General features: G+C 35.5%; 2 protein-coding genes across 2 annotated transcripts; both read right to left on the bottom strand.

The window, feature by feature from the left end:
• Positions 1-27,864: 27,864 nt before the first annotated feature.
• Positions 27,865-81,082, bottom strand: LOC122218499 (transmembrane protease serine 11G-like). The gene is made up of 10 exons (XM_042936719.1): positions 80,982-81,082; positions 55,065-55,186; positions 53,074-53,192; positions 49,974-50,041; positions 49,182-49,342; positions 36,558-36,596; positions 35,495-35,666; positions 34,116-34,375; positions 30,342-30,484; positions 27,865-28,023 (listed from the first exon to the last, which is right to left on the bottom strand). The coding sequence occupies exons 1-10, from the start codon at positions 81,080-81,082 to the stop codon at positions 27,865-27,867; spliced, it is 1,344 nt and encodes a 447-aa protein (XP_042792653.1).
• Positions 81,083-81,351: 269 nt separating this feature from the next.
• Positions 81,352-129,710, bottom strand: LOC122218498 (transmembrane protease serine 11F). Its single transcript, XM_042936718.1, has 12 exons — positions 129,652-129,710; positions 127,626-127,729; positions 126,065-126,170; positions 119,894-120,045; positions 112,387-112,505; positions 98,811-98,878; positions 97,093-97,256; positions 94,852-94,890; positions 89,853-90,054; positions 87,680-87,939; positions 85,382-85,524; positions 81,352-81,510 (listed from the first exon to the last, which is right to left on the bottom strand). Exons 1-12 carry the CDS (start codon positions 129,708-129,710, stop codon positions 81,352-81,354), a joined length of 1,575 nt encoding a protein of 524 aa, XP_042792652.1.
• Positions 129,711-140,565: the final 10,855 nt, after the last annotated feature.

The following is a 140,565-nucleotide window of genomic DNA, read 5'->3' as shown; positions in this document are numbered from 1 at the left end:
GCCCATGCATTTTTTTTCCTGCTTTACTTGCATCAGAAAACAAACACTGGTGTATTAATTTTCTATTGCTGTGCAACAAATTACCACAAAGTTAGCAGCTTAAAGCAATACCAACTTATTAGCTCACGGTTCTGTACATGTCATGGCTGAGTTTTCTGCTCAGGATCTCACAAGGTTGAAATCAAGGTGTTGATTGAGGCAGCTATCTCATCTGACATTTGTGATCATTTTCTAAGCTCACTTAGGTTCTAGGCATAGCTCAGTTCTTTGAAGTTGAACTGGGGTCCCTGTTCTCTTGCTGGCTGTCACAAGCCTCTCTCTCTCAGCTCATAGATTCCACCACATTCTTTGCATGTGGCCCATTCCATCTCTACAGCCAGCAATGGAGAATCACCCTCCCAACAAATCTCTTACATCCTGAATATCTCTCCAGGTAGAGCCTAGTCCTTTTCAAAGGTGTCACCTGATTAGAGTAGGTCCACCAAGGACAACTTCCATATCTTAAAGCCAACTGATTTGAGACCTTAATTATATCTGCAAAATTCCCTCACAGCAGCACCTAAATTAGTGTTTGAGTGTCCAGGAGTGTGTACACTGAGGGATGGGAATCTTAGAGGTCATTTAAATTTTTTTTTATCATAGCTGGAAATATAACTTTCATGAAAATGGACAGAAATCTCTATAGCCTTCAGAGAAAGCATGTGATATTTAAAATTTCTAATTTTTGTGGAGGTTGTAGAAAACTATTTCATTAAAAGGAAATTTCTATGTTGAATGTACAATTAGAAGAAGACTAAGGTATATTTTATTCAACTAAAAATTTGGGGGAATACAAAATAAACTCTTGGAACTTGAAATGGGAAGACAGCTAAAAGTAATCCTTGTTTAAGACCTATTTGGCATTCTGCATTCCTTAAAGGAAAGGGCAAGTACAGATGATACTTAATTCAGAGTAACACAATTTATAATCTGTATTAAATCCAATTTATCATATTCATTTACTTTCATTAAGTTTGAGTATTCAGTGTTTAAAAGGGCATATGCATGACATCATTTTTCCAAAGATGTCAATGAAAACATGGTGATAATGTGAATGATTTTGTGACTTTGCTTTCTGCAGTTTTTCAGACTGAAAAATACACATCTTGAGGAATATATAGGGCAGTCTGAACTGTTAATGATCTGAGTTGGGGTATTCTTCAGTAACCAGACTCTAAGCTGAGGACTTTTATATGTGTGAGTTCAAAGAGGTTTGAGTCAGCAAAAGACATAATAGACCTCTTTATCCACATGGATTTTCCTTTTTCTAGAAAGGCCTTCCCTGAAGGCAGCAACTTAGGCTTGCTCTACAGTCAACCACATGCCCATTATCGTTTTATCTATAAACTCTAAATTTTTCTATTTTCAGGATCAGTCTTCTGTTTTCTTGTAGATGCATGTTATCATTATACAAATGTAAATGCATGTGAATCGTATTCAAATGCCAATTTGCAGACAGATTATGTTCCCATAAATCTTCATAAAGATAGTTTCTTGAAGTTTAAAACATGCAATCTTATTTAAAAATAAATTATTGGTTAGCTTCCCAGGCCACCTACAAGTTTACTGAACTTCTAATGTAACTGAACAAAGGTGTTAAGTGCATCAAATTCCCAGAAGGCATTTGGTGCAAAAAACTTTGCTCTTCTTTCCCTAGCATGGTGCCCATCCCTGGAGGAAAGTTGTTCTAGAGCCAAAGTGCCAAATTCTCTTTCTACCAATGAAAATCATCATTTCCTTTGAGTCACTCAAGTCAGATGTTTGCTATAGAAGAGCAACATTTTGTGGTAACCTAATATACTCTGACATGTGAATATCTGTTTGGGTACTCTGGGACTCTTTTGTTTAATTATTTAATTTAATTTAATTTTTTAATTAAGTGTTTTATTATAGTTCCAGTATAATTAACATATAGTGGTATATTAGTTTCAGGCATAGTATGTAGTAATTCAGCACTTCCACATTACTAAGTGCTTATCATGGTAAATGTGCTCAATCCCCTTCACCTGTTCACCCATCCCCCGCCCACCTCCTCTCTGGTAACCAGCAGTTTGTTCTCTATAGTTAAAAGTCTGTTTCTTGGTTTATCTGTCTCTCTTTTTTTCCTCTTTCGTTTCTTAAATTCCACATATGAATGAAATTGTATGGTATTTGTCCTTCTCTGACTTATTTTGCTTAGCATGATACTTTCTAGCTCCATACTTGTTGCAAATGGCAAGTTTTCATTCTTTTCTATGGTGGAATAATATACCATTGTGTGTGTGTGTGTGTGTGTGTGTGTGTGTGTGTGTACCACCTCTTTTTTTATTTTTAAAGTTTATTTATTTATTTTGAAAGAAAGAGAAAGAGAGAGAGAGAGAAAGAGAGAGCAAGGGAGGGGCAGAGAGAGAGGGAGACAGAATCCCAAACAGGCTCCAGGCTGTCAGTGTGGAACCTGACATGGAGCTCAATCTCACTAACTGTGAGATCATGACCTGAGCCAAAATCAATAGTTGGACACTTAACTGGCAGAGCCACCCAGGCACCCCCACCTCTTCTTTATCTTTTCATCTATCAAAGGACACTTGGGCCACTTACATAATTTGTCTATTGTAAATAATGCTGCAGTAAACATAGAGGTGCATGTATCCCTTTGAATTCAGTGTTTTTGTATGTTTTGGGTAAATATCCTATAGTGGAATTATCGGATCATAGGATGCTTGTATTTAAGGAACCTCCATACTGTCTTCCACAGTGGCTATTTTAGGGTGACCATTTAATACTAAGAGTGACAACAAGAGCTACTATGTAGTAAATGCTGACTTTGTAGGAGTTGTTGGTTGGTATATGGTCGCATCTCATCCTCCAAACATGCTTGTCAGTAGAATTATGTATCTTTGCTTCACAGGTGACTAACGTGCTCCATTCATGAAGCCAGTATGCAGAACTAGAACCTAACTTGGACTTCTGTGACTCAAAAGCCCATTTTTCTCTGTGATATCAAACTTCTTTCTGAGAGTGATTTTTATGTTTTTTTAGAACAGGCTTCCTATGAACTCAGATGAATAATGGGTGGTATTTCAAGCAGCATGAAAGGCAAGTGAAGAGTTTTAGGAAGTGAAAGTAGAGGTTGTTTGATCAGAGAGGCCACCCATCCTCGTTGTGGTTAAGTCTGAAATTAATTTTGCTTTCACATTTTCCTTTCTATTGGCTTTACACTTTGATGAACTCTGAAAAAGTTAGGATTCGCTTCTCTCCCTCCCCGTAGAATCTCCTATAACAGTGGCAGAGGTCACCTGGAGTGGGCAGAGGGGAGGTAGGGCTGATAGAATGATAACCATATTGGGGGTTGTCTGTAAACTTTGAAGGCTTTTATCTAATTTGACACTTTTTTTCATACTGCTACAAGTTCTCTATATATTTTATTTCTTGAAATGTGTATACATATCCTCTTACCCCAAAGTGTGGAAGATCTTGAAGATAGTGAAAACATCATATACAGCATTGAGACATTTCTCCAAAAATGTTCCCAGGTGGTGGGGGAAATGTTTTCCATATTCAAACAGGTTTGGAAAAAAATGGGTTAAATAAAATTAGAGAGGATCCTCACTTCTAGAAGTCTCAGAATCTGGTTTTAAGTGGAAGTAAATGTGAACAATATTTCTGTCTTGGTTTTGTATATATTCTTTTCACTGATACAACCCCAGTGCCTCATACATTATCTGATTCTTAGCAGAATCTTGAATACTATTTATTGAATTGGACTGAAATAAACGTTTTTTAAATTACATTTTCTTTCTTTCTTTCTTTCTTTCTTTCTTTCTTTCTTTCTTTCCTTTTCAATATTTATTTTTGGGAGAGTGCAAGTAGGGGAGGGACAGAGAGAGGAGGACAGAGGATCCTAAGCAGGCTATGAGCTGACAGGCTGAGAGCAGTGAGCCTGATGTGGAGCTCAAACTCACAAACCAGGATATCATGACCTGAGTCGAAGTCGGCCACTCAACTGACTGAGTCACCCAGGTGCCCCTCAAATACACGTTTTTTTAAAAAACACCATATCTACTCCTATCCTGTGGGATTCTGATGTTCTACAGAACACAGCTTTGAAAACATAGCTCTAGATATATTTATGCCACTGTGATGCTCCATGGAATGCTTGTCAGGAGGTTAAAAAAGAAGAAACGAAGAAAACCTTTTATATTCCTTCAGTGTTTAACTCCCAGATATGGGAGGGACAATGGGGCGAGGGGCAGAATTGAATAAAATACCATTGTGAATCCAGAGCAAAGAAAAGTTTTTGTGGAAAATGTTGAAATTATTCAAGCTGAGCTGAATTCAGAGGTCTCAGGGAAGGAAAATTAGGACCCAGAAAAGAGAAGACTATTTCTTCACCTATCTAAGGAAATGTCTTTACTCTGGTCCCAGGGATGGAAATTGGGCACACGGGCAAAAAAGGAGCATGAATGAGAATTTTAAGGCTGTAAGAGGAAAGCATAAGCTAAAGGGGATTGAGAACACCTTTCCTAGATTCCCCGAGGATACTTCATCCCCATGGAGGGAAACTCCCACCTCCTGCCACTTCCCTGCACAGTTACTCACTGCTTAGTCATGTCTGGCTTGCTAAGCTGGATTTACTCTAAAGCCTTGTAGCTCTGTCTTTAGCAACTACCCAACCCTAATGAGTGAAATCAATTTCAGATTCTTGTCCCTTCTAGATCGTTCTGTCTTGATTTAGTAAGAGGGATTTCTTGGCTGTATTCTGAGAGGTTAGGCATTTAACTCTCTTCCATCTTCAGATAACAGCAAAATGAAGGTTCATGGTGCTAGCTTATAGCTGCAAAGCCTTTCTTAAATAGTTTTGAACTTAGACTTTGGATTAGGGGCAGAGCACAGTCACATGTTAGTTTAAATTAATGCACCATCATTGAACTAACTTCTAATTGAGAGTGGTATAGCATTAAATGATAAGCACCAGTCTCTGGAGCCAGACTACCTGAGCTCAAGTCCTAGCTCTGTCATTTGGTGGCTCTGCAATATGAAGCAAGGTATTTGGCCCTTTTGTGTTTTAGTCTTCCCATTTGGAAAATGGAAATGAAATTAATACCTACCTCATTGGATTTATATAAGCACTAAGTACATTAATTCATGTAAAGTGACCAGCCCATAGTAAATACTATATAAATGTGAATTAGTATCACTATTTTTGTTGTTATTATTATTACACACTTGATAGAAATCAGCCATGCTGAGACAATGGGCATTTTACTATGAGAATTTCATGGTAGGTAATTGAGACCAGTAGTATTTTAGATTTTAGGATCATCTTGGAGTGGCCCTACAGGAAAGACCTTATATAGGAGGGGTATTAGTAAATACCCCAAATATTTTTAATGCAGTATTAATCCACAAAAAATATGTTCCCCTGTGGCTGGCCAAGAGTGACAATAAAATGCAGGTGCTGTTTTATAAGTACAATATTGATGTGGGAATAAGGGATTGAGTAACAAAACAGAAACTTATTATGGAATGTTATACTTTATAGAAAAGATAGCACCAAACATTATGCGGTGTATGTGCACGTGTGTTTGTGTGTGTTATATGTGTGTGTTTGGTATAGTCCTGACATGTTTTGGCATAAGATGCAGTCCCACGTATTAAAGTTTGTAAAATGTGTATCAGATAAGAGGTGAAGGTCCACACTGGGATGCTATGCATGTGTGAAAAATAAGTTGTATTCAAATGCCTTGGTCAGAGCCTTGTATACCATAAATATGCCCTAACAAACTACTTCTAAGAATTGATTAGCTATTACAGTGTTATTCCTCCTTTGTCCTTTTGTTTGTCTGTCTATTCAACTATCCGTCCATCTGTCCACCTATCCACCCATCTTTCTTTTTTCACAATATTTTATTGAGCCTCTATTTTGTTTTAAGGCATCATTCAAGGCTTAGAAAGGCATGGATGAATAAAACATGGATTCTACCCTTATGTAGTTCATGGTACAACCCATAGTGTTTTTGTCTCAATCTGTGCCATGTGATTGAAAATAACGCAGTATTATAAACTTCTTTTCTATAAATATTTAAAATTACACAAATAATAAATTTCCATTAAGGTAACAAAAATGAGCATTAAAAATTTTGATATAATAGAAAAAGTATATATTGATCTCTGGTCCCAGTTCTTGGCACAGAGTTCCTAAATCCCTTATAATTTCCTAAGTGATAAGAGCACCAGGAACATCATTTGTTCTGTTTGGTCTTTAACCTTGGTTCCTGACACAGAGCTCTTAGATCCCTTGGAATTTCCTGGGTGATAGCAATGTCTTTTGTTCCAATGGGGTAACTCTGGGTGGGCTCCTACATAGCTTCAGGATAGGGACTAGTCACCAGAAAGACCAAGCTATAGTTACAAGCTTGGAATTTCAGCTTCATTCCCCTTCTCCCCCCCAACCAACCCCTCCATATAAACCTCTGGGAATGGGAGAGAAGCTGAAGATTGCATTCAGAATTTATCATGTCTATGCGATGAAGCCTCCATGAAAATCCCAATAGTATGGGGTTCGGAGAGCTTCTGAGTTGGTGCTGGGCATCTCTGTCCTGGGAGGGTGGTATACCACCAACTCTACAAGGACAAAATCTCCTGTACTGGGGACCCTTCTGAACCTCATCATATATATCTCTTCATTTGGCTGTTCATTCATATCCTTTAATATAATTTGGAATAAGTTGATAATCTACTAGGTAAACTGTTTTCTTGAATTCTGTGAGCCACCCTAGCATATTAAAATAAAGGAGGGAGTTGTGGGAAGCTCCAATTTATAGCCAGTCGTTAAGAACACAGGTAACAACAACCTGGACTTGGGATTTCTGTCTGAAATGGGGCCAGGGGAAGTCTTATGGACCAAGCCCTTAACCTGTGGGGTCTGTGCTAACTCCAGTTAATGTCAAAATTGAATTGATACCCAGCTGATGTTGGAGAATTGCTTTGACAAAAACCGACACAGCTGGTATCATAAGTATGCGTAGTGACATAGGAAAGGAGTTTAGTGGTTTAGTAAAGGAAAACACAGGGAGTTTTTCTGAGAAAAATATTTAAAACATTTCCTTTAAGTCTTTACCTGCCCAGACAAATCCTCTCCAGGCATCCTCTGCCTTTTAGGATCAGAAGACTTTGGCCTCAGTCCTTGCATTTAATTTTTTGACATATATCTTGAGATGTTTTTGAAACCTCTCTGAATTTCAGTTTTTCCACTTGTAAAGTGGTGATAATAAATACTACCCAGAGACGTGAGGCAATAAAGTGAGTAAATGAAAGTCTCTAGCACATATCAAATTCCTACTCTGGCTCAGGAGTTTTCATGTGACTTATCTCATGTAATTGTTGACACAGCTTTAGGCCTTGTTACCTTATCACCGACTCACTAATGAGGAAACTAAGAATCAGGCAAACAACACAGGTACCAGAGATAAGGGAAAGGAAGTCCTTAACTGTCTGACTTTAAGGCTGTCTGTCCCATTTGTAACCAGACCACTGTGATAATGAACGTGAAGCCTTTCATAGTATATTATTCAAATGTTGCCTATCTTATTTCTCTATCCCCAGTAGGTCAGTTTCTTGTCATTGCCCAAGATGTTTCACAGCCCCAGCTGTTAATGAATTGGGAATATAGGATGGCGTGTACAGCTTGAGTTAAAGTCACTAACTCTGATCTTGGGTAGCTCTTTTTTCCCTTTAAAATAGGCTAACTTGTATGAGGACTGTAAATAATGAATGAGACAATGTATGCAAAATGATTCACATTTTGTAAATAGATAATAAATGGCAGATGTTATTATAATAATTACAAATAAACTACCACCCAGTAAGGATTCCTACACTTACCTGATCATAAATTCTTAACATCTTGGTTTCCAAGTACTTTATATACATATCTGCCAGAATGCCTATTTTTATCCGTAAGTATATTATTCCCTATATGCCACACAAGTGGAAAAGTAGGAAAGCAAAACAAAGAAGATACTAGCCTTTAATCTTGATGATATGAACACATATTTCAATTTATTGACTACAGAAAAAACCCAACTCAGTGAATCACTTTTAGCACTATGAATTTCATACTCAGTTTAAAAAAATTTTTTTTAATGTTTCTTTTTGAGAGAGACACAGAGAGCAAGTGGGGGAGGGGCAGAGATAGACACACACACACACACACACACACACACACACACACACACAGGGAAATTGAAGCAGGCTCCAGGCTCTGAGCTGTCAACACAGAGCCCAATGCGGGGCTCAAACTCATGAACTGTGAGATCATGGCCTGAGCTGAAGTCAGACATTTAACCAACTGAGCCACCCAGGTACCCCTCTTACTCAGTTTTTGTATGAAAAAACAAAAAGTTGTTTTCTCTTGAAAGTTATCAAAGAAAGAAAAGCAGGATATCCTAATAGTTAAGTTCAGATTCTGGCTCTCTTAGCCTGTAATGTAGGGCCAGTTAACTTTTATCTATACAGTGGAGATAATAATGGCATCTAATTGTAGGATTGTGAGAATGAATGAACTAATACAATATAGCATGCATATGGCACTATGAGTTGTTGAAAACTAACAAAACAGTAAAATTTAGTTACTAATTTACACACAATTTAGTAATCAGTAAGTAACATGAAGGTTGTGTTATTTTGGTTTTAACCCTGAAGATACAGTTTTTGAATAAATTAGAGAATACATTTGGCAAATTAACAAGTTGATTGACATGAGTATTCAAAATGAAATTAAACTTTAAATCATCAATATTTATAAAGATTTGCCCAGGACTACCTTTTTCTCTAAAAGATGATAATGAAGGGGCGCCTGGGTGGCTCAGTCAGTTAAACATCTGACTTCAGCTCAGGTCATAATCTTAGGGTTCATGAGAGTTTGAGCCTCGTGTTGGGCTCTGTGCTGAAAGCTCAGAGCCTGGAGCCTGCTTTAGATTCTGTGTCTCCCTCTCTCTCTCTGCACCTCCCCTGCTTGCACTCTGTCTCTTTCTCCCTCTCTCTCTCTCTCTCAAAATTAAATAAACATTAAAAAAAATTTTTAAGGATGATAATGAAGAGAAAGAACCTAATTTTTACATTTATTAATAAGCAATATTGAAAATAATGAGCTGTAAGAAGAGAACGATGCCAGACTTCTGGGAACAAGACAGTAACCTGTTTGTTGATATGATGAGCCATTTGATATTTTATCTTTTATATGAAAAATAATTGAGATTTTTAAGTGAATGAATCACCCAATTAATACATGTATAGGAAGGAGTAGGGGTATGGATATTGCTAAAGGCAAATGAAGATGGGTATTCACAGCGAAGTCTGAGCACTAAGGACTATCTCTGAAATACAGTGAAGATGGTCATGAAACATAGAGAAGTAGCCAAAGTTCAATGTAGCACAAACAGCAAAGATATGGATCAAATATATTTTGAGAAGGTGTCCACATTATATTTCTTGTTAATAGAGAAGAATGGTGAGCATGGCTATAAAACATATTGTAGAAGTACTCTACGTGGAATGTAGGGTGTCATAGTAGTAATTAAGCATTTGCTTTTCTTTAATCCTTAAGCCTGCCTATTAATGTGACCTGCCATCTCCTGAAAATCTTCCAAATCCCGGATGAGTGTTCCATGAAGTTATCTCAAAGAAACCATACACATTCAGTTTCCCACCTTCTCCTTTCTTTACCAAATGTGATGGCTATCTCGAACAATAGCACTGACCCCCAATATTACTCCTAATTTTTTTCCCTGAAGCCAAAAACTTTCTGTAAACCCACAAACATTCATTAGAAAAGAGGACTTTTGGTGTCTATAATCGTGATATTTTAAAGAGAATAATTTTGGGGATGTGCAATATGAAAGGTTGGAACTACTTACTGCTTTACAATATCATGACTTCCACAAACATGAAATAGGCATTTTCAAATTCAATGAATTTTAATGAATAAGCAAAATATTATGCTAGACATTTCCATTTGTGTACTCATTCATTGGTTCAACAAATATTTATGGAGTGCTGCTTATGTGTGAAGCCTTGTAGGCGCTGCCCAAGGATCTCAGAGACCCTTTAGCAATTCACTATAGGACTGATACAAATGTGTATTTTATTAGTGGGGAAGGAAGCCCAGTGGAGTTCACTAACTCAGCAGCTGATCTCTGAATTTCCTGATTTCCTTAGTGGCTTATCTCCTCTCTGAAATTTCCCAGGTAGAATCCTTGCCACCCAGACAGGCTGAGGGAGTCTGGGAATACTGGACTTGGAAGTTGTAGATGGCAGCTCTTGGACTCTGTCATCATACAGCTCCATAGATCCAAAGAAGCCCCTTAACTTCTGTTTCCCTCAAATTCCTCATTTCAAAAAGGGAGTTAACAGTACCTATTCTGATCTCACAAGGGTGTCCTATTAAATGAATGGCATATGTAAAAATACTTTGAAAGTGGCATAAATCAAAGCAATCGTGAAGTATTATTGTCATCATGGATGTTTAAAATCATGGTTTTAATTCCATATAAAGTTATTCCAAGGAACCTTATTTTTTCCTCTCCTTTGCATGTGGCAAATGCCCTTTTGGGAAATAAAATGAAATAATTCAGTTTTTTTTTCTTTAGTATTTAATGGGAGAGTTTTAGGAAATAGACAGGTTTGGGTCTCCTGGTTCCCTTCTTCCCACAGGAATCCTAGGATTTCTATGAGAAGGCAGGTATCTCTGTAGCTATGGACCTCCCAATCCTATTAGTTTCCAGGGCTGACTATAAGGTATAAGAAAAAGCAACAAAACAGAAAATGCTGTAGAAGATAAATTTAGTCAGATTACTTAAAGAAGGCTTTCTGTAAAACAAAGGAACACCTTCCACAGGTCCCCAAACCAGACTCAATCAGAACATAATATAATACAGTTCTTCATTAACTTCTTCTAAAATCCCAACTATTGAACCTGGCAACATGAAATAATGCTAAGAATGATTTTTAATAAAAAGATATTGATTTCAATTACAGAGATTAATTAATCCAGCTGTTATAATAATTCCAGAAATCTCACAAGATCCATACAGATTGAACGCACTGAGGACATCTCACAGGCAGTGCCCTGACATAATAGGGAATCTAGACACTGACAGACGGTAGAGCAAATAAGCCATTTGCTAAACAAAACTGAACTTACCGATACATCATCTGTAAGAGGAAGAATTTGGTCTTGCAGTTCTGCACCTACTGACTTCATTTGACTTTCTAATCAACTGCATGTCACCTCTAGATGTATTAGAGGTCTATGGCTGAAAGAAATTAAAACAAATTACAAATAGTTGAAATGAAACTAGTTAGACAAGTCTGAACAGAGAGCCTCAACCCGCAGGATAGCTTGAAGAAAACAGCCCAGAGATAGCATAGTCCCAATAAGAAAGCAACATAGTTTCTTTTGGTATTGACTAATTTTGTTAAAGGGAGATAAACTGGTTGAGAGGATTTGAATGAGAAATACCTTAGGAATGCACTAGGATTAAGAATTTAAAGAAGATTATTGGTAGGTATACCAATACCTTAAAGAAACCTTTATATAAAAGCTCTTAATAAAAACAATCAAGTATCCTTAAAACCTAGATTCATAATATAATTCAAGAAATAGTGTTTAATTTTTAGTTGAATAGCAGCTATCTCCATGTATGACAGGGGTAGAGTGAATTTATTAATATATAATTATTTTTCTTTAAAAAATACGTACTTCTGAGAGTATGTGCAAACAAATTCATATCAAACCAGATTTTTTTCCTAAAATGGCTTAATGTGATACGTACACATGCTATAATTTATATTTATGTAATATGAATTACAAATACATTTTCTATACATGTATATATATATACATATATATATAGAGAGAGAGAGCGCAAGAGAGAGACATTTATCAACGTGAAGAAAACAAAGAATATAAGTAAACAATATTTTCAATAAATTTTCAATCAGACATGAATACCTGCTTTTTGTGTATACTGAAACATTAGAAATGAGGCTGAAGCTGTTTCACCATGTTGTGGTCATGGTGCCTTTCCTTCTCCTTAGAAGCAACTAATGTTATTAAGGTCCATTTTCTTACAGAATATACTAAGCATTTACACACAAACAGACACATGCACGTATACCCATAGAAAAATATATATGAGTATTGATTGAACAGTATTATATACTTCCTTGTGCAGTTTGGTTTTTCTTCCCTTGATACTCTATTTTATGTTGAGAGAAATGGATTTACCTTATCTTTTTTAACAGCTACATGCAATATGAATATACTTAGTGTTTAGCCTTGATTATAATCTCACAACCAAAGGATAGCCATTTAAAAGGAAACCCGGGGCGCCTGGGTGGCTCAGTCGGTTAAGCGGCGGACTTCAGCTCAGGTCACGATCTCGCGGTCCGTGAGTTCGAGCCCCGCGTCGGGCTCTGGGCTGATGGCTCAGAGCCTGGAGCCTGCTTCCGATTCTGTGTCTCCCTCTCTCTCTCTGCCCCTCCACCATTCATGCTCTCTCTCTGTCTCAAAAATAAATAAACATAAAAAAAAAAAAAAAAAAAAAACAAGAAAAAAAAAAAAAGAAGCTGTAAAAAAAAATAAATAAATAAATAAAAAAAATAAATAAAAGGAAACCCTACTTGGGGCGCCTGGGTGGCTCAGTTGGTTAAGCGGCCGACTTCGGCTCAGGTCATGATCTCGCGGTCCGTGAGTTCGAGCCCCGCGCCGGGCTCTGTGCTGACAGCTCAGAGCCTGGAGCCTGTTTCAGATTCTGTGTCTCCCTCTCTCTGACCCTCCCCGTTCATGCTCTGTCTCTCTCTGTCTCAAAAATAAATAAACGTTTAAAAAAAAAAAAGGAAACCCTACTTTAAATGAAAATTTAATGGTCATTGCTTCTAACACTTAGGGAAAGTACCATTCAAAAGAATCTTAGTACTGTAGAATGCTTTAAGTGCATAGACTCTAGAATTAGATGTGGGGTTCAAATGTTAGAAGTTTCTATCTATAAAATAGGAATAATACTAGTGACTACCTTTTAAGGTTTTTAGAAATGTAAATGTGTCAATATATGTAAAATACTTAGAGTAGTACCTTGTGCAATGGAAGCACTACGAAAATACTAACTTTTAATATTACACTTGATCTTAGCCAAAAGGCCAAGAAGCGATATTATTAACTTTTAATATTAAGATCTTAGTTTATTTGCATATATTTTCTTCCTATTTAACAGAGAAACACTTAGTGAAGCTCATTATGTTGAGCTATACAAGGAGCACACGTAGTTACATTCTTCCTTTCCATCTTTTCCCTGCTGTTTCTCTGACACAGGGTTCCATGGAATAGTCAACAGTGGCATGGACTTAGAATGGAATACTGTTTTTTTTTAATTTTTAAATTTTTTTTTAACGTTTATTTATTTTTGAGACAGAGAGAGACAGAGCATGAACGGGGGAGGGGCAGAGAGAGAGGGAGACACAGAATCGGAAGCAGGCTCCAGGCTCTGAGCCATCAGCCGGGGGCTGAACGGCTCAACGTGGGGCTCGAACTCACGGACCGTGAGATCGTGACCTGAGCCGAAGTCGGACGCTTAACCGACTGAGCCACCCAGGCGCCCCTGTTTTTTTTTTTTTTTTCAACTTTTTAAATGAGTGTTTATTTATTTTTGAGTGGGGGGGATAGAGAGAGGGAGACAGAGGTTCTGAAGCTATCAGTGCAGAGCCTGATGTGGGGCTCAAACTTATGCATGGTGAGATCAAGACCTGAGCTGAAGTTGGACACTTGAATGAAGAAGCCACCCAGGCACCCCTAAAATGGGATTTTGACTCCTTGGTAGTTATGTGACCTTGAACAGACCACTTAAACCCTTTGAGCATCAATTTCCTCCTATATGAAATGAGCTGATACCATTTATGTTCAGGGCTTTTCGTCAGAATTAAATGACATGGTGTGTATAACACTGCCCAGCACAGTGTCTAGTAATAAACGGCAGCTTCCATAGTGTGTGGCAGAAGTCCTGGTAAACAAAGCCCAGATGTTGAAGGGAGATGCACCTGCCTGTAAATCCAGGCTCCCCTAACATAGCTGCCGCTTGACCTTTCTTAGCTTCCTCATCTGTGCACAGAATTAACGATAGCTTTGCAGACTATTGTAGGAATTAAATGAGAGAGTACATGTAACATGCTCCCCATACTGTGTGTTGTATACATTCAAGAACTGAATGGTAAACTGTATTAAGATAAAATGGCGACGTCTCTGAATGTCAGCACAGCAGAACCTGGCAAACCATTTGCTCAGGACTCCTCTTTCGGCCTTGATGTCCTCTGGGTCCTCAGTTTTCCAGGTCTCTGTTTATGGGAAGGTAGAGGAATAATGGCTGAATATGAAGATAAATTCCAGAATTGGTAGTGGAAGTTCAGTAAGCTGTAGGCTGACAGAAGGCAATATGGTGTAGCAAACAAGAAGCACACAGCTTGAAACAAATAAAGCGAAGACGAAATTTCTAACTACAGCTTTGATTAAGTTATTTAACTTTCTGAATGTAATTTTCCTTCTCTGAGAATAGTAATATATGTGCAAATTAAATGAGATTACCTCAAAGGCATTGTATTGAGTAAAAGAATCCAGACTCAAAAGACAACACGTTGTGTGATTCCATTAATAGGCTGTTCTAGAAAATGCCCAGCTTCTAAGGACAAAAATCAGAGTTTCCAGCATCTGGTGGTGACAGGCAAGCATTCACAAGAAGGGAGTTTAGGAGTTGGGGGAAAATGCTTTATATTTTGCGGTGATGGTTATAAGTTCAAAGAACTTATTTGTCAAAGTTCATAGAACTAGTCACTAAAAAAAGGTGAATTTTACTGAATGTAAATTACACCTCAATACAAATATATAATCAATATAGAAAAACAGTTTAATGAGACTATAAAAATTGCAAGTAAACAGTACTTATCAAAGGCCAAGCAATACAATCAATACTTTGCAACAGCTCTTTGGGATACAAATTAACCCCATTTTACAGAAATAGAAACTGGAACTCATAGATGTTAAAGAGTTTGCCTAATCTCACATCTGAGAGTGGTAAAGATGGCATTTTCCCCCTCAGGTGTCTCTGACTCTAAAAGGCCCTTACCATTATCACTTAGATCTACTTTATGAATGGCACTTGATACAAAGCTAACCCTTAAAAATAATTTTATTTTTTCTTATCACTAGCTGATTACAGAGGCTGTAGTAAGAGGTAGCAGTCCTTGGCCACTATTCTGGTCTATCTTTTACGTCCCAACCTAATTAACCTAATGTGACAAGGTAAGATGTAAAGATGTAAAGAGTTATGATGGTCAATAATCACATTTTTATATGGATAAAATTGTATATATTTTCATTTTAGGCATCTGAATAAGTAGATCTCAATAATTGACTGTTTCAGAAGATTGTATACAGTCGTCATGTCCAAACCTATACTTTTAAAGTTGGAGGGGTGCCTGGCTGGCTCAGTTGATTAAGAGTTTGACTCTTGACCTCAGGTCGGGTCATGATCTCAGTTTCGTGAGTTCGAGCCCTACATTGGGCTCTATGCTGTCAGTGCAGAGTCTGCTTAGGATTCTCTCTCTCCTCTCTCTCTCTGCCCCTCCCACACTTGTGCTTTCTCTCTCAAAATAAACAAATAAACATTAAAAAATTTTTAAGTTGGAATTTTTCACAGAAAATAAGTACTAAAGAAAGTTTGTCAGTGTAAATTAAATTGGCATGCTACTGCTTTGCTTTTGTCTCCTATTGTGCTATTAAATGATAAAAACTCTTATAGTGCATAAGGATTATATCATGAGACAATAGCAATATAACTTCTGTGATTGAATATTTTTCTTCAACTGATATTTTTGTCCTCTGTCTGATAAGAGGAAATTAAACTGATGCCAACTGACAAATAAGTGTTGTCATGTTGAGAATGAACAGGTGGAAAACATCCCTTAGTCTAGGAGTGTTTGCACATAGGAGCTCAGACTCTATGTGTTGTGGTTATTTCAGAGAAGCCTACTATGTTAAACATCATGGCATTCAGTAACTCATTCAATAGATCTTTGCTCAGTTCCTATGATGCACCAGAATAGATTTCAGGTACTTGGATATTAGGGAAGTTAAAAAAAAGATAATCATTAAAGTCACTTCTTTGCATATATCATCAACTCCTTCACTTTGTTTTCACTTTGTGCTGTCTCAATGAAAAGATAATTTTGGATAAACCCGTTTCCATGATTCTTTAGCTGTACTCTTGCGCAGATAAACAGGCCAAGTAGAAAAACACAAACTGATCTAGTTTTAAATTCCTGTGCATGATCCTGAAGTGTGCTCCTGATGCTGGAGGTAGTCATTTTACATGTCCCTAGACCATTCACTTCCCCACACTTCTGGGCAGTCTCTCACCTCTCTTTTTTTCTTCAAACCCCTTCACTTACTCTTCCATTCTCAATTTTAGCTGATGGCCTTGATCCCTGCATCACTGTATTGGGTTCTTGAGGCTGCTGTAACAAATTACCACAAACCTGGTGGCTTAAAATACAGAAATTTATTCTTTCACAGTTCCGGAGACCAGAAGTCAGAAATTAAGGTGTCAGTATGACTATACTCCCTCCAAAGGCTCTAGGAATAATCTTTCCTTGTTTCTTCTAGTTCTGGTGGCTCCAGGAGTTCCTTGACTTGTATTTGGAAACTCCAGTTTCTGCCTCAGTCTCAACATGTTGTCTTTTCTGTTCTGTGTTCCCTCCTTTGCTGTCTCTCTCCTGTTCTTTTTTTGTGATAAAATATGCATATCACAAAAAATAGAAGAGGAAGGAAAACTTCCAAATTCATTCTATGAGGCTAGCATTACCCAGATTCCAAAACCAGATAAAGACACAATAAAAAAAGAGAAGTACAGGCCAGAATATCTGAATGAATATAGATGCAAAAATCCTCAACTAAATATTAGCAAACTGAATCCAACAATACATTTAAAAAATTCATTCATCGTAATCAAGTGGGATTTATTTCTGGGATGCAAGAGTAGGTTCAATATTCCTAAATCAATGAACGTGATACATCACATCAATAAGAGAAAGCATAAAAGCCGTAGGATCATTTCAATAGATGAAGAAAAAGCATTTGACAAAGCAAAACATCTATCCGTGATAAAAGTTCTCAACAAAGTAGGTTTAGAGGGAACTTACCTCAATATAATAAAGTCCTTATATGAAAAACCCACAGCTAACACCTTCCTCAATGGGGAAAAACTGAGAACTTTTTCCTTACGGTCAGGAATAAGACAAAGATGTCCACTCTCCCCATTTTTATTCAACATAGTACTGGAAGTCCTAGCCACAGCAATCAGATAAGAGAAAGGAATAAAATGCATCCACATTAGTAGGGAAGAAGTAAAATTTTCACTATTTGTAGATGACATGGTATTATATATAGAAAACCCTAAAGACTCCACAAAAAACTGCTAGAACTGGAAAAAGAATTCAGTAAGGTTGCAGGATACAAAATTAATGTACAGAAATCTGTTGCATTTCTATACACTATTAATGAAGCAGAAAGAGAAATTAAGAAATCAATCCCATTTACAATTGAAACAAAAATCACAACATACCTAGGAATAAAGGTAAAGAGGTAAAAGACCTATATTCTGAAAGCTTTAAAACATTGATGAAAGAAATTGAAGATGATGCAAAGAAATGGAAAGACATTCCATGCTCATGGATTGGAAGAACAAATATTGTTAAAATGTCTGTGCTACACAAAGCAATCTACAGGTTTAAGTCAATCCCTATAAAAATATTAACAGCGTATTTCACAAAACTTTCACAAGTCATTGTGAAAGTCACTTTCACAAGTCATATTTCACAAGTCATTTTAGCCATTTTTTAAGTGTTCAGTTCTTTGGCATTAAGTACATTCACATTGTTTGCAACAACCAGCATTACCCATCCTCAGAATTTTTCGTCTTCTAAAACTGAAACACCGTACCTCTTGCATACTAACTTCCGATTTCCCCCTTCCTCTAGTCCCTGGCAACCACTATTCTACTTTTTGTTTCTATTAAGTTGACTACTGTATGTACTTTATAAACCTCATATGAGTGTACTCATTCAGTATGCCTTTTTCTGACTGGATTATTTCACTTAGCATAACGTCCTCAAAGTTCATCTTTGTTGTAGCATGTGTCAGAATTTTCTTTTTTTTTAGCATAGAATATTATTCCATTGTATGTATATACCACATTTTGTTTATCCATTCATCTGTCAATGGACTCTTGAGTTACTTCCACCTTTTGGCTGTTGAGAATAATGCCACTATGAATATGGGTGTACAAATATCTGTTTATTTCTGCTTTCAACTCTTTTGGAAAGATACCGAGAGGTAGAATTGTTGTTTCATATGGTGACTCTGTGTTTAATTTTTTGAGAAATCACCTGTTAGATGAGTGATTTAAGTGATAAGTGATTTAAGGAGACTGAATGCGTCTCCTTAAAATTTCTATGCTGAAATCTTAATCCTAAATGTGATGGTATTAGGAGATAGAGCCTTTGGGAGATGGTTAGGTCATTAGAATAGAACCCTCATGGATGGGATTCATGCCCTAATAAAAGAGACCCCAGAGAGCTCTCTTGCCTTTCCTACCAGGTGAGAGAACACAAGGAAAAGTTAAGCCAGGAAGCATGCTTTCACAAGACGTGAATCTTCTAGCACATTGACTCTGGATTTCTCAGACTCTGAAACTGAGAGAAATACTTGTTTGTTGTTTAAGCCAACTAGTTCATGGTACTTTTGTTATAGCAGTCAGAATGGACTAACTATATTGCCATAACATTTTCCATAGCAGTTGTATTGTTTTACATTTGTACCAATAACGCACAATTAGTGCACATCTTTACCAACACTTTTTTTTTGTATCCTAATACGCATTATCATGTGAAGTGGTATCTAATTGTGGTTTTGATCTGTATTTATCTATAATTAGTGATGCTAAGAGTTTTATCATATACATATTACCATTTGTATATATTCTTTGGGGAAATGTCTATTCAAGTATTTTGCCCCTTTTAAAGTTTGGTTGGTTATTTTTTAGTTGTTGAGTTATAGAAGGTCTGTGTATATTCTGGCTATTAACCCCTTACCAGATATATGATTTGAAAATATTTTTCAAATATTAGAAATATTTCATTTCATCGGTTGCCTTTTCACTCTGTTGATAGCATCTTCTGATGCACAAATGTTTAAAATTGTAATGTCGTCCAGTTTGTCAGTTTTTTCTTTTGTTGCTTATTTTTTAACTGTCACATTTAAAAAATCATTGCCAAATTAAATATCATGAAACTTGTCACCTATCTTTTTTAATCCACTGCCACAGATTCAAATAGCACCTGTATGCATTTGACCCACAAATCTCTAAACATTTGTTATTATTCTTCTGCATTAAAGTTCTGTCTCCTGGGGCGCCTGGGTGGCTCAGTCGGTTAAATGTCCGACTTCAGCTCAGGTCACGATCTCGCGGTCCGTGAGTTCGAGCCCCGCATCGGGCTCTGGGCTGATGGCTCAGAGCCTGGAGCCTGCTTCCAATTCTGTGTCTCCCTCTCTCTCTGCCCCTCCCCCGTTCATGCTCTGTCTCTCTCTGTCTCAAAAATAAATAAAACGTTAAAAAAAAATTAAAAAAAAAAAAGTTCTGTCTCCTGGAATAGTGTGAATCTGTTTCTGAAATCTCAAACTCGATATAACCAAACAATTTATTGTACTCTGATTCCTCTCCATCCATTCCTGAGTGTCCCACATCAATTGAATTGTCATGACCTGTACTTATTCTTTATGAAATCTTCCTCTCACACAAGAATCTACACCCCACCTCTCTTCCTGTTCCTATTGAACTGGGTCACAAAATCTAACAAATATCTTCCTACGACAATGAATTCCAACAGTTATTTTGGGTGGGTGGAGATAAAGCAGTAGAACCATTTATTTTAACTGAATTTTATGCTGAAGCTAATTCGAGAAACAAATCACAGTGAGCAGTTCTGGTTGATGTGAGCAGGGCATACCTGAACTCCAATTACTCAGCATCTCTGTATCTCCTGAGAGATAGTCCTTGGAAATCTCTTGTCCTAGAGGTTTCAAGAGGAGACTATTTGTCCTGCTCCATGCTAAAGAAAGGGCATGGATTGGATAGTGACCTAGGAATATTACAGGCATAGCTATAATACTGTCCACAATTAATTAAGTAGACCAAACAGAATGTGCTAACATTTCAAAGTTACCAGTTAGTACAGTTAGGTGCAAGTATTAGTTATAAATATGAGAATCTGTTTAAATTAGAAGATTAATACATAAAACCTTTCTCTTCCTATTGCCTATTACTCTGAGAGATGAAATTTATGTTGGTTATTTTGCATAGATGCTAGAGTAATCCTTGACTGCTTATCTAACAACCTCTGGCAATTTATTCAAATGGAGAAAAACTCTCCTCCCTTCGGCAATTAAATAGAGATGGGTCATTGATTCTGCAGACTGTGGGGATTGGCAGAATTACTTAATAACATGTTTTTATTTTCTTTTCCTTCTGCCATAAATCTCCTATTCTCATAGCTAAACTCTTGTCAAATGAAAAATTTCTGTGTTCGTGATTTTTGGTTTGCACTTGAAATTATATGAAAAATTAAAACTTTTCCAACTGATCTAATCTGAAGAAAATGTACTGGGATACAATTTAAAAGTGAATTTATGCATGATGTGAAATATCAGAATTTGGGAGTCATCGGACATGTATGTGTAATTTAATTAAAATTGGCTGTGAGGGGCGCCTGGGTGGCGCAGTCGGTTAAGCGTCCGACTTCAGCCAGGTCACGATCTCGCGGTCCGTGAGTTCGAGCCCCGCGTCAGGCTCTGGGCTGATGGCTCGGAGCCTGGAGCCTGTTTCCGATTCTGTGTCTCCCTCTCTCTCTGCCCCTCCCCCGTTCATGCTCTGTCTCTCTCTGTCCCAAAAATAAATAAAAAATGTTGAAAAAAAAAATTAAAAAAAAAAAATAATAAAATAAAATAAAATTGGCTGTGAATACCAGCAATCCAAGTTCACATCCTTGCCTATACTTGCTATTATTCCACTTGTCTGTGTGGTGTACAGTAATGATTTACTTTTATTTTAATTATGTTTTTCTCAATACTAGTTATTTGAACATTTGTCTTACATGCTATTAACTTTTTGGTTTTCTTTTCTATAAATTGCTTTTTCATATCCTTCCTCATATTTCTTCTGAGACTGTTCTTTTTTGTTGATTTGCAGGACTATTTTGTATATTCTAGTATATTTTCAGTTTATGCATTTTAAATATTTTTCCCATTCTATCAGTTGTATCATTTACTTAAAAAAAGCAGTGAATAGTCCATTGTATTATTATTATAATACTGTATATTATACATTATTATGTATATTATAATACTGTATATAATACTGTATTATTATAATAGTTAATACTCTCTATACTTTGCTTTAATAATCTATTACCTATCCTGGGTCACAAAGACAATCTCCTTTTTTGTCTTAACATTATCATTTTTTTCCCTTCTCACATCTCTAATCCATTTTGGGGGTCAACCTTTGTGCATATTTTTTTAAGTTTATTTATTACTCATTTATGTATTTAAAAGTTTATTTATTTATTTATTTATTTACATAGAGAGAAAGAGCAGGGGAGGGGCAGAGAGAGAGGGAGAGAGAGAGCAGGGGAGAGGCAGAGAGAGAGGGAGAGAGAGAATCCCAAGTAGGCTCTGCACTGTCAGTGCAGAGACTGACATGGGGCTTGAACTCACGAACTGCAAGATCATGACCTGACCCAAAGTCAGATGCTTAACCGACTGAGCCACCCGAGTGCCCCTGTGCATATTTTTAGGCAAAGATCTAGGATGGTGATGATAATGGAAATGTGCCTCTCAGATCCCCTGATTTGCAGGATAGAATTGACAGATGGCCCAAGATGCTGTGCTCAGAGCCATCCATTGCACTCATGGAGGCCATGCTTCCTTTAAGCCTCTCCCAGCCTGTAACCATGCACAGCAGAGTTGTTAAGGCAAGCTCACTCCTGAGAGATGTGGGACTTTTCTGATGGACAGCTTTGATTTGAGGACTCCCCATAGGCTTGGTCAAATTTTCTTGGGACTGCACAGCCATCTGACGAGATTCTTCCTATCTAACTCTTCTTCCTTCCTTCTTTGCTGCATAAGGGGACAACCTGAACTGTATTCTCTAGGGTCTCTTTGACTCTTCCAGGAATTATTCCATTTTCTTCACAGAAATTTCCCCAATCTCTCAAATCCCACCTTGAGGTTTGATTGAATAGTCTGAGAAAATTTAGGACTGACTAACTCACTTCATTGCCTGTTGGGTAAAGAGAATACCACCCTGAGAAGCATGCAGAGCACAGATAATCCCTGGCATAAGGTGAGACCTGAATTACTGAAGATATCACCAGTAGTGACCTGGGAAAACTTCCTGGGAGGGGCATGATTGCAGCCATTATGGTTCAGGCAATTGATGAGGCAAGATGAGAAGGAGGAGTGCTACAAAGATAGTGGAGTTGGCTGGTTACTGCTAAATTGCATGTTGCCCTGCAGAAGGATAAGGAGAAGCTGAGAGTCCTTTGTAATCAGTTAAAAGCTATGTGAGATAGGTTACAAAGAGGCCTTAATCTTCTACAGAGAAATAGTAGACATGGCTCAGCATCAGGCTGAAGACCTAATAGTTAGTTTCTCAGAATTTGAATGCTTGGTCAAAGCAGATCTGCTATGCTTCTTTAGGTCAGGTCCCTGGTTTGGAATACCTAGGACCTTGAAATGCAATTTGGAGTCAAGTGGATGGATGTCCTTGAGGATATTGTTCTACAGATCCTCTGAATCCTGAGAATTTGCAGAAGTAGTTCCTCACTCCTTAGTAAAAGCCAGCCCTTCTCCCATGCAGCAAGATACTGGCGAGCGCTTTCTCCACAAGCCCTTTCCCCTTCCTCAACTGAAAACCTGTCGATAACTCTACTAGAATGTGCTGTGTCTGATAAGGGAGGAAGGAGACTGTGCACTTGAGGGATTATGAGAATTAGTGAGAAGAGTACTCCTGTTCCTGACATTGGGTTTTGAGTGTGCTTGATGAAGGAGGGCTGAATGGAAGACTGGAAAAGAATTCATTGATGTTCTCAAAATATAGAATTAACACCCTGGCAAGGACCCAAGGAGACTGGGGACGTCTTGCTTCTGGAGTGGCTCTTAACATCTTGTGGAAAGAAATAGCCAAAGCTGAGGGAAACAGAAACGTCCCAGTTGTCCTGGCAGGCAGTGGCGGAAGAAATTAAGAAGCTGAGGGAAGTGGCCATGCTGGAATGGATCTGTCATGTGAAGCCAGAAGACCCTGTGGGAGATGTGCTTTATGGGAAGGCCAAGATGACACACCATTTACCAAAGCCTTAGAAATGAGCTGGTGAGAGGGGCTCCAGCGCGGCTAAGAAGTTCAGTGGTGGCTCACCCCTGCAGGTGCAGGCTGACCACACCAGGAGCAGCTATAGAGCTGGCCTCAGAGGGAAGCGGTACCGGAGGAAACCAGCTACTTAAGTTTTAATGCACCCGTCCTGGGGTTTGGAGGAGTGAGGGTGAGGAATACCTGAAAGCATCTGATTAGTGGTCACTTTTTCTAGAGCCTCCTCCCCTTAGTAGGTGTTTGCCCTGATACTCCCAAAAGTAGTTGTCTGGATTGCTGTGATTAGTTTCTGGTCTGAAGGGCAGGTGAATGTATTGTTAAGGCAATATAAGGCAGGCAGGGTGTTGGGAACTGCAAGAGTAAAACATAAACAGTGTTTCTTTGACCTGTTCTTTTATTCCACTCAGGGTGTCAGCCACCTACCCTCCCTACATAATTCACTTCACGAGAGCCTAGTCTTGTAGCCTTTCACTTTTATTTTCATTTGCTGGCCTAGAACCCATGTTTGCTTCTTTCATCTATAGTTTATCTGATTTTTTTTGATTTGGAGGGAATATCTTACTCTAGTACATTATTTTAGCAGAAACAAAAGCCCAGATACTACACACATACACGTGTGCGCGCGCACACACACACACGCACACACACACACACACACACGTTGCATATATAAGAATGCATATAAAATGTTGCTATTTTTTAAAAAAGTGGATAAGCTCTTTATAAGTGAATGAATATATTTGTTTATATTTGTATAAACAGAACAATTTGAAAGGATATATACATTTTTTTAAAGGTTTATTTATTTTGAGAAAGAGAGGGAGTGCTAGTGGGTGAGGGATAGAGAGAGAGGGATAAATGGAGAATACCAAGCAGACTCCACAGGTTCTCAGAACAAAGCCTGATGTGGGGCTCGACCCCATGAACCATGAGATCATGACCTGAGCTGAAATCAAGAGTCGATTGTTCAACCAACTGAGCTACCTAGGCGCCCTAAGGATATACAGTTTTAAACTTTGATTACCTCAGGAGATAACTGGGGAGAGATTGTCTGATTTTTCTTTCTACTAATCTGTGTTGGAAAATAGCTTATGCAACTTTAGAGCCTGAAATGCAATTACAATAAAAGTATATTTAAATAAATTATATAGACCAGGAGATGGCAGCATAGTAACACATTTGGTCTTTTTTTACTGGGTTTTTAATGAACATAGGTTTGGATTATAGTGATCTGTTGTTTCTACATTTCTTGGATTCATCTATAATAAAACAATATTAACATATTGCACAATCCAGTCCCTGTTTTATACCTGGGTTGGCTTCTTGCTTAAAATATTACTTGATATTTTTAAATTTTGTGACTAAGTCACTCTGATGCTCCTCTATTACTTGCTACTCTTTTGTTGCCATTAAAATATCTTTCTGGATTATAAGATATTATCTGATTTAAAAAGCTACCGAAGTATTTTTATTCTTAAATAAAATAATAAAAATATATTTTTAAACGTTTTTATTCTTTAATATACTATTTATTGAAGAAGTTCTGGGATCTTTGTCTAAGGTTGAAAATTCCACTTGTGACCACTTCAATTTCCTTATGGGTCTCTGGGCCTGATATAGCTTATACAAAGAACATTCTGTACTAGTGGGCCAATGACACTAGAGGAAGAGTCTGGAAGTCACCATGATATGCATGGCCAAACACACTACCCGAAGGCTCTGTTACTTTTAACAATAATTATCAAAAATACTTTTACCTCTATGTTGTCTTGAGAACAGGACTTGGTTTTATATACAATTATATACCCAATATCTAGAATATCCAATGTCTGACATATAGTGTTTCAAGAAATGTTTGTTAGATGAATAAGTGATTTATGCAAGTAGTTGCATACAATGCTGTAGGCCAGTGATGTCCATAAAACTTCATGATTTTGGAAATGATGTATATCTGTGCTACCCAATATGGTACCATTAGCCTTATTTGACTCTTTTATATTAGAAATGATATTAGTATAACTGATACTATTATAAAGTTCAATTAAATGAACTTTACTTAATTTTAATTAATTTAAATCTAAATAGTCCCGTCTGACTTGTGGCTACTATTTCAGATAATGCAGCTTTTAGTGCATAGTGATGCTATGCAACTTCCTATTCTCCACTCTACAATGCTAGTGAATGATGGACTGAGCCATTCTGCCTCAGCCGAATATGTAAATCTTTTTTCAGGCAGTATTTATTTATTCATTCAGAGAATATTAAATAGAATATATATGTGGTATGATTATGCAGGATTTAGGTGTATGACAAATATCTCTCTTTCTAGAGAGAAATTTATATAGATTAATCTATATAGACCAGTTGACATCTATCTATAGATAGACTTCTATCTCAATAGATCTATATAAACAGCCTCCTTTGCCTGAACAGGTTCACTTTCCAAATGATCTTAATTTGGTTAGGATATTTTGGATATGAGAGTAATCATCATAGACGGTCTTTTTAGCATTCTCAACACATTTGCATTGTAAGAAAAGGGAGAAGAAAGATATGCTCAGACCCATGTAAGAAAATTGTGGTTGTAAGATTTTTAACAAGTGACTTTTTTCCTCTGACTCCATGGCAGTGGTTCTCAGATGGGGGTGACTCCATGGCAGTTGGTTCTCAGATGGGGGTGATTTAGCCCCACAGGCAACGTTTGGCAATATCTGGATACATTTGCTGTTATTATAACTTGGTGAGGGTTACCACTGGCATCTAGTGTATAGAGGTAGGAAATGTTGCAAACATTCTACAGTTCACAGGATAGCTGCCACCTTCCCCCCACAACAAAGAATTATCTCTGACTAATGTCAGCAGGGCAAAAGTTGAGATGTGTAATGCAATATACTGATGATTCAAAGGAAATGAGGTTGAGTTTATTATTATAAATATATTTTAATGTATACAATATAACATTATGTATGTGGACCAAGAAAGACTCTCAGCTGATATAAAACTCAGAAGAAAATCTTAGCACAGCAGTTATTTCATTAGCCAAATTAATCATAACAGGGGGAGCAAAGGTTTAGAAGCACAGAAAAAGTTTGAGTTTTGTTTAATACTAGTCCATAGTCATATATAGTGTCAGGAAATATACATTTAAACACATATGAAAATGACTATTTTGTCATATAAGTTAAATCTCTCCAAAGATGCTTTCTGGATTATTTGAGTATTCTCCAAAAATACTATAAAGAATGCCAGCCATTTTTAACAGTAAATTTAAATATTAGACAATCAGATCTTTTCCAAAATCTTATATCAAATTGGTTGTGAATATCTAATTTATATTGGCTTCTTATTCTGTGGATCCTTTACTTGTTCTGAAGTTGATTGAAAATAAAGCTATTTAGAAAAGAAAATGCAGTAAGATATAATAAAACATAAGTGAAAAGTTAATTTATACCAGGTTTGGAACATCTCTCATTTTTAGAGATGGAAAGGAGCTCCTTCTCACAGAGTCCTTTTATCTTCTCATTTCCATCTAACAAAAAGACCAAGAAACTTTCTCTTTATTTTCTAAATACAAAAAAAAAAAAAAAAAAAGGAATTTTTAGGTAGGGTAGCACAGAATCTGTGCTAGGCAGTGTTTTCAGTTTTCCTGTCTGGTACACAGATTTATTTATTGTTCCAAAGCAAATATTAGGTAGTTGTTTACACTTTAAAATCTACACTGTCATGTCAATGTTTTTCAAGTCTCAGAGAGAGGTGAATGTGCATGTGAGGACAAATGGGAAAGGGCTGATAGGAGGGCCATCTCTTAAGTCCCAGTTTCATGCCTAGTGCCCCTCCATCATTTGTGTTCACATTGGCCAGAACTAATTACCTTGATTTGTCTAGTACAGTGAACCTACAGATTCTTAATGAAGATTATTTGGTGAGGAACATGAAAACTGTGGAGTCAGGGAAGGGCAGTGTGCCCTGTCGGGGAAGAAAAAATAGAGAATGCTTAGCCAATTGGTACTTGTCTGATTAAACTGGATTGTTCTCATTTTAAATGAGTAGGAACAGAAAAATGAGCAAGGAGATCATGGGAGACACTTAGCAGCAATGGCAGATCATTGTGGAGTTGATGATATCTTGTACGTTCAGGTTAGCAAAACATTTCAGATGATGTAAAAGAAAGTCTGCTTTCCTCATGTTTAAGGGGAATGTTGTCCGTTCATGCTTATTTGCATCTTGAACTCGATGACAATATACATAGCAACACATTCTAGCAAAACAATTTGCTAGCGACCACATTAACATTTTGGATGTACAGGTGATTGTTGCATTAGATGTTGGTTTTAGATTTAATCCAGTCCCGATAGCAAGTCACTTTGGTGTAAAGTCCAGGCTTGTTTTCTTTTCCACAGTCTATTCCCCAGCTTACTATCCCAATAAGATACCAGTTTCTATCACGTGCTATAACCAGAGGTCCTCCAGAATCACCCTGTAGAAGAAGAAATGTACATTGTCAATGCAATAAATAAAGGGGAGTAAAAAATGAAAGTTTATGAGCCTGTGAATGACTATTAAATTAATATTTTAAATAAAAGTATGTAGGGGTGCCTGGGTGGCTCAGTAGGTTAAGTGTCTGGCTTCAGCTCAGGTCATGATCTCATGGTTTGTGGGTTCGAGCCCCGTGTCGGGCTCTGTGCTGACAGCTCAGAGCCTGGAGCTTCTTTTGGATTCTGTGTCTCCCTCTCTCTCTGCCCCTCCTCTGCTCATGCTCTCCTTCTCTCTCACATATAAAATAAAAACATTAAAAAATTTAAAAAATAAAATAAACAAAAGCATATAAAATGAATTCTGTTTTTACTTACCATTGTTATTAATATAACAATTGAATTTATTGCTTATTACCTGTTTTTATCTTACTACTTCTACTTATCTGTGTTAATATCTTCATCTGGAGTAGTGTGAATAAACCTAATATTTCAGTTTTACCCTTGTGTAGTTTTTAGTTTTGCTCTATCTAAACAGGGAGCACAAACTGAACCTGAGTCCAGGCATACAATAGTTACATAAGTGATGAACTCAAGGCTCAACTATATGTCACCTCCATGAAGCCTCTTCTGTTAGCTAGATATAGTCACTTGCTATGAATTTGTGTTTTTTTTTTAACTTTTTAAAATATTTCTTTTTGAGAGAGAGAGAGAGAGAGAGCGAGCGAGCGAGCAGTGGAAAGACAGAGAAAGAAGAAGACACAGAACTTGAAGCAGTCTCCAGGCTCTAAGCTGTCAGCACAGAGCCTGATGCAGGGTTTATCACTGACAGACTTTTGTTCCCAAACTAAGGTTTAATCCCTAGCCCTAGTGAACTGGTTTGAAGCGTGTGAATCCTGAGGACTTCCCTGATATCTTTAACCCAAGGTTTATTTAGACAGATGATTTTTAAATTTATCTTTTAGCAATAAACCTATATGGAAGCCCATTATAGACTTATTTTATAAGACAAATTATCCTGTTTGAAGCAGGCCTGGGATCCTAGAGTTTTGGCTCTTAGCTCCCTTCCCTTCTCTTTCCATGTAGCCTTTAGGGCTCAGTGGACAGAGTGTGAAAACTCTGGTTACTAAAAGCAATGCTTCTTAGCTCTTTTCCTGTAAGACCACATCCTAATTTAGGTCCTTAGTATTTTACTTTGCTGCTGGCGAAGGAAGCATGGGAACATGGACTAATGGAAAGAGAACATCTTTTACGTAGATTTATGTTTCTGCTCAAAAGTCATGTTATCCGGTTGTGTTGTGGACCGCCTTGTTTTTGCTTCTCCTCAGGAAGGAAAGTGAGTGGAAGGAGATCTTATATTCAGAATATGTAGCCAAATCCTATGTTTTTGTTCTTTTCGTTACTTGTTTGCTATATTATTAGATTGTAAATTCATTGTGGATTCAGTGTAGGCTTTTTTTTTTTTTAAATGTTTATATTTCCTTCAGTAATTGCCAAGTTACCTTGCAATATACAAAAGAAAAATGGAATGAATAAGTGAATGAATATTTATTATATCACATTACAGCCAGGTAGTGGCAGATCAATAGTGGGCCCTTTGCATTTAAGTAAAGCACTCATATGTGTCAAATTCTCAAAACATTTCCTCATCTTTTAAGAATTGCTAAACTATTGGACCCAAGTTAAAACTTCATTATTTTAGTTACTTATTTTTAGTCTTTTAAGTAGCCTGTCTTTAAAACTGATATTCTCCTTAAATGTTTAATCCTAAGATTTTGTATGGTTTAGTGAAATGCTATTTATTTAGTTTTTAGATATAATTTGTGAGGCAACACTTTAATATGAATAAGTGTTGATAAATGTATTCTCTTCCTAAATGGTGTGATTCTATATGAATGTAGACTACTAATGGTTAAAAGGGTTAAGTGCGGGTGGGATGATGGCTCTGGCCATGGAGGGATCTTCAGACTCCATTCCCTAGTGCCTTACAAGTAGTAGGGGTCAGACACCTAATTGGTTATCATTGAGACTTGAAGCAATGATTGTGTGGCTTCTTGGCTTGGTTTCTACTATCTGCTTCCAGTCTTTTTCTCTAATCAAAGTACTAATTTGCAACTGATGGTCCTTTTTTACATATGGTTCTGGACAATACGAGGGTGTTAAATGAGGGGTATTTCTTAAGGTTCTCCCATTCCCTCTTTTTACACTCTCTTCCCTCCTCGTCAACTTAATTTTATAGTTGTATGAAGTGACATCGGTCTATAGTCAGTGAGGCCACCTCCATTCAACACACTCATTTTTGTGGATTTGAGTCTATTCTTACCTCACAGGCATCTCGCTTTCCTGTCAAGAATCCAGCACATATCATTCCTGATGATACAGCACCACCATATACATGAACTTGATTACATACATCATTACTTATGATCTCTACTTCAACTTGTCGCAGAGTATTGGGAAAAGGACCTAAAGAAGAAAATAATTAATAGATGAAGAATTTTCACATTGTTGCTTATGATAGTTAATTGTTGTGTTTTATAAAGGATGTACTGGTGATAAGATATATGTCTTAAAGTTGTAGGACTCTGAGCTCGATGACAGTGCTCAGGTTCAAGTTATATTTCTTGCATGCCTTCTAGGTGCTAGGTACCATTCTTGGTACATTTACTTCCACTGTCTTATTTAATCCTTGCAACAACCAACAAAAGTAGGTATGAATATTCTCTTTTTCAGATGAGAAAACCAAAGCTTAACTGGTTATGAGTCTTGCTCTGATCACATAGCTAAATGGAGGATAACATCACATTTAAACCCAGGGCATTTTTCACCACCTGGGAAAATCTGTGATAGTTTACCTTACTTTACCTGGAAATCTGCCACATCACTTTAAAAAACACAGCTACAATGGGAATTGAAAATCCTTCAGGAAGAGCAGTATAGAGTGAGGTTGTACGATCAGAAAGTAATTTTAATACTGAATAAATGGAACCCTACTGCTTCATCAGAAAGGCCATATCTACTTTGATAATAGCTCAAATGGCTGTCCACAACTAATTCCAGGGTAAGTAACCAATACCAAGATAAGATTTAAATCTTGTTTTACTAATGATCCACACATTCATTGATTTGTTGTTATATGAAAAGTGCTTTTAATTGTGTATTGTACCGTTTTAGTCATTGTATTCTTCTCATTACCCCTAAGCAGCTTTTATTTTAAAGACTGTATTAGTCCTTCATATAAAGATGGATACACTGTTTACAAAAGGTTCAAAGACAATTAAAAGGAGGAAGGAGGGCAGTGCTGTCAATTTGACCAACGAATCAGGGTAATTCTGTGCTAAAGACTCTAGGCTTAGCAGTAGCACGTGTGAGTTTGAATACTGCACAATTTATGTGCTATTTAGCCTTGGGCAAGTTATTTAATCTCACTAAGCATCAGTTTACTCACTAAAAGGAGTAAATGATACCTATCTCACATGTCTGTTGTAAGGGTTAAAAAATAATTAATGTTAGGGTGCCTGGGTTGCTCAGCTGGTTAAGTGTTTGACTCTTGATCTCAGCTCAGGGCATGATCTCATGGTTCATGAGTTCGAACCCTGCATCTGGCTAACACTGTCAGTGAGGAGCCTGCTTGGGATTCTCTCTCTTCTTCTCTATCTGTCCCTCTCCCACTTGTGCTCCATCTCTCTCTCTCTCTCTCTCTCTCTCTCTCTCTCTCTTAAAATAAATAAGTAAACTTAAAAAAATAATTAATGTAACCAATTATGATAGTGCTTTGTCCCACATTTAGATTTCAGCCAATGGAAGCTATTGGAGTGGATTGTAGAGTATGAAATTATGTATTTAAAACCCTCATGGTACTAAGCTGCACTTCAATGTCAAAGATGGCTAGTGAGTGCTAGAGCTTTTATAAGAGAAGATATAGGTTTCTAGGGAATTTGTCACTAACTGTAAATAAATCTAATTCTCTGTATTAAGCCTAGTAAATTCACTTACCTAGCGTTAACTATCTTGCTGAAAAACTAAGCCTAAATCTTTTATAGTCATTAAAGATTATCTAGGATCTGGTGCATTTCTTCACCATTTTTAAGCACTGGAGGGTCATTATATGACCATTTTCTCTTCATTTCTGATTCTCTCTGAAATGGTCCTAGTGAAAGAATCTGCTCACTATCTATTCTTTATACAGATTTTTAGAACAGGCTAAACTATTTGTGTAAATGCTTCAGCAATATTCAATACTATCTCTTTTGTCCTCTCTAATTGACATTTAAAATTCATAGGTATTCCTAGGTTTTAATCAACTGTATTTAAACTATTTATAATTTCTGTGTGCCTACTTTTATGTGTTATGTTAATTGGCCTAGGATGCCTAGTTTTAAACTTCAAGTGCTTATAATTCCTTAATCTCAACGTTTAAAAAGTCAATTCAAGTGCTTAATAATATAACAAGCTATTTTACATTATCAACTATTCAAGGAAGAAACCATCCAGAATAGAAAGTTTCTATTTTACAAGCTGTCTGGTAACAAGATTTCTAATTAGATATAATTGGAAAAATTTGGGGAAGTAAGAGAAGAAAACCTTAGTCCTTGTCTCAGTTTCAAAACACAGAGAAAACCATAATCAAATATTTAATGCTTAACTTTAGACTGACATCTTACAAATTTATAACATTATTTCTGGAAAGTATACAACTTGTTAGAGTAGATAGATCAAAGTTTAGTAATCTACACACTATTGGGCATTGAACGATTCATGATGAAGTCCCAAATCACTCCCAAACTACTACTCTGGGAGGGGGTGGTGTTAAGTTTAATTAGGGTCTAGAGGAAGTGTAGTAGTATTGCCCTAGTGGTAGATGCTTTCCATTTCTACTCTAGTCAGTATAGTGGCCTTCTAATCCCAAAGGATTTGATTCCCCTTTGTTCTCATCACCATTGCCTATAGAACAAGGCAGATCCCCCAAGATGAGGAAAAGAACTCTCAGATTATAATGACAGTATAACAACCTGGACCCAACATCAGAATTTTGGAGTTCATATTGAAGAGAAGCAGATTTCTATAAAAATGAAGTGACAGAGACTTAGTACATAAAAGCTATCTTTGGAGCAAGTACATAAATAAGACTATAACTTTTTAACAAGAGACTGGAACAAGAATCAGAAATTCAATGGCTGCTTAAACTATATGTAAATTGCTCACCTAAGAAAAGTAGAAACAGAGACTCCTATCAAGATCTGAAGATCTATCTTTGCAGTGTATTGTGTATTATTAAATGTAGTAAAATGTTGTACTTTTGAACTGTATAAATCCTGAGGCTTAAAACCTGCTCCATAGATACATGGATCAGAGGGGTCCCATTTAATAGTTAGCATCAGGCGTGACATTTAAATTGTTTACTTAAAAAAATTGCTTAAGTCTGTTTTTGTTTAGTTGTATGACACATTACAGAAATTTATCATTATTACTACTCACAAATCACATACTTTAAGATTCATGCAGCCATGGCAGAATCTCTACATATAAAAGACAGCAACATGGGGCTCCTGGGTGGCTCAGGTGGTTAAGCATCTAACTTTGGTTCAGGCCATGATCTTACAGTTTGTGGGTTCAAGCCCTGTGTTGGGCTCTGTGCTGTCAGCTCCAAGCCTGGCGTCTGCTTTGGATTCTGCATCTCCCTCTCTCTCTGGCCCTTCCCTGCTCATGCTCTATCTCTCTGTCTCTGTCTCTCTCTTTCAAGATAAATAAACATTAAAATTTTTTTAATACAAAAAAGAGACAGCAACAAAGAAGTAAATGATATGAAAAAATATGCCTTAATAATTTTTGAAAAGAAAGTTATAACTAGCTGTAAAATTATAACCAAAATAGCCCATAAAGAAAGCATTAAACATAGATACTGTCTGATAGTAATAGCCAAAGTTTCCATAAGTCACCATATCTGGTTTTTTTGTTTGTTGTTTTGTGATATTTTTCATGGGACATCTTGATTTCATCTCTTACATTCAATATTTTGATTTTGTATCTTATATCTCCATTCAAATGGAAGACAGCTTTGCATTTTTTGCTTAGTTCTTTTTACTGAGATACTCACCATTAGCTTTTAATGCTCCCCATCCAGTGACAAACACTGGACTCTGAGGCAAGACTTCAAAAGTATCATCTGGGAGACAGACTCTGCCCACATCATTGGAAAAGAGGACGGGGGTGGAAAGCTTCACCACAGCAATGTCGTCATCATGCTTATGGGTAGCATAGTTGTTGTGAATGATAATTGATTGTATCTTTCTTCTCATCAGAGGAGGGCTGAGAGTTGTTCCAAAACTAGCCATCCAGAGTTTGGGGTTTTTGTAACTGATCACAGATTAAAAGTATTACAGTTGGTTCATTTCTGATCTAAAGTTGCCCAGGACTCCAAATAAGCATAGGACATAGAGGTGGTAGAAGGGAAAATTGTTTAAGGTGAAGGAATCTACTGCCGAAATCATTGTTGCACTATATACTAACTAACTTGGATGCAAATTTAAAAAATAAATTAAAAAAAAAGAAAAAAGTTAAAAGAAAATTGTTTAAGGTAATAGTTGATCGGGGTCTTCCCACTCTACTTGAGGTATCTCCCCCAGGATTGCTCTGCTTCATTTAGGTGATACAAATCCGCCCCGCCTCCCCATTCTAAGGTAGCTTACTCCCCTTGAGGCGGAGTTTGTATTTTCTAAAGGAAACAAAATATTATTGCTAGTTTTGATTATAAAAGAAATACAGAGTAGTTGAAAAGCCTATAAATAAATAAAAAATTAGACTTATGTGCCCATATATGTACACATCCATGCACATATATACCCCCATATGAATGCAGTAATATAAATGTATGTATAGGTATTGAGAGAGAAAGAAAGGGAGAAGGGAGGGAGAAGGAGAGGGAGAGGTGTCAACTTGGAGCCACACTTTATATATTGATTGTTTTGTCATCCTTTATTTTTAGTTAACATTTTACTCAGAATATTTTCCCACTTGATATGAATTTCACTAGATTTACTGTATCTCATTATTATCTCTATGTATCCCATATGTTACATCTTCAAAAAAGATATAATTAAAGTGCAGGACTAAAGACATTCATGTGGGATAATCTGATGTAAATTTGTGCATCAGGGTACTATTAGCAGAGTTAAAAAATCCACAATATATCTTAGGAAAACTGGTGAGTGTGCTTAACTTTTGAAGTGTTGTCTTGTTCTTAGTTAAATTAGGATTGCTGGGGAATATATTTCCAGTTGCAGCTGAAGATTCTCTAATTTTTCTACTATTCTTTAGTAACTGTCATTTCTTCCTAAGCCTGCTTCACAATGTTGAGTTCCAGTGGGAGGCCTAAGATGCTCATAAAAGAACGAAAAATTTTTGAGAATGATGAGAAATGAAGGTAAGAAAAGAAGGTGAAATTGGTCATCCTGCTGGTATAGACTGAGGACTTACATGTCAAAGCAATGAGCAGCAGTCAGGAGCCACTCCTCACTGATCAAAGACGCACCACAGAAATGGATGCCGTCCATTTGCAGGCTGGCTTGCCATGGCCAATCAGCTCTTTTTGCAGGATAACCTTCAGCAATTCGTTCCATGGATGGAAACTCTCTCCCTCTACCACAACCTGTCAGAAGGAAATAAGATAGTTTTGTTTTGTTTTTTATTTTTATTTTATTTTATTGTTTCATTTTAGTTGACACACAATGTTACATTAGCATTAGCTGTACATTAGCTGTACATTATAGAGATTCAACTTCTCTATCATTATGTTGCGCTTGCAACAAGTGTAGCTATAAGATGGTTATTTATAAACAGTGTTTTAAACATGTCAAGGCATGTTTAGCACATAAAGATGGAAACAGTTATAAGTTTGTCTTGCCTTCAAAAAATTAATCAAAATTATGTAATAGAATAATTATCATTCAAATTGAAAAAGGATTAACTTAAAAAATAAACTATTTAATATCCTCCCTAGTGCATTTAAAGCAATTTCAGTTTAAAGTTTGTTTTTTCATATCTTACTAGGTCATTTTCTTGTGTGCAACAGTTTACTTCATGATCGTTGACAATTTTGAGTGCACAATGTATACTACTTATTGCAGAAAAATACCACTGGTACATTTAAAATACCTGTCTAATATTATAGCCATTACCCAACTGTATCAAAATTCACATATTAAAATTAATGGGTGTTATTTAATTCTAAGCAAAATTTTCTACTTTAACAAAGTGAGCCAAATAAGAATAAATACAATAAAATGATAGGGAATTGTTAAAATAAGTTATCAGGGAAACATTCTGTGAGGAATAGTAAGTTATTTCCAAAGAGCCCATATAGGCATGGCCAATTATTATTAATAATAATTTTTCCTCTTACAGAGTGTTAAATCATGTATCCATTTAGAGATATTTCATACTTTTGGGAAATAGTAAACCTGGGGATAGAGAAACTCTAGCGGTATTTTGAATTTTAGCATTTGATTTACAAACATCACAGGGATATTCTCGAACTTACAGCTGTTCAGAATGTGCTCTGCTTGTGCTTCATTCATATCTGGAAAAAGCAAGATGATTTCTCAGCAGTAGAACAATTATAATTTGGAAATACTATGCCTACATGACATGAATATTTCTGGTTGGGATGAGCTGAGTTAGTCAGGACATTCTTTAATTTTAAGGCAATAAAATGAAATCCCACCAGAAGAAGAGACCTGGGTATAAATTAAACCCTTCTTCTAACTCTTTATGGACTCTAGGAAAATCCTGGGTTATGATTTTAAAATCATCTGCATAGAGAAGGATATTATTTTTCTTGAAGGAAGACTACATCTAATTAATTTAGCCATAGTAATTTATTAAAATGCAAGTCAAACAGAAGAGGGTCTAGGACTACTTTTACATGTGTACTGTTATATGGTGGGCACCATTTCCTTCTGTCCTCATTCACACATTAGTGATATGGTAAAGGCACTCAAAGCATCTTAGATGCCTGACATCTCCACAGAGTCTCCCAGTAGAATAAAGGTCCACCAGTGTACTAATGAATCTTCAAAATATGTTAGTCATTTTATCATAAAGTAAAATAAAAGAAATCATGATCAGTGACTGCTCCCCGAAATTATATGAATTGCTCCTCATGCCAGATAATATAATGAATAATCCAGATCCACAGTTTTGTTCAGTTGAAAACTAGTGTGGAGTTCTGGTAGGCCTGAAAAATAAATGCACCTTTCAGACTCTAAACTCAGATTGAGTTCATCAGCAGGGAACTAAGCTTATGTTTATTACTGTTTATTAGAATGAATCCCTTTGAATTTGTTTTGCTAATAATTCTCTAGTGGCTTCCCTGATCTTTATAACTGAAACTTCCTACCTGGATCTGCATGACATGGTCCCTATTTACGTCTTTGTTGTCATGTTGAACTGTTCTTGCTTTTAGCCATGACTCAGTGGTCACCCTGGCCGTTCTGTTTCTTGGCTGTGCCAAGGTGTTCATACAGTCTTTATTCTAGTTGTCCCTGCCAGAAATGCTCTTCCCTTGGCCATTTTTATGGTTGGTTCCCTATTGCCATTCAGAAATTAACTTAAAGTCTTCTCCTCAGACAGGCTTTCCATGACAAATCAAAGCAACCTCCCATTCTCTATTCTCTTTATTGAATATGAAAATTCAAATTATTTGATATAACTTTTGTTTACTTATTTTTTAGTGGGCCATTGTCTTTCTTATTCCAATTACAATGTTCTATGAGGAGAGGTAATTTCCTGGCACAAATAGGTTCTTAATAAATACTTGCTAAATGAATAATGAGGAGTTTTGATAACTAGTAATTTACTGAGTCCTATCTACTAGGGAGTATGACAAACATTGCTTATATCCTCCCAATAGCAGTATGAGGCAAAAGTATTAAGGACATAATTTAAATACTTCTTCAGGTATAAAGCTTGTTCTACAACCATTTCACTGTAAGGTCAATTATAGTCTAGTGTCACCTTCTGTAGGAATGGAACAATGAGAGGAGTGGAATTATGGTCAATTCATGAGTAACTAGTCTGGGCTTATTTCTATCTGCGGCAACTACTGAGGGACTTCAGAGAAGACATGAAATCTCCTAGGTGAACATCACCCAGCAGATGTGCTCCACTGCAGGACAAAAGTTGAATAGCTCCAGTTTTGGAACAAGACTGTAGACTCCCTTTTCTCAGCCCTTCTCCTATAACTAAATACAACTAAATATCCTGAAAATCATCTAGCAGATAACGGTAAAATAACTCTTAAAGCTGGAAGGAGGAAGGCAAAATGGCTAGAGACTACAGTATTTGAAGGACAGTGTGATGAGCTTCCTAGTTTTGTTTTCATCTCACCTACATTTGGACTGGGGACCAAGAAAGGCCTGCAATCTGAAACCATCCATAGGCATAGACAAAAAAATCCTAAGAAAAGTCTGCTCTCTCCGTCCAAATACTGGGAAAGAAGAAGCACAACAGAGGCCTAGTGAGGAGCCCAAATCTCCTGTTTCACAACACAGGGCTGGCTATCTATTTTACTAGCAGCAGTGACAGTAATAAGCCCTTGACCATCCCAAACCCCACTTCCCAATCAGGGCACCAGCTTGCAGACTGACACCCACAGGGACAGCATCAGCCTTTATCTCCCCTGTGACATAAGTAGGTTCAAGCCCACCACACCCCTACACAGAGGATGGCCAAGGGATACAAGGCAGCTGAAAGAAGCCTGTTTTATTCCCATATATGTTGCTGGCAGCAGGAATTGAGAGGATGTTCCAGAAGACTAGAATAAATACTGCAAGGACTCTGCAAACTAAGTTGTTATTGAAACCACAAAAGTTGGTGAGAATCTATACTCCAAACCTAAACAAGTTGGCTATCTGCCAAAATAAAAGAATTAAATAGGATCAAGAGTCTCCTAACATAAACTGAAATGTTCAGAATACAAACAAGTTACTTGCCATACTGAAACCCAGGAAAACCACACTCTGCATGAGAAAAGAATATCAACAAATACCAATACTGAGATGAATAAGAAGTTGGAAGTATCTGATACGGATTTTAAAGCAGATGCCAGAAAAATAATTCAGCAGTCAATTACAAATTCTTTTGAAACAAGTGAAGAAATGGAAAATCTGAGCGAAGAAATAGAAGTTACAAAAACCAATTGCAAAATTATAGGACTGAAAAGTATAAGTAATAATTATTATTGTATTTATACTATTATATTTATATATAATATTATATAATATGTAAATATTATTTACAATAATATTCATATTATTATATTTATTATTAATTATTATTGTTATCAACCCTGCTGGGTGGTCTTAATAATGGAGAGTGGACATGGGGGATAGAGTCAGTAAACTTGAATTAAGTTAAATAGTGTTTACTCAGAAGAACAGAGAGAAAAGAGACTGAAAAAAAAATTAAGAAAACATCTGAGATTTGTGGGATGATAACAAAAGATTTAACATTCATATTATCAGAGTTCCAGAAGGAGAAGAAAAAGAGTGTGAGACTGAAAAAAGATCGAAGGAAACAATGGTTGAAGACTTCTCAAATTTGGCTAAAGACAGAGATCTGCAGATTCAAGAAGGTGAGAAAATCTCAAATAGGAAAGACTCAAGTCCACACGAAGATCCATTATAATTAAGTTACTAAAAACTAAAGACAATGAAAAATTCTTAAAAGCAGAAAAATGATATATTACCTATAAAGTAACACCAATTCAAATAACAGCAGTTTTCTCATTTGAAACCGTGGAAGACAAAAGAAAGTGGCATAGCATTTTTCAAGCTCTGAAAGAAAAAACTATTAACCACGAATCCTATATCTGCTGAAACTGTATTTAGAAATAAAGAGGAGATGAAGGTATTCTAGGATGAAGAGAAATTAAAAGAATTTGTTTCTAACAGACCTACTCTTGGAAAAGGGCTAAAGGAAGCTTTCCAAACAAAAAGCAACTGATAATAGTTGCTTAATAGTTTTTAATGTGTAAATAGTCTAAATACATCAATTAAAAGAGAATGGCAGAGTATAATTAAGAAATGGCTCAACTATTTTCTTTTTACACTGAAATATCTAAATTGAAAATAAAAGGTTGAAAAAAGATATATCACACAAATATGAATCCAAAAAAACCAGTAGTGGCTTTATTAATTTCAGATAAAGTGGACTTCAGAGAAGAGAAAAATTACTGGGGACAGAGAGGGACATTACATAATGATAAAAGGATCAATTTACGAAGAATATGTAGCAACTTCATGTGTTTACAAATAGCAGAGCTTCAAAATACATCAAGCAATAACCGAAAGAGCTGAAAGAAGGAATAGACAAATTCACAATTATAGTTGGGACTTCACCATCCTCTAATATCAACAATTGACAGGATTGCTAGCCAGAAAATCAGCAAGGATATGGAATTAAACAACATCAACAACAAGACCTAATTGACATTTATAAAAAACTCCATTCAGCAATAACAGAAGGCACATTCCTTGCAAGCAGCCATGGAATATTAATTAAACTGGACAATATCCAGTGTCATAATCTTCTGCATATTAAAAGAATTGAGATCAGATTATGTTCTCTGTTCATGGTGGGGTCAAATTAGAAACCAATAACAGAAAGGCAATGAGAAAATCTCCAAACACGGGATTAAACAGCAGACTACTAAGTAATATGGTCCAAGAAGTCCCAAAGAAAATAAAAACATTACATAGAACTGAGGGAATATGAAAATACAACATACCAAGTATCGTGGGATGCAGATAAAGCATTACAGAGAGGAAAGTTATAGTACTAAATGCTTGTGTTAGAAAAGAGAAATAATCTCAAATCAACACTCTGAGTTCCTAACTCAAAAAAACTAGAAAAAGAAGAGCAAAGTAGGCCTAAAGTAAGGTAGAAGAAGGAAATAGTGAAGAAAAAAAATCAATCAAGATCAGAATTTCAATCAAGAGTTAAAACAGAAGAATAATATAAAAAAATCATTGAAACAAAAAACACTGGTTGTAAGAAAAAAATCAATCGAATTGATAAGCTTCTAGAAGATTGATAAAGATAAAAATAAAGACAAAAATCACCAATATCAGCAATTAAATGAGGGGCTATCACAAAAGAGCCTGCAGCCCTTATAAGTTAATTAAGGAATACTTTGAACAACCTTACATTCATAAGTTTGATAATTTAAAAGAAAAGGATGAATTCCTTGAAAACCATAAACTACTAAAATTCATCAAAGATGGTATGGATAACCTGAACAGTCCTACTGGTAAAGAAACTGAATTTGTAATAAAAGATTAGAAAAGAATCCTTAGGCCCAGATGGCTTCACTGGAGATTTTGGCAAAACATTCAAAGAATTAACACCACTTTTACACAATTCCTTCTAGAAACTATAAGAAATGAGAACATTTCCTAATTTATTTGATATAGCCAGTATTATCCTAATACTGGAACTAGATAAGAAAAGAAAGCACACTAATATCTGTCATGAATTTAGATGCAAAATTCTCAGCAAAATTTTAACCAATTGAATCCAGCAATGTATGTAAAGAATAATATGGAGTGATGAAGTGGGTTTATTCCAGGTACGTAAGGATAGTTCAATATTTGTAAATCAATTAATGCAATCTTCCATACCAACAGATTACAGAACAAAATTATATGATTATGTCAATTGATCTAGAAGATATATTCAACAAAATTTGGCACCTGTCACACCACCACACCCATCTATCATAGTCACAATAAAAACATTTGAAAATAACAAGTGTTGATGAAGATTGGGAAATATTAGAACCTTTATACATTGTGGCGAGAATGTAAAATGATGCAGCCACTGTGGAAAACAGTTTACAGTTCCCTAACAAGTCAAACATAGAGTTACCATATTGCCCAGAAATTCCACTCCTAGGTATATATCCAACAGTATTGAAAACTGATATTCAAATACTATACACCAATATTTATAGCAGTACTATTCACAATAGCCAAACAATGGAAACAGCACAAATGTCCATCAACTGATGAATAGGTAAACAAAATGTAATATATCTATAAAGTAAAATATTATTCAGCCATAAAAAGAAATGAAGTATTGATACATCCTAAAACATGGATGAACTCTGAAAATATTATGCTAAGTGAAATAAGCCAGACACAAAAGTAACATATTATAAGGACTCATCTATATGAAACATCCTGAATAAGTAAATCCATAAATACAGAAAGGTAACTAGTAGTTGTCAGGGGCTGGGGGAAGGTAAAATGAGTGCTTAATTGGTATAGGATTTCCTTTGAGGTCAGGAAAATGTCTTGAAACTAGGTAGAGATAATGGTTGCACAATATTATCAACTTAATGCTACTAAATTGTACACTTTAAAATGGCTAATGGTTAATTTTATGTTACATAAATTTTATCTCAAAAAACCACACCCATTTATGATAAAAACTCTTGGTCCATTAAGAGGTATTTTCTCAGCTTCTTTGATGAACATTTACAAAAAACCTATTTCTAACATCATACTTAAAGGTGAAAGATTGAATGTTTTCCCTCTATGATAGAAAATAAGGCAAGAATATCCACTATCATCACTCTTATGTAACATAGTACTGGAAGGTCTAGCCACTGAATAAGATAAGAAAAACAAATAAAAGGCATACACATTGGATAGAAAAAAAGAAAACTCTCTCTATTTGAAGATGACATAATTGTGTACATAGAAGATTCCAAGGAATCTACCAAAAAAAAAAAAAAAACCACAACAGCCTAGAATTAACAAGTGAATTTAGTAATGTTGCAAAATACAATATCAATACTCAAAAAACAATTGTATTTTTATATGCTGACAATAAGTAGAAATCAAAATATAAAAACATGTTTACAGTTTCTCCAAAGAAAATGAAATATTCAGTTATAAATGTAACAAAAATGTACAGGATTTTTATGCTGAAAGTTAGAAAATGCTGATACTCAACATAGTAAAAGAGGTCAATTTGCCCCTAATAGATCTATAGGTCTAGCAAAATTTCTATCAAAATCTGTTAGGGTTTTTTTTGTAGATATATATAAGATTATTCTAAAATTTATTTAAGACCTAAAGTATTTAAAATAATATTGATAAAGAATAATAAAGTGGGAGAATCATCCTTCCCAATGCTAAGCTTGCTATAGAGCTGCAGCACTCAAGAGAGTATGATCCTAGTGGAAGGATAAATCAATGGAATAGAATGGAGAACCCAAAAATAGATCCCCACAAAAATGCCCAATTAATTTTTGATAAAGGAGTCAATGTAATTCAGTGAAAGGTGGGCAGCAAAAAAAAAAACCTCACAGCTTACACAAAAATGAGCTCAAAATGGATCACAGACTTTAACATAAGATATAATGTCATGTGAAGCCTTCAAATTTTATAGAGATATGTATAAAATGTTAAAAAGTATAAGTGCAAAATTACAAAATTTATAGAAAAGAACATAGGAAATAATTGTCAGAGACCCAGGACTAGGGGAAGATTTCTTACCAACAACATAATCCATAAAATGAAAGTTTGGTTGGTTGAATCTCATCAAATGTAAAACATTTCCTATCTGTTTATGGGATGAAAAAGCAAATGTCAGAGTAGTAGGAATTATTTACAAATTACATATCTGGCAAAGACCTTGCATCTAGAATACATTAAAACCTCACAAAATTTGTTATTTAAAAAATAAAAAATCAACTCAATTAGAAAAAACTTGCACATTTTGCCAAAGAGGATGTATAGATGGCAAGCAATTAAAAGGATTTTTGCTATTATTAGCTATTGGAGAAAATAAAATTAAAGCCATAATAAGATATCACTATACACCTATCAGAAAGGCCAACATGAAAAATAGTGATAACACCAAATTCTGGCAAAGATTCAGAGAAACTGGGTCACTTATACATTGCCAATGGGAATGCAAAATGTACAGCCACTCTGGAAAGTAGTTTTGTAGTTCCTTTCAAAACTCAAAATGTTTTTATAAACCCAAAAAATATACTCTTGGATGTATCCCAGAAAAATGGAGACTTATTCTTATAGGAACATATATACCAATGTTCATAGCAGCTTCATTGTAATAGCCAAAATCTTGAAACTACCCGAATGTTAGTCAATGGATGAGTGGTTAAACAAACTGTGGAATACAATGGAATACTACTCAGCAATGAAGGAACAAATGATTGATACACACATCAACATGGATGAACCTCAAGAAAATTACACTGAGTGGAAAAGGTCAAGTTCAAAATGATACAAAATGTATGGTTTATGTGACATTCATTAAAGAATTATAGAGATGGAGAATAGATTAGTGGTTGCCAGAGGCTAGGGATGGGTGGAAGAGATGGGTATAGTTATATCTGTGTCCAGATAACACAAGGACAATGCAATAAGGTACAGTTGAATATATTGATGGTGGTAGTGGTTATGCAAGGCTACATATGTGATAAAATGGCATAGAGCTGGGGCGCCTGGGTGGCTTGGTCTGTTAAGCGTCCGACTTCAGCTCAGGTCATGATCTCACCGTCCGTGAGTTCAAGCCCCGCGTCGGGCTCTGTGCTGACCGCTCAGAGCCTGGAGCCTGTTTCAGATTCTGTGTCTCCCTCTCTCTCTGCCCCTCCCCTGTTCATGCTCTGTCTCTCTCTGTCTCTCTCTGTCTCAAAAATAAATAATAAGCGTTAAAAAAAAAAATGGCATAGAGCTGCACCTACACATACACACACACACACACACACATACACAAATGAGCTCATATATAACTATGATACCTGAATAAGCTCTATGGGTTTTATCTATGCCAATTTCTTGCCTTTGATGTTGTGCTATAGTTGTATAAGATGTTAACTTTACCAAAGGCTGGGGGAAGGGCGCAAGAGCATGAGATTTCCCTATAAATTACTTTGCAACCTCCTGTGAATCTATACTTATTTCAAAATATTTTTAAAAGTCAAGCATCCCAGTAGAAAGTCTGAATTACTTTTCTATTCTTCTTATAGAATATTAAAAACATTGTCATTTGAAGAAGTAATCAGAGAATAAATATGCAGTCAAAAAAATGTAAAGGGATAACAGTGAGGTATTACAGAGACATACCAAGAAACTAATTAATAAGAACAATGTCCTTTTTTTCTGGATTCTATATGTAGTATATTAGCTTTTTAAAATTTGTGATTTGTGATTTCTTTCTTATTCTAACTATTCACTTTCCTACCTAAAATAAAATTTATTTCAATAGTGGGTGAGATATTGGATCTGGTTAAAAAAGATAATATAGTGTTTGATTAGAAACAAGGCATGAAAGGGGTTAAATGAATTACTGGTAAATCTTCTGGTTAACTTATTATTATGCTAAATAAAACTGCTATGAAATATATTAAATACTAAATTTAGAAGGGAAAAGCCCTACTGGCTGAAAAAATTAAGACCAGAAAACGATTTTAAAATGTTAAAAATTTTTAAATTACACTAGTATGAATGAATAAAAGTGATATCACATGCTATTTGGCTTTGATCTGAGATAATTCACAAAGAGAGGCAAAGTTTATGCATTTTAAAAGCAAGCAAAAAAACCCATAACTGACCTAAATGATTAAAAAAAAAAAAAAGACTACCACTTACATTCTCTCCTAGAGTGTGAGGAGCATCAGATTATGCTAGTCCAAAATATGTCACTTTGGTATATGAGTTATTTTGAATCAAAGGTAAGTGAGAAAAAGCAGATACAAGAAATTCCTCTTGCCCTTCCTCTATTTGCCTAAAGGCAGGACGTAAGTTTACAAAGGTGTCCCTCTTCTTCTCTCTACCAGGAAGGAGAAAGGTTAATTCCTAGAGATAATTTTAGACCCTATCAGCCTGGAGAAGGCACCAGAAGAATCTTTATAACACTTTTACTAACTAGCCCTTATCTCTGTCCTTGAAAGCCTAAAACTGCTCTCCTTTGGTCTCTCATTTCTTCACAAATTTGTTCCTTGATGAAGATGCTATAAAAGCCAAATTCAAAGCCACCTCTTTGAGTTACTCATTTTCCCCTACTTTACTTCCATGTATACATCATGTTAATAAACTTTTGTTTCTTTTTTCTTGTTAATCATCTTTTATTACAGTAGTCTTTTATTATAATCAAGAACTCAGAAGTATGAAGGGAAAATTATTTTTCCTCCCTACAAGTAAATTCCATGAATTTTTCTTTATATTGTATATATTTATATGATGAAAAGAAACAGAAATAGAGGCATAATTAGGGATCATAAAAGAATTAATAATTTCATGAAAGGTTTAGAGTAAAATCAGTGACTAAAAGTACACTTTCTTGAGACACTGGCAATATTAGCTAATTCTCTCTTCCAACTAATTGTTTTTCCCTCCCTCCCTCCTTTCTCCCTCCCTCCCTTCCTCCCTCCCTCCCTTCATTCCTTCCTTCCTTCCTTCCTTCCTTTCTTCCTTTCCTTTCCTTTCCCTTCCTTTCCTTTCCTTTCCTTTCCTTTCCCTTCCTTTCCTTTCCTTTCCTTTCCTTTCCTTTCCTTTCCTTTCCTTTCCTTTCCTTTCCATTCCTTTCCATTTCTTTCCTTTCCTTTTCTTTCTTCTTTCCTTTTTCCCCCAAAATCTAGTCACTAGAATCACTGGAGAGTATTCTGACTTGTATAAAATGAGAAGAAATTTCATAAGGGTATAAATTTTAGAAAAAAATTCACCAAATTATGCATGAGCACTTTAAATTCTGCAATTTTTAAAAATGAGATATACATAGATAACTATTTATCAAACTTGTACTTTATTAACTCTGAAAGCTACACTCAAAGCTTCCCCTTGAGCTTTATTGTGATCCTGTATAAATTACTTTTGTAAAATTAAACCTAATATATTTCTGCATTGTTTTTTCTTTGTTGGACTCAAGATATTAGCCAACTAACTCTTCTAATATTTGTGTTTGGGGGCTATGTGTGTGTTTTAGCTTTCCAGATACCCTTTTCAAGAGATAAGTTAATCAATTCCCCAACTTCCTAGGATCAGTGTTGCTAAAGATACCTGAGAAAGTCCATAAAATAATACATTACATTAATATGTTTATACTTTTAAAAGCATTTTAAAGTTTTTCCAAAGGATAAATTTCACAGTTGCTACTATTTTCATTTTGCAAAATAGGAACTGAGACCATTTTAGCAACTGACCCAAGTCTGCACTACCATGGTTATCTCTGGGACACAGGTCTCCTGACTTCTAGTCTAAGGTTCTTCCCACTACCACCTGCAGTGTCTCCTAGAATACATTCCATGCATTTTTCTTTTTACTATATATACTGAAATGATTTCTCTTACTCTATGAAACTCAGCTTTTGTTTTTAAAATTTTTCTGTATTTTCATGCAGTTCTAAAAGTCTATATGGAAAAAGGAATGATTCCAGTTTCCTCAGTGTTCTGTGGTGATTGTTGATTTTAAGACTGCTTATGTTTCATGCCCACTTTCAGGAGATTGAGTTAGTTTACACAGTTAAAGATAGAACATTTTACAAATACCAACGTCCTGCCCTATGCTGAGTTTTGTGCTAATCTTGGGTATGTGGTTGTAACTACAGAAGACACATTTCTAATATTCAAGAATGGCAGTCTTTTGCAAAGATAGATGAAATAAAATATGTACAAATTAATTTCTAAGCACCCTCGGTAAACACCGAAGTCTCAGGATGAATGATGAATCTGAGAAGAGTTTTGCATGGGAATGAGGATTGTCTTAAAAGTAACTTGCTTTGATAGGCAACTGAAAATCTGGTGATGGATGGTTCACCAGGAGATCCCTGAATAGACCAATCCCCATCCTGATCCTGCTTTGATAGGCAACTGAAGATCTGGTGATGGATGGTTCACCAGGAGATCCCTGAATAGACCAATCCCCATCCTGATCCAGCAACACTGTGAAGGACCTAAGTGCCCTAACCCCACAAAGTGGGGGTCGGGGTGGGCAGATAGATCCAGAAATGATGGAATTTAAATTTCTAACATTTGGCTTCATGGGAGCTCAAGATTAAGTCACATTTTTTAAAAAGTCAAAATTTCACATGTACCTATATCCTTAACAAAATGTTTTCTGCAGGAAGTCTTGTCTCTGCTATCTAAAGCCCAGCACATTGGATTCAGTCTACTCTGTTCTATGTGCATGATAAACAGAACTGAATGTTGGCCATTACTCACAGAGACTCAAAGTTCTTCAAGCTATTTTTTTTCTTTCTGACTTTTGCCAAACCAAATACAAGTTTCTCTTCTGTTAGTTTATTATAATGTATCTGCTCTAGTGCTCTGGAACAGTTTGGGGTGGGGGGAGGAATACCAAGGGAATACTTATTAGTAACTTAATTATCTGTCAGCCTTAGAGTCTCATATCATAGCTTACATAAGTTCTTGTAAATATGACAACTTCAAAGTTAATATATATGAGGCTAACAATAACCTTGGAATTATAATGAGCTTTGTTTAGTCTCATACCCCAAACATTTATCACCTAGTTCCTTATTATGCCTGTGTTGCAAATGATACGGTGCCTTTATGCCAGAGATAGGTATCATCAGGGTCTGACATTTTTCTTATTCTGTTTCCTCTATGGCCCTAGGCCAGTCCTATCCTGCATGCTGTAGGAAGTCTTATTGTAGTGGCAGAAAAAGAGCCAGGTCTCCTTTCACAGGAGCCCAAATTATGTTTGTGTTCCACATATCATGATTTCTGTGTTCATACCACTCTTACATTCTGGATTCAGATTGAAGAAAATATTGCAGCAGAAAGAGCCAGGCACTATAGATTACTGTATCAGTAGCAGAATGTAGGTTTTTATCTCATATATGCTTAATTAATTCAAACAATTCCACCAAGAACTTTAAAAAAATTATATTTGGGTTATAGTATAATTTATGTTTCATAATTATTTCTATACTAACCAAAGGAAGATAATATTTTGTGTCGATTGTGTGAGGATTTGTTTATTATTAAGTAAAGGAGAGATTTAAAAATGAAAAGTGGTTTCATTTTATGGTGAAATAAACTTTTCTCTGTAGTTGAGAATATTGCTAAAATGATAAACTCTAACAAGGGAAGGAAAATGATATTTCTTGCCTCTAAGATGAGGTAATGAAGTATCTGTCTTCAAGAAGCTGTCATTTAATATCAGCTTCTGATGCAAAATGTTGTCAGCTTGCCTTTTTATTGTGTCTGCATTGTTAGAAACAAACTGAAATTTAAGCAATACATCTGTTTTCAAACCATCATTACTTGACCTGAAAAAGAAAAACACCACAATGAGTGAAGTCATAGCTATAGTTGTGATTATTTTATACCTTAGTATTTAAATATTAGTTACATCTTCAAGAAAATCAACATAAATATTTTATGTATTTTATTGTCATGGATTTTTCCTCCTTCCTGTGTCATATAGGTGTTAATACCTGAATTATTCCCTCCTTGTGTAACTTGATCATATTCAGAGAAAGCTGAGTATCTGAGAGTTCTACATTTTTTTTTTCTGGAAAAATACATCAAAAAACACTTGTTAAATCCATCAACTTTGTGTATGTTTTCTTGATTTTTAAAAATTCACAATATCTATTTATTGTTAAAAAATAAAGCAAGCAAAACTGAGAAGAGTATTTAAGGATTGTAAGAATCTTTAACTAAAATGCAAGTCTTTAAGAGGACAACCAGTAGAATATATTGTATCAATACCCAAACTAAGAAATTCTCTCCCTATAGGTACTCTATACAAAGAACAATTAAATGTAATAATATTAAAAAAATTGTGCTCTTGTTAAATCTGAGATTTTTAGATCCTGTCCACAAATGGAACAATTGAAAAATAACTAAATAATACAAATTGTCTTTTCATTATAAAAATTAATTAGTTGTGATTACCTGAGAGTGACAACATGAGACTTGATGTAATAATGATTTAAACTGGATCTTCGAAATATCTGATCTATCTGAAAAAAGAAAAAAAACAACAGTAAAGAACTTTTAAAATATGAATTCACACATTTCAATGTATCACAAAAATGCCTGTGTAAAATCTGCAGTTATAGCATTTACTTCTAAGTTTGCAACTAATCTCAGAAAGCTCATTTGGGCACAGTCCTGGTGTCATAAAGGTCATCCTTATAAGTGGATGCTGATTTTTGAACAATTTGTCACATGATCAAGGATGGCTGATATAAAGAGTTGAATTAAGCTAGATATTTCAGTAGCCAATATAAAATATACATAGGGATGGAGGTGCTGAGACTGAATTTCTCTGAAAATTTGATGTGTATAGTCATTATCATTAAAGCTCAGCTATCATCATTGATTGAAGAATCAGTTTTGTAGGCTTTAGTGAAATTTTTAGGCCATGTTTTGATCCTGTGGCAAATGGAGGAGAGGTGCAGAATGTGTATTTATCAGGTACTTCCTAAAAAAACATATTCATCAAGAAAAAATGCATGAAATAATTACTTAGAAAAGACAAGACTACATATGCCATTTGTATGTCATTTTAGACTTTTCTCTGTGGGATAATTTCTCTGTACTATAAATTCCTAGAATAAATTATTTCTTACTAAAACCACAGCTTATTAAAGAATCTATGCTTTTACAAACCTGTTTATTATCATTAACTTGTCAATTTGGCTTCTTGAAAAAAAGACTGACCATTTGCCAAACCTTAAGTGAACTTGAGTCTCAATAATCAGTTTCCCAAATCAAAGTTGAAGAGCTGCAAATATTGAAACTGGGTCTGTGTTGAACAAATGCTTTTCATGCAGTTAATTTGATTTATCAGTTCTTTTCTGGCGAAGTACCATGCCATATCATATTGGATGGATTAGTGAGCATGTTTATTGAGAAATCAATAGCAAAAAAAATGAATGGCCATGTGTCTTTCTACTAACTGATTATAAAGGGAAAATTGGTTTTTAAGGAAATATTTTTATAGCATACATACATTTATAGCATACATACATTTGGTTTTTAAGGAAATATTTTTATAGCATACATACATTATTTGAGAAAACAAATACATATTCATTGTAAAAAGTTATAAAAAGCAAGCAATACAGCAAAAAGCATTAAAATAATTTCTAAGTCACCATATAGAGAACCTGCTATTTGTATTTTTGGTTATGTACGTCCAGATTTTCTACATACATTAATATGTCTTTATATATGATACTTACATATCTTATATATAATCATAAATTTTCTGCTTGCCTCTTTCCATTCTCTTTCCAATTTCATTATTTTTTCTTGTTTCTTTTGAAATCACTGCTTTGTGAACCATGTATTACCCATGGTAATTGAGAATATAAACAATTTAGATTATTGAACTCCACAAAAAGTTTCTAAAATTCATTTTAGGTACTGGTTTTAATAATTTCTTTTAGGAAAATATTTCCTAGAACTATAACTCATAGTCTAAATCAGGGGTCAGCAAATTACAGCCTGTAGGAAAAATCTAGACAACCATCTAAGAATGGTCTTCCCATTTTTTGAATAGTTGAAAAAAATCAGAAGAAGAATATTTTGTGACATCTAACAATTTAACAAAATTCCACTTTAAGTGTCCATAAAGAAGTATTACTGGACCATAGCCATACTTATTTGTTGTATTATCTTATGGCTGCTTTTGCACTCCAGTGACCGATTTGAATAGTTGCCAAGAGACCACATAACCTGCAAAACTGGAAATATTTACTATCTGGTAACTTACAGAAAAAAATTGCCAACTTCTGGTTTAAATTACTGTACTTCCCTTAATTATGTTGTCTCCATTCATACTCTAGAGGAGAGGGCCAATTCTAGTGCGTTATTTACTAGTCATCTCCTTGAAGTGTATTTTTATAGTCCTACCACGTGACAGGCACTGTTATAGGCACCAGAAATATAAGAATTAGTAGACTTAGCCCCTCACAAATTCAGAAGGACAAAGCCATACAAAATAATAATGTTGTAACAAGGTGGTAAGTGCTTTAGCAGAGGTGTATAAAAAGTTCTGTGAGAGCACAGGAAACAGATGCTAACATTTATTTGGACATAACTTTTCATACTTTTTATTCACAACATAAACCAGTCTTCAGAATAACTGAGGGAGGTAGGTGAAATTATACCTGTTTTGTAGTTAAAACTTTGAGGGGTCAAGGAGCTTTATCAAAGCTGATAGTCTGTCAAAAATTAAACTTTGGATATGAATATGGATGTCCTGACTTCAATGCTTAGACTGTAATTTAATATTTTGCTTCCTATAACAAAATATACCCTGCCCTGATTATTTTTTCTTAATCAAAATTTCTTTATGATGTGTTTTTGGAAAGACATGTCAATCCCACTCAGTTGTAACCTTCAACTCATTTCATCAGTTTTTACTTTTGGTTGAGGAAATGAAGAAAGAAATATGTCTAAAGCTGGCAAAATGATCTATCATCTTTGGTCAATGCTAGGCACAATAGGAGCTGTGTACACAACTGAAGTCTTCAGTGGAAGAAATGGTCTGTATGTTTCTGTGGTGTATTTTCAGGAATAAATGTTTAGTATAACTTGCCTGGTGGGAAATGTATGAGGGTCATAAATATATTAGGTGGTTAAAAATTGATACATGGTAATGTTTGTGTCTGAATGATTGAGTTATGTTTCCAGATAACTCTAATAATTTCATTTTTTATGTTTGAGCTATTTAATTTTTCTGTTGGGCTCCTATTATTTAGTCTTTGATGCAATTATTCTTTGTCCAGGGTATTTTTCCAATTTTCCTGTGAAAATATCGGTTAGAGTTGCTAGAGTTAGCAAACAAAAATGTGGTTACATTTCAATTTAAGGTATAGGCATGTTTAAAATATTGAATGAAATATATTTTCAGGAGGATATGAAATTAAAATTTAACTGAGCGTTCTGTATTTTATCTGGCAATCCCAGTATAGGTTCAATCATCTCTTTATTTTAACCTTCTTCACAATAGTATTATTGGTAGAAATGATGCCAGACTTACCTCATTATTGACTTTTTGTTTCAGGTCTGTTCTAATTTTTGAGTGTTCAACTGAAAATTCAGGATTATATTGAATACTGGGGATCTGGAAGGAGGTTTGGTAATAGTAATATTTCTGATCTGGAAGGGAGAACAAAAATGGACGTTTTTGCTTTAGTTCATTTGAGTTGTATAAATATCAGAAGTAGAGGGGATAACATAGAAAAAAATCCTATAATTGATGAACTATTGGGAATTAAACATTCAATAGCTGTGGCCAAAACCTCTCTCTAACCTTTTCTTTTCTTTCTCTTTTTTTTTTTTTGAAGTAAAATTGGCATATAATATTATATTAGTTTCAGGTGTACAAGATGATAATTTGATATTTGTATAAACTCCAAAGTGATCACCACAATGTCTTGTTATCGTCTGTCACCATAAAATTGACCCCCTTCACCCTTTTGGCCCATCCCCAACTTCCCCTCTGATAACTTCTTCCTCTCGAGTAACCACTAATCTGTATTATGTATTTATGAGTTTTGTTTTGTGTATTTGGCTTGCTTTTATAGACTGCCCATAAAAGTGAAATCATATAGTATTTATCTTTCTTTGTTTGACTTATTTCACTTAGTATAATGCCCTCAAGGTCCATCCATATTGTCTCAAATAGCAAGAATTCCTTCTTTTTTATGGCTGAGTAGTAATCCATAGTGTGTGTGTGTGTGTGTGTGTGTGTGTGTGTGTGTGTGTGTGTGTATCTGTATCTATATAATCACATCTTCTTTATTCATCCATAAATAGACACTAAAGTTTTTTGTGGATTTTGGCTACTGTAAATAATTCAGCAGTGAACTTGGGGGTGCATATATCTTTTTGAATTAATGTTTTTGTTTTCTTCAGATAAATTCCCAGAAGCAAATTAGCTGATTCATATGGTAAATCTATTCTTAATTTTTTGAGGAACTTTCATACTGTCTTCCATAGTGGCTATACCGATTTACACTCTATCAGTGTATGTGGTTTCCCTTTGTCCACATCTTTGCCAATACTTGTTATTTTATGTCTTTTTATTTTTTTAATTTATTTTATTAATTTTTGAAAGAGGGTGCAAACAGGGAGGGGCAGAAGGAGAGGGAGAGAGAATCTTAAGCAGGTTCAATGCCCAGCACGGAGCCGGACGCAGGGCTCATCTCACGACCATGAGATCATGACCTGAGCCAGAATCAAGAGTCAGATGCTTAACTGACTGAGCCCCCTGGTTACCTCTATTTTTTGTCATTTTTATAATAGTCATGCTATAGGTGTGAGGTGATATCATGGTTTTGATTGCATTTCCCTGATGATTAGTGATGTTGAGTACCTTTTCATGTGCCTGTTAGCTATGTGTATGTCTTCTTTGGAAAAATGTCTATTCAGGTCTTCTGCCCATTCTTAAATTGGATTGTTTGGCTTTCTGTTTTCGAGTTATTTGAGTTCTTTATATATTTTGGATATTACCCCTTATTGTACATATGAGTTGCAAGTATTTCTAACCTATTTTTAAGATCACACATTCTCAGAGTTATGTGGTTGTCAATTGTTTCATAATAAAATTATTACCTGTTAGTAATAATTCATACATTTAAGCTGTTAATTAGATAATGACAGAATATAATATATCCTCATAAGTTAACCTTGAAGTCAGAATTGCTACTAAAATAAATTTTACCCTCAGTACATTAAATATTATTAAGCCATATAATAATATGTATTGCATTGTTCAAGAGATAATATTATATGAACCAGTTCAAATTTTAAATGCTAGAAATAATTTTTATACATAAAGGATAATCATTTCCCAAATGTAGATAAGTTTATGCAAATTAATACTGCTTCATACGAAGTATGCATAGATTTATGAAAATTATTGTTGCAATTAAAATTGCACTCTATAATATTAGAAAATATTAGGCTTTGAAATAAATTGAGTGGCTCTTGAAATTTTCAAAATAATACAATGAGGTATATTCTTACCAAATGCCAAAAAATACACAAGGAGACCGATGATTATTGATAGAACCAACACAACAGCTGTGACAATAAGGGCAGTCATCCATGGTTTCAGTGAACTTGTCCTTCTACCCAGTGTTGCTGGCCTTTTGAGAGAGAGTTGTATATTAAAGTCAAATAGAACTTAAGTACTAAAATCTTAGTTTTTCATAGTTTTGATATAGAATTTTTTTTCTCTAGAATTCATGGTTAGCTCATATTACATTTAGTACATTAAATATATTGTTCTATAAAAAATAGAAAAAATACCAAAATACTGTTAATGAAAAATATAACTGATTGACATTTGACTTTATATTTTGATTTTAGAAAGTCAGAATTTTACTGCAATTGACTACTGTTTCATATACTTCCTGGTCCATCATGCTAGATTTTCTGAAATATGTTTTTCTTTGTTAAATGAACTAAAAACATATTTCACTCATGTGGTTCACATCCAAAAAGCCTCAAATAATGAGAGCATCTGGGTCACTCTTCTCATTCTAGCATAAACCCAACGGAGGCTCAAAGTGATTACTAAAGGCTCAAAGTTGGATACAATCAATGATATGGTAATAGCAATGTAATGGGACAGATGGTAGCCATACTTGTGGTGAACATAGCAAAATGCATAAACTTGTCAAATTACTAAGTCATATACCTGAAACTAATATAGCACTGTGTGTCAATAATACTCAAATAAATAATAATAATAATAATAATAAAACCTTAAAGTTGGGTGTTGGGGGAACTGGAATTAGGACTTTGGCTTTTGGGGCTTTTTTCAGACCTCTGTACTTAATCCCATAATCCTGATTTATATGACAAGTAACCTGTAATGCATATGAAGAATATCTAGAATAGGACAGGTTGAAGAAAAACAATAGAGCTATAAGGAAGAAATAATCGGTAGATAAAAAAGAGATCATCAATATAATGAACAAATAAATAATTATAGCTCAGGACTTTGGACCCGGGAACTTCGTGGTATGAGAACCACTGGTTTGATGAATATCTATTTCATAGGGCTATACGATTTCAGACCTGTGATTTTTAATAGGTGATATTGGATAAAACAGGCCATATTTACTTGAGTAAATAATAAATTTAAACAAAAATATTAAGACAATAATAGTACCAGTAGTATGCAAATATGGCAAAAAGCATGAAAGTGGTATGCAAATGACTGATATTTGGGAAAAACAGTGTGGAGGCAGGGGGATGTGACAAAGTTCTGTCCCTATCCCAGAGTCAGGGCCCAAAATCTAAAGGCTAAATCTGGATAATTACAGAATTGAGACAGTCTAGAATAAAACTGGCATGGCTTGTCCAGGAACATCTCATTCATGGGAGAACTAGGCAGGAATATGTCTCTGAAAGTTAAAGGTACCGGTTCTTGTTCTGTTAAAATTACACATGTAAAAGCAGAAGAAAGAATTACCTTCCCTGGATCGGTGGATGGTTGTGGTAAAGTGGAAAGTAGATCAGCACTAAATAATTGAAGATATCACCTTGGGGTACCTTTTGGCATCAACAATCTGGAAAAAGTGGGGATATTTCTGTATCCTTGTATCTTCACAAAGAAGTTAGAGGCAGTTTCCTCACCCAAGAACCATCAACTTGAGCTCTAATAAATATCTCAGGTAGCACTGGTTCTGAGTTTTGTTGTGTTTCTGGGAGGAGCTAAAGTTACTCTGGCTTGCCACTCTTTCTTTGGTTGGTAGCAAGACAAGAGTATTAAAATCTACAAACATCTGAGGTATCTTTAGAAGAGCTGGGCAAGGAAAGAGCTGATGAAAATATTCACTGCCTTTATTAATAGAAGACCATGGGCAATCATGAACTCATTCAGTTAACATTTACCAAGTTTCTTCATGTGCCACTTTCTGCTTGGGATTCAAAAGTGAATAAGACGTAGTCTCATCTTCAAGAATGTGTAACCTAGCAACACATTAAGTAACTACTAAAATACAAGAGATAAATACCATAATGGAATTATGTCCAATAAGCAATGAGAGATGAGTGTATACAAATGGTTTTGCCTTAGAGAACTTATCCTTTGAACAGGTTCTTGGAGGCTGAGGAGGAGGAACTGGTGAGAATGATGTCTACCACAGGCAGAGGGAACAACATAAACAAAGACAAGGATTTCTCAAGGATATACATGAGAAAGTAGAATTTATGAATGAGAATATAGATATACCTAATTAATGCATGTATTAATGCATATATTCATTAGTTAACTCAGTGAATATTTATTGAACATTGCTATGTACAAAACAGGGGAATATAATGAAGAATATTCAATAGATCTTCCTCTCAAGGAACTTATAGTCTTATAGAGAAGGATGGCATTGTACCAAATTGCTCCTAGAGCTGTAGAGTATTTCTAAGACAATTTCAGAGAAGGACTAATGATTTCTCTTTGGAGGAAACAGTGGTTGAAAAATAATAATTTTTATTTATTTATTTATTTTAACCATGATAATTTTTTAAAGCTTGAAAATGCTGGACCCATCTTTCCTCTCCTCTGAGTCAGATATGGAAAACCATTCATAAGGAGGCAATTTAGTTTCAAAAACAAATTCTCCTTGAACTGTTTTACTTCTAACACCAGAAACATCACTAAGAATGAATTATAGTCTTACATACGGGTCATATTGAAAAATTGTGTGAGTACATTTTCTTTGTTTTTTTATTTAGAATTTTTTTTTAACATTCATTTTTGAGAGACAGAGACAGAGCATGAGTGGAGTGGGGGGGGGGGGGGGATGCAGAGAGAAGGAGACACAGAATCCAAAGCAGGCTCCAAGCTGTCAGCACAGAGCCCGACACAGGGCTCAAACCCACAAACTGTGAGATCATGATCTGAGTGGAAGTCAGATGCTTAACTGACTGAGCCACTCAGGCACTCTGAGTACATTTTGTTAATTATGTAGACATGCCGTAAAATGTATTCTCAAATGTTTTTTTAAAAAATAAAATAATTTTTCTTCCTGATTTTTTTCAGTACTAATCTAATTTTAACTTAAAAATTGATGAAATATCACTGGCTGTTCTAGATTGGTGGAGTTTGTACCTCATAGGTACTTGGCAAATATTTGTCTACTAAACAAAATTATGTGTCATAAAAAAGCAGGCAGCCCTAAACTATTTGTGACAAAAAAAAAAAAAAAACCCAAAAAACAAGAAAACGCTTTTCAGCAGAAAGTCTTGCAAGAGATTAATTTCTTCAAATATGGTAGGAGGAGAAATGATCTTAAGCATTTATGTGGGATAGAGATACAATTATAAATTTTGCACTTAAAAATCTCTAAAGGACAATTCTTTCCTTCTCTTGCTTTCCTGGCTTCTCCTTCCGCCTAATCCTTCCAATTCAAAGAATTGAATTTTGGTCAGACTATCCCAGCCAGATGACTAAACAGATTCAGTGTAGTGTAGGAAAATCCAGCCTTAGAGAAACCTTTGACATTCAAACAAACAAAAACACTTAAAGTGACCTCACCTTTGAAGTGTTTATGCCAAAGCAAAGATGAGCAGTGACAAAAGTTACTCATTCAACAGGTCAATCACAAAAAGTCAAAGCATTTTTGATCCCTCCCCCCCCCCTTTGGTTACATTCTGAGTGGCTCATTATCCAGACTGTCTCATGGGGAGGTATTTCTTAACCAAAGCTCAGCAGAAGGGAATGAACTCTCCTTGCTCTTATCAGTGTCAGCCATTTTCTTTCAATGTAACAATTTTTTACCAAGGTACATATTCAGGTCCTTCCCATTAGATAGCTCTCCTACCATCTACTGTTTTCCTGGAGCTTTTAAACATTTTATATAACCATAATATTGTCCCTCAGTGATTCAAAGATGAGAGATAAAGGGTTTTCTTTCTGCCACAGCCATGGCCACATGACTTGAAGGGTTCATGGTCTCTGAAAGAGGTTATTCATTGTAGTTAAGGATGTGGGCTCTGCAGCCGGCCTACCTGATTTCTTATCCTGGCTCCTCTGTGGGACCTTGGGCAGTCCTTCAACTTCTTTGTGCCTCAGGTTCCCTTTACCAAATGTGGGTAATGATACCTATCTTGTGAGATTATTGCAAGGATTAAGTGAGTTAATATACCTAAAGCATTTAGGATAGTAACTAAAACCTAGTGAAGACTTAGGAGTTTTGATTATTTTATTATTTTTATTATCAAAAGCAGCAGACAAAGCATATCAAGCAGATATCCTTATACATAGATGAGATGGAATGAACTGGTAGAAAATATGTGCTGGATGGTAGATGTGCCCCTCATGAAGGAAAGAGGTGAGAATTGGTGCCCAGGACCTTGGAATCTGAGTGACAACACTGGCCAGAAACTATGCAGAGACTGGGAAGCCCCTTAGGAGCCTAGAAAAGCCCTGATGATCTCCAGGGAGAGTTCCAGCAGATAAGAGTCTAAACTTGAGATAAGGGGGGCTACCAGAGCCTTCAAGAGTAATCCCTAGTTTCAGAAGTGGGCATTATCAGATGAACACATTTTGGAGAATCCATAAGGGGAAGAATTACAATAATGGATATGAGAAAATTTCAGACAAGATAATTGAATCATCTGGCTGGGGTTTTAACCCATTGCCTAGGGAAGACAGAACAGTTCTGGAAGAAAGTTGTTGTTGTGTAAGTATCAGGAGGTGATGGTGTTATTATCATAGTAACAGTGGCTTAGCAGTGATGATGATGATTTTAATTGTACCACCAGATATGATGAGACTTGCATAAAATCTGTAATGTGAGTAGAAATACTACAAGTTGTGAAAAAGATTAAATGAAAAGATATGAGCTTTCTTTTATCTTTCGTGTTCTGACAAGCTCTGTGTCTTGTTTCTATAACTCCACATTATGCAAATAAGGTAGACATAATGTCTCATAAGTGAAAAGTTGACTAATGTCATAATTAACTGGTATTTTAGCTGATAAGAGTTCAGAAGAGGATAATTGAGTTCTGTTCATGAATGCAAATTTGCATGAAGTTCTATAAGAAGCTGTTTCTTGAAGGAAATTTTAATTTTTTTTAAGTTTATTTGAATTGAGGGAGTGTGTGTGTAAAAGTGAGTGTGTGTGTGTGTGTACATGTGTGCGTACACACGTGAGTCAGGTAGGGGCAGAGAGGCAGGGAGAGACACTTCCAAGCAGGCTCCACACTGACAGAGTACAGAGCCCAATGTGGAAGTCAAACTCACAAACCATGAGACCATGACCTGAGCTGAAATCAAGAGTAAGATGCTTATCAGGCTGAGACACCCAGGTGTCCCCCTTGAAAGAAAATTTAGAGTATTAAGGCAATTAAAACCTGATGAGGACCAAAAAGTTGCATAGGCCATTGGCTTATTGGGTTATTGAAGAGAAGGTGATTGGCCAGAGAAGTACCATACTACTTTGGCCAACACTGGTTCGGTTTTGTTGGTACATTTTCTTGCTCTTATTAATATTTTCAAGTAAGCATCATTTATCCTTAATCATCTCTCTTCCTACTGCTGTTTAATGACAAATTTTGACCTCCACAAGAAGGCAGGGGTTGTTTTGAACATTGAAGCATGTACAGATGTATTAGCTACAAATATTTTCTAATGAACAAGTTCTACTGTCACTGTATCTAACCACAGGGAAATATTTATTTCTAAAAATTAAATTTGAAATGTGAAAAGAAAATGAGGTAAAGCCTTTCTTGAGTCAGAAAGAACTATTGAAAGAAAGGTTTGTTACTGCTAGAGAAGTCACATGAGTGCCCAAAGGGGAGAGTAATGATAGTTAGGTAACTTTGACAGCTTTAGTGAATAACTGTCAGGAGTTTTTACATTTAATCAAAACACATTTTGAGCTGCCAGAGCCTTTTGATGTCTTCCTTCCTTCCTTTATTTCTTTAGCAACTTTATTGAGATATAATTCACATACCATACAGTTTACTCATGTAAAGTGTAGAATTCAATGGTTTTCATTATATTCACAAAATTAACTATCACCACAATCAATTTTTAAACCTTGTATTACCCCAGAGACTCTGTACCCATTAGCAGTCCCTCTCTATTTTTTCCTAGCTCCCTGACTTTAGGCAATGACTAATCTACTTTCTGTCTCTATTGTTTTGTTTATCCCGGACATTTCATATTAACAGAATCAATCATATACCAAATGTCTTTTGTATTTGTCTTCTTTTGCTTAGCATAATATTTTCAAAAGCTATAAATGTGATGGTATGTATCATTTCATACTGTTTTCCATAGTGGGAGGTAAGACGTCATTTGTTTTCTTTTGCCAAATAATATTCTATTTTATGGGTATGCTATATTTTATTTGTATATTCATCAGGTGATGGACATTTGGATTGTCCCTACTTTTTGGCTATTATGAATCATGCTTCTCTGAGCATTCATGTTCACATTTTTGTCTGGAAATGTGTTTTCATCTCTTTTGCATGCATAGCTAAGAGTGGAATTTCTCGGTCTTATGATAACTCTATGCTTAACATTTAGAGGAACTGCTAAACTTCCCCAAAGTGCCCACACCATTTTACATTCCTATCAAGAGTGTAAAAATGTTATAATTTCTTCACACCTTCACTAATCTTTTCTTTTTTCTCTTTGCTTCTCCATAGTGGTTTTTCTTTCCGTTTTCTTCCTTCTACTCATTTCTTTTGCTTTGTTCTTATTGTATCACCACCCTCTTTTTAGCTAAGTCTGTACATTTCTTATTACACTCTTCCTTTACTTCCCTTTACTTTTTTAAATAACATTTTTAAAAGACAAATATATGTGTTAATAAGATTATTCACAGTTTTCTAGATTACCCACTCTCTGAACCTTGAAATCATAGGACATCTCCCTCTGCACAACTGCTTCACATAGTCAGTCTACCTCTGAATTTTCCTTCCCATTTGTCCCCTTCTTTGCATGTCCTTAACATCATCATACTTCAGGCATTCAATGTGTCTCACCTGGACAAACACAGTAGCTATTAATAGATCTCTTCATGCCCAGATAATTTCCCCTCAAATACATTCTACAGTGTTGCTGCCAGAATTGTCTTCCAATTATACACTTCTAATAATGTGATTCTGTCATTCAAAAACCCTTGAATATTTCTCATTGTGTGTGCTATAAGCTCTTTGGGTTAGTATTCATTCATTCGTTCAATCATTCATTGAGTATATATTTATAGAGATCCCACTATGTGCTAAAACTGATTCTGCTGCTGGAAAAACTGTGGCAAAGACCGATAAGTTATCTCCTTTTATGGAGCTCACAGGCTAGTGGAAAGAGGCTGAAAATAAGCCAAAGAATAAGTTTCATCTCATGAAAACAAAGCATATTAATGAATAGAGAGTGGATGCCTAACTGAGTAGTAAGGAGTTGTCCCTGCAGAGATGCCATTTCAGCTGAGAGGTGAATTGTGAAGAAACAGCTTCTAGAAACTTTACTTCTGAGTAAAGAACAACTAGGTGGCAGCAAGTTCCTAAAGCTAGAAAAAGAGTGTGAGCTTGTTGAGTTCTTGAAAGAAATCAGGCCAGGGTGCTGGATCATGATCGGTCCCAGAAAGAGTAGAAGAGGTTCAGCCAGAGGGACAAACAAGTATCAAGTCATGGGGCGCCTGAAGGCAATGCCAAAACACTGATAATTCAAAGTGTCATAGAAACCCACTGGACAACTTTAAATATAGGAAGAACATGATATAATTTAGATTTTTAAGAGTCTTTCATTTGGTGTGTCTAGCTTAATTCTGGGTTTTTAGTGGATAGTACTTCTCTTCACATGTGTTATTCTGTTTCTTACATTCACCCATTCCTGTTTTGCTCACAACACTTCCTCTGCCTAAAATATCCTCTCTTCCCCTGTATTTCTAACCTCCTCTTTTCACAGCTGCTGGTATTTCCATTTCTGGAAACCTTTCGATGTGGTACTCCAATGCCTTCTCCCTCCTCTAAGGGCCAGTTCCTTTCACTGCGATCCTACTCCAGTTAGCAGCCACCTTGAAGTTTCCTCTACTGCGTTGTTGCTATTTTGTTGGGTTGGTTGTGTTCTATTTCATGTTCTGGTTATTTGTGTCACTTTGTCCTTCACCCTGCCTCAGCTGTCCAGCAAGATATATGTTCTATATCTTGTTATTACCAATAACTTCAATTTCTCCACAATCTAAATTTTAATCAACCAGCTCTGCAACTACCACCACTCTTTTTTTTCCAGCTCATTACCTTAGTACCCTGACTTCACCCCCACTGGTACTTACAATACATGGATCCTACTATCTTTTCACTGTCTTCCATCACCCTCATGGTGACATTTCTCTCTTACTTGGCATAAATCCCATGGTCTCTAATTATACTCATTCCTGGCATACATCTTTCATCCTGTAATCTTCTCTCTGTGATAATCATCTAACAAAACTCCAACCCTGGTTAAATACAACTTTATACCTACTCTGTGTTTACACAAATATGGCTGGGAAAAAAATACCCAATTTTGCTGATGAGTCTCATTGTAAATGCAGGAGCACTAACCTCAAGTTGGCCTCAGTGCTTCCTTGCCATAATACTCATTTAGTTATTCTTTCTTTCTCCCAGTGTGAGAAATAGATAATTATTCATACCTTGTCTCTTCAAATCTTCAATACCTCCTCCTTCATCCTCACCCTCAGCTAGTGGCCTTAAAACAATTTCACTGAGGAAATAGAAATAATCAGAAGAAAGCATCCACCAACACATCTGCCACCCCTGTTGTGCTTTTTTATCTCTTATTTCTGTGCCCATCTGTGTTCTCTGCCTTTCTTCTTGTTATAACAATACTGTTTAACACAGTGTTTGGCCCAAAGTGGGCAATAAATTTTGGTTTATTCATTGAACTGTTCTGTTCAAAACATTGTTCTGTTTTCTGCAGAGACAATGAAATTTAACTGAAGGGCCTATGGGACAAGGAGTGAAAACATTGGGTTCTAGTCTTATCCCCCTACAATCTGAGAGAATCACTTTGAAAAGATGAAGTCAAGAATTAAGACAATTATCTAGATAATTTCTCCTAATTGCCCAGAGAGTTTTCTCAATATCCCACTCAGCTGTATAATCTGGTCTGTATGTGATCTGTCACATATTTGAAAGTTCTCTGGGTTGCTGTGGCCTCATGAGGAAGAAAGAAGCTGACAGTAGTGTATTTATTGGATTGTATCTTAATGCATGTATTGTGCACTATTATGGGTCAGGCTTTTAATAAGATGTTTGAAGACAATACCATGTTACAATATTTTACACATTTTTACATGATATTCCATCTCTTCTAGATAATTCTGCATGTATCACACAGTCTTCAACAGAAAACAAGCAATATTTCTCACATTACTTTTTTTTTTTTTTAAAGAGATTGCTTTGGTCACAGCAGCCTTACCAGCTTTCTGAAGAGAGGTTGCATGTATAGGGTGGAAAGAGCCCAGGTCGTTTTCAGACAAAATGCCTTTGCTTTCACTAGTCACATGACCTTGCCTCATTTATTACAGCCTGAGTTTATTAATCTGGAAAATGCAGATGACCCCTACAGAGATATAAGAATGAAGAGCTAGTAAATTCTTACTTGATATTAGCTCTTGCTATCAGACTTGGATGAGGAAGACTGGTTGACCCTGCTGAACAAAATGGGATGGCTTAAAAAGTATAAAAAAAAAAAAAAGAAAAGAAAAAAGAAAGAATGAAAGAAGAGAAAAATATAAACACTCTGTTCTGACTAAGGCAGTCCAGCCACTGCGTAGAAGTCACACTCATTTGGGAGATTCCTGTCTATGTGATAACTGAGTGTACAGACAGTTCTCTTGTCCCCAGTTTCCTATGACTCATCCTCACATTTCAGTGGCAAAATACCTGCCACAGGGTGACTGTATTACTTCAGTTAAATATAAATGGCATTTGTATATATATGATAAGCTATCTTAATTGTTGGGAGTTCTTTCTGTCTGTGTTTGATAAATTTGCACAGTGTAATCAGAGCCTCGTGGGGGTGGTTCTAGAGAGTCTTAGGGCCCCTGAGAAGATAGGGAGTGGTCCTTTAGTCAAGGATGCCCCACCTTATTTCAAACAGGTTTGGGAGAGCGGAGGGTGAGGTAGAGGGTGGAAGGGTGAAGCACAGGTCACCCTAACAATAATAATAATGATAATAGCTTTAATTTATATAGCACTTTATAGTTTTTAAAGAGCTTTATCATACCCCGTAACACTTGATCTGCACCCCCATCCCATAACTTTGTAGAGTTCACATGGTATGATTTGCCTATTTTTCAATTGAGGCTATAAAGATTTACCCAAGAACATAAAAGTACTAACTATTGGAGCCCACCTAAGTTCCTCGTCTTCTACCTATGAACATTTTTCTCTGTGGAACACAGGTTCTAATCCAAAATTACGACAGCAACGACCAGTGGGGCATGTGAGAAAAATAGAAACCTGGGAAAAGGAAGGGAAATTTTGTTGAGCAGAACTGTATGAAAAAAAAGCAATTTCATTTTCAGCCCAAATCCAAGGATCTGGAAGAACACCAAGACTCAGAAAAATAGTACATGGCAGCACTTAAGAGCTTCTAGTATTTTGTGGAGTAACCAGGGCAACCAAAGCCTTACAGTGGAGCTGTTCAGCAGACCATGTGGGAGAGGCATGCCTTAGTCACATGTCTCACGACAGTGAGGTCACCGACTATCTGGGCTATGACCTTCAGGGAACCCAAAAAAGCAGTAGAGGACAGAAAATGATTTTTCCTGTTGGAGGGAACTAAAATCCTTTGTGGAAGAGACTTAATTCGCTTATAAGTGGGACAGTTATAAGCCATTCTATGGAGTCTATTCTCAGAAACCTAAGTAAGAATCTAAGTCAAAGAAGTATAACAACCCCCTAGAAAATCACCTAGTCATTTGTTACACATGTGTGTCTGGCATAAGGGTCATGATCAAATAAATCCTAACACACTAAACTGTCTTCTAATTGGCACCTTCACTGGGGTCCATTAGCAATGATAACCTTTCACATTTGTAATCTTTTGTAGTTTTCATGGTGTTTATCTGAAATATTGGTACAGCAATAAAAATAGGTCTTGTGTATGGTCCAAGGACACATTGCTATTAACTAGAGGAATTTTCATTTAGGTGTTCTGACTCCAAACCCAGTGTTTCTTCCCTGCTATTTGCTCTAAGCTGCTATTTATTTTGTAAGGGGAACATTTCAGTAATCTGGATTTTAATTTATTAGTTCTTCATAAAATAGAGATTATTTAGAGGGCACAAGAATATTTTGCCAGAGAGTTGGTATTTGAGCTTGAATTGCAAAAATTATAGAAGATTCCATTTGATAAACTTGAAAGGACTAGAAAATTCAGGTAGTTACAATCAAAGCAATATTTAGCCATAGTAATTATAAAAAAGCATCAACCATGAAACTTAAAAATCAAAATTTCCCCTGCTGTGTTTATGATTTTATTTTTATGTATGCTGAAGTATATAAGTACCCTCTATAATAAACCCATAATGAGCATGTGTTTTAAAAAGTAGGGCTTCTAATTTGCATTTTCTTGAGGATTTCAATGTGGTCAAAGCTAAAACTTAACACCTATTACATTAACTAAATAAGGAGGCTTTCTGTATTGTGAGTCTAACAACCCCAGTTACAATTGCCACTTCCCTACGTACATAAAATGTACTCATCTTCAAGAACTCACTCAAGTGCTGTGTTTGAAGTGTTCATATTCTGTCCTGCTTAAAATTCATTGTTCTTTTTTTGAATGATTTTCAAATTTTAGTTGCAATCATCACATTTTTTTTTGCCATAAGCACTAATATCTCAAGGTAATTTCCTTACATTTTTAAATGAACTCATTTTTAATATAGCCAATCCCTAAGCAATAATATCCATCAAATGCTGAGTTTGATATAGTAGCTTTATCTTCTCTATCATACATTAAAATAAATCCTACCTAAAGTCATTTCATTTGTCACCAGCAGTATGGGTACTGGTCTTTCAGGTAATTTTGCTGAAGTGCATTGATTATACTCGTACTTAACATTTATTCAATTTTAAATTGTATTATATTCATTACTACTTATTGTTCTTTCAATCATCCCCTTACCAGAAATCAGGTTTCCTTTATTCCCCTACCATGTACCCAGTTACAAGTCTTGTCCTTGGTAGGAATTGAGTACATTCATTGTTATTGTTGAAATAAACTAACATTGAGCTCATCTTATTATTACTTAGATCTTTTGTTTGCATAAGAAATTTCTCAGTATCCACTTACTATGACCCCTGTGTATGAGTCTGAAATTCTATGTGGTTTATTTACCAAAACTGAGGATTAAGTTTGCATTTTAACTCAGTAATATGCCAATATCTAGGAAATTTGGAAGGAGTTTTTTCTTAGATGGCTAATGAACTGGGAAACAGAAAAACTTTGCCGTGAATCTGTGAAATAGGATTAATTGCAGATGGACTGGGCAATAGTACTTTCAGACTACAAACTTCCCTTCCATAAGTCTATAAAATAAAATAATTATTGCACACTACTTATTCCTATAGGGACATTTAAAATATTGTACTACGCCAACACTGTAAAAAATAGTAAATAAAAACCCCCCAAAATAAAAAAACCCCACTTTGTGTTTTACTTAAATGCCACACCAGAAGGAGAACTCTTCTTTTAAAAACTGCCTTGTTTGTATAAATTGTGTCTTTTTCACTGTTTTAAGTTATTTGATACCAAGCATTGATAAAAAGTTGATACCTTTGCTTGCAAAGTTCTTGGAGCTAACAGATTAGATAAATCAGTATCACATGATCTTAGTTTATTTTCATGTTTTGCTTTTGCATTTTTGCATGAGATATTCACTTCCTAAAAATGGCATGTAGACATCATCACAGGAAACACTAAATAATTTGACTACTTTTTTTTAAAGGAGAGGAAAGTGAATAATAATAGATCAAATCTTCTATTTATCAATTTTTCATAAATAAAAGGAAAGTCAAATGGCAAATTTTAAGTTATATGTTCCAAATATGAAAAGGAATAGGTAGGTTGGCTTACAAACATGGATTTAAAACATTCAATATGCATTAGCAGTTTTACTTTACCATTTAAAAATGATTATTAAGTTTATACTTATACCAGGTACTTCTGGTAACTGAGATTATGGCAGTGAACAATCCAGGTACTGTGTCAAATTCATTATTGTACTTTTAGCACATGGAATATGGTAGGTGGTCAATAATTTTCTTAATTGAAATAATAGGAAGAAAGGAAGACTCAGAGAGGAATCTTAACGAAGACTGACTAACATTTAAGATATGGGCAAAGAATGAAGTCTGAAAACCACAGAGGAAAATAAAGAGGAAAGTAAAGTGTGATATGATGATGAAAGAGGATATTCAAGGAAGGATTGATCCACAGTGGCATACACTGTTGAGAAATCAAATATGATAAAAATGTAGAAACCCATTGGGTTAAGCAGTAGTGAATCACTGGTGACTATGACAGGAAAAGGAACAGAGTAGTGGCATTATAAACAAAATGTCAGTGGATTTGAGGATAAATTGGGAGTGAGGAGACAGAAAGGCAGATGTAAACGTTTTCCCCCCATGAATTTGACTATGGATGGGAAGATAGTAAGTCATCAAGGCATATGGGTTGATGGAGGATTTTTTTCCCCTTGTGAATGGGACAGTTTTGAGTATGCTTACAATGGTGTTAACAAGCCAGCAGAGACCCTGAGGTTGGGTGGATATTTGAAGGATCCTGGATTCTAAACTCTTAGTTTCCTACATATAAAATTGCTATTTGTGGAGGTCAAAAGTGTTCATGTATTATTGACCTTTTCATATGGCTTAACCTAGAATGAAGAATTTGGACACACTGTAGTCATCCAGTTAGAGTATGAATGGATGTAGGTAGGTTTGTTGGTTCAATGTCAGGAAGTTGAAGGAATTCTTTTTAATTGATAAATCACATTCTCTGTTTGAAGTAGTAGACACATGAGAGGACAGGTGGTGAGAATTGGAAATTTGGAGAGGCTGGAGGAGCTGGAAATAGCAGTGGAAAATGGGAGTACAGACTAAGGGAATGTAGTAGGAATGCTGGAGAGAGCTGAATCCTAGATGAATTGGCACCTCTTGTACATTTGTGAATTTTCTGGTCTGGGCAGGGGTGAGCCACTGTTCAGACAATTATATTCTCTCTAGAATTTATCCAGGTGTGAATGATGAAAGAAAAAAAGGACAATAGAATATAGTGGAGTTTGCCATCATTAAAAAATTTATTGAAATGATAAATATAAGGATCACAAGCAAAACAAAAACGTGTGTGTGTGCGCGCACGCACGTGTATGTGTTGGGGATGGCAACTAATAGGTATGAAGAATTCACAGATTAGAAGAGCCAATGAATAAAAAAAAAACCCTTATGCACTAGAAATAACTAAGACTTTAAGAAGGAAGGTTAGAATAGAAATAGTTGTCCAAAGTTATGATTCAGAAAGGTAATTCCAAGTCATGACCAAGTCTAGGGTGTGGACATGAGAGTAGTATTTGAAGACAATATTCTAGAGATGAGAAGATCGAGGAAATAAATGACTAGGATGTTGCAGATGAAGCACAAAGGTAGTGATGTTACCTAGAGTAAATGTAGGGCGTGAAGTAGAGGAAGAGATGGGGAAGCAAGTGCCGGGGTGCCTGGGTGGCTCAGTCAGTTAGTTAAGTGCCTGACTCTTGATTTCAGCTCTGGTCATAATCTCATGGTTTGTGGGTTCAAGCCCAGCGTCAGGCTCCATGCTGACAGCACAGAGCCTACTTGGGATTCTCTCTCCCCTCTCTCTGCACCTCCCCTGCTTGTGCTGTCTCTTTCTCTCTCTCAAAATAAATACACTTTACAAAAAAAAAAAAAAAGGGAAGCAAGTTCCAGTCTTCAGTAAAGAGGGGGCATACTGGTGGTTCCATAAGGACCATGACGAGAAAAGAAAGAGGGCAGAGAGCAAACTGTGTGAGCCTCAGAGGAAAAAAGCAGTTTTCAAGGGTGTTTACAAGGGTGTGGAGAACTATGGTCTGAGGTGGCAGTAAAGAGTGAGGAGAACCAAGACTAAATCTTCAGTAATAAACCCTTAGTTGAGATGGTTGTAAAAAAATAACGTGTCTTGAGGAAAGAATTATATTTCAGTTTTATAGGGATATAGAGAATACGCAGAGAAAAAAGAAGGTTAGGATGTAGAGCGGTTTGTTAATGAAGGGATGGCATTCCAAAAATTGTGAAAATGCACAAGATAACTTATCCTAAGGAAATAATTTCAAATTGTGCAAAAATTATCCAGAAGGATGTTCATTATTACAGTGTTGTTTACAATATGTGTATCCATTTTACCATGATTGAAAAATTAAAAAACAAAAACAAATAGAGGTTTAAATTAGAGATAATGTATCATGACATCATCCTGTAAAAATACTTAGCTATAGAAAAACAGATGTTTGTATCTCATTAAGTCTTATTTTTTAAAAGTGTTGATAAAAAAGAAAATACAAATGTATATCGATGTATAATGTGAGTGTGTTCTGGTAAACCTAATTTAAACTTGGAATTTTGCTACTTCAGATATACTAATTACTCTTACTCAGTTTAGGGGCCATCTGTCTTCTCTCTCTCTCTCTCTCTCTCTTTTTTTTTTTTTTTTTTTGTATCTTGTCCTAGCCCTACATTGACAGTCCTGAATTCCTAGAGCCCAAAAAATGAGGGAAATTACAGACGATAAGGGAAATATGTTGTTTAAATGACAAGCTTGGTTTACAAATTAAAAATCACCTGAGGGGAGCCTGGGTGGCTCAGTTGGTTAAGCATCAGACTTCAGCTCAGGTCATGATCTCTCAGTTTGTGAATTCGAGCCCTGCATTGGGCTCTGTGCTGACAGCTCAGAGCCTGGAGCCTGCTTCGGATTCTGTGTCTCCCTCTCTCTCTGCTCCTCCCCTGCTTACACTCTGTCTCTGTCTGTCTGTCTATCTGTCTCTCTCTCTGAAAAATATTTAAAAAACAACAACAAACCTTGACAGAGTCTTTTTATGCCTATTGTTATAAAACCCAAACTTGATTTTTACAATCAATGTGGGAAAGAACTTAAAATCCATTGGTGGGTGTTACTGCATGAAAAGAGACTCTAGGTGGTTGCCAGAGGCAGTAAGGGAGGGCAGAAGAAATGAATGAAGTTGATCAAAAGTGGTCAAACTTCCAGTTATAAAATAAATAAGTCATGGAGATGTAATGTATAGCAAGGAGACTATATTGCCTATTTGGAAGGTGCTAAGAGAGTAGATCTTAAAAGTTCTTATCACAAGAAAAAAATTGTAACTGTATGGTGATGGATGTTTACTAGACTTATTGTGATCATTTCACAATATAGACAAATATCAAATCATTATGTTATACACCTGAAACTAATGTAATATTGTATGTTAATTATGTCTTAATTTAAAAAAAAGAAAAGAGACTCTTATATGTCTGTGAGGCAAAGAGAAATGTAAAATTATTCAGAACCTCATTGTAGGAATGTGATAATCCAAGGAATCTATTTCATAGTTACTCAGTTTTAGGAAAGAAAATAAGGACTAAACATTATAAATCTATTTACACCTGTTTATACCACTATATCTAAATACAGAGTGGCTTACTAGAAAAGTAAACAAAATTTTCTGTGTGAAAGAGTCTTTGAAAGTGATATGAAATCCAGCTAAGTCAAATGGAGAAGTTCCAAATAACCAAACCTGATAAGTTGTTAGTCCCATATAAATTTGAAGAACAATCAAACAGCTCAATTAACATATTACATGCCAAGAATTCTACTAGGTGCTAACATGTACAACAAAGAATAGTTATATTTTCTTCACATTACCCACAGGTGACAAAAATTAATAAACATTTACCTGTATATTTCAAATGGAGAAAATCTTCTGAGATTTAACTACACTGAGGCATGGATTTCCAAAGGGAAGAACAGAGATAGTTTTTCAATACCTCCCCCACCCATCCAAACACCCGTACCCCTTATTACTCCTGGGAGCCACAAAACTAAGAAAAACCAAAACCAATATGGCAAAAATCTATACAGTAGATATAATCATTTATCTGAATACGGATAGGTACAATAGAATTTGTAAGGATTTTGGACTTGGAGGGGAAAATTTTGAAAATCTTAAGAATATAAAATAATAGGAATGGAGAGGTCTAAATGGTTTCCTGGTCAATTGATCAGAGGTAGGTCTTCTGCTTTTCCTAGATTTTTACTTCAGCTTGTTGTTCCTGTCTCTATCGCTTTATGTCACTTTCATTTCTTTATGGTAGGTTTCTTTAACCAGCCCTGATACACAATTGACATTTACCTAACCCTTAAAAGAAGCAATTAAAACTGTGTGTTTATTCATCCCTATGCCTCTGATGTCCCAAATGGTGACTAGTACATAGTAATTCTTGAGTAAATTGAGGACTATTAATTGAATAGCATATTGAAGAGCAAAATAATAATAATAATAATAATAATAATAATAATAATTAATTAATTGGATTATCTTTATCATATGGAGTCACCACTTTTCCCCCTACAGAATGGAGAAAATTTTAAGTAAAAATAAAAATAATAATGATCATCGTCCCACTTCTATTACATTCCATTTAAAAAGTGAATCCTAATGTGTGCCAGTTCTAGAAATAAGATCAATTAAGTGTAAAAAGTTGTTTTTGTTCATTTCATGTTGTCTTTTAACAACCTAAAGTTATTAATGTGTAGCTCTATGGGGAGCAGGCAGAAAAATGAACATTTTGAATGACTATTGAGAATTAAATCTGTTGGGAGACTGTGATCCAGAAGTCCATGTGTGCTTAATTGAGTTTTATACACAATATTCAATTATTACCAACAAAGGAAATAGTGCAACTCTAGAAAAACAGTATTAGGAAAGATATTTGTAATTCCCTCATTATTTTGAGTAATTTGTACTAATTGACTCATATTTGCAAATAAATAATTAATGTTAAAAATATAGAAAAATGCCGAATGGATTAGACAGGGGAGTGGGAACTAAAAAACGTCTAAGATTTATTTTCCATAGACTTCCTTTCAAATCTGTTAAATACAAAAATTTTAGGATTATTTTTTTTGCTCTTATTTTATATTCTTGTGTATACATTATTCTTATATTGTTCTTTAACTTTTTATTTTAAAAAGCAAAAAAAAAGTCTCAAAGGACGTTGTTTCCTTTTTTTTTTTTTTTTTTTGAGTTTCAATGATGTTGATCAATTTCAGAATGGGGGTAAAATACAATACTTGCTCTACAACTTGTATATTTCCTGTATCTTCAATGTGTCAACTGAATGCATGATTTGGAAAGATCACAAACAGCATTAGATATTCTAGAATCTGGATACATGCAAGAATTGCCCCATCCTTTCACTCATACAAATTTACACAATGTTACCCCAGACTCTGTTTCTCCTTCCTGTCTCTGTGACTATCTCATTTTCACATTAAAATTTCCAATAAAAATCCAACTTGTTAAACCTTTCAAATCCTAAATATGAAATTGTTAGCATGGTTTCCTGAAATAAAAAACACTAACACGACCGTATTGTCTTCAACAACAGCCAAGGAAAAGAAAAACCTATTCAATTTCCAGTTCGCGATAATTTTCAGAAGTAGAAACCACAACCTGAAACAAATCTGTCAAACATGAAATAAAGTTAAACTTACTGATACATCATACTCTGCTGAGAACACAAACTTCTCCACCTCCGTGTTTCTTAAGATTTCTTGTCAAATGAGTAGCATCCTGGGCATTCTTTCAGACTTGTAAGCTAACTAAAGAAAGAATGCTTAAGGATTTAGAATAAACTAGTTTAACAAGTTGGGATGGGTACATTTTAGCCAATAGTAGGGTTTGAAGTGAAGAATCACTTGATAAGTCTTTGTTGCAGGAAGTAAGAATTTCCTGGCTTTGGCTAATGAAAATAAATGAGAAACAGTAGCGCCTACAAAACCTAAGCAACACCCTTGAAAACTTGGAGAAGTTTTGTATTTGCCTTTCGAGAGGTGTCACTCTTCCTTCTGAGTCACTACAGGTCTAGTCCTCAGGCCCTGCTCTTCCTCTCTTTCAGAAGCAATCGTGAAACAAGACCAAAGGTTTTCGTAAAACATTTGATAGCCCTTGACTTTTTTTTTCTCAGTGCAACGGTACCTGTACTCATTATGCCTGGCCCAGTGGTTCATTTGTGTGTATTCTAAAGGGGAATCCAGCTTCAAGGTAGAAAAATGAAAATATATTTGTGCCAACCGCCATTTTAAAAGCCTTCACCAGCTGATCATACTCTCTTTCATATGCTCTTTGTAGCTACGGCTGTATCTGCTTTCTTTGACTTGGAGTTTTCGTTTCTGTTTATCAAGTCCTTTTTTTTTTTTTTCCTATTGTGTCTTTGCCCACGTGCCTAAAATATCCTTTCCCTTCTTTCTTGCACAGTTCTCAATTCAAAATCCACCTCACTGTAAGATTCAAGTAATTTAATTAGAATCCGTCTACACAGAGTCCCGAGACTTTGAAAGCCTACGTTCTCGGATGACTCCTCCAGATTTCCCTGGCTCTCACACTATCTGAGCAACCCCTCACCCATGCTTTCCCTTCAAGCTGGCATCTAGTTTTACTTTTTCTTATTTTCAGGTCTATGGATCCATCTCTCCTGTTAAAGAGTGAAACATTTGAGACTAGAAACTTTGATGTCTTTGAATGAAAATGCACTTATCAGCACCTCTGCAAACACTTGGACATGTGGTACTGTCTTTCTTTTATAACGTTGATTTGACAATCCACATTCACTCACATTTCCATCCCTCTTTTGTTTTGAAAAAAAGTTTTTGGCAAGACAGGAACACACAATAATTACAATTGATAAGTGATATATGGACAAAATGTTCAAATTAGCTAATAAATAAAAATTCTATATCTTTGCCAATTTTTATATTAATGAGTAACAAATTCCTATAAACTTAACCACTTAAAACAACAGCCATTTGTTATCTGTTTTTATTCTGCTGATCAGAAGTCTGGGCAAGTTCAACTTTGTTCTCTGCTTTCTGTCTCATAGGTGGAAAGCAAGGTATGAGCTCAGCTAGGTTCTTTTGTGGAAGCTATGGAGGGAAATCATGTTCCGGCTCATTCCAGTCATTGGCAGAATTAAGTTCCTTGCAGAAAGGCTAAGTTCCCTGTTCTTTTGCTGCCTGTCAGCTAAGACTGCTCTGCTCCTAAATGCTATCTAAAACTGATACACAGTTCTTTCCATCTTCAAGCAAGAAATAGTGCATCTTCTCATACTTAGAATCTCTGACTTTTCTTCTACCGGAAAGAGAAATTCTCTACTTCTAAAAGATTAGGTTAAACCTACCTGGAAAACCTCCTTTTTTATTAATTCAGAGTCAACTGATTAGTAATCTTAATCATATCTACAAAGTTCCTTTTGCCATGTAATGTAACATTATCATGGACATGTGTATCTCATTTTATTTACAATGAGATTAGGACAGAAGATCTTGGAGGACCATTTCAGAATTCTGCCTCCCTACCACAACATTAAAATAAAATATTATTTTCTATCCTTTTACCTATATGTTTAATAATGTTAGTAGATTTTAGTGAAAATTTAACATCATATACTCTGGGAATATGGTCAGTTGGTATAACAGTTTCAGAAAGCACACTTGCTAAAATGATGGGGGTGGGGAAGCTTCTATGCAAAAGGGTTCATTTGCGATGCAACATTACAGTGTATTTAAAGGACTAGCGGTACCTTTTTAAAAACTGAAGTGAAGAATGGCAAAAGAAAGAAGCCAAGATGGGAGATTAAAATGGAAAATAGGAAGAGTATAATCATGAAATTTTTTAACATCAAGAAAATGGATTTTGTTTTTTACTCTATAGGTCAAGGTCTCTTAATTTCTTTTAATGCCATGTCTATCTTTGGCTGTGGATCCCTTCTCCTAAAAATGTGTGTTTTTTTTAGATGCATAAAATAGAATACACAGAATTATAGGGAAACCAATATATAGTAGTATAGTTATGGGAAAAATTTTAAATTTGTGACAGAGTAATAAATATGTTTTTCCATTAACATATTAAATCACAGGATTTAGCAATGTTGAATAACAGTTTCAAAGCTGCGATGAGCATAAACATATTTTGATAAGTATGTAACAACTGTTAAATGAAGTAAAAATACCTATAATCTCTCTTGGTGACAAAGTCACTGATATAACTTATGTTACTATTTTTATTTTTGTTTTTTTGGGTTTTTTATGCCTGTTTTATAATAGAAAGAAAAAGCAAATTTCTGTTAAAAGTTAGTGAAAATAAAGTTAAGATTTTTTTTCTATCCAAGTTGTTGGGCTCTAAATTAAGTAAGTATCTCTTCTGTAGGAGATGGAGAAATTAGAGGTAATTGAAACAGAAATGCAGGAGAATGGACTAGAGGACATCAAGTTGGAGAAGGAAGATCATTTTGGAGTTCTTCCAAAAATCTAGGCAGGGGATTATGGAGGCGGGGTCATTTGGAAGTTAGAGTCATTTGGATTTATGAGTTCAAAGAATTGTAACTAAGTGTGGATTATCCACTTGGCTGTTGAAATTGACTACAATGAAGACAGAAGTTAGGGAGAGAGATCTATTTTGAGCAGACACCTAGTAAGTCAATAATTGTGAGGAGTGATCAAGAGGTTGGCAGTAATTAGGAGGCACAATGTGTGGAATAGATAGAGGTATGAGCCTATATACTAAAAACACTACATGTTTTATACTAGTGTGTAGCAGTAATTGTTGGAAGACTACACAAGTATTTAGAAGCTTATAATTAAGAGTTGGAGGAATTCTGACTGAGTTTGGAGTTCGAGCCCTGCCTTGGGCTCTGTGCTGACAGCTCAGAGGCTGGAGCCTGCTTCAGATTCTGTTTCTCTCTCTCTCTCTGCCTCTCTCTCACTCACATTCTGTCTCTTTCTCTCTCAAAAATAAATAAAACATTATCAAAAAGAAAATACTAAATATAATTCAACAAAACACTGGCATTTGCAAAATACACAAAGCAACTAGTATTGATAAATGAAAATGGTAACACTGTATAAAAATTTATGACAATCTTAGGGCACGTTTGGCATCAACCATGCTGGTATCGGTATCCAGCAATAAACTTTGCACTTTTCAAACAGGTTTTAAATATTCTCTGATTTTTAGATGGTATTATTCAACAGGAAAGTTTCATAAACATCATGAGGTAGGTAGATTAATGTTGCATTTCACAGATTGAAGCAGTTGGAAGCAAAGTTTTTAATTTTTATGACAGGATTTTTAATTTTATGACATGCTTGCATTTCTTATTAGCCATGTTAAAACTTTAAGGCAAGGAAAATATTGAAATCTGTAGAAGAATGTTTATTGTAAGTATTTACAGAAACAGCTTAGGGCACCTGGGTGGCTCAGTCGGTGGTTTGTCTCTGTGCTGAGTGTGGAGCCTGCTTGGGGTTCTCTCTCTCCTCTCTCTGCCCCTCCTCTGCTCACGCGCTCCCTCTCTCTCTCTCAAAAGTAAATAATAAACGTTAAAAAAACCCAACTCAATCAAAAATTTTAATTTGCTGAATTTTAGTGGGCTTTCTGTGTTTTATTTATTCATAAAACAGATTTTCTAATGAGGCAGTGAAAAGAGCAAAGAGAAAGACATTGGTTGTTTAGTAGAGTTCTTTTGCTGCTTGTTATTTAAAAATATAATCTAGATTTTTAATTTATACCATATTAAGGTTTTAAACTTGCTGCCAATTTACCTAGCTCTGCAGCTTTGCCTCATTAAAATTATCCTCCTTTCCTTAGGTATAGTTGGATATACTTTTGTTGTTTGTCTTAACAGTAAAACTGTTTTGGTCCAATGAAACTTTGCTGAATACTATGTGAATTTAATTTTCCTCACTTTTTTTTTTTTTTTTTTTTTTTTTTTTGCACAGAGAAACATTAGCTGGCAACAATCTAATTCCTGCGACTTCTAGAACTGTAATGTTCCTGGCTAGCGACAGCCACATAACAGATGAGAGTAGTGGGGGAAGACTAGACTGGCCACAAGGGTTCCAGTCATTTGTAACAAGGTTATTTTTCACTCTCATGAGTGCATGAAGGAATGCCTTAAATACATCCCCTCACCCTCAAACAAACATATTAACAAAGTGACAGATTTATTCAGTTGAAGAGGGTAGATTCCCATTGATGTACTTTTACTCTTATTGTTGAATTGTGAATTTCATTGAGAGATGGTTAAACATTGCAAAAATTTTGGTCCATTGTTGTTCTAGCATTAAAAACGAACCCTTTAGTTCTCATGGCACCCCAAATGCCATCAGGATTCCACAGGGATTATGTGCTGTATTGTTTACTGTCAGTTTAATGGATTTGACCTTTCAAAACAATATGTCAAGCAAATTTTGGTGGTTTTTGTTTGTTTGTTTTTTTAAGATGAGAGTATTACTATAACATTTACAACACAGGAGGCAAAACCCAGGTTTGTTTGTTATTTGTTTTTTTTTTTAACCACAATATTTTTGCAAAATTCACAAGGCAATACTATTTACCAGTAAAAATGTGAACACTATTTTAAAAAATACAACCTTTTTTTAAAATCTTAATGTATTTGCAACATCATCTGTACTGATATCAGTTTACAATAACACACTTCACATTTGTTTAGCAGGCTTTAAACATTCTTTGACTTTTCAATTTATTATTCAACAGGAAAGCCTCACAACAATCCCATGAGGTAGATAGTTAATGTCCCATTTGGTAGATGGAAAACATGAGGTAAAATACATTGCATGACTCCTATAACACCACTCAACAGATCAGGTATCAAACTAAAAATAGAACATATGAATCCTGTTTTAAAAATCCACTTTTCCATTTCTCGGATTTACTTATGGCCTTTTGTATTTATTGCTCTCATTTGTGTTAAAATGTCACTGAATTGAATTTGAACTGAGCATTGAATCATTTAAATCAGTGTGCAGTTTCACAGGCACTTCTATGCGAAAAAGGTATCAGTCTTCTGAAATGTAAATATAGTTACACAAAAGCATATATTCATTGTTAGAGAACTTACACAGTAGAAATTTATTGATTTTGTAGACAGATTTGTTTTCCTCTTTCTACAAAAGACTATGTTTAGCTTTAATATAAAAAGGTCTATTATGAATCAAATACATCTTAAATATGCTAAATACTCTCTAGGAAGCTTTTGTTTCTCTGCATAGAAGGAAGTATAAACATTCAAGTTTTTACTCTGCTGCTTCTATTGATATTTAGTTATTAGCAGTCATCAACTCAGAAATTTGGTGACATTTTCCTTTTAAAGGGGAGTGTGAGTGGATGACCCTTTTGTGTTTATAGTATCTCAATATTAAGATGTAAATGATAACTAGGTAAGTTTTTAAGTTATATTTATCTTGTCTACATATGTTACAGATAAACATACATACACGTAAATTAACAAAACTTTGTCATTAAAGAAATAGAAAGGCTAGATTTTTCTCTGATAGATCAGAACAAGAAATCAAGCACTTTGGTCATACATGTGAACCCTGAAGATGAATACCGCTGCATCTCTGTAGTCACAACCCCGGTGACTGATGACCACACACCCTACAACTATGTCTATAACCAGACACAGTCCTAAACATATTGAGATATCAAAACATGATTTTGAAAATCCAGCAGATCACTTAGGGTTTTTTTTACAGTGTAATTTAAGCATTCTTAAATCAATTACATGATTTTAAAGAAGGGACTGCTTTTAAAAAATATACTGTTTTATTGAGTCCAAAGCACATTAATAATAATTGACAGTAGCTAGTTCATATTGAGAGACTACTGTGTGCAGACACTGTTCCAAGTGCTTTACTTTTACTAATGCATTTAATCCTCATAACAACCATATGAGGTAGGTATTATTTTTATTCTAATTGTAGAGATAAAAGTGCTAATGCACAGAGATGTCAAGAAACCTGCATCAGGATGCACAGTTCATACGTGGCAAAGCCAACGTTTAGCCTGGGCAGTCTGCTTCCAAAGCCTGTGCTCTCTAACATTAGACTCTGAGCTGTATTTAAGTCCCAAAGCCATTCACTCATTTGACAAAGTTAATTTATCTTAAAACTCATGGAGGCTTTCCTTTCTTCCACATACAGGAAATATCCACATAGTGCTTAATATATGTGAGGCACTGTCCGAAGTGCTTATGCAAATCAATTCTCCCAACCTGATAGATATCTGACCTGGCAGAGAGCTGAAGACTTTACAATTCTATGCTTACAAAGACACCAGTTACTGTATGCTGCTGTACATATTTCTAAATAAATAATTGGATGGCTCATTCCACCAAAAATCTAAGGTGTGTTTTTAATTATTTGAAAGCAACTCAACTAGCCTAGGTCCCATCAGTTCTTTTTATCCTCCTTGTACACATGGAAAAATGCTCCCAAGATTCTTCTTTTTCTTCTTTCTGGCCTGACTTCAATTGATATATGGATGGCAAGATGCTGTTAAAGAATAAATCAGAAACACTCCTTCACAATACAGCTTTTATCCTGAAGCTAGTCTTTGTGTATGTAAGTGTTAACAGCAAGTTCAGGTACACCCAAACATCTTCTAAATCACAAGTCTTATTAATGACAATGCTTTGTATTATTATTTAGAAACACAGGTTAGAGTTCAAGTTATATTGTAATTCCATGCTTCTCCATTCTCGCCAGTGAACGTCCAGCCATCAGTCTTTGAATGTTGAAGCTCTGAATTCTCAGGGAAGACAGCTGTTTGATACAAGAGTCACAGGTGCTCCAGGATATACTCTGAGTAAGTTTTTGGCAGCCCTGGCAGCTCGTTGTATCCTGTGAAAAATGATGTTCCTTGTCTTCCACTGGGGGAAACCATTATAAATAGTCCTCTTATTATAAGTACCACAGTTTCCCTTGTGAGGAGTTGGTGCTATTGCCATTTTCTCTGTCTTCCTTCCACAGGGTAGAGAAAGAGTTCGGTCACTTGTGTGCAAAGACCACTTCATGATATTACATAGGTCTGAGTCAGAGGATTTCTTGACATCCAGAAAAAGCACTGATCCAAACCGCATGAATATAAATAATATACAATATGCAGGAATTTCAGCTTCATATGCCATGCATATAATTCATAGACAATTCACTCTAGATACCAGTCTTTGAGGCAATCCATCCTCGATACTGAGTCACTCTTGTATAGACCCCAGGTTTCTTGGGAAGAGCACATGATTGTCCCCAACTTACTATACCAACTAAGTACCAGATGTCATGATTATCATAAACCAGAGGACCACCAGAATCGCCCTTGAGAAAAAACAAAAATATATTTAGAATTATAAACTCTTACTCAGGAGGTAGGTCACTGCAATCATCTCCCTTCCACAGACAAAAAGGAAATTGGCACGCAGAACATGCAGCCAGACTAGAGATAGATTATATAATGTTTCTCTGAATTGAGTTAAAATTTTATTCTAAACTTTAAAGTGCAATGGTTACATTATTTCTGGTTCAGCATCCTTGTTTTTTTTTTTTTAAGTCCTAGTTTTTTTTTTAAGTTTATTTATTTTGAGAGAAAGAGAGGGAGAAAGAGAAAGAGAGAGAGCGTTAGCACAAGTTGGGGAGGGGCAGAGAGAGAGAGAGAGAGACAATCCCAAGCAGGCTCCACACCGTCAGCATGGAGTCTGATGCAGGGCTCAAATTCAGGAACCATGAGATCATGACCTGAGCTGAAATCAAGAGTTGTACGCTTAACCAACTAAGCCACCCAGGTGCCCCTTTGCTAGTTTCATTAGACGCTTTTTGCATGGGTTAGTAAGTATATATACAAAATATTAAATATGAAGTTAGTATATATGGGAATAGGTGGAAAGTTTTGATAATCTCCGAATATTCTTAGCTAGACTCAATGTTATAGACTGATTCTTGGTCTCCTTGGCTTTCATGCACCTAATTATAATTATGCTTGCTTGATGAATTTTATATAAACACTCCTAAATCTGTTTTGGAATAAGGACAGTTAAGTACATAAATAGATATACATGTAGAGGTTAAAAGTGTGGTCTTGGTATTTGAACCGCTTATGTTTTAGGATTAGCTCTATCAATTACTGTCTATGTGACTTAGGGTAGAATATGTAAGCTCTCTGTGCCTGTTCTACCTCATTCATTTATTCTTTTGTGAAGTACTTAATAAGTTCCAGCTATGTGTCCCAGTCTCAGGCCTGGAACCTGCTTCAGATTCTGTGTCTCTCTTGCTCTCTGCCCCTCCCCACTCATGTTCTGTCTCTGTCTCTCAAATTAAATTAAACAAGCCCACAAATAAATGCAAGGTGACTACTATGGTAAATACTATGGAAACATACATAGGGGAATAGGACTGGTCAGGGAGGTCAGGAAAGTTTTCCTTGATGAGATGTAATTGAGCTGATATCTAAAGAATTTAATCTTTATGAAAAGGGAGGTGGCTATATAACATGTTCTAGGCAAAGGGAACAGTACTGCAAATGCTCTGTGACATGAAGAAACCTGGCATATGCAAAAGCCTGGGGCAGCGTGGATAAAAAGGAGTACTGAAGAGAAGATAACAAGGGGGCAAGTGACTGTGATGAGTCTGTAAAGGTCAAGAAAACTAGTCCTGGAGAAACCCTGAGGGTCTTGCTTAGAAGTTATATTTTCTATCTTAAGACTGAAGGTAAACCACTGGAGTGTTTTAAGAAGGAGGCTTACAAGATCAGATTAACATCTTGTAAATCATCCTGGCTTTCATTTGACTAATGGACTACAGGAGCATAAGTGTGAATATAAGGAAATGAGCTAGATGAATAATTCCTTTAGATCAGGGAGTGTGAGGAAAAAGTAGGGAAAAGGAGGTAAAATCCATGGGATTAAGTAATCTGTTGGGTATGGGGGAGGGAAAGAAAGCTAGAATGTCTTCTAGTTTTCTGCTTTAACAGAGTGAAAAGGGATGCCATTCACAGAGACAAAATAAAGGAAGAGGGTCAGGTGGGGAGGGAAAAAGAACAGAATCAGGTGCAACATTTTGAATTTGAGATATCTTTGAAATATCCAAGGGGAGTTGTCAAGTAGGAGTTGAATATATAAATCTGGAGATAAAAGGGGAGGTTGGGGCTAAACGTATAAATTCATGAATCATCTGTCAAAGGATGGCATTTGAAGCTAAAGAGGAAAAGCAAACCCTCTAGGGAGAAAGTATAGAGTAAAAAGAGGAGCAGACATAGAATAGATCAAAATTTAATGGCTGAGATTAAGAGAGTGAACCTGAAAAGGAAACAGAGAAGAAGTAGACAGAGGTGTAAGTTGAAAATCATTATAAGCCAAGGAAGACAAGAAAGAGGGAGTGGTAGGCATTATTAAATGGTGCTAAGAGGGGAAAAAAAGGAATAGGACAAAAATACATTTACTGGAGGGCATTGGTGGGTTAGTGAAAACCTCAGGAAGAGCTATTTTGAAGTGAAAGCGCAGAAATCATATTGAAATGGTTTGAAGAGTTAGTGAGAGGTGAGAAAATTGAGACAATGGATATAGACATTTTCCCAAATATTTCACGGTAAACAGATAAGATGCAGTGCTACCTGGAGGCATTATAAGTCAAGAAAAAGTTAGAGGTTTTTTCCCCCTAACTTGAGAGATATGAGTAGAGAAGGAGCTAGGTATAAGAGAAATGTTAACTATGTTAACTATGGGTTCAGATGAAGTCAGGTCTGCATTCATGGTGTTGGAAGATGAGGCAATGCTCCACTTAACGATTTCTACTTTTCTTTGAAAACTGGGAAGCAAAATTATCAGTTGAAAATAAAGAGGTTGAAAAAAACCAGAAGTTAAGGAAAGTGGAAAATGTTGAGTAAGTTCAGAGAAAGGTAGATTTGGAAAAAAAAAAAAAAAAGAAAGAAAAATAGTAGGATTGTCACTTTTGTTATCTGAAACCTAAAGTGGAACCAATGTGTTGTGTTGTATTTTTTCCAGGAGCATTTGACATCCTTGGTGCAGGCAGAGAGAGAGAGTAGATTGTGAAGTTCTTCCAGTTTTGGGACTTTGTCAGACAGAAACACTGAAAAGACAGATCAACAAGAGAACTTAGGATATTAGCAAAAGTGTTCAGAAAATGATTAATAGTGAAATCTAAATTGGACAAGTGGACAATGGAAGAAAGGATTAATGGAATGTGATAAAGCAGAGAAGCGATGGTCTATAGGTCTTTATGAAGTTGAAGAAAAGTGGTATTTTATTTGGCCAACAAATATCTGTGCCAGGCACTGATTTAGGTGTTGTTAATACAATAGTGAATTAAATAGACCCCCCCAAATCTGTGCCTTCTTGAAGTTTATATTCTAGTTTAGTGGGAGAGACAGACAATAAACCATCTAAATAAATTGTCTGTTGGATGGCAATAGAAGGTAAAGGTAAAGATAAAACAAAGAAGGGACATAATGTACATTTGTGTAGGCTGTGTAAGTTGGGAAGTGAGGATGGGTAGACAGGGGTATAATATAAAGGGTATGGCCAAGGAAGCAGGAATAGCTTGACATGCAGGCAGGAAGTTAAATAGGAAGATTGGGGAATCAGTGTTCTTGGAGATGAAAGGCTCAAAATGTGGCCCTAGAAATGTGGCTCAGAAGTGGAGATCAATGGGAGTAGGAGGTCTAGGAACTAAGAATCCAGCATTTAAATGAGCCAGTGTTAATAATGCAGGCTTGGGATGGACAGGAAACCTGTTTCAAGTGTTAACGTCATTAATAGTGGGAGGGACACAGAGACTTGGAGGCCAGGAGATGAAGTAAGATACATGAGATATGATGCCAGAGCTGAATAAGGTGATCTTCAGAGGAGAGGTTTCTCTGTCTTTTGTTTCGAATTCTGTTTAAGAAAATAACAATAGAACAGAAGAGTAATTGTTTGAACCAAAAATAGGGAGCAATAGACTTTAATCTCCCAATTTGTAAAAATCGTACCTTTTTGATTTCACTATTTTAAATGAAATAAGCACTTGGCTTGACATACAGTAAATACTTAATACAAGAACTTTTTAAATTATGATTATTAAATAAGCTGAATTCTTGGTGAAATAGATGACTTTTTTTCTGCTAGGGGAAATGTATGCCAAATTTATAAATAGCTAATGGGAATTTTCAAAGTTTTGAACTTGACTTTGGACTTACCTTACACGCATCTACTTTTCCTTCCATGAATCCAGCACATAACATTCCTGAAGTTATCAGGCCATCATACACATCCTTTCTGTTACACACATCCGTGCTTATGGTTTCCACCCTGGCTTGCCGAAGTTTGTTTTGCGTGGGTCCTATTATATAAACACACACATACAAACACACACACACACAAGCAAAAAATATGTTCTTTGAATATAACTGTATCTAAGACATGGAATAAGTATGTGTTGTATATTTCTAGGAACAAAAGCACAAAATCAAAAGATTATTTTATTAACATTAATTATAATTATTGCCTTATTTATGTTCTGTATCATAAATGTCTAAATTCAAGGAACCATGCATATGCATACCCCAATATTATATCATATCTGTGAATCTTCAAGCCATTAGAAATCCTTAAAACTGGGGCGCCTGGGTGGCTCAGTCGGTTGAGCGTCCGGCTTCAGTTCAGGTCATGATCTCGTGGTCTGTGAGTTTGAGCCCCTCATCGGGCTCTGTGCTGACAGCTCAGAGCCAGGAGCCTGCTTCGGATTCTGTGTCCCTCCATCTCTCTCTGCCCCTCCCCCACTCATACTCTGTCTGTCTCTGTCTCGGAAATAAATAAACATAAAAAAAAGGAGAAATCCTTACAACTACATGTAATAGTGTGTGTGTGTCTACACTTTTTTTTTTTCATGAGGAGAGGGTTCATCACACTGATCTTGACTAACCAGTAGCCTTTTATGTATAAGGAAATCAAGGCTCAGGGAAGTACACTGATTTTCTGAAAGATATTCAAGTAAAAACCAGTACATGAGCTGCACAGAGCTATGTTCCCTACTCTGTGCTGTAGCGAATTATTTAGAGGTGACTTGAAGCATGGGAAAAAGAACCGATGCCCACAATATGCCATAAATGTGATGCCAGTACAAAGCAAGACTGGATTTTAGAAGAAGGTAAATAGCATATGGTTCCAGATTGAAGCTGCTGGTGAATAGTCTTACACTAGTGATAAGAGAAGAGAACACAAAAAGAGACTTATAACAACATCTCACAAAGTCACGCTAGAGATGCATGGAGCATTTGGGAAATTTCACATATAATAGAGTTCTGTCAAGAAAAAAAAATCCAGATTTAAATACTTATTAGCAAGGGTGCCTGGGTGGCTTAGTCGGTTGAGTGTCCGACTTCGGCTCAGGTCATGATTTCACAGTTCATGTGTTCGAACCCTGCATCGGGCTCTGTGCTGACAGCTCAGAGCCTGGAGCCTGCTTCAGATTCTGTCTCCCTCTTTCTCTGCCCCTTCCTGCTCATGCTCTCTCTCTCTCAAAATAAATAAACATTATAAAAAATGTAAATGTATATTAACATTTGTCTCTTAATTTTTTCAGGATATCTTTGACAGAACCTTAAACATTTATTTCCCATTTTATTTTATCTGTTTTTTTTTTAAGTTTATTTTGAGAGAGAGAGTATGTGAGTAGTGAAAGAGAGAGGGAGAGAGAATCCTGAGCAGGCTCCATGTTGTCGGCACAGAGCTCAACACAGGGCTCAAACCCAGTAACCAGGACATCATGACCTGAGCTAAAATCAGGAGTTGGACACTCAACTGACTGAGCCACCCAGGCACCCCTTTTTTCCCATTTTAAAATATTCAATTAATCTCTCTATTTAGAGTGAAATGAACTGGTACCTAGAAATATTAAATTCTGGTCTTCAATTTATAAAATTTTAGAACTGATGTCTTTGAACCAACCAGGAGGTGACACAGGTGAAAAGAAATGTATGTTAAATTAAATAATCAAAATGAAAATTCTCAAAACATTCACAAAACACTTTTATGTTTATGGTCATCATAAATCCCCATTAAATGAGGAAGAAAGAAAGAAAGAAAGAAAGAAAGAAAGAAAGAAAGAAAGAAAGAAAAGAGAAAGAAAAAGTTATCAGTAAGACTGTGATCTGAAGTATATGCTAACTAGGAGCTTCTACATTGGGAAATATACAATTCAGAATCATTTACTCCCTTATAGTCCCATAGTATTTTGTCCCTTCTTGTAGCACCTAAAGTAGTCTGATATGCTGTTCTCAGTTAGCCTCACCCCTTTTTCATCATTGCTCCAATTAATTGTGAATTCAAGGAATGGGACCTGATTCCTTTTTAACCTACAAATTCCTGTTCTGCTCTGGGCTATACACATTGGAACCATCGTTATTTTTATGAAAAGTCTAAAGAGAGATTCTCTAGGACAGCTTGTTAGAGCTCAAGACAATTGTGTACTAAGTATATTAGGTTGAACCACTCACCATCATCTACAATGGATCCAAAACCTGTGACAAATACACTTGTTTTAGGTGGCAACTTTATAGATGAATCTGGGAGGCAAACTCTCTGGACTATATTTGAAAACTCAACTCGGTTGGTAAGCTGAGCCAAGGCAATGTCATTTTCATTTGTTTCCCTATGGTAATTTTCATGAAGGATAATTTTCCCCAGGCTTCGTTGCACTGCAGGTGGTGTAATAGTTGTACCAAAAGTAGCAATCCATTGACTTGGGTCTTTATTTCTGCAAAAAAAATCACAGGGTAAGATTTGTGATGCTTACCTGTGTCATCTAAAAAAGATTGAGACTGTATTTCTCGCAACTATTGGGATTATGCTCCTGAAAAATCTCTCTGGTGAGAGAATTTGCAGTTGTTGGCCTTAAGGCAGAGAGTTTAAAATATTAATGAGACAAATGCGAGTACAAAAGCTCTTAAAGATATTTTGGAATTTCCATGCTTTGTTTAGATTAATAGTAGTAATGGGTATTTTATAATTAATTGTCAATCTTCTAATTCCTTGTTCATTAAAAACTCTTCAGATTCTCTTTCTTCTATAATTTCAATGAAATGTGTAGAAATTCATTTTGTTTTGGGTAATATGGATAGTAGGAGGCATTTTCCCTGCGTATCAGATACTTCATCCATTCTAACTTTATGACTCACTTGTTGGCTCTTGTTTCTGGGTCTTACCATGATCTTTGGGACAAAGTATAATCTGGCCTGCTTCACAAACCCTCATGTGTATACAGGTTTGTTTTTTTGCCCTCTGCCCATACACAACCCCAATATTCAAGGGCTAAGCAGATTTAACTCCATGTCAGGCCGTTAGAGGTTCTTTCCTACTCCCCAATCCCTTTGATCTGGCTTTCTCAGTCCCTCTTAGTATTTTTCAGGCTCTCCCTTCACACAGAAGTTTTTCTCTCTCACGAGGTTGTATTACAAGGAAATTCTGTCTAGTCCTATTATCTCTTTACCTCCCTATTTGTCCTCAAAGTCCAGTTCCCTCTTTTTCTAATTATTCCTGTGAGGAATGACTAGAAATACTGTATATATAAACTTGAAATTCTCTATGTAAAGGAAACTTATGTAGAAGGAAATCACACAGAGGAGAACTCATAAAGGGGATTTCCTCATTCATACAGGATTACAATGCTGGTGAATCATAAACTTCTTAGTGAAAAACCAGAAAGATCAGTGATTTTCAAAGTACTCTGCACTGCTTCAGGATGAGCAGGACTGGTGGGTGTGGGAGTAGGGAGGGGGAGGAAAGGGACATGGTGGGGAGCTGGAGATAGGGAAGGCTGTTTTACTTATTTATACTTTAAAGGAATGTTTTATTTGATGCAGAAATCTTAGGGCTGAAGATTTCTTTTGAAAACTAGAATTCTGGTAGATAAGAAGACATATGTGATTTCAGTCCTTAAGGAACTCATAAACCAATTGAGTAGATCAAATAGAGATACCCTATCCCGGGAGGCCTGAGTGGCTCAGTTGGTTAAGTTACTGATTCTTGATTGCAGCTCAGATCATCATCCCACGGTTTGTGAGTTCGAACCCCACATTGGGCTCCATGCTGCCAGCACAAAGCCTGCTTGGGATTCTCTCTCTCTTTCTCTCTCTGTCCCTTTCCCACCTGATATCTCTATCTACTTCTCTCAAAATAAATTAATGAACATTAAAAAAATAAATTATAGAAATACCCTATCACTCCGTGCATTATGTGCCAGAAAGGAGACCTCATTTAAAAGGCCCAGCTCAATCCATGCTTTATGGATAAGGACACTGAAAATCAGAAGTTAAATGGCTTGCCCAGGTATGTGATAGATCCAGCTGGTTAGTGTCAGAGAGAGATGGCCTGGGGCTCCTGACATACTGTCAAGAACATTTTCATGATGTCAAGGACATCCACACTGGTTCACAAAGGTTGGGATAGTTTTTCATGAACACCAAGGTACAAAGATTTGTCTTAAACACAATTTTTAAGATTACACTATTTCTGTAGAAAAAATACACTTATAAAATTTTAAAAGCTATTTGGATAATTGTAATATTGTCTTCAAAGTACACTGTATTTTTTCTTCACAACAATATAAGGCATTGTGCAATTACATGAAATTGCACTGGGGAAAGACTCCCAGCAGCCTCGAGAACTTACTTGCGGAAGCAGTGAGCTGCTGTGAGCAGCCACGTGTTACTGATGAGGGTGGCTCCGCACTGATGGCCGGAACCTATGAGCTGGAGGCTGGCCTGCCACGGCCACTCGCCTTCCATGGCTGTTTCCCTCCCTTGGACAATCCTCTCAGTAGAGGAGGATGCTGGTAAAGGCATGTTTGAAGATGTCATCCTTATTCCGCAGCCTGTCACAGAAATGTATGTTAGCTTGTTTTCATGAAAAGGGAGAGAAAAGAAGCATATCCTGATTTGCATAGGGTGCAGATGCTTTGGTAGTCCATTGTGCCTGCTCTTCTTTTTTTTTTTTTTAATTTAAATCCAAGTTAGTTAGTTAACATATGGTATAATAATGATTTCAGAAACAGAATTTAGTGATTCATCACTTACATATAACAGCCAGTGCTCATCCCAACAAGTGCCCTACTTAATAATGCCCTTTGCCCATATAGCCCATCCCCCCACCCAACACCCCTTCAGTAACCCTCAGTTCGTTCTCTGTATTTAAGAGTCTCTTATGGTTTGTGTCTATATTAGTTTTACTTCCCTTCTCTTATCTTCATCTGTTTTGTATCTTAAATTCCACATATGAGTGAAATCATATGAGATTTGTCTTTCTCTGACTGACTTATTTCACTTAGCGTAATACACTCTAGTTCCATCCACGTTGTTGCAAATGGCAAGATTTCATTCTTTTTGATCACCAAGTAATATTCCATATTCCGTATTCCATATTCCATATTCTGTATACTACATCTTCTTTATCCATTCATCAGTTGATGGACATTTGGGCTCTTTCCATACTTTGGTTGGCTATTGTCAATAGTGCTGCTATAAACATTGGGTGCATGTGCCTGCTGTTCTTTAATCCTTTCCCAGTACTCAGTGTCTGAGGTTAATCTATAGGGGTCTTCCTGATCCTGTTGAGGTTCAGAAGAAATATTTACTAACATGTCAAGGCATCCAGTCTAGGAATTAACTTCTGTCTCTCTATATTAAGCATATATGGATGGATACATAGAGAGGTAGATAAAAATTTTATTGAGCATAAAAAAAAAAAAAAAAAAAAAAAAAAGAGGTTAGAGTGGGAGAGAGCCAAAGCATAAGAGACTCTTAAAAACAGAACAAACTGAGGGCTGATGGGGGGTGGGAGGGAGGGGAGGGTGGGTGATGGGTATTGAAGAGGGCATCTTTTGGGTTGAGCACTGGGTGTTATATAGAAACCAATTTGACAATAAATTTCATATATTTAAAAAAGATAAAAAATAAAAAGGATTTTACACCATGAAAAAAATATATATATATAGATCCTCTGCTAAGTGTTTTAGATTTATTTATAGCAAGCCACTTTTCAGATGAGGAAACTGAGCCTTGGAAACAGATCATAAAGTGCTAGAGGTCATCCAGCTGGTAAGTGAACGAGTTGGACGTAAAATTAGGAGGATCTACATCAACACTTGTGTTCTTGCTCCTGAGAGATAGCCTAGTACCAAATGCAGGTCATGATTCTCCCTTGACATGAATTTATACACAGTCTTTGCAAGTCCTGAATTTAAACAGTCTTAAACAATAATGACCTTTTTTGGTTTTCTAAAATTTGAAAGACTAGTTTTAAAAAAAATACAGGAATGCCTAGGTGGCTCAGTCGGTTGAGCATCCAACTTTGGCTCAGGTCATGATCTCACGGTTTGTGAGTTTGAGCCCCATGCTGGGCTCTGTGCTGATAGCTCAGAGCCTGGAGCCTGCTTCTGACTCTGTGTCTCCCTCTCTCTCTGCCCCTCCCTCACTTGTGCCGTCTCACTCTCTCTCTGTCTCTCAAAAATAAATAAACATTTAAAAAAAAATTTAAATCAGATTCCCTGACAAGAAATCCTCAACTTGTTAGAGTTCAAATCAACCTTAAATAAGACTAGAAAGCATATTGATATATTTTATTAATGTGTCTTTCTTTTTTAATTTTAATAAGCTTTCACCCAAGTTGGGGCACAAACTCATGGCTCCAAGAGTCACATGCTTTACCAGCTGAGGCAGCCAGGTACCACTATTAATGAATGTACTTTTCAATTATTTATATTTTTATTAAAAATACTAGTTTTTTTTCATAAAGGAATATTTTTTCAGAAACAGGTTAAAAATAGACGCCTGTAATCATGTTTATAGATTCATCATAATTCCCTCTGAGTTAAATAGCTCCAGTTTAAGGTGACCATGAAATCAAACAGATGGGATTTCTAGGCTAATATATTGGTAGTACCTAATAGATACTTCCTCTCCCAAATTCCTCTTAAAATATGCATGAAAGTAATGCTAATATAAATACTATCTACTAGTTGTGAGCCAGGCCTTTTATGTACTGTTACATATATTTTCTCTAATTTTCTCAATTCCTATGCTAGGTGTCATCCTCATATTGCAGATGAAAAATCTGAGTCTGGTATTTTTTCAAAGGCAACAGAGCAAAATCACCACAACATAAGGAAAAATAAGAAAAAAAATATATAAATTCTGGTAGAAACTCCAATAGCCAGTGGGGTTTGAGAGCAACTTCTTGGACTATATAAGCTCTAGCTTGTGAACCAGAACTGTGTGGAGAATCCTGGTAAGATGACAAAGCCATTGTCTTACTGCTATGGGGATTCCCCAGTCCAGGAAATTAAGCTACACTGCACTTGTTCCCAGCCAAGCAGATACTATAGGTTAAGCCATCCCACTATGACTCATAAACTCTTTTCTTCCTATGTATGTATGTATGCAGAAGCCACATTTCTGGCACACCGTCCTATAGAGAGATATAGGAAAGATGAGAAATTCTATGAAAATGTAGTTAACCTCGTGCAGTGGTCTGAATGTGAACCTGTCAAATTTATGTCAAAATCCTAACTCTTACAGGTGATGGTATTACTAGGTAGGGCCTTTGGAAGGTGCTAAGTCAGGAAGGCAGAGCCCTCATGAATGGGATTAGTGCTTTGGAAGAGTTTCCAGAGAGATCTCTAGCCCCTCTGCTCATGGCATGATGATTCTTTAAATCTGTGAGTTGGAAGAGGGTCCCCACTGGACCACTCTGGTACCCTGGTCTCACACTTCTAGCCTCCAGAATTGTGAGCAACAAATTTCTGCTGTTTATAAACTACCGAGTCTATGATATTTAGTTACAGCACGAAGAACAGGCTGAGATGCCTCATAAAAAGTATTTAAGCAGTGAAAGGAAGAGCGCTGGCATCAGTGAATGCTACATTTGGTGGTGCAAAGGGGGAGACTGATGTAGTTTTCATAAACTCTGCTTGTAAGATCAAACCTTAAGCCTGCATCTTACTGTATAGTATGGTTAGGGACCCCCAAATCAGATGATATAAAAACTCAGAAGACAGACATATTTCTGAAAGTTATCTTCCACAAAAAATTTTAGGAAACATGTGTGTTACCAGCCAAGTTGTGCAAGTAAACATGATATTAATGTAACAAAAGCAGCCAAACATAAGAGGGAAAATATGCTGCGAGAAGAGTACACATAACAAAAGAGCTGTCGGTAATCAAATAAAATTCTAGATATCACAGGCATATCATAGCAGATATGAAATCCACATGGAAGAGGAAAAGTAACACCAGACAACTGAGATAAGTGGTTTGGGGGAGTACAGAATTGATAAGATCTTTCAGAATGTGGAGGAAAGTGACCTGAACTGGAACTAGAACTAATGATGGATATGGGGAGCAGAAAATGGAATTCAAATAAATCATTGGTGTTCCTGAGGGAGAAGAAAAAGAAAAATTGGAATGGAAATCAATCATCAAATGTACAATGGAACGTTTTTCCAGAATAAGACAAAAAAAACTGTACAGATTGAAAACATTCATAATGTCCTAGTCAAAATTCAGTGCAAAATATAATTGTCCAGATTTCTTGACAAAAAATTTAGGATAAAGATTTCCTACATTCATCCAAGAACAAAAAAATTAACCTATGTAAAAATAAAAAATGCAGCAGCCTTAGACTTTTCCTCTACAACAAAACACTAGAAGAAAACGGAATAATGTGTATAGAATTTATAGGGGAAAGTGTATGACCCAAGAATCCTATAAGAAATTGAGATAAAGGAAATCGAGAGAAGGTAGAAAATGTACACAGCAGATATTTTAACAAAAATGAAAGAAAACAGAAATTTAACAGGAAAAATCCTAACTAGTTACTACTTTAAAACATTCTCTTTAATTTGAGAGAATATTAAAATAGAAATATTTAAAGAGAATCTTAAAATACAATGTTAGGTGGCATCTGGGTGGCTCAGTTGGTTACGTGTCCAACTAGGTCTCAGCTCAGGTCCTGATCTCACAGTTTGTGGGTTAGATGCCCATGTGGGGCTCTGCACTGATGGCGTGGATTCCACTTGGGATTCTCTTTCCTCTTTCTCTCTCCGCCCCTCCCCTGCTTGCATGCACACTTTCTCTCAAAATAAATAAATACACCTTAAAATGTTCAAAATACAATGTTAGAAATATAGTCACAAAAAGCATAATATCAAGAAGCTATGAATTTTCTTTTACTACATTCTGCAAGTCATAAAACTTAAAATTGTATTTGGTGTAAATTCATAAATTTAAATGTTTTAAATATTAAAAATAACCAGCAATAGGGGTGCTTGGGCTGCTCAGTCAGTTAAACCTCCAACTTCAGCTCAGGTCATGATCTTGCAGTCCATGAGTTTAAGCCCCACATCAGGCTCTGTGCTGACAGCTCAGTGTCTAGAGCCTGCTTTGGATTCTGTGTCTCCCTCTCTCTCTCTGTCCCTCCCACACTCACGCTCTTTCTCTTTCTCTCTCAAAAATAAATAAGCATTAAAAAATAATAACCATTAATAAAACACTAGGTGGTTTACAAAAACGTAAGATGAGCAAAAAAGACTTGATGAATTCTTCTTCTAACTTTTCTGTGACTTTGATTCATTATCTTTGTTATGAAATAGACAGTGGTGGGTTTTGGAACTTACGGCTGTTGAGAAGATTCCTCATCTTTTTGCTGTCGATAGCTGCAATAAACAAAAATTGAATTAGTTGGTCAAAGAATATGTTCCTGTTTATATGTGATTTTGTTCAAATTATCACTAGAAGAAATGCTTATTATCCATCTTTCAAGAGGGCATGAGATTTTTCAGTCAAGTAATATATACAATAACTCAGATTTGATTTGGTCTAAAATGTATAATTTTACATAGAAATGAAAAGAGAGCGTTTTGTTATTTTCTGATTTTTGCTATGAAATCTGCAAAGGACATTGGGAAAGAATGGTAAGAATAAATATCCCTGATTGCCTTCTTTGGGAGCCCGAGCATAACTGGAGAGGCAACCTCTGATTCCCATGCAGCTGGTGCTCTCTGTATTAGGTGCACCAGACCATGCGTGTCAGGCACATGCCTGGTGGCCAGTGTAAAGGGGCAGTTCCAGGGAGCCAAGGGCATCACAGACTCTTCACAGCCCCATTTCCGGCCCTGGTCTATAAACAATAGGAATTCAGTCAATACAAGTTGATGGTCTTCTCTCACTGGGGATTCTTCCTCCTGGTGAATATTGTAGAAGGTTGCTGCTCAGGCAGCAGGAACTAGAGGCATGAAGAAGCTCTGATATACAGCCTGTCCAGGGACACTCTCCCCATACGACTTTATGCCTCCCTTCTGTGACATCTTTTTCCCTTCACACTTTTCTTCACGTTCTTTTGAGTTCAATTTCATTGCATTTTTTTTTTTTGGTTTGATGTTTGTTTTGTTTTGTTTATTTGTCAGAGAAAATTGAGAGGTATATAACGATTTCCTCAGGAACACTGACTTCTCCACAAGAAGGGATATGAACCCCAAACTGTACTAGAGGTTTCCTGGGCATTTCATTTCTCTTTATGTAACGGGAGATATATATGTGGCAGAAGAAAATGTTTGTAGCAGAATTTTGGTTATGGAGTATGGTTATAGAATATAATTATTTGATATTAAAACAATAACCCGTAGGGTAAAAAGTCAGTGTGCATGACCAAGAAGTCTGAAAAATTATTTTTAAAAATATTGGAAAAATTATTTTTTAATTGTAAAAAAAATCCCTTTGACATGTCTTTTATGATGGATATTTTATTTTAGCATATATGATCATGCATTAGGAGAAATTATATTATCAGGAATTGAAATTTAATTTCAGATTGCCCTTTATGGAATGCTGAAAAATATCATCTTTTACTTTGGCATATAATTGATTAACACTTAAGGTAGATAGTACACTCTTCATTATTTCTAATTCATGAAAGTTGTCATTACTGTGTGTGAGGATTCTATCTCAAAATGGATTTTAAGGGGGTTTCCTGATTTCTAAAAACAGAGAAATTAACTTTAAATAATCTTTTTCTTAAATTCATGGATACTTTGACGGGAACAGACTTTCTGGTCCAAAGGGCAAATCAGGAATCTCTGCCCTTGGTGTACTTAATCAGAACAATGAACAGAACCAGAGCACCTACCGCACGTGAGACATCTGCTAGTGTTTTTGGGGAGGGGGTAAGGAACTAAAAAGCCACAGTACTCGACCATGAAACTTATCATTGGAACCCCATGGTTATGCATCTCAGTTTAGATTCCAACTAGCTAAAGGTAGTTTTAATTTCTTAACATCTTTATTTTTGTCTACTTTTGGGGGGAAACAAAATAACTTTTTTGATTTTATTTTGTGAGGAATAAAGGAGGAAATAAACAAAACATTGTTTTAAGTTGGAAATGATCCAGAGAACTTCTTCATAGATCATGGCAATGGTTCTTCCTACAGTGGTAAACCTTTCTAAAGATGTTGGTTTTCTTGATACTATAGGCGCTCATCCCCAGAACTGACCTGTAAAGATCTCTGGGAGTCAGAACACCTGTGCTTTAATTTTGGCCCCCAAGGCTTGCTAATACCCTGTCTTATATCTTCCTTGAGGCTCAGATTCCTTACAGTGGTGAAAATAATACTTTCCCTCTCATGCTTTTGCAAAGGTCCAACATGATACATGGGAAAAAATTTAGAAACCTTAGCAAAACCCCTAATCAAATATGAAAATAAATTCCAAAATTAAAATTTGCCTTATAGTGAATTTATATTTTAGATTTACATTGCTATATCCGTGGTGAAGTCTTAAAATGGGAGAAGACATTGATCTAAATTCTTATGAAAAATAAAGAGGATTGCCAAGGAACCACAAAGATGATAAAAGGACTTACATGTGAGCGTGAATGATGATTTGTTTATAGTCAGAGGCAACTGTTTTGTCTTCAGACTTTGATATAAAATCCTCTCAATTTTTTTCTTGATTTGCTCAGCACTATCAGTAGATGGGTATCGAAACATAAGCACCATAAGGATGTTCATACCTTGTTCATCTGGACTAAAGAGCAAAAAAGCAGATAAATAGAGATAATAACAACAAAGCCACCTCTCTAATTATTAACTATTTTTACCTATTAAGATTCCCACTAAATTTTTAAAAATGGATGAAATATGTGTATATCAGATTTCTAAATTATTTCCAGAAACGCTGAGTAGGATACAGAGCTGAAAAAAATTGTTCTCTCTCCTTAATTAGGTCACAGTCTGCAGGCGGTAGTGAAAGGAAGACATGTTCATGAAATCATGCTTTATATGCACTTAAACAATCTGCTTTTGAAGACATTATAAGCCACGGTAACCAACACCATTTTTCAGTAGTGGTGTGGCAGAGACAATGCTTTGTGCCCATGAAACCCAGTTACCTTTGCCTCCTGACCACAGGGCTAAATTTCATTCCCTAGCCTCCTTTGCAGTTTATTGTAACTCTAGTGAATTCTGTGGGCAGAAATGATGTATCCCACTTCCAGCCTGGCCCCTGAAAACTTCCCATACCACCCTCCCTGCTTTCACTCTTCCTGGATTTGCCAACCAGATACCAAAGATCTAGTGGGCAATTCCATTCTGCAGTCCCTCCCAGTACCCATGTCCCCTGTGGCCACTTCTGACTCTTTGGACTATGTCATGGAAATGAAGTAAACCTTTATTGTGTTAAGTTATTTATGTTTTGGAATTTGATAGTTTACGTATGTTTGGTAAGTGGATAATTAGAGAAAGCACTTATTAAAATAAATGTTTTGATAAGAGGTTCAAAGATATGCATTTATACCATGTATAGGTCTAGAAAGCCTCTAGTTACCTCTTGAGAATGAATTTCACCTTGAAACATATAAAGAATCAAAGTAGGAAGGAAGGAGAGAGAAAGTAAAGTAAGAAAGGAAAAAAAGTGGAAGAGAGGAGAAGAAAAGGCAGGTTCTTCTTAACCACAGGTATTTTTATCGTCAAGAAATGAAGCAGACTACTAAGTATTACATATATTTATATTTGTATATTGATTGATAGCCACCGAAAAATTTTAAAATTTTTCACCAAAATGGGTAGAAAACAAGATACATTATTTCAGTAAATGCTAAGCCTTTTGGACATCATATAAAAAGTATATACTAATTATTAGATGGATTCTAATAATTTATTTGAGACTCATAACATATGTATGTTTAATTTATGCATACTGCCTCTCATCCAAAAATAAAAATGAAAAGCTATTAGAGATAATAATAAAAATGCAATGGCATTAAAGAAAAATCTTACTGCAGAGAGAGTCATAGTCTGATTATTGGATAGGCCTACAAAGAGGATAACCAAAAAGAGCTCATCTAAATTCTACTTAGCCCAGTACCAGTGCCATTCTTCCCCTTCCAGCATCTAATGACTGGCATTGCCTCCAGACATATTCCTGTCATGACTGGGAAATGTCTGTGCACCATAAGCTGACTACTCAGGTTTATGAAATCTTTGTGTTCCTGTAAAGATTTTCCCAAGGGAGCTGGGCAGTCATGTTGATCAAGTACTTCTTAAGGATACTGGCTTGAAGTTGCAAACTAAGTATACATACCTCAGTCTGATAACATGAGATTTGATAAACCGACCTCCTCCGGAAGAACGTCGAAATATCCTAGACATCTGATTAGAATAATTAAACAAGAGAAGTATTAGTCATAAGAAAAATGTTACTCCTTTGTCTTTCCTAGAGAGTTGAGGCAAAAATAAGAATTTTGTTTTTTTCCCAGACAGGAACTGGTTTATCACAGTGGTAAGACTAAAAGAGGTTCTAATTTTTGGAGAACTGAATAACTTTAACAAAACTGTATACTTTTGTGTCAGCTTCTGTAAAACAGGATAACAACAATATCTACCTCAGAGTTGTTTTGAAGATTAAATGAAATAATGTTTCACACATTTCACACCTTGCCCGTCATATAGCATACTATTGATAATGTTCATTTGATTATTGTCAAATGAATTTAAGTATCCGTGCTATTTTTAAAGGAAGCATCCTCACTTTTAAGAAAGCCCATCCTAAGTTTGTGGTATTTCCAAATATGGCATCCAGTCCATTGTTTGTTTCAACTCTTTGCTTTCTCTTAAAATTTTTTTTAATGTTTATTTTTTGAGAGAGAGAGAGAGAGAGAGAGAGAGAGACAGAGCCTGAGCTTGGGAGGGGCAGAGAGAGAGGGAGACACAGAATCCAAAGCAGAATCTAGATTCCAAGCTGTTATGACAGTACAGGGATCGACGCGGGGCTCTAACCCATGGACCATGAGATCATGACCTGAGCCGAAGTTGGATGCCCAACCGACTGAGCCACCCAGGCACCCCTCAACTCTTTGCTTTCTTAAATAATTATCCCATTACTAGAGCATTTGACATAATAAGTAAGGACGTGTCATTTGACTCTGACACCCTCACTTGTTAGTCATCTTTCCGTGGCAGGCAGGCTTCCAGCTGGTACCAGGTTCGGAAATAAGTTTCACCACACTCCATACCATCAGCATTTTATTACTCAGCTTCTCCAGCCTGAGCCATTGAAGGATTTGGATGTTCAGTGAGCTGATTTCCTGGGCCCTAATTCCCAAAAGACTGTTGAGGCACTGCCTCACAGTAAAAAGCACTGGACTGAGTGTCAGAAATCAGAAATTCCAGGTCCACATAAGTTTACAGAAGGCCCACCACCATGGTAAATCTTTCCCCTCAAATACTACATCCACTGGGAAGAGGGGATATTGCCTCCCTCTCCACAAGATTTCTCCCTCTCCTCGATGCCTTTAAACTAATAACAATGCTCAATAGATTTTACCTACTCAATATTGAATCTCTCTCCTTTCCTCCAACTCCACAGCTGTAGTCTAAAATCAGCTCCTTTGAAACTTGTGCCTGGGTCTCTGCAGCATCCCCTCACTGGCACGTTTATGTGGTTCTACTCTGTCTTTTCTCCCCTCAGTTGTTCCCCCACAATAGTACCAACTGGAGTGATATTCCCAAAGTGCAAATTTGAGGATGTGATCCTCCCACTTCAAGCCCTCTGTCTCCCTCAGCATGAGCTCTGCAATCTTATCCCTTCACTGGCCCTTGAGCCATCCCTACCTTCAAAGCCTATTTTTTCATCTACTGAGTTACTTGCTCTGTCCTAATCCCACTAGACTGATTCACACCTCTATGGCTTTGCACATTTCACTTCCCTCTTTCTACAATGCACTTTTTCCCTCTGCAATTCCTTTAATTACAGTTCTGATACTATTCAGACTCTCCAGTGACAAATAAGTTATCTTTGACTTGCCCTCCTCAAAGTTCAATACTCCTTTATTTGGGCCACCCCAGCAACTTGCACATGAGGCTGTTATAGCAATTATCACACCCGTTTACAATTGTGGCTTTCTCACTGTAGACTGTGAGCTATATGATGGTAGGGAGTGTGTCTGATTCATCTTTGTATTTCCAGTGTTTGGAACACTGCCTGGCCCACAGTAAACACTCAATGCATGTTTGATGAATTATGGTGAAAATCCATGAATGAATAAATGAATTAAAAATGAGCAATATGGTAAAGGGAAGAAGAGAATAGCACATTGTTTTGTTTTATCTGCAAATCTTATTGCAAAGTAGAAGTAGAAATCCTTTGAGGCACCTGGGTGGCTCAGTTGGTTAAGTGTCCGACTTTGGCTCAGGTCATGATCTTGTGCCCCGTGAGTTGGAACCCCATGTTGGGCTCTGTGCTGACAGCTCAGAGCCTGGAGCCTGCTTTGGAGTCTGTGTCTCTAGCTCTCTGCCCCTCCACCACTCAACTCTGTCTATCGCTCTCAAGAATAAATGAACATTAAAAAAATTAAAAATTTTTCCAAAAAGTAGAAATCTATGGGAATATAAAGCAAGGTGGGAGGCAGAAGACTCTAGTGGTGACCCCCCTTTTGTATTGTCATTCCAAGGGTTTGGATCAGTTTTGAGTTATGTCACTTACGATTTCACTAAGCTTCTCTGAATTCATTTTATTTTCCTGTATCAAGTATCCTGGAGAAAAATACGATTTTAAGGTCTGCAACAATTTACATAAATGTCCCCTGAAATTTTGAACTGTACACATAATGGCAGTAGGGGAAAGGATCAGGATTCTGTCATATCAGACAGATATAAGAAAGTACTAAGAATCTGTTCAAACTAGAATGTTATTGTTAACAAGCCTATCATCTCCTGAGGAGTTGACCTCTGTTTAAAAATGGATACAGTACAGGATTGATGTGACCACAAATAATAGTTTACATGTACTAAAGTCCATACTACACAGTATACATTGACCCAATTCCTTTGTTTAAACCTCACACCATCTTAGGAGTAAAGTATTTTTAAAATTCTCATCACCCTCATTTTGAAGATAAAAAAAAAAAACTGGATGAGGACACTTAAGTACACTGGTCTGAGGTGGCATAGGAAATGCTGATTCTGGCATTTGAACTCAGGGAATCTGGCCCTAGATCTGGTGTTCTCAAGTATATTAAGTAACACTGACAACTCTGAGCGATTTATATAGCTGATGACAGATGTTCAGGTTGGTGGAGGTAGAGAGGTCCTGGGGCAAGCAACTTTTAAAGAAGACCTCAAATACATCTTTTATGTCCTGAATCTAAACCTTATAAAAGATCATCTCTTGGGAGGTTGCTTTTTTTTTCTGCTTCTGAAAAACTGTTCCTTTTCAGACACCTAATCATTATTGTAAGCAAATTCTAGAGAAAATTAACAACTTATGTTTATATTTTTCTGAGAACTCAGTAATACTACATTTAGTCCAAATTACAAAAACAAATTGTATCCTTCCCTTTTCATGTCCAAATCAAAGAATAGTTGTTGTTGTTGTCGTTGTTTTTTAGAGATTGTTCTATTTAAAACAAGATAGAGTTTAAGCTAAAATGGGGGGAAAGTTCACCTTAAAATCAGATCCCACTTGTAGTCCTTGGCTTGAACTCCAGCATCAAAAAACAAAATGACGTGTTTGAAACAATACGTGTGACTCTGACTAATAGGACATCCAGTTACTATCTTTCACAAGCTTGAGCTTGCACCTTCCCTCTGGCTGGGAACTACATTCAGATTAAGTCCTCATAAAGATCAGTAGTTACTGGATGCCACCTAGGGAATCCCTTTCCAGGTCCACCCATGAAAATAAGCCAGGCAAGTTTAAATATTTTCTGCTACTGTCAGGGAAATATATAAGAACAGAGGGTGAATACACCAATAAAACAAATCCTTTGTCCCTTTCCTCTCCAAGAAAACTTCCTCTTAGCTTAAAAGAATTTTTCCTTCCTCTGAACTCCTAGAATACCTTTCATTCACATCATATATATTTGACAATTACATTCTGTACTGTGGAAGCTTTCATATTACCAAATCATCTTCTTGTCTAATTTTTCAGTTTGTATTCTTTTACACGCACAGAATTTTATACATAAACTATATTATAAACTACAATAAGCAAGAGACTGTGCTATTCAAATCTTGGCATTCTTCATAGTCTTACACAAAATAGGTACACAATAACATTTTCATTAACTGATTCTCCAGCTGTGGTTAATCATAAACAACAGTGTGAAGAAAAAAAAAATGCTGGCTTTTGCATATCTTCATGTCTTTTTCACTATATTCTGTCCCCTTCCTTTTTTTTCTCATTTACTTATTCATTCAACACAATGGATCAAGAGTTTTCTATGTGTAAGGCACTGTGACAACACTGGATAAAAATTAGTAAATGAGGTACCTGGGTAGTTCAGTTGGCCGGGGTTCAACTCTTGATTTTGGCTCAGGTCATGATCTCACAGTTCATGAGTTCAAGCCTCACATCAGGCTCTGTGCTGACAATGCGGAGCCTGCTTGGATTGTTTCTCTCCCTCTCTCTCTGCACCTCCCCCTTGTGCTCGCTCTCTCTCTCTCTCTCTCACAATAAATAAACATTAAAAATTAGTAAATAAAAAGTTGTGGTCCCTGAACTCATAGAATAGAGGGACAGCAATAAGCAAAAATAAATTAATTACAAGAGGCAACTCATATAGTTAAGTAAGATAGTTTTATGGTTGGAGGGTCTATAATATGTAAGGGTTTTCCAAGGAGGGACATTTAAGTGAAATCTAAAAAATCAGAAAGAGTAAGCAAGAGCAAGATCATGGGACAATCTTCCAGGTAGAAGAAATTGAATGTGCAGATTATCCCCCACCCCTCAAAAAAAAAAAGTCAATATGATAGAGAACAGTGAGAAAGGAGGAGTGTAGAAATTGGAGGAATAGTCAGAGGCAGAGCATTAAGCTCCTTAGACAACTTTGTAAAAAGTTTGGATTTTATTATAAGTACATAAAATGACTTATTCTAAGCTACTTATGAAATTTTAACCAAAATAAAACCTATCGTATGGGGTTTTTAGTTTTTTTATTTTATTTATTTTGAGAGAGACAGAGACAGTGTGAGTGGGGGAGTGGCAGAAAGAGAGGGAGACAGAGAATCCCCTGCAGGCTCCGCACTGTCAGCACATAGCCTGATGGGGGGCTCAAACTCATGAAACCATGAGATCATGACCTGAGCCTAAACCAAGAGTCAGACACTTAACCAACTGAGCCACCCAGGTGCTCCTATAATGTGTTTTTAACATCTGGTTGCTATGTAGACAGATATTAGAGGGAGCCTGAGTGGAAGCAATGATTATGGTGAGCTGGCTATGTGAATGATTATCTAGGTCCAGGATAGAGATAGTGAATTAGAAGTAGAAACATCAAATGTGAATGGATTAGACATGAGGATAAGGAAAAATACTATTCTAGCAACTAGATGGACAGTGATGCCATTTGTTGAGTGGAAAAATGTAGGAAAGAGAGAGTGAGAAGGCAACAACTTTCAAAAACTGGATTTAGTTATAACTTCGAGATGCCTGTGAGAAATCCATGTGGAAATGTCAAGTAGGCCATTGAACGTACAAGTCTAGGGTTCAGAGATATCTGGGTTAGAGATAAAAATTTTTAGAATTAGAGTTATTGTATACCCATTGGTACTTCCCCTTTTTTTTCTGCTAAGAGATCCCTGCTTGCCTACAGAGAACTCATTCCATATGATCCAGTTGAAATTAAACTTGCCCCTTCTCCCACCTAACACCAGGTGGCACAGGTTTACTCTCTTGGTCACAGTGATTAGTGAAGGGTTGAGGAGGTATTCCAACTTTAGCCAACTATGTTGATTCTTCAAAATTTCCTTCAAGGACTATTACGGAAAAATTTCTTTTCTTGCTTCAGTTAATAACCTGGTAACATGTGAATATAGAATAAATGTAAGCTATTTTGTCTGCCACATGGAGAATAATAATAATAGCTTGAAGACACTGTTTGAGCCTCTGAATCCCACCATATCTGAAGTCAAATGAATCTCTAGGTTCTCCCACAGTCTTCTCTCCCTCCCTTCCTCCTTTCCTTCCTTCCTTCCTTCCTTCCTTCTGTTTGACTTGTTAATTGGGTTTCTGGTACTTTCTACCCAAAGTGTTCCATTTATTATGGGAATAGGAATTTACAGAGCAACAGAGCAACAGAAGAAGAAGAAGCAAAGTCAGGATCATGTCTCAGATGATCTGGAGGCCTAGTCAATGGGAATTATATGTCTATAATCACTTACACGCAAATTTTTTTTTTCCTCTTTCTTAAGGAGTTTCTTAAGAAGCTGAAATCACTTACAGATGATGAGTTGTGGTAAAAGATGAAATGTAGCATACTTGTTCCCTATCTAAGCTGCATTTACTGGGAAGGTGTACTTATAATCCAGCTTCTAGAAATATTGATTGGGAACAGCTTACACCTGTACTTCTCCGGAGGCCTGCCTTGTCTAGCCTGAGCACCTCACTTATTGATGTCTGGGAGCTTATGCTCCACCTTACCTGGACAGCTCTAATTGGTATAACATAAATAGCCCAACCCTCTTATCTCTGGGTGCAATCACCTGTGAAGTAATTTAGTAATAATCTTTTGGATTATTCTGAGCATTGATTTTCAAAGTGAAGCTAATGATTCATAGAGGATGTGAAAAATATTAGAACTTCTATTTATATTTATTTTTCAATTAAAAAAAAACAAGTTTTCAGAGCACTGGCCCTAAGGTGTGGAATCTTTCCAAGAACGCACTGATTACTTATCTAACATCTCCAAGGGGAAAGTGAAGATCAGTCTGTGTTAGAATATCTAGCTGAGTGCTAGTCTTAGAAAAGGTACACAGTAATTCCTTGCTGCATTGCATTGAATTAAATAGTCACTCTTCAGTGACTTTTTAACATAATTAAACTAGCAATTCTTAGAATGAAAACAATTATCTTGTTTTAATTACTATATTAGTTATTTTTTAAACTCTGCCAAAAACAATGGAGCACACGTCAAAATATAAATCTGTTTTCTAAACAAAACAGTTTTGTGGCAAACCCTACCACACATCTTGCTCTGGCATTTCAGATGGGCCTTGGGGCAGAGAATGACACTAGAGAAAATAACTATCTTAATTTTTTTTTTTTTTTGCTGAACCTAATATTGGAGCACCTAAATATATGAAATAAATATTAACAGAAATGTAGGGAGAAATTAGCAGCAATACAATAATAGAGAATTTCAATAACCCACTTGACACACTGACTAGATCATTCAGTCAGAAAATCAATGCAGAAACAGAGCTGAACACAATAAATTAAATGACCTAAAAGACATATACAGAACATGCCCTACAATAACAGCAGAATACACATTTTTCTCAAGTATGCATGGAACATTCTCTAGGATAGATCATATGTTAGGCTATAATCAAATTTCAATAAATTTAAGAAGATTGAAATATCAGTTATCTTTTCTGATCACAATGGTATAAAACTAGAAATCAATAACAATAGGAAAATAAGAAAATTCACAAATATGTGGAGATAAAACAACACATTCCTGAGTAAGCAATAAATCAAAGAAGAAATCAAAAGCAAAAACATCTTTAAAAAAGCAAAAAAAAAAATCTTGAGACAAATTGAATATTGATACACAACATACCAAAACTTAAGTGATACATAAAAAGCAATTATAAGAGGGAAGTTTATAGTGATAAACACTACATCAAGAAAGAAGAATCTACAATAAAAAACCTAACTTTATACCTCAAGGAACTAGAAAAAATAAACAAATAAAAACTAAGCCCAAAGTTAGCAGAAGGAAGGAAATAGATCAGAGCAGAAATAAATGAAATAGAGACCATAAAAATAATAGAGAAGATCAATGAAACCAAGAATAGGCTTTTGGAGAAGTTAAACAAAATTGACAAACCTTTAGTTAAACTAAGAAAAAAAGAGAGAAGACTCAAATAAATAAAATCAAGAATGGAAGAGGAGACATTACAACTGATACACAGAAATAAAAAGGATCGTAGGAGACTGCTATGAACAATTACAAGCCAAAAATTGGATAACATGGAAGAAATAGGTATATTCCTGGAAACATGCAACCTATCAAAACTAAGTCATGAAGATACAGGAAATCTTTAAAGACCAATAACATAAAGGAGACTGAATCAGTAAACAATAATCTTGCGACAAAGAAAAGTACAGGACTAGATGGCTTTACTGGTGAATTCTACCAAACATTTAAAGAAGTAATACCAATCACCTCAAACTCTTCCAAAAAATTGAACAGGAAGAAATACTTCTAAACTAATTCTATGAGGCCAGCATTACCTGCTACCAGAACCAGAGAAGACTATAGGAAAAGTACAGGCTAATATTCCTGATGAAACATAGATGCAAAAACTCTAAACAAAATGCTAGCAAACCAAATTCAACAACACATAAAAGGATCATACACCATGATCAAGTAGGATTTATCCCTGAAATACAAGAATGGTTCAACATAAGCACATTGATAAATGTAACACACCACATTAACGGAATGAAAAATAAAAATCATATGATCATCTTAATGGAGACAGAAGAAGCATTTGATAAAATTCAACATCCTTTCATGAGTAAAAACTCTTAACAAATTAGGCATGTACCTTAACATAGTAAAGGTCATATATGACAAGCCCACGGCTAACATCATATTCAGTGGTGAAAAGCTGAAAGCTTTTCCTTTAATCAGAAACAAGACAAGGATGTCCATTCTCACCACTTCTGTTCAACCCAGTGCTGAAAATCCCAGCTATTGAAGAAAACAAAAATCCCAGATAAGAGAAACAAATAAAAGGCATCCAAATCAGAATTGAAGAAGTAAAATTCTCTTAACAAATGACATGATCTTACAGTAGAAAACCCTAAAGATTACACATGTTTCCTCCCCACACACCTCACAAACCTGTTAGAACTAATCAATGAATTCATTGAAGTTGGAAGATACACAATCAAAATACAAAAGTCAGTCACATTTCTATACACTAATAATGAACTATCTAAAAAAGAAATTAAGAAAATAATATAATTTTCAATAGCATCAAAAACAATAAAATATGTACTAGTAAACTAGTAAACTTAACCAAGGAGGTGAAAGATTTGTACACTGAAAATGATAAAACATTGATAAAAGAAATTGAAGAAGACACAAACAAATGGAAAGATATCTTGTGTTCATGGATTAGAAAAATTAGTATTGTTAAAATGTCCATTCTACCCAAAGCAATCTACAGATTCAATATAATACCTATCAAAATTACAATGGCAATTTTCCACAGATAGAAAAACAATCATAAAATTCATATTGAACCACAAAAGACCCTGAATAGCCAAAGCAATCTTGAATAAGAACAAAGCTGAGGGCATCACACTTCTTGAATTCAAATTATATTACAAAATTATAGTAATCAAAACAGTATGATACTGGCACAAAACCCAATATGTAGACCAATAGAAAAGAATAGACTACCCAAAAATAAAACCATGCATATATGGTCAACTAATCCTTGGCAAGGTCACCTAGAATACAAAATGGGGAAAGTATAATCTCTTCAACAAATGGTCTTAGGAAAACTGGTTTTTCACATGCAGAAGAATGAAATTAGATTCTTATCCTACTCCATATACAAAATGGATTAAAGTCTTACATTTAAGACCTGAAGCCATGAAACTCCTAGAAAAAAAACATGGAGAAAAAGGCCCTTGACACTGGTCCTGGCAATGATTTTTTGTATATGACACCAAAATCAGGTAAATAAATAAATAAATAAATAAATAAATAAATAAAATAAGCCAAAAATAAACAAGTGGGATTACATTAAATTAATAGCTTCTGCATGGCAAAGGAAACCATCAACAAAATGAAAAAGCAACCTATGGGATGAGAGAAAATATTTGCAAATCATATAGTCGATAAAGGGTTAATATCCAAAATATAAGCAATGACAAAAAAAAGAGCTTTTACTATTAAATCTAACCAAAGATGAATAAGACCTTTAAGAAAAACACTTTAAAGCTTTATTGAAATATAGTAAATATGGGTAAATAAATGAAGATATCAATTATTTCTCTAAATCTCTCGATTTGAAGCAATCTGAATAAAAATCCCAATATAAATGTTTGTATGTGTGCATATGTGTGTATTATTTGATATGAAAAGAAAAGGGTTAAGAATAACTAAGACATCCCTGAAGAAGATGGTGATAAATTCAGGTGTACTGGGTTGAATGATGGCCCCCTAAAAAGATATGTCTAAGTCTGGGAACATGTGAATGTGATCTTATTTGGTAGAATCTTTGCAGATCCTATGTTAAGGATTTCAAGATAAAACCAATGTGGTTTTATCCAGGAAAATCCTGAATCTAATGATTTTAATTTAATAATCCAATGTCTTTATTGGAGTGGAGAAGCACAGAGCAAAAGGTCAGGTGAAGATGGAAACACAGATCGCAGTTATGTAGCTATGTCAGGGAATGCCTGAACCTACCAGAAGCTGAAAGAGGCAAATAAAGATTCTTCCCTAGAACATTTCAAGGAACCCAGCCCTGTTAATACCTTGATTTCAGATTTCTAGCCTCCATAACTGTGAGAGAATAAATTTCTGTTATTTTAATCCACTAGTTTTTGGTAATTTGGTACAGCAACACTAAGAAACTAATATAACCAGTATCAACACTTACTGTCAAACTGCAGAGGTTAAAACATTGTGGTACTGACACAATGCAAAACAAGCTGATTGATGGAACAGATTAGAGAGCCCAGCAACATCCAGATTCACATATGGAAACTTGATTTGTGGCAGAAATGGCATGGCATATCAGCCAAAAAAAAAAAAGACTGCTCAATCAGTGGTGCTAAGAGAACTGCTTACTCATATGGGGGGGGGGGGGGGGGGTTGAAATGAAATTAAATCTCTAAATCAAACACATATGCAAATATCAACTCCATGTAGAATGAATGCTTAAATGCAAAAAGGAAAAAGGATTTTTTTTGACAGTGACATCAGTATCAGAAAGGATTTCTTTTACAAACACAAAGGGCACTAATAACAAAAGAATGATGTACGTAACTATATTAAAACTGAGAATACTGTTCATTAAAATATGTTATAAAGAAAATGAAAAGGCAAGCCACAAAATGGAAAAAAGGATTGAATTGAAAGAATTTTTCAATAATATAATGAACAAAGTATTCATTTCCCAAAAATGTTTCTAAGAAAAAATTAAAAACCAAAAATACAAGAAGACATGGTCATATTACACTGTATGTTAACTAAAGAAAAAAGAAAGAAAAAAGAAAAGTAATGGGAAAAAAATCATGAGTAGATATTTATAAAGGACAAAATACAAATGGTTGCTAACCACTGGTGAACCTTATTAATAATCAGGAAAATGCAAATTAAATCCACAATGAGTTACCGTTTTATACAGATACCAGTTTGGCAAAAGTCAATTTTGTAGAAAATTTTGGTGAGTAGGAAGGGCAAGATGAACTCTCATGCCCTGCTGGTGGTGGTGTAAATGTCTACAAACCCCCTGGAAAACCATTGATAAAAATCTGCTAAAGCTAAGTATTAGCATTACCTATAACCCAGCAAACCATCTGTTTGGTTCATGACCTACGGGAGGCTCTTGCACATGCACTAGGAGTACATGTGCTAAACTGAAAGGATGTTAATTAGCTGCATTATTCAGAATTACAAAGTAGCTCAAATGTTTGTCAATTGCAGAATGAATTAATAATTAGTAGTATATTCTTTTTAGGGCATTCTACACTGAAGTGAAAATAAATGAGCTATAGCTACATGCATCAAAATGGGAAAAATCTCAAAAATATAATGTTGAGTGAAAGAATGAAATCACAGAAGGATATAATATGATTACATTTACATAAAGTTCAAAAGAGGTAAAATTGCATACTATGCTATTTGAGTATGCATAAATAGGTGATAAAACCACAGAATGATTAAATCCAAATTCAAAATAGAAATGTTTAACTATGAAGAAGAGAGAGAGAGAAGAACATATAGAGGTTTCAGAAGTACTGGTAAAGTTCTGAAAACTGGTGGTGGGTTCTTGGATATTCTTTGAAATGTTTTACACACTTTTTAAAGTATGATGATATCCCAACAAAAATGAATGAAATATCAAATTTCAAATACCAAGACACATCATTATGAAATTTTAGAAAACAAAAAATAGAGTACAAAATCTTCTAGAGAAAGAAGACATTTCCTTAAAAGAAACACCATCTCTCATCAGCTGCATGTGATAGAATAAAAAAAATGAAGCAAGGTTTCAGATGGTCTGAAGAGAAGTGATTTTCAATTTAAAGTTTTATATTCGAACTGTTGCTTGAGTGGAACATAGGACTTTTTTCCAACATAAAGTAATTCATAAATGTTACCTCCCATGCACTTTTTTCTTAAGGAAGGTGCTTGAGGACATAACCCACCATATCAAGGAAAATATGGGATTCAAGAAGCAATGGATCTCACATGCTAGAGCAGTCCTGTTTTGACCCAGGTTACCTCTCTGAAGTGGACCTAGAAAGCAACCAGTTCAAATTGAAGCAGAAAGCACAAAGTTTTGAGAAGAATGAAAGAAATAAAGAAATATTGAGACTTTGGACATATCTGAAGATATAGCAAAATGGTGGAGAACTTTAAAAAAATAAGTGAGTTGTATTTAAAATTGCTTCTGGGAGCATTCTTCTTTGAATAGCATAAAAATTGCTGCAACATGGTTATAAAAAACACTTGTTAAATGACAAACACTATTTAAACAACTATGGAAATGAAAAATACTTTCATTGGTCTTCAATAGTTAGAATCAACCTACATATAGATAAATAACTAAATAAAATGCAAATACTTTCCTACATTGTTAATAATTCAGAGAAAGGAAAGTAAAATGAGTGAAGGGTTGGAGTGCTAAGGTCATCTTTTAATTGAGCTAGTATTTACAGCTAATCATAAATAATCATACGAATTCAATCTCCTTTCTACAGAGCTATTGCTCTGTTGTTCCAGAATAACTCTCCTAAGCATTAAGGAGTACACTTTAAGCTAATATACTGGGTTTTGCTAAACAAATCTGTGGTCTCCGTGGACATGCTTTTCATGGGACGAAAAATAGAAGACTATCCTATTTGACTTTCTACTAGGATAGGTAAAGATCTAGCTTGTCTTATGTACTTTAAAAATTAGACATGCCTTGATAAATGTGTAAATTTTCAAGGTAAACCAAAATATTTGAGGGGCAGAACTAGATTTGAGATTGGCATCAAAAATTGCCAACATACATCCTCGTATGTGATGCTTTACATAATTTTAAAAGCAAAATAAACAAAATGATAAGGCAAAATGGCAATCCTACATTCTTATGTTGAAAAAGATTATGGAAAATGAACCAGGAAAGAAAATCAAGAGTTAAAAATAGGAAGAACATCTATTTGACTCATCAGGTTTTTTTGTTGTTGTTGCTAATTGGTGGCCTACTGTAATCTACATACGTTTAATGGTACATAACATTATTCTAAATATTTTACATATATTAAGTGATTTAATCCTCATAACCATATGATCTATATATTATCTACAGTTCACAGAAGAAGAAGTTAAGGCAGGAAGAAGCTAAGTTCTTATAGCAACCATACTGAAAGTGAAACAGAAAACACACTCATAAACTTTTAGAATTTCTATTGAACTTACCATTCTCTCAATCTGATGACTCCTTTCTATAAACTCTCTTGAGCTTTTCATTCCATAACTTTCTTTGTATTTTATATTTGTTACTTTAAAAGAGGCAAGGTAATAGAATGACTTATCATCTGAAAGGTAAAAATAAATAAAAGGTCCATGCTTAAATATAATCAGTTTTGTGTCCCCCAACCCCAGGAAATAGATTTACCATAGTGCAGTTTATTTCTTCTTGGTGCAAAAATTATTGTGGACATTTTTCAAATATTTTATAATTTTATCATTGTACCCATCTAAAATAGAAAATTCAGGCCTCCAAATATACTTTCAGAATACCTCATTTACAGTGTTTACGCATATCAAAATTTTCATACAATTGGACATGTAACATGGAAAGTAAATATTGAAAGTGACTGCTGAAAGTCATATAAAAATTATCAATTTCCTCAAAGAATTGTAGCATAAGTATATCTTAGCTGAGCTGTATTATGAAGATACATTGAACAGGCTATCAGTTTTTTCCATGCTATTAATAGGTACTAATATTTATTGTTTTCACTTTCTTTTTGCCCATTTAACTCTCAATTCTCTGTAATCTACCCTTGACACACCAGTGTAACTGCCATTGTCTAGGACAACAGTCATAATATCTAAAAGCCACCTTTTTGGGGGTCTTTCTTCTTTTTAATCTTGATTTCTTTGCTGCCTTAATCATATTCCTTGAAACCCCATCCTAGACTTTATGGAGACATCTTCTAACTTTCTTTCTACCTGGCCACTCCTTCTCAGTTACCTTGGAGAGCTCTTTATTTTTACTTCTATCCTTAGCCACTTAGCATTTTATCCTTGTCCTGGTCATGTTAATGTTAGTTAACTCCTTCTGGGTGATCCTAATGGTGATGGCCTCAAACATCAAGTATTTGTTGATGTTGAAAGATCAACTGGGGCACATTTACATTTGCAAGGGTTTATTTGAGCAAAGGGCGATTCCAGTTGGGCAGCATCAAACCAAGTGATTAAGATCCCTCCACTGACAGAAGTGAAGGGAAATTTGTATAGACAGGATGTAAAAGAAAAGCAAGGAAATCATTTGATTGCCTGTAGCTTAAGCAGTTGCCTTATAAAGGAAAGCCTACTGAGCTGTTTGTGACAGTTGTTCTTAAGTTTCATTTTCTGAGATTTGAGTGCACTGACTCTGGTTTAGGTTTAGGTTTCCTTACGTAGGCTACCAAGGCATTAGAGCCACCTTAGTCCAATGACTTCCCTGTTTAATTATTTTAACAATTGATGACCCCTAAATTTTTATCTTCAAGCAAGATCTTTATCATGAATTTCAATTCTCTATCAAATAAGGAGACTATTTGTTGGACATCAAATAGGCACCTTAAAAATAATATTTCCAAATGGAAATAATCATTTACTTCTTCCTGTACCCAAGCCTGCCCCACCTCCTACATTTTCTATCTTCATTAACAGCTCCATCATCCACAATCACCCCAAACTTAGCTTCATCCTCATTTCCAACATCCAGTCTTTCCATCTCTAAGTTTTATGTATTGAATCTATTAATATATCTCAAGTCCTTTCTCCCACCCAGAGAAGCTACATCCTTAATTCAGGTCCTCATCAACCACCTAGTTAATATCTATCCAAAACAAAATGACTTTTTTATTCAAAAAGAAGTTGCCCATCTAGATTGTCTATCTTAAATGCTATCATCACAATGATATCACTACAACCAGACTAGAAATCTTAGACATTAGAAATCTTGATTTCTTTCTAATTAATCAGCAAGTTCTGACAATGTTATCTAAATTTTAAAAATCTATCTTCTATTCACATGTTGTACTCCTACTAGTGCTGTAGTTTATTCCCTTATTATTTATTGTCTAGAAAATGTAACAGCTGGGGCACCTGGGTGGCTTGGTCAGTTAAGCTTCTGACTTCGGTTCAGATCATGATCTCCTGGTTTGTGGGTTTGAGCCCCATGTTACGCTCTGTGCTGACAGCTCAGAACCTGGAGCCTGCTTTGGATTCTGTGACTCCCCCTCTCTCTGCCCCTCCCCTGCTCATGCTCTGTTTCCCTCTGTCTCTCAAAAAATGAATAAAAATGTAAAAAAAAAAAGAGAAATAAATAAAATGTAATAGCATACTAACTAATACCCTGCCTCAAGTTCTGTTTTTCTAAAATCTATTCCCCACATAGTAATCTTAAAATTGAAAATTTGACAAGATGACTTCCCCAATTAAAATGTTTCCACTTTTCTCCGTTTCTTATGGAAAGGTGTCTTAACTATGATCTCCAAAAGTTTTCCTTGACCTAGATCCTACCTGTACCTTTGAGCATATTCTTTGCAACATTCCCCTTAGGATTTATGTTGAAACTACAGCAAACTGTTTGCATTTGTCTACATTTACCATGCTGGGTATTTGTTTCCCCCTAAGATTTTGCTTCTGTAAACCCTTTGCTTGAAATGCCATTCCAAAGGCATTTCCATGCATAAATTCTACTCATGACATTACTTCCAAATGGGGAAAATGTCTGGAACATTCAGCCTTAGTTAGATAAGGACTTCACAATTGTGCCACTATAACCATCCTGTGAAGAGCTCTATTTGGTACTTGCCACAATATCATAATAACCTATAGATTTTAGTCCACTGTAATGTCAAGTCTTTGAGCAAAGTATTGTACCATTTTTGCATTTGAAGAGGAAGTAACATTTTAGGTAATATGAGTAAAAAGAACAATACCTTAAGCTTTTTACAAGTCAAGGAAAAATAATTATTTCAATAGTCAATATTTCTTAAGTATATAATAGATCAGACTCTGTGCTAAGCATTCTAACTTTTAATTTAATTTATTTTTTAAAATTTTCAGACTATAAGTGCTATATTAGAAACTCTGAAATGAACAGAAGTATATAAAAAAAAGTAAAAGTAATCTATAACCCTAACATCTAGAAGGAACTAATATTATTATTTTGACTTATGTTTCTTTTTCTAAAAATATTGTTTCCATTGACTGCAACTTAGTGAATTAGGAAAGTACCCTGCCAAAATGACCCAGCTATTATATGATGGGCCTGAGATTAAAACCAAGGTTTTAATTTGACTCTAAATCCCATGGGAGTATATATTCCCCACATTCCTGGAACTGGAGCCAGTCTTGTAGAATGGGAAGACAAATGATGCTGTTTCAATCCAGACTTAACTAAGAACACTTAGGTTTTCAAGAAGTCAAAATATTAAAAATAGCTTTAGAGGAGTGCCTGGGTAGTTCAGTCCATTAAACATCTGACTCTTGATTTGGGTTCAGGTCATGATCTCACGGTTGTAAGATTGAGCCCTATATCAGGCTCCTCACTGGATGGGGAACTCCCTTTCTCTCTGCCCCTCCCCTGCTTGTGCATGTGCACATGCAAGCAGTCTCTCTTTTCCCCCTCTCTCTAAAAAACAAACAAAAAAAAAAACTTTAGAAAATTGAGTTTCTGGATTTTGTGAAAATATAATTCTAAAGGCAATTCTTCAAAATATTTCATGGAATTCTTTATAAAAGATATGTTTTTATCCTATAAGAAAAGATATAAGTAATTCTAAATAATTCTGAAAAAATTAATCTGGATAATGAAACTATTTGTTGAAAAATATAATTTACTATATAATTCTAGGTACCTAAAAAAAAGAAAACTTGAAAACTCAGTGTTTGAATTTTTCTTGTTAATATTTCATGTGAATGGTGGTGGTGATGATTTCATTAATATTAAATTATCCTCACACAATTATGAAGCTATCATTATGTTTTTGGTATTTTTCATTGATATTTGATATTTTTCATTGGTTGAAGATATTTGCAACATATTCAATAGATCATGGATATATATATCCAGAATATAGAAAGAACTACACAAATCAATTAAGGACTTCAATAAAAAATGGGAAAAAGATTTGAACAGGCATTTTACAAAAACAGAAATCTAAATTATAAGTTAATACATGGATAAGTGCCCGGTGTTATTGGCAGTCATCGGGCAGATACAAATTAAAATTATAGTATGTAATAAGTCAGATACAAATTAAAATTACAGGGGCACCTGGGTGGCTCAGTCAGTTAAGCATCCGACTTCGGCTCAGGTCATGATCTCGAGGTTTGTGAGTTTGAGCCCTGCGTCGGGCTCTGTGCTGACAGCTCAGAGCCTGGAGCCTGCTTCGGATTCTGTCTCCTTCTCTCTCTGCCCCTCCCCCACTTGTGCTCTGTCTCTCTTGATCAAAAATAAATAAATGTATAAAATTAAAAGAAAATTTAAATTACAATAACACTACAATCTATACCAAATTAGCAAATATATAAAGTATGGCAATAGCAAATGCTGGTGAAAATATGGAATGCAGTGGGAACTCCCATACAGTACTGATAGAAAACAGCTTGGTTTTATCCATAAAGTTCAAAAAGCATATGCCCAGTGATGCAGCAACTCTACATCTGTTTATGTTCCCTTGATAAACTTCGCATATGTGTACCAATACATATGCATAAGAAGGTTCATAGCTGTATTGCTTTAATGTCTAAAACCTGGAACTACCCAAATGTCCATGAACATTAGAATAGATGAGTATGGCATGTGTAAGACAACAGAATATTAGTCAATATTGAAAATAAATAGACTAAAGCTAACTACAAAGTGGATGACACTTATAACAATATTGAGTAGCAACAAGGCTCAAAAGTATGTATAATTTACTATTCAATTATGACTTCATTTTTAAATATTTAATTTACCTTCATTTAAATAAAAAGGGAGGATCTAAATGGAAATCTCAAGGAAAAATAAGAATCCAACATTTCATCAGTCTTTTTATCATGATGAGTAACAAAAAGGTAGCTACATTAATTCTGTTAGGCACTTAATATTTAATTAATAACACAGAAATTTTCTTTTAAAGGGATACCCAAGAATTTATGGAGTTGTAAATATAAAACCTGAGAAAGAGGAAAAGTGGCGCCTGACATCTAGGAACTGGCCTGATACTATCGCCTAGGCCTTGGTATTCTGTTACAATTTTGTAGAACATCAACATTAGACAAGGCCACTCTGTGACAATATAGGTGATGACAAAAATGAGATCATCTATAGATATATCTGAGCTCAGACAAAAACACTGTTCAAACAAATAATCAAACCAGGCAAAACATTCCCTTATTCTGGCTATTATAAATGAGTGCTCTTTCTCCAACAGTTAACAGCGTTAGCCCCACTTCATTGCTGTTGTCGTTCAGGTAAGATTTATTAAGATACCAAATTACAGCATTATTCCAGCTCTCTGACAGCATCCAATGAAGGATGCATCCTACTTCCTTGAACCCTCCCTAAATCATTTAATACACCGTTTCCAACAGTCTCTGACCGCCTCATGGTCCCCCATGGTGTATGTTCTCCTCTGCTACAAGAATAAACCCACCTTGTTCAAATGCAACTGTAATTTTGGCGATATTTAATTGGAGGGCACTGACAAACCATTCATATTCTACAAGTCACTGAATTATTTTATAATCCTTATTTGAAAATTTCCCATATGTTAGGGAGTAGATAATTCATCAGAATGATAATACAGTGAAAGCTAATCATTCATAATTATTGAGATCCCTAGGATAAAAATAGCTTCCTCAAATATACTTCAATCCTAGTGATGTAAATTTTATCAAGTATGCTAAAATCCTTACTTCTGTTTTGATTATTTCATATATTTCATTTTTATTTTCCTGCCTTTTAGATCCATTTGTTTTCACTCTTTAAAATTATTATTTTTTAGATACTTTTTCTTCTTGGTGTTATCCTGGTCACTATACTGTGATTTCATTTCATTTTTATTTCTTTATGCTATAAAAATATGTATATTACTTTTTTGAAATGTGTCTATCATCTTATCTTTTGAAATGTATATGTTATTACCTCTATCTTATTCCTTGGATTCATTAATCCTTTGTCACAGACTATCTTCCCTTTTGTTTTACTAAATTTCCATCTATAATGATGCAGCTTTCAATTAACTGCAGGGAAGTTCCATGTAATAGATTTCTGAAATTCTTGAGTATTAACCTCTGTATTAGTTTCCTGTTGCTGCTGTCACAAATAACCACAAATTCGGAGGCTTAAAACAACACAAATTTATTATTTTACTGTTCTGGAGGTTAAAAGTCTGAAGTGAGTTTTATAGGACTACAGTCAAGTCCTGTTTTCAGAGCTGGTTCCTTCCGGAGGCTGTAAGGGGAGAATCTTTTTCCTTGCCTTTTCAGCTTCCAGAGGCTATCCTCATTCCTTGGCTTGTGGTTCCATATCACATTATTCCTTTTTGCCCCTGCTTCTGTCATCACATAGCCTTCTTCCTTCTTTAACTTGCTTGCCTCCCTTTTATAAAAACCTTGGAGTTACATTTAGGACCCATCTAGAAAATCCAGAGTAACTTTCCTTTCTCAGAAACCTTAACTTAATCACATCTGTAAAGTATTTTTTGCCATATAAGATAACATCCCAGGGTCCAAAGATTAAGACATGGGTAACCAAAGTGGGAAGGGAGGCATCATTCCGCCTAGGACAACCTCTATGACATTTTAAAAACACTATAATGCCATTATTTTTATTATCCCTTCATTTTTTTTTTCTTTTTTGAACACCTGCAGTATTGGGGATGGAGGACATTTTACACACAGAACTACTTTACTCCTTTTTGACCTGGGGATATATTAACAAGAAAGACATAATTACAGAGGACAATTTTGTTTATCCTTTTTATTTCATGAAAGTCAAAAAAATTGATATCTTCAATCCCCCAATAAAGTGGGTAGGAAGGTAAACTTAGCATGTTTGACAATATTTCATCACTTCCTGATCTTTCAAGTGTGACTTTATTGTTGTGAGTCATATGATTCTGGAGAATTTTAGTCAGTGACTCAGTCACATGTGTTTATAAATACACATGCCAAAGTAAAGGTAAATGAATATTGGTTGACTGTCATTGGTTTAATTAGTATTATCCATTTTTGCACATCATGCAAAATTGAGTTTTCCTTTCTTCCTCCAGTCATGAAACAATCTCTTTTTCCTTCAAAGATAATGTTTGATTTTTAGCCCATTAAAGATTCTTTTTTAGGTAACTTTTCTCTTATCATCTTTGCTTGGGGAACTCATTAATATATTGTTTTTGAAAAACGAAAACATATTAAACTCAGCACACGATGTGATTTGTATCTATTCTAAAGATTAAGCTTTCATTCTTCTTTCTCATTTTAAAACTATTGCTTTTAGATGTCTATCCATGTGATAAGGTATATTGCAAGCTTCACTGGCTGGAAATATGTAACCCTGAACTCAATAATGGAACAAACAATAACTTAACGTCAATAAGAAATTAGTAATTAAAATTTTAATATCATGCAAATAGCATTTTTTTATACAACAGAGAATTTCAAGATATTAAGTCATAGAGCACTTAGGCAATAAAAATGTGACCTGGATACTTACCCTCAACAACAAAATGAGTAACGATACCAATTGCAATTCCTATGATTGCTACAATTGCCAATGTGAAAAGAGCTAGACGTATAGGATCCCAAAATTGTTGTCTTCTTTGATATTCAACTTGTGGGTAATCAACTTCTGAAAACTCAACTGGTCTGTGAAAACAGAGAGAAACAGTAAAACAATTTAAAAAGTCATTATGGTTCTACTTTATGTCCATTTGTTATGTTCCTCTAAGAAAATCCTTTATACTGCTAAAAAGTAGGATACTTGGATCTTGAAAAGAAGACAAGGCTTTAATTTGCATACCCTCTCCCAATACCCGAATCACAGCATAAATTTTGGTTAAAGTTCTACCAATGTTGTCATTCAAGTGAGAATATTTTCTCACTGCATTTTGTCTGACATACTGGCAATTTGAAATTTGGGGAAGTGCAAAGACTCACTTAATAAAAAGATAATTTATAAATAACATTTCAACATTTTAATAAGAAGTTTCTAGCAACAGTTATATAATAATCTCATCAGTTCTGCTTGATTAAAAATAAAAAAATAATATTAATACTTTTTAATGATTTGTTTTAAAAGCGGCAACACTGCTTTAAAAGACCTGATCATGGTTCTTTGAATATCATTAGCACCTCCCAATGAAATCACCAATTGTGAGTTCTTCTTGATAAGACTCCAGTTCCCAGGAAGAATGTTTATTTCCACTTGACTTTTACCTGTCTCTACTCATGCACTATTTCCCCACTCAAAATATCTTAAGCCATTGAAATTATCTTTCTCTAACTTGAAAGTTGGCATTTATTTATTTTCCAAATCCCTGAATAGCATTCAAAGTTTAATATCTTGCAAGTGAGATATTTTTATGTTTTTATATATTTTTAAAATTTTTTAATGTTTATTTATTTTTGAGAGTGCTGTCAGCACAGAGCCTGATATGGGGCTCAAAACTACAGACCCTGATATCATGACCTGAGCTGAAGTCAGACACTTAACCAGCTGAGGCACCCAGGTGCCCCAAGTTTTTATATTTTTAACTTTATCTAACAATATTTATTACAAACTTTATTCATTGAATGAGATATAGAAAGTTCTTAGAATAGTACCTACCACATGACAAAAATGTTTCAGAAACAGTTCTAGATCCCTAGAGATATGAAGATTTTAAGATACGCTCTTTGCCTTTAGGACGTTCACTCTTTAAAAGAGGATACCAATGTGGAAACAAGTAATTAATATATAGCATGAAATGTACCAGAATAAAATTTTGTGCAAGAAGAGAAAACAATTAACTTTTTGGAGGACTGTGTCAGGAGATTTCATCAAGAAGGTGACACGATTAAATTTTGAGTGTGAATAGGGATATGTTCTGAAACCCCCAGTGGATGACTGGAATTGTGAATAGTATCAAACCCTATGTTTTTCCCTATACATACATAAGTATGATAAAGTATAATTTATAAATAAGGCATAGTAGGAGATTGACAGCAATCTCTGATAATAAAATAGAGTGATTGTAACAAGCTATTGTAATAAAAGTTATGCAAATGTCTCTCTTTCAAAATATCTTACTGTACTGTGCTCACCCTTCTTGTGATGATGTGAGATGAATGACATAAGCATTGGGACTAGCGTTAGGCTACTGACTTTCTAACAAGTCAGAAGGAGGATTATCTGCTTTAGGTTGACCACAGGTAACTGAAATCACAGAAAGTGAAGTCTCAAATAAGCAAGGGGTGGGGGGTGATGGTACTGATGTAATTAGTACTGGGATTGAAAATATATATACGTGCTTTTGTCCTCAAAGAACTTATTATGGTCTCCAAAGTATGTTCATGGTTTCATGTTTCTCAGCACTGCTGTACTAGAAAGAGGATATGCTAAGGTTGGCGGGCTGATCAGCTCATGAGGAGTCCCGTAACCCAAAGTAAAAAGTTTGAAATTGACTCTGCTGAAGATGGGGAGCCAATAAAAGTTTTAATCAGACTGAGAATTTAAGATAATAACAGGATGGGGATTAGAGCAAGAGTGCAGAGAGAAAGACTAGTTTAAAGGTTATTTTGAAGGTCCTGGAGAAAGATGGTGAGGACCTGAGCCAAGGCTGGAGCAGTGGGATGGAGAGGAGGAGATGGATTTAGTCAATTCTTGACTTTTGCTGGCTGAATGCTTAGCTGTGGGATAAGCCATTAATTAATGGCTCCCTTGTTTTAATGTTTAGGTAAATGATTGTGTCTCCTGGCAAGATGAGAAAGATTAAAGGAAGAGACAGTGATTTCAATTGAGACATCAATGTTGTTAGTAATGAACAATGTGCTGTCCTTACACTTGGTTCTGAGCCAAATGGAAAGTCCTTATTTTATGCCCTTTTCTGTTTGACTCATTTTATTTTAGTTGTGTCACCGATACCTGTTTGCATGCCTCTAATAAAAGCCAATGTTAAAGTTGGCACCACAGACCCAGAATAAAAAAATGATTAATATCCCCATGTGCAATACCTTCTTCCTCACCCATAATTGAAGTTTCCATATACAAGATCTTTGACATTAAAAATTCTTGATTATTTATTTTGTGGATATTTTGGTTGCTGAGGTTTTTCTCACTTTCTTTTTTCCTAAGTTTTATCAATTTGCTTTGTTGTACCTGACCCCTTCAAGATGCAAGAAATGGCCAAAAACAAATTCTGTCAAATTTGTGGGGATTATAGCCATATATTAAGCCATGATAATATTGCATCATTGTGAAGAAGATTTTTTGAATCATGGCCGTATTTAATTTTAAAACGAATTTAGTCTGGTGATCAGTTATTCTCAGTCTGATGTAACTGAGATGTTGACTTTTGTCTCACAGAAGTTGAAGTAAGTTTTACCAAATACTCATTTCCATGTTTTGAGGTAGAGCTGGCAGAAACATTATGCAGATACCAGCTACGTATAAAGGAAGTAGTCTTTAGCCTAATTGGGAAAATAAGGTTATAAAACCCAACAAAGCATTCAAAAAAATTTGTAAATTTGTTGGCTAGTCTGTTGTAAAATGTTTGTGCTGGGCATAGTAAGCAAAACAAAATGCATCCAAGTCTTAAGTATGCAATAACTAGAATTTGGCTATGAAAAGTTAGAAAGATATTTTAAAATACGTAACAGGTTCAAACTTTGAAAAAGATTGTTTTATTTTGATGACATTTCAAATCCCTTTGTATTTTCCTATATGTTTATTCTGATTTGTACATGACAATTATTTCTTTAAATCGGAATATGAGTCTGATGCTAAATGGAACCTTTTAACCTTTTTATGGGACTTTGTATTGTATTTATTTCAAAGAGAATTAAGCCTTTGTTCCCTTCATTTTTGAGAAGGAGGGTTGTTTGTTTTGCCTTGTTTTATTTTCTTCATGTTAAAATGAAATTAAAATTAAAATTGGGAAATATCTAAGTGGAGAAGGAAAATACAACTCAAATATATTCCTCCATTGAAGCAAATTTTTTAAAGTTAAATGGAAAATGTTGGTACATGCTCCAAAGGGGTAACTACTTTTTTTATGATGGACATAAACCCAGATAAACTGGATTTAATCCTGGTTTTGCTCATAATAGCAAGTTAGTTAAATTCTGAAGCTCAGTCTTCTCACCTGTAAAATGAGGAAGCATTTTATGGCTTTGCTAGGATTGAAAACAGTACAAAAAGATCAAGCTTTGAAAACTAGCAAGGTTCGCCTCCACCAGACTCACAGATTTGTAGCAAACTGAGAATAGCTCTTAAAGGTTCCCAGGAACTCACCTGCCCCAGCGCCTAGCTATTTCATTCTTATGATTTAACTCAGGTAGATATAGCTGACTAACTACAGTATCCCAGACCAAAAAGATGTCTGTAAAAAAGTTCAGTCTATGCCTTTCTCTGCAGACAGCCTCACAAATGCTCTGATGAAAAGAGCAAACATAACCTGTCCTCCAAAATGCCATTTGTTTAGATTAGCAATTAAGTTCAGAGTTATGTCCTCTTTTAGAGGCAGATTCTTTGGTGACAAGTGCTGTAATCATACCTAAATAAATAAGTTTGAAAGCTTGCCTCTCTCAAAAACTAGTTGTAATAAGCTCTATGATTACTGTAGCAAAGATGGCTGACTGTTGGCCATATGATGCTTACCAGAGTTCAGTCATGCACTTTTAGAAAATTTATTTAAGCAATTGAAATTGAGTTGCTTTTCCCCAGTTTCTTTTCCAGAACTTTTCTTAAAATGGAGGCATTTATAACAAAATTATTCAGATTCTAACTAGTGTAGTGTAAGTAGAAGTATGCAGAAAGAAGCATATCTTTGTGCATTAAATAGCATGTGTATTTTTCTTCTATGTTAGGCACAATGGGGGAGATTATTGTATGATTAAGATATCTCTCAGTCCTTCAGATCTCAGTCCCATATATCTTTAGGTTATAGATCTTAATATGAGAATCATTGGAACAAAGCTGTTCAAAATCCATGAAATATGGAAAAATTATAGTATTTTTTACCAGATTCAGGAATAATGAATTAGAAATAAGTCATGAAAATGAAAATAGCCTATTCATGCCTAAATTACTCTTATTCCAGAATTCTCAAAATTAATCCATTTGTATCCTTTTAAAGAGTTAGGGGCAGCTAGCTGGGTGGCTCAGTCGGTTCAGAGTTGGTCTGATTCTTGATTTCGGCTCAGGTCATGATCTCACAGTCATGAGATTGGGTCCCGTATAAGGCTCCACACTGGCATGGAGCCTACTTAAGATTCTCTCTCTCTCTCTCTCTCTCTCTCTCTCTGTCTCTCTCTCTCTGTCTCTCTCTCTCTCTCTCTGTCTCTCTCATTCTCTCTCTCTCTCTCTCTCTCTTTCTTCCTCTGCCTCCCCCCACTCACACACACACTATCTCAAAAAAATTAAATAAATAAATAAATAAATAAATAAATAAATAAATAAGAAAAATAAAGAGTTAATTGAAATATATATAAGCCTATATGGTTCAGGGGGATTATACCAGTCACAGAGGATACTCACATGATAGACATTCCCAAGCTAGAGTAAAACTTTCTTACTCAGCAAACATAACTACTAGATATTATCTAGATGGAATAAAGAGTCAGGTGGCAAAAAGGTTAATTTTTAAATTCATATTTAGGATTTATCTTCTGCCTGTCATTTTGCTTGATAGGACTTAAACCACTAATTTGAGACCCTCAATAGCATGTGTTTTGGTACAGTACCCTGCCTCTTTTTAAACTTTAATCTGTTATAGTTAATTCAGTTATAAAATTGGCATTTTAGTTAATTCACCATATTTCATTACTGAAATATACTGGCATTGCTTTTCCCATTTCTAAACTTCCTATTATAGTTGTGTGTGTGTGCGTGTGTGTGCGTGTATGTGCATGTGTGTGTGTGCGTGTTTGTTTGATTTTCTAAGTTTATATCACTGGAAAACATTTATGCTATTGTTGAATAATTATTTCTTGGTTTAGCATTGGTGTTGGTATTAGTGTTAGCATTGATAGACTAATTCTCAGCTTCTCTGAGCTAATTACTAATTATACTCTTTTCAGGTCATATATATATAATAGGCATTTAATAATAACTAATAGAGATATAATTAAAATATCTGTATTATTTATACTATAGTATTTTATTTGTAGATGCTGAGGCAAAGCTTGGTTTGTGCTTTGTAAATGTGGGTATTATCTACTTTCTCTGAACTCCACACAGACTAGAAGTTTCTTCAATACTTTTTTTTTCTCCTATAGTCTTACTATGCGATTATTGAGTTCATGGTAAAAGATCCCAACACTATATTATCACATTACCATAATAATATGACAATTAGTTTATTGATGTGAAATATGTCAAGTGTTTACCTCTAGACAAAGTTCTGCTACTACTGAATTTGGAACCCAGATACATGATTCATGATCTGGCCAGTGGAACCGCTATATGTCCTTTTGTTATACTTAATTCAATTCTATTTAAGAAACTTATTATGTGCCTAATATATTCCAGCATATATTCAAGAGGCTTATGGTAGAGTAGAAAGATATAAAATAATAAAATGAATATAGTGTCATAGGAAAAATAATAGATTTACCAAGTACAGTGATAAGTAAACATGGAAGATTGAATAATAAAGGTGTTTGGGAAAGGGATAGAGAGGCATACAGGAAAGACATCTCAGACATGACAGTTGAGCAGGACCTTGATGGATCAAAGGAGCTCTCCAGCATGTGATATGGGTTAAATACATCCTGCTCCTGTTTACTCCTTGCTTGCAAGCAGAACAACTTCTCATTATTATAAAAGCACCTTTTTAAACAGGAATATGACCACAGACTTTATTTGGAAATCAAAGAAAACTCACCAATAAATGATATCACTCAAATGAAAATTGATAAAATCAACAAAAGAAAACAGACATAAGGTGATATACCATTGTAGTTTTGATTTGCATTTCCCCGATAATTAGTGATGTTGAGCATCTTTCGTGTGTCTTTGGCAATCTGTATGTCTTTGGAAGAATGTCTATTCAGGTTCTCTGCCCATTTTTTAATCAAATTTCGGGTTTTGTGGTGTTGAGTTGTAGAAATTCTTTGTCTATCTTGGATATTAAACTCTTATAAGATATATAATTAGTAGATAAGGAAGATATGGGGTGTGTGTGTGTGTGTGTGTGTGTGTGTGTATGTGTGTAAAATAGAATATTATGCAGCCATAAAAAAGAATGAGGTCGTGCCATTTGTGACAGCATGAATGGAACTAATGCATATTATGCTGAATGAAATACATCAGACTGAGGAAGACAAATACCATATTATTTCACTCATATGTAGAATCTAAAGAACAAAACAAATCAATAAACAAAGAAACTACAAGCAGAATCAGGCCTATAAATACAGAGAATAAGCTGATGGTTACCACAGGGGAGAAGGGTGGGGGCAAAATGGGTGAGGGGAGTGGGAAATACAGTCTTCCAGTTATGGAATTAAAAAGTCATGGGAATAAAAGGAATATAGGGAATATAGTCAATGATACTGTTGTAATAGTGCTGTATGTGACAGATGGTAGCTACACTTGTGGTGAGCATAGCATGATGTATAGAGAAGTTGAATCACTCTATTACACACCTTAAATTACTGTAACATCGTATGTCAACTATACTTGAGTAAAAAAAATTACAATAAATAAATTCAGTCATCTAAGTAGTAACGACACTGATATATTCATGATGAGGCAAAATTTGCTTCAGACTTGATAAGAATTTTAAAGACTAGGAACACAAATCAAGGGACTCTAGCAAGAAATGCCCCTGGTTTTTTTCAAAAGACACATGAAAGCATACTCTAAAAATGTGATGATAATAAGTGACTATAGTAGCATAAAGAGCTAGCAAAGTGATGAGAACCTGGGGGGATTTCAAGTATGAGTTAGTCATAAAATTGACTGGTTTGGCAGGTAATGGAAAAGGGCAAAGTTGCAGACTGGGCAGAAAATGGATAGCAACCTGTTCCTTTATTGTAGTGTGGAATAGTTCTGTACATTGCAGGGATACCGGTATGTTAATCCTATTAAATCCTATTTACATAATGCAATGTAACATAAAAGCATATAGGATATGCTAGGATATTGCTGATAAGAATTTCATGTGCTTTCCAAAAATGCTTTTAAAAAAATTCTTTTAGACCTATGATTTTTAGATCCAACATGAGATCTGTCCCCCTTATACCTAGCTTATTTTCAAAATCATGATTGCCATCTTCTAAGCACTCAAAGGCCACCTTCTCCCATGATATAATATTATCAAGGTCAGCTCCATCTCTATGAAAGCAGCTACAAGAACAACAATATTTAGTAATTTAATTTAATTCTTACACATATGGGTAACATAGCTATAGTTTTCATGTGTCCCTCAAAAATATATCAGGCTCTTCAAAATCTTTTATTTTCTGGATAACTACAAAATTTGCATTAGAATGATCACAATTCCTGCATGGAAAAGATCTTACAGTTATTATGATTGCCAAGCATACCATTAATATGCTTTGACTTCATCCTGTCAGCATATGTTCATTGTCTATTTGTTTCAGGCACTATTTTAGTAGTAGGGATATAGTAGCACTGAAGGTATATTCTTTGCCCTCATGTCTCCTGGTGAGGAAGAAAGGCAGTGAACAACACATAATCTATATATAAATGTAAAATGTCAGGTAACAGAAAGAATGAATGGAGGTAGGTGGGATTAAGGCAATCAGAGGAGACTTCTCTGCAAAGATGACATCCAAGCAGACATGAACAAAGTGAAGGATGGAGTTGTGCAGCTGTCTGAGGGGAAAGTACTACAAGCAAAGGGAACAGAGAAGTATGAGTGTCCTGAAGTGGGGGCAGATGTGATGTGTTGGCCGAAGAGTGAGAAGGTCAATGTGGCCAGTGTGCAGTGAGCAAGCAGAAGAGAAGACGAGGTCAGAGAGAGTCACACAGCAGATCATAACCTAGCAAGCCACCATAAGGACTCCTATATGTTATTCTGAGTGAGAAAGGAAAGCATTATGGAGTTTTGATTGGTGGAATGTAAGGGTCTTTTCAAAAGGATCACTCTGTAGAGAACACATTGTGGTGGAGGGAGGGGGTAGCGTGAAGGGTAAAAGCAGGAAAACTGGTTAGGGGACCACTGCAGAAGTTCAGGCTGGAGACGATGGTGGCTTGGACTAGAATGTGAGCAGTGAGAAGATCAGAATATATTGTTGGATTCAGAATATATTTTGCAGGCCTTGCTGACAGACTTTGTTGATGAATTGATGCAGAATGTGAGAGAGTTAAGGAGGATTCCAAGGTATTTACCCTAAGCAGGGAAAAGAAACATGTCCAAGGGGGTGAGAAAGCTTTTCTCAAATTAATGCTTACATGGAACTCTACCGTAGAACACTGATTTAAAACAGAGCTGTTCTGGAACAGAGAGGATATATAGAACTCTACTAGTATGTAATCTCCTCACTGAGACACATTCACAAGAATGAACTGCTGACTTTCACACTGATGTACAAACTCTTTAGCATAATCCTGAAGATGCCCCAAGATGGAACCCACTGTAGCCTGATCTGTCACACAGCCCCTAATCACTTTCCTCACATTCAATTCGCAGCCTTTGCCTGTCGTACACCCAAGGAGAACCTTTTCAAGGGGTACCTCTATAAAATCTTTTCATCATAGGAAACTCCTGAACTGGAGCCGGCTTTGACCTTTAAGCAATCAGCAGGCAGGTGGTAGACACAGACGTGAGTCCTTTATTCCCTCTCTGTCGTAGGACCTCAGAAGAGGTAGGAAAAGCTGGGATCTCGAGAGAGAGTCTTGATAAAGGGACCTGCTTCCTATGAAACTGGTTGCAGATACAAATGTATCTGCAAGTATGGGGGTAGGGATATGAAGACCCCTTTCTTGATTTTATCAAAGAACACATATAGTTTCTCAAAATTCATGGTTAAATGTAACATTATTAATCCACTTCAATCACCAATGCTAAACTCTCTTTTATTATGTCACCACTATAATGTTTTCCAACCCGTTCTTAAAACCCTTCCTTCCTAATTCTTTGAGGAAGCTCCTTTTACCTTTAAATAACCTTACAATGGTTTTAAGGAATGCATTCCTAAAGTTTACATCTATTACACTAGTTATCTTTCCTTAGGTTCATATAAAATGGATCTAATCCTTCTGCCACATGTAATTTATTCAACAGTTTCTTATTGAGCACCTACTGTTTGTCCAGCACCATTATAAGCACTGGGTATTTGCTGACTAACAAACCTATCCCCATAGTGTCACATAAATTAAAATCAGGTGAGCATGTCAATTTCTTCCACCTGTGGGCCAAACCAAAGGGTTAAAGCTCTTTACTGCCTGGGAAAGACATGTTGAGAAAACATTTCCCAAACAACTTTCAAGAATTAAAGAAAATATTGGGGTGCCTGGGTGGCTCAGTCAGTTAAGCGTCTGCCCACTTCAGCTCAGGTCCTGATCTCACAGCTCATGGGTTCAAGCCCCGCATCAGGCTGTGTGCTGACAGCTCAGAGCCTGGAGCCTGCGTCAGAATCTGTGTCTCCATTTCTCTCTGTCTCTCCCTTGCCTGCACTCTGTCTCTGTCTCTCTCTCAAAAATAAATAAACATTAAAAAAAAGAATTATAAAAATATCAACAGGAACTATATATTAGATGAATATAAATGATGAAAGCACAGGTCCCAGAGAACTTTGTAAGTATGCTTTTTTTTTTTCACTAAGAATTTAAGGCTTTGCCTTTGATTTCAAATCAACCAACTAAATGATGCCTTTCAAAATTAGAAACAGAGCCAAGAGTTTATGTTGAATAAGGTTAGTTTGACTTAGTAACACAAGGGAATGAGAAAGAGTTGGCTAAGGGTTTATGCACAAAAGAGAAGTTACTTTGTAATGATTATATAAACATCCTTTAACAGAGTATGACCAATATTATTCAAAACTTTTTGATCACTCTCACATAACTTCCTCATTGGGCATATTTCTGTGTTTGTTCTTAATGCCATTAAAATGTTATAAAGAGACTCTGTACAATTAATTTGAAGTGGATGAAGTGAATCCATCAGATAGCTGGTGCCATCAGAATGAGAATTTAAATATCTGATTATCCTTGGTACTAAAGAAATGTGAATAAACCAGCTTAAGATAAATGATGTACACTCCTCAATGTGCAGCATAATTTATTTGCTAATCAGGTGTTCTCACAGCAGCAGCCCCAAGGGAAAATTCTTTTTATGTCTTACACATGTCTTAACGTATTTGTATTCAACCTGAAGCACAGATACACATTAGATATTCTGTTTGGAAACAATTCTCTCTACTTCTTGCCAAAAAGCCTTCATTTCTGGTAATGCCTGTGATTAGTAATACCTCTTTAATAACATGGGTTAACTGAGGTTAACAACCTCCCCTAAAACACACACGTAGTGATGCACACATGTTAATGGAGAGAAACAGCAACAGAAAACAAATACAATATTCATTTTTTTTGGGGGGGTCAAGTTTTTTTTATGAAATTTATTGTCAAATTGGTTTCCATACAACACCCAGTGCTCATCCCAACAGGTACCCTCCTCAATGCCCATCACCCACTTTCCCCTCCCTCCCATCTCCCATCAATTTATTGTCAAATTGGTTCCCATACAACACCCAGTGCTCATCCCAACAGGTGCCCTCCTCAATGCCCATCACCCACTTTCCACTCCCTCCCATCTCCCATCAACCTTCAGTTTATTCTCAGTTTTTAAGTCTCTTATGATTTGGCTCCCTCCCTCTCTAATTTTTTTTCCTTCCCCTCCCCCATGGTCTTCTGTTAAGTTTCTCGGGATCCACATAAGAGTGAAAATATATGGCATCTGTCTTTCTTTGTATGACTTATTTCACTTAACATAACACTCTCCAGTTCCATCCACGTTGCTACAAAAGGCCAGATGTCATTCTCATTGCCAAGTAGTATTCTATTGTGTATATAGACCACAAGTTCTTTATCCATTCATCAGTTGATGGACATTTAGGCTCTTTCCATAATTTGGCTATCATTGAAAGCACTGCTATAAACATTGGGGTACAAGTGCCCCTATGCATCAGCACTCCGGTATCCCTTGGGTAAATTCCTAGCAGTGCTATTGCTGGGTCATAGGGTAGATATATTTTTAATCTTTTGAGGAACCTCCACACTGTTTTCCAGAGCGGCTGCACCAGTTTGCATTCCCACCAACAGTGCAAGAGGGTTCCCATTTCTCCACATCCTCTCCACCATCTATAGTCTCCTGATTTGTTCATTTTAGCCACTCTGACTGGCGTGAGGTGGTATCTGAGTGTGATTTTGATCTGTATTTCCCTGATGAGGAGTGACATTGAGCATCTTTTCATGTGCCCATTGGCCATCCGGATGTCTTCTTTGGGAAAGTGTCTATTCATGTCTTCTGCCCATTTCTTCACTGGATTATTTGTTTTTTGGTGTGGAGTTTGGTGAGTTATTTATAGATTTTGGATACTAGCCCTTTGTCTGATATGTCATTTGCAAATATCTTTTCCCATTCCGTTGGTTGCCTTTTAGTTTTGTTGATTGTTTCCTTTGCAGTGCAGAAGCTTTTTATCTTCATGAGGTCCCAATAGTTCATTTTTGCTTTTAATTCCCTTGCCTTTGGACAGGAAACCATCAAAACCCTAGAGGAGAAAGCAAGAAAAAACCTCTCTCTTACCTCAGCCGCAGCAATTTTTACTTGACACGATATTCACTTTAAATGCAGTTTCAAGTCTGCAGTCCATCCACATCCAGATGGCCAACAGACACATGAAAAGATACTCAACATCACTCATCATCAGGGAAATACAAATCAAAACCACAGTGAGGTACCACCTCACACCAGTCAGAGTTGCTAAAATTAACAGCTCAGGAAACAACAGATGCTGGCGAGGATGTGGAGAAACGGGAACACTCTTGCACTGTTGGTGGGAATGCAAACTGGTGCAGCCACTCTGGTAAACAGTGTGGATGTTCTTCAAAAACTTAAAAATAGAATTACCTTATGACCCAGCAATAGCAGTGCTAGGAATTTATCCAAGGGATACAGGAGTGAATCATAGGAGTACATGGACGCCAATATTTATAGCAGCACTTTCAACGATAGCCAAATTATGGAAAGAGCCTAAATGTCCATCAACTGATGAATGGATAAAGAAGATGTGGTTTATATATACAATGGAATACTACTTGGCAATGAGAAAGAATGAAATCCTGCCATTTGCAGCAACGTGGATAGAACTGGAAGGTATTATGCTGAGTGAAATCAATCAGTCAGAGAAAGACAGATATCATATGTTTTCACTCATATGTGGAAGTTGAGAAACTTAACAGAAGACCATTGGGGGAAGGGAAGGGGAAAAAATAGTTACAAAAAAAGAGAGAGGGAGGCAAACCATAAGAAACTCTTAAATACAGAGAACAAACTTAGGGTTGATGGGAGCACGGGGGAGATGGGAAATAGGTGATGGGCATTGAGGAAGGAACTTGTTGGGATGAGCAATGGGTGTGGTACGTAAGTGATGAACCACAGGAATCTACCCCCAAAACCAAGAGCACACTTTATACACTGTATGTTTGCCAACTTGACAATAAATTATATTAAAAAGAAAAACACTAAAAGCAATAACGGAAGTGGTTATGTTAAGGAGATGACAAAAAATAATAAAAAAATACAATACTTAAAAAAATACAATCTAAATAAATAGATAGACAGAATTACTTTACACACACAAAAATAAATAAATAAATAAATAAATAAATGCAGTTTTGAATGCACAAAGATACCTGTGAAACAAATATCCATAGACTTAGACCATTTCTCTCTAGTGTTTAGCCATGGATATAAGGTACAGTGAAATTAAATCCCCAACAATGGCCTTTCATTATGGTCTGCTCTATGGTTACTTAAAAGGCATAAAGTTTGTTTTGAGTGATTTGAGTTGAGATATGGTATAGTGTTCAGAAGCACCCTCTGGAGTCCAGCTATTTGCTTTATATCCCACATTAATGCTTATCAGCTGTGTGACGTTACAGAAGATACTTAACTTTTTTGTGCTTCGGTTTTGTTTTGTTTTGTTTTTATTAGCAAAATGGATGTGAGAGTATCTACTTCATAAGTTTTATGGAAATAAAATGAAATTCTATATGTAAAGTGCCGTGAATGCTATAAATGAGCTTGCTATTATTAAACTGCCATTAGCTTGCTAATTTTTATTTAAAAAAGAACACAGTGTTTTGTCAGGTATAATTGAATCCAATGTCTTTCCTCCCTTACAGTATGTTAATTTAATTTTGGTTCTAACTCCAGTAGAATATTTTTCTGTATTCTTGTCAGACTTTCTTGCCTCAAAAAAGAAAAATAGCTCTAGTAGGGGTCCAAGGACAGGAATGAAGAGTAATAATTCTTCAATCATTTTTCAAAGAGACTATTAAGTCACCTCAAAAAAAAAACTAAGACCATCATACATTTTGATCCCATGCCATGTTTCTTTTATGCCTCATTTAGGTTAAAGCTCAACAAGTAGAGGAGGTTTCTATATGAATTCTGTGTTATATTAGGTGTGATACTATAATATAACTAAACCTCAGCACTGTAATTCCAGAACACAGCCATTTTCCCTTTCTTTACCTTCATTGCCTAAGTCCACATTTTACAGTTGAAGTTTACACGTCTATCACAATTTTAATATTTCTGAAATTATTCTGTCACTTTGAATCTCTAACAAATACATTCTCCTTCCAAAAATTTTAGGAATATTCTTATGACAGCTGAGACATTCTTGCCTTCTATATTAAGAGAACATGAAACAGGTTGCCTAATACTTCCAGCTGGCAGATAACTCTTTGATAAAATGGGGATAATGGCTTTAATTTTATGGACTATATTAAAAGATAACATAAGTTAAATGCTGAGGCACAGTGTCTGACATATAATGAGTAGTCAATGAAAGGATGGTATCCCCCAGATGTCATCTTGAGGGAGGCAGATTTGTGTATTTTATACTTTGCGACATCTCCTCTCTGTCAGTCATGGTGTTGGGCAGTTGATACATCTTATCTCAAATTTTCCAGCAATTTACCATGTAGTTACTAATAGCCTCATTTAATGATGAATTAGCTAAAATTTAGATTAATTTGGGCAAAGTAAAATTGGCAAAATTTGGGATTAGGATTTGAATTCAGGACTATGATTCCAAATCTCAAATTGTTTCTGTATTTTACACACCTACTTTTGATAACTGAACCCACAAACAATTAAACCCAAAGATTTAGGTTAAGTTCTGCGTCCCTGTGTCCTTACTGAACAATCATAATAGAGTCTAAGCTGTTCTCTTTGTTTTCACTTTTTCTTCCTGAAAATCTAACACCCTGTGAATAGAGATATTTATTAAGTACTTTTCTAATGGTGTTTCTTCTGCTTAAACATCTCCAGATGCCTACTGTCTACTGAATCAAGAACAAAGGGATAGAAAATGATATGTGTATAATTACATTTTCAAATATTTTATAATTCAATCTGTCATATCTCCCAGTTATTCTGGCCAGTTATTTAGAGTAATATTTTACTCTGAGTCATTAAAAAAATTAAGTCTGCATCTTTGCATTGAAAAGTCCTTTTGCTTAAAATATTACTCCACCAGACATCTGTATGTCTCATGCCTTTATTTTATTCAGGTGACTGCTCAAAAACCATTTCAGAGAGGACTTCTCTGATTAACTTAAAATAGCCCATATCACTTTCCAAGCAACCCTTTTATTCTGCTTTGTTTTGTTATTTTTTTAGTACTTATAACTATCCAAATTATGTTATATATTTACTTATTTTCTACCTCTTCTGGTAGAATATTTTAACTTAATTCCTGACACATGGTAGCTATCAATTAACCACCTGAAAAATAAATGAGCTTAACATTTAACTTAACAGTCATCTTCCTATAAATGATCATTACTGTTATTGCTCTTTTAGTATTTAATAACAGAAACCTCTATCAAGTTGAACTATAAGCTTGTGTCAAAGGTGTATTCAGCTGTTTTCATTATTTTTCAAATATGCACATAGCTAAACAAGAGACACACCTACATAGTGTACATTTCTCAAGGGAAGAAATCAGGTCTCATATTGATTTAACATAACATTCCATTTTTTTCTTATTCACTGCAGTGAATCAGCATCTAGGGAAATGAAAGCCCTTATAAATTCACCCAGACAGATAGATTCTAATTTTAAAAATTTACATGGAAGCAGCTTATGGATTATCTGCATCACAGCCTTTAGTTGGTATTAGAACAATCCCAAGGAGAGATAGTCATGACACACAAAGACTTTTCTTCACAGAGAGAATTTCCCAACATACTTTTATCACCATTAATTTGTATAAATTTGTATAAATATCTTAAAATCTAGCATAAAGGGTAGAAAAGATTAGTAATAAAACTATTCATTCCATCAATGAACATTTTAGTAAAATTTTTGTTATAAATTAATAGTTTCAGTTTCACTTGATGGAAATACAGATGGAAATAGGTTAGTCATGGTAATATTAACATTGAAAACTCATTCTTTCAAAATCTATCCCATAGACTTGTAATAACAATTAAAGTAATGTCATTTTGGTCTTTTTAGATATGCCTCCATTTCATTATTAAAAACAGAGTCATGCAAATAATGTTCCATTAGTATCATTCACCATCTTTTTTATTGAGTAGTCACCTACTGTGTGCTATAGGCCTAAGAATATGTCAGTCATCAAAACAGATAACCCTATCCTCATGAAGCTTACAATGAATGTTCTAGAAGAGTCAGGCAGAAACATGAGTAAAAAATATATAGCATATTGGATGGTACTAATTCTTATAGGAGGAAAATAAAGCAGTTTAAGCATAACAGTGAACTAGGTTGCAGGAGTAAAACATTTAATAGAGTAGCCAAGGAAACTCTCACTATGAAGCAATACCATAATAAGTAAAAAAAAATGATACATACACATGGCAGGGAAAGATAACCTTAGGTAGAGGCAACATCTTGTGCAATGAGTCTAAATTAGGAAAATGCCCCATGTGTTTAAGAAGTAGTGAGTGGTAGATATAAGACAACTTCATTATTTTTAATTGCTTCAAAAGATAATTGTATAAAGCAAAATTAGTAACCACATATTGTGGGATTTTTATACATTATGGGATTTATAACATACAAAAAGTAAAATGTTTTCCAGGAATAGCTCAAAGGATGGGAGAAAGAAACTGGAAGAATACAGCATTAACGTCTTATACTATATGAAGTGGTATAATATTATTTGAAAGTAAATTGTAATAATTTAAAGATGTAAATCATAGAAAGATACTTAAAACTTTTAAGAAAGGGTTATAAATAAAATCCAATAGTAGAGATAAAGTGGGAAAAATAAATAATTGATTAATCCAAAAGAAGGCAGGAAAGAGTAAAAGGGGAAAAAGCACAGATGAAACAAATATAGAACAATTAACAAAATGGTTAGATTTGAATACATTGTGATGAACATTGCATGTTGTGTGTAGATGATGAGTCACTAAATTCTACTTCTCAACTAGTATTACACCATATGTTAACTAACTAGAATTCAAATAAAAACTTGAAAATACATACATGCATGCATGCATACATACATACAACCATATCAAAACGACATTAAATGTAAATTATTTTAAAAACCCAAATTAAAAGGCAGAGATTATCAGATTGGTTATAGAAACAAAACCCAACTATATTCTGTCTATAAAAAACCTATTATACATATAAAGCCATAAGCTACAAGTAAAAGGATAGAAAAACTTTCTATTATACAAACACCAATCAAAAGAAAGCTGTAGTGACTCTATTAACATTTGACAAAATTAGACTACAAATTTAAGGAATTTATCAAGAAGTAAAGAAGGTAATGAATAATAATAAAGAGGTCATTTCACCAACATAACTATGATATAACAATCATTGCAACTAATAACAGAGTTTCAAAATACCTGAAGCAGATACTATTAAAATCAGAGGAGAAATCCACACTTATAGTTTGAAACATCAACATTCCTTAGTAGTATATTATATATTCTCCTTAGTAGTATATCCTATTTATAGAATAGGTAGACTGAAAATCAGTAAGGAAGGAAAATACCTTGGGAACATTATCAACCATCTTGCCTTAGTTGACGTTTCTAGAACACTCCACCCAACAACAGCACAATATATATTCTTTTCCACTGCATATGGAACATTTACCAAGAAAAACCACAATCTGGTTACACCTCAACAAATTAAAAATAAATCTTAACAGGAGAATTAACCTACAAATTGATAACAGGAAGATGTCTGGAAAATCCACCAAGTATTGAGAAATTAAATAACCACCTTCTAATGACTTATAGATTAAAAAGAATTCACAATTAGAAATACTTTGCATCGAAAGAAAAAATATCTACCATATAAAAATTTGTGGGATACTCTTAACACAGTGCTTAAGAGAAAATTTTATAGCTTTAAGTTCTTTTATTAGAAAATAAGACAATAATTTAGCCTCTACCTTAAGACACTAGAAACAAGAAGAGCAAAGTAAACCAAGAAAAAGTCAAAGAAAGGAATAGCAAAGAGCAAAATAGAAAACCAGTAGAAAAAAAATAAATCACCAAAAACTTCGAACATTCCAAATATCCATCAGCTACTAAATGGATAAAGAAATCGTGATATAGCCATGCAATGTATTCTTTCTCAGCAATAAAAATGAACACACTTATATATGCAATAACATAGATAAATCTCCCAATGATTTTATGATAGACACACACACACACACACACACACACACACAACTAAGAAAGAAGCTGGGTACAAAAGACTAAGTACTATTTGATTCCATTTATATGACATTTGAAAAAGGTAAAATTATAGGAACAAAAACCAGCCCAGTGACCATCACAGACTGGAGCAGGAATAGAAGATTGACTATCAATGAGCACAGGTAACTTTTTAAGGCAATAGATATAGTCTTGATTGTATACATTTCTCAAAACTCATAGAACTGCAAAACTAAAAGAGTAAATTTGCTGTAAAGTTAGGAAGGAAAATCTCATGAATATAAAAGGCCAATCAATCTTCTGTAACACCATGTATCATAATTACAATGACTGCACTGAAGGAAAATGCTAATGGACACAGAAACAGGCCCAAAGAAAGGAAATTAAATGACCAAGGGGCTCCTAGAGTTCCCATATGATCCTAGAGTAGAAATATTAAACTCTAATCTGGAAAGAGTAAGAGTGAGCAGTGTCATTATCAAAAACTCGTTTAACAAATCCCAAAGTGTTAAAAAGAGTGAGCATCCTTTTAAACTAGAATTAAGCCAAATGGAAACTGGGATGTCTGAAAATAGATAATAAATTTATGAAACTTATTCCAAGAGGTTGTGCTGATAGGAAACATGGTGGAGAAAAAGAGAATTTGTACATGTTTATAAATACTGAAATGATAAATGGCAACTAAAAAATGTTGCGGTATATTTAATCTCTAGTGTTGATAACAGAAAGGCAGTGCAGATTATTACATGTTACACTTCCTGAGGTTGGATTGGCAACATATTACTAGGCTGGATGGGCTCCTATGAGTGAATTTCATGGCCAGACAAACCTTCCACAAAAATTATTTATTTAAATGTAAGAAAAGAATAAGAGTTAATTTTTTTCTGTAACAAATATCTTGGTGGGGTCCGTGTTACTGTGTCATGTATTCTTGGAATATTTTGCTTGCTGTTTGTTCCTGTTAAGACTCTCTTCAACTAGGACCCCCCTTCTTAGTAAGATTATCACTGGGTGAAAGGTTCAGCAAGGCTTAGGCCATTCCACATCCACATGCTAAACTATAACAAGGGGAGAGAGAGATCATAAAAAAAAATCACTTCACTTAAATCTTACACTATGACCTAAGAACTTTTCAGTGTTTATTACTTTGAAATGTCTATTTTAGAGAGTAGAGGAAACCTATCACTTTCCCAAATGGAGAATGGAATTTTGTACTTAGGAATTTTTATTTTTCAATTATCTTGAGTATCAAAGGGTGTCCTTGAAGATCCTTTGACATTACTCTCAAGAGGAAAGAAACAGTATTCACATAATGTTCACAGACTGAACAGTAGAATCTTCGTATTATTCTGTTAACATGTTGGTAAAGAAAGGTGACTTCTTGAAATTTTGAACAAATATTTGTCATAATAAAGGATAAATGTCTCACCAAAAAAGGAATCTGAGTACTAATACAAGTAATATCCAATGATTATTTAATGTTATCTTGAGTAGAAAGTTGGGCATCCTCACTGAAAAACCTTTCTAGTTCATGTTTTTGCCTCTTAGAATTCTCAATCTTCAATTCACTGAACTATAAAAAGAACTACTAATTACCATTGATCCTTGGGCAAAAGTTCTCTTAAAGAACATCCCTACATTTATTTCACTCCCATGTAATTAGTGTTAGCTAAACTAGATGGTTCCACCCCCCTGACCAATGGTTCTTCAAGAGTGGACATGCCAATTCAGTTCTGGCCAAGTATATGGGAGGGGAAGTTGGCTGGAGGACTGCTAGCAAAGGCTTCCTTTCTTTTAAGATAAGTCAAACTAGGGGTGCCTGAGTGGCTCAGTCAGTTGGGCATCCGACTTTGGCTCAGGTCATGATCTCACAGTCTTTGAATTCGAGCCCCATGTCAGGCTCTGTGCTAACAGCTCAGAGCCTGAAGCCTGCTTTGGATTCTGTGTCTCCCTCTCTCTCTGTCCCTCCCCCACTAGTACTCTGTCTCTCTCTGTCTCAAAAATAGATAAATGCTAACAAAATTTTAAAAATAAATAAATAAGTCAAACTAAGAGATCATTTCTTTTCTTTTCCTCTGCACATCCTGTATCAATCTGACACATGGGACTGCTATAGCCATCTTGCAACTCTGAGAGAAGCCAACCTGAGGGCAAAGCTGAGTCACTAAAAACAGCCTAGGGGAGACAGAAGGAATCTGGATCTTACCTAACACATTTGAGCTGCTATATCAAACGGGACTAAGACCAGCTCTGCTTTTAGAAATCCT

The sequence above is a fragment of the Panthera leo genome, chromosome B1 (assembly GCF_018350215.1).
Source record: "Panthera leo isolate Ple1 chromosome B1, P.leo_Ple1_pat1.1, whole genome shotgun sequence".
Taxonomy (NCBI): Eukaryota; Metazoa; Chordata; class Mammalia; order Carnivora; family Felidae; genus Panthera; species Panthera leo.
Note: the sequence above shows the minus strand (reverse complement) of the source record. Positions and strands in the feature narration are given on the sequence as shown.

Coding starts and splice junctions, on each gene's coding strand:
- LOC122218499 (XM_042936719.1), bottom strand. CDS start 81,082: ATGGTTTCCCCCAGTGGAAGACAAGGAACATCATTTTTCACAGGATAC. Junction 35,667..36,557: donor AGAGCACATTCTGAACAGCT/GTAAGTTCGAGA, acceptor TCCTTCTGACAG/GTTGTGGTAGAGGGAGAGAG. Junction 28,024..30,341: donor GAAAGCGAGATGCCTGTGAG/GTAAGAATAGAC, acceptor CTTCTTCTACAG/GGTGATTCTGGAGGACCTCT.
- LOC122218498 (XM_042936718.1), bottom strand. CDS start 129,710: ATGGGGATAGGTTTGTTAGTCAGCAAATACCCAGTGCTTATAATGGTG. Junction 112,506..119,893: donor TACTCATTTTGTTGTTGAGG/GTAAGTATCCAG, acceptor TTTACCTTTCAG/ATGATAAGTCATTCTATTAC. Junction 87,940..89,852: donor GCAGCTCACTGCTTCCGCAA/GTAAGTTCTCGA, acceptor TTTTTTTTGCAG/AAATAAAGACCCAAGTCAAT.